At 41.7% G+C, this 121,896-nt stretch overlaps 1 protein-coding gene, 1 long non-coding RNA gene and 1 pseudogene across 5 annotated transcripts; 1 reads left to right on the top strand and 2 right to left on the bottom strand.

Moving 5' to 3' along the window:
- Positions 1–1,653: 1,653 nt before the first annotated feature.
- Positions 1,654–91,902, top strand: LOC309626209. Of its 3 annotated transcripts, none has more exons than XR_014243025.1 (4): positions 1,654–2,422; positions 21,157–21,312; positions 91,247–91,356; positions 91,747–91,902. It is a non-coding gene; the product is annotated as an uncharacterized lncRNA (long non-coding RNA). The 3 variants fall into 3 exon arrangements; XR_014243026.1 differs by having other exon boundaries at positions 91,220–91,356; XR_014243027.1 differs by lacking the exon at positions 1,654–2,422 and adding an exon at positions 7,151–12,772 and having other exon boundaries at positions 12,805–21,312; positions 91,220–91,356.
- LOC309626124 (putative E3 ubiquitin-protein ligase TRIML2 pseudogene) lies at positions 56,879–66,712 on the bottom strand (annotated as a pseudogene). The gene has a single exon. The product of its transcript is annotated as a putative E3 ubiquitin-protein ligase TRIML2 pseudogene (transcript).
- On the bottom strand, positions 87,663–91,185 carry TMEM30B (transmembrane protein 30B). Its single transcript, XM_082386672.1, has one exon. The coding sequence runs from the start codon at positions 90,827–90,829 to the stop codon at positions 89,768–89,770; it is 1,062 nt and encodes a 353-aa protein (XP_082242798.1). The 5' UTR covers positions 90,830–91,185; the 3' UTR covers positions 87,663–89,767.
- Positions 91,903–121,896: the final 29,994 nt, after the last annotated feature.

Here is a 121,896-nt window from a genome sequence, read left to right as displayed (position 1 = left end):
CTTTGGCTTAAAGCAGTTTGAGATGGGTTTTTCGAGTAATGCAGGGTCTTGGCTAATGCAAGGTAGCCTGGATAATGTTCAAATTCTCTCCCAGCTCTAGGAAACTTTCTGCCACATTTTGACTTATAAATTAAGACTTATAAGGCACCTTAAATTTTAAGGTTTGCTCTTGAAATTGGAGGTTCTGCCGGTAGTGATCAGTGATGCAGACGCAGGATAAAGGAGAGAGCTCCTTCGACCCATGAGTGCTAGCCAAGAAAGTCCCCAGGCAGAACAAAGACCCCTTTGGGATCTTTGGAGGGGTTCTGACTCGGTCTGCACCCATTTAGACATTGCCCTTTCTGAAGACAGTGACCCTTTGCTGTCCCTGTCAGTACCACTGTGACGTGGCTGTCACCAGCCTTGCTCACCGGGGGAAGAGATGCTCTGGGCGCAGCTGAGCCTCCTCTTGCTCCTGCCCTCTGGTGTCCCGACTGCTCTCGGTTAAACCCCAGCTCAGTGACAGAAAGGGATCCCCATGGTTTTCAACAGTGAGCTCAGGGGAGGTCACTGCTGCTGCCGCTGCCGCCTCTGCTGCTATTACGTGAGCACCTCCCTGTGCCCCAGGCGCCTGAGGAGTATTCACCTGTTCATTCATTCATTCCATCAGTTACTTGTGGAAGGCCTATTGATGTGGCAGGATCATTCTTTTCACATGGTTTCTTTCATTTGCTTCTTACAATTTGAACCCAGGAACTTCCTGGCTCCCAGCCTGTGCACTTCACCCCGTGCTGTCCTGCTTCTCCTGTTCAAGGGTGTCCACACAATATTAGTCAAGCCTCAATCATTTTTCTACTTACTGGAGACCAGGAAACTTGTCAGTGACCTTCCCATGACCTGGAAAACAATTTCTCAACTTGTCACTGCCTTTCACGTGTGAGTGCAGTCTTAGTTCCTTTCCATTTAGATAGCATATGCCTGGATGTCACCTTCCTGTGTGTTTTGATGCCCTTTATATTTCCTTCCTTCCTTCCTTCCTCCCTCCCTCCCCCTTCCCTTCCTTCCTCCCTTCTTCCTTCCCTCCCTCCCTCCCATCCCTTCCTTCCTCCCTCCCTCCTCCCTCCCTCCCCCTTGCTCCCCCTTCCCTTCCTTCCTCCCTCCCTCCCCCCTTCCTCACTCTCTCCCCTTCCTCTCCCTTCCCTTCCTTCCTTCCTTCCTCCCTCCCTCCCTCCCTCTCTCCTTCCCTCCCTCTCTTCCCCTTCCCTTCCTCCCTCCCTCCCTTCCTTCCTCCTTTCCATCCTTCCTCCCTCCCTCCCTCCCTTCCCTTCCTTCCTCCCTCCCTTCCTCCCTCCCCCTTCCTCCTTCCCTCCCCCCTTCCTCCCCTTTCCCTTCCTTCCTTCCTTCCTCCCTCACTGTCTCCCTCCCCCCTTCCTCCCTCCCTCCCTCCCCCTTCCTCCCCCTTCCCTCCCTCCCTTCCTCCCTCCCTCCCTTCCTTCCTTCCTTCCTTCCTACCTCCTTCCCTTCCTCCCTCCCTCCCCCTTCCTCCCTCCCTCCCCCTTCCTCCCTCCCCCCTTCCTCCCCCTTCCCTTCCTTCCTTCCTCCCTCCCTCCCTCTCTCCTTCCCTTCCTCCCTTCCCCTTCCCTTCCTCCCTCCCTCCCTTCCTTCCTTCCTTCCTTCCTTCCTTCCTTCCTTCCTTCCTTCTTTTCCTTCTTGTCTCAGATTCACGTGTTGGGACCTATTCTACAAATTTGAGAGAAAAAGAAAAAGAATAAAGAAAGCAGAGCAATCTAAATGCTGGAAAATTTTTTTTTTTTTTAACTTTATGAACGCAGCCTTTGAATTCTGTGGCCACGGCTCCTTCCCAACCTGTGTCTTTCATGTCCTGTTTCCAGCTGGAGTGGGAATCTGAGGTGCCCTGGCCCTGAGCCTGCACTGGGTTATGCCTCCCTGTCCTCTGTGGGCAGTGGCAACCGCAGCTGCTGGAGAGGAGGAGCAGCTGGCCTTCCTGCCGGGAAGCCACGAACGCTGGCTGGGAAAGGAAGGGAGCCTGAGGCTTCACCTGATGTGGCCAAGGGCAGCAATGGGAGTGACAAGGAGAGATTCCTGCAGCCAATGGGCATGGGGCTGAGGAGGAAGGGGGTGTCTCTGGGGCTTGGTTTTCAAACTTTCTGCCTTGACTAAAACCCAGGTTCTCAGCAGAAGGGTTGTGACTCATGGCTGAGAAATTCCCCATGGCCTTGCATGACATTTATGTTGATTATCTCTGAGTCACATTTCTGGGAGGAAATTTTTTTTTCACCAGATACAAACTGAAGGGAAAATGGCATGGATGGTAGTTTGGAAACATCAGAGGAAACAGGGTCACTTGTGTTACTAGCGGGAGAGCTGGGGACATGCAAGAATGGAAAGAAAAGCAAGCCAGGAAAGGAAAGACGTTGAGGAGGTAGGAATCATCTCCCAGTGGAATGGGTAGAATTGGGGGTCTCTCTCTGGTGATGAAAGGATGGGGGCAGCACAGATGGACTCTGGCCTTTGTCTCTTATTGTGATTACAGAAATTCAGAATGTAAGAGATGGAGCCATCATTCGTTCCTTTATTTCACAAATACTTGCTGAGTGCCTTCGATGTTCCAGATTCTGTTCTAGGCACTGAGACAACACAAAGTCTGCCTGGTGGTGTTGACCTCAGTGGAAGAGAAAGACAACAAAGCGAATAAAACAGCATCTTTCAATCCTGCCCTTTTGACTAATTAACAGAAATGCATTCAGAATGTCCCTCCAGGATGCTGCAAGCGTGTGCACTTTGCGTGAGGGGAGGGGGTATGAAAGGCCCTGTCAAGGGCGCTGTGCTTCAGCTGTTCAAAGGTTTGTCTGGAGTCTGGGCTCTTGTAGATGCCCAGCCCCATACCTGGGATCCCATCCCTGCAAGAACCAGCAGGGGTTTGGAGCTGACTGGGATTTCAAAGGGGCCCCTTGAAATCTTCAGTCCTCCTTATTATGTGTGTTTGAAGCCTCATCTGAGGTTACGAGCTTTCTTAATGTAAATCTCAGTTAAATCATTGTATATCTGGAGACAGGAAAAGCAATGTCCGAAGTCCAGTAGGATTCCAAACCACCAGCAGAAAAACCAAACCAAACCAAACCAAACAAACAGAAGACACTTTGCAGTAAAGTAGCTTCACTTCTGCTTGACTTAGATGAATGGTTCTGAGGCTATTTCCTACAAAATGACCATTCGTAGCCACCAAGCAGCAGTTTGGGCGGTAAAGGGAGGTGAAACTAAGAAGTGGAGAGAGCAAAAACCAGGATCCAGAGAGCCGGTGTCCCACCCAGACTTGCCACTAACTGGAGAGGCAGGCAGTCCCGCTGGCTGGGTGGACGGAGAATGGAACATCGGGAGACCCAGGGAAGGGTTCTCCGTCGTGGATGGAACAGGCAGGCTTAGGCAGAGGGTGGGTACCAGAGAAGACTGGGAAGAAACCAAAGGCAGGGGCTGCAGTGAGCGGCCAGGAGCCCAGCAACTCACAGAACCTTGAAGAAGCCAGACAGCGAACGATTAAGATACTTCCTGCAACCTGAGTGCCCCCGGCTGAGGGAGGCTGGGAGGATCTGAAGGAAGGACTGGACCGCTGTCTGGCTGCCAGTTTTGCCTCACTGGTGCCTTGCATTCGCTAAACCCAGGTCAGAGCTCACTGATGCCCCCCACCCCCTCCCCACACCCCTGGCCGTCTGGCTGCTTCCTGGACCCTACCTTCTGACCCACCCTTCTGCACCTGTCCTCCCAGCTGACCTCCAGGGACCGCTGCACACCCCTCCATCCCGGACACGCAGCTTGCAGCAAAGTCTTTATGAAAGACAGAGAGCAGAATATGACAACAAGGAGAGAGCGAAGGGGGCACGGAGGGGAGAGTAAAAGAAAGATGGAAGGAGAGAGACAGCAGCATGAAGGCTTCAGCTAAAGGCTGACTGAGGCTTAAGCAGGAGGAGACAGTGGGAGAGTGAGTAATACTAAGAAAAAGAGAGCTGGAACCCGCTCCAGCGCTGGCTCTTAGTGTCCAGAGGCAATGAAGGTGCAGCCCCACCTAGCTCTCCCCAGCAACTCTCTTCTTCATCTCTGTCCTCCAGGTGGCTCGCTCCTCAAAGTTCTGCCCTCACTCCCCACCCCCCCCCCCCCCCAGTAGACAAGAGAGCGCTGGCTCGGTTCTCCCTCCTGCTCCTGTACGTTCCCAAGAAGCTTCATCCTGTTGGCGTGGTCTCAGCTCCTCTTTCTGTTCATCTGGCCCTATCCACCCTTAGTGTCCCCAGGCCAGCCATCAAGGTCAGTCAAGGGAGTGGCCAGATCAGAACTCTGATGGCTGCCGTGGGTTTGGTTTTGACCTAGAACTCTGCATGGGTGGATGTGTGTGCACACACATGTGTGCATGATGTGCGCATGTGTACTCAGGGGGAGTGGAGATGTACTTACAGCTTTGGCCAAAAGGATTTGGGTTTCATAGATCAGGGACTAAGTAGGATCTCTTAGCTGGGGGGCAGTCCAAAGGTATGAATTAAGCTACACCCAGCAGAATCTGTGATTGACTAAATTCCTGTAGTTTACTCCTGTATATGTTGTGTGACCTACGATTTCTTACCTGGAAATGAAATAAATTCTTATTGTTGCTGTTACTATTACTATGGCTTGAAACAGAAGACGGAGCGTTTGATGTGCTAATGGCCCAGGTCAGTGAACAGAGTTACAAGAGACATTCGTGATGAGCCTCCAGAGTTCATCATGTCTCTGGTTAAAGAGGAGAGAATCCCCATCCCGGCTGGCGGCCAGGTGGTTGATGAGGGGCAGAGAAGGATGCTTGGGATGGAGATGTCCTGGTAGCTGGCATGTTGCCTTACCAGGGTCCAGCTGAAGCCCATTATTAACATGAATTCTCTTCCTTCATCATTTTAAAGAGAATTACTTTATTACAGACATGCTATTAAAATAACAGAAAGCCAAAACAAAAATTGCTCCCAATCCCATCCTGAAATCAAATCAATGAAAAATATGCATGATATCCAACAAATATAAAATTCTATCCATGATGTTACAAGAACACAGAGAATGCACATGGATGTGGCCTGGCAGATGATGCTGAGTAATCAACAAAGGTTTTCTCAGGCTTAGGCCCAACCATGCTACGCTCGACCAAGGTTTCAGTGACTTTTCAGATGATCTGGCTTAGAAATCATGGAGGAAGGAGATCCAGGCTTAGCCAAACCCCACCTATTCTCATTCTCCTCCCTCATGGCGGTCTATCCCTTTGAAACATTTCCATGTCTCTGTGGGAGGCAGATCTTCTGCTACATTGTGACATGGCCCCTTGATGTTGATGGCAGGGAATGAATGGAGTCTATGCATTTGCCATGGAACAAATGGTGCTTCATCTGTGCTTGTTTGAACATGTGTATGCTTCTGCATTTCAATGATTTCTTCCTTCCTAACCAATCTGCTAAATGCAACATTTACAACCAGTCTCGCATGCATTATTGCGAGGCTGGGGCCTGATCATGTCAAATGAAGGCTGCCAGTTTCCCCTGCCAGAAGCAAGAGGCACTGGGAAAAATGGAAATTGGACAATAGTCTTGTATACTCCCTGCTCTGTCATGGATGGCCTTCAGCAGGAAACCAATCAACGGAATCAAAAGAACACGGTTTCCTGTTAACATAGAGCGATGCCAAATCCACCAGACATTATTATTTCATGCCCTGTGCCAGGCATTGTTAACCATAGCATAAGTAATAACATATGACTGGGGTTGTGGTTTTAGTGAAATATTCTTTTGCTTTTGGCATGGTACCACACACCTTCATATGCTTTATTGCCCTTTCCCAAACCTAGGGAGGTTTTTTTTTTTTTTTAAATCTTTGCTTTTCTTTTAAGATTTCTTTTCCCCCAAAGAACTGTATCTGGCTGTTTTGCTGCATACCAGCTCTTAAACCCAAGCCAACCGACTCCCAATTCTCAGGCTTTTCTTAAGCAACACTTTTAAAAAAATACATTATTATTATTATTATTATGATTGCATCACATAGGGCTAAAATGAACCCACTGTGTATTGGCCTTCAACAATCTTACTTTTTCTTTGAAAATGGCTGGTTCCCTAAGACTGGCTTTAAGAGAGAAAAACCTCTCACATAATATTTTTCTTGCTTTCCAGGCTGATCTTGAAGGTGATGATAGGTCATAAGCCGCAGCCTCTGCAAGGATGTTACAACCCCTGCAGCAGGCGGGAAGTACATGTGTGTTTGGAATGCAACAAAAGGGAAAAATTACTAGTGTGTTTTGGACAGGATCCTGCATTTTTAACCCTTTCTCCAAACCTAGAGAAAACCCAATTCCATTAGCTACTCAGAAGTTTTCTCCTAAAATGCCACGGTTAAGGGGAAATGTGAGGAGTCACCTGGATCATCCTTTTTTTTTTCAGACAGTTTTGCCTGGTGGTAAAGAGCTCTGGTAGCAGATGGAGCTGGCTCAGACCCTAACCCACTCTCTTACTAGATGTGTGGCTCTGGGAAAGTTGATAAACTTTCTGATTCTCACATTCCTTCTCTAGAAAATGGAGAAAACTCTCACTTTCCAGGGTTGGGGCCCTTTGCTCCCTGCTCTGTCATGGAAGCCTTTAGCAGAAAGTGTACCCCGTAAGTGCTCAATAAACAGCATGACTATTATTAAGAAAGCACTTTGGAAAATACTGGGTCCCTGCTCCCAATGGTTTTGGGGAGTGACAGGAAGAGACTGTGGGGTTCAGGGGTGTGGAGCGTGTAGGGCCAGAGGCAGAGGAACTACTCCATGAGGGCTGGGTGCATTATCTCACTTAACTGTCATGAGAATTCTGGCAGAGAGAAATTGGGCAGTCATTATTGTTCCCATTTCACAGGTAGAGAAATGGAGGTCCTTGCACACTGCTAGAATTGGCAGAGTCACTACTGGACCCCAGGGCTCCAGAATCCTTGCTAATGTTCCATCTGTACATCACATTTCCTCTCAGAACTGAGTTAGTTTGTTCTTGGCCTGTCCTCAGTTCCCCGAGGCCCTCTCCCTCCCTGTCCTTGCCAGGAAACGACAAGCTCCCTGCCTTTACCCGCCCGCCCCCCCCCCCCCCTCAACTACAAGCACACACTCTCACTCACTCACTCACTCACTCTTGGGCCTGTGCTGCCTCCTGTGGTCTCCTAGGAGAGGGGCTGCTCACACATGGATAGGACCTAAACCTTGAGGTGATTTGACTGCCTTGTATCAACTTTTCTTCCCAGCAAGTCCATCCCTGCAATCTCTCTGTCTCTCCAGAACGCTTTTCTGAACTGCAAATTTATTACCTGTAGGTTCCTAGATTAACCCATCATCTTTGTGGCTACACTAGTTTATTACCTGAAAACAGGAACAGGTAACTATTGATAAGAGGAAGGTGAGCGGCATTTTGGAGGATGGGGTACTTGGGTTGGAGTGGGTTCTAGTTCAGGGTCCCAGGGAAACAGACTCTGAGGTGGAAATTGCTTGGAGGAAGTTTATTGCAGAGGGCCCTCAGGATCAACGCGTGTGGGTGGAGTGGAGGGCGGGTGAAGAAGCAGGACTGAACACATGGAGGATTAAACTGTAATGATGGATGTAGTTATCACTGAGTCTCAGCTAATCCCACAGACAGCTCTGGAGCTAGGACAGCCCTTCAGAGTTGCCCTGTTTATACCTTGTATTGACCTGGCAATGGGTGCAGGCTGCTGCCAGAGGATGTGACCTTAGTTAAGGTATAATCTAAGGGTAGTTCTTGGAAAGGGACCCAGCTGAGAGCCTTCTCCCAATGCACCTCAGCATCTGGGCCGGGGGAAGGGGAATGAGACTTCAGCCTTGAAGGAAAACTGGATAGAATGCCATCCTATCCACTCTCAGGAGGAAGGCAAGGGGCAATTGGTTAGCTGGGAGCTAGATGCTTGGGGTTTTGAGGCTGATGAAAAGACTTTAGAATTAAAGTATTGGGAAAGAGAATGTAGTTTTTTCAACCTGCAACTGAAACAGCAGAAAAAGACTCAGATAGCTGGTAAAGGACGGAACTTTCCTGCTGTGCCTACTCTCACTCTCCTTAGAACCTGGCCATGCATCTCATCTTGGGTTTTGGTGTCAAATAAGATTCTGGACCAGTGTTTCTCAAAGTATGCTCTGTGAACCTGGTATGTCCAAATTACCCTGGGGAAGGGGCTTTAAAAATATAAATTCCTGGGCACCAAATATAACAGAATCTCTGGGGATGGGACCAGGAATCTGTATTATAAACATCTTCCTTCCCCCACAATTTGATTCTTTTGTACTTTTATAGTAGAGCTTATCAACATCTCTGCCACAACTGTCTCTGGAATTGGCAAGGTCTTCAGGGCCCAAAATAAGTATTTTTCATAATAATAATATTTGCACAGCTGAGTTATATCACTCTATGGATTTTTCAGATCACTTCCATAGTAGGCTCCAACTGAAGTGGCTGTGTAACTCATACATGATTGCCCTAGTAACTACAGCTATTCTACTTATTCTTCTTTGGGGGAACCAAACTATCCTCCCCTCCACCTCCTCCTGACACAGCCATGGGGCTCAAATTTGAGCAGCTTTGTGCTTATAGGACTTCACCTCTCTGGCCACAATCACGGGTTGAGGGATGGGCATCTGCCATGAGCTGGGCCAAGCATTGTGGCCCACCTCTGCCCCGAGGGATTGATGCAGAAATATGCCCATGATTCAAGCTAAGGCAGTTCGAGTCCTTCCCCTAGGATTTTTTTTTTTCCCAAACTAAAGCTGGTATGGGGAGAAAGGAAGAGCCTTTCCCCCCTGCTCCTGAGGCCATGAGTGTGATTCTAATGCTTTCAGTACTCACAGCCAGTGGCGTGGGGAAAGTGGGTTTGGAAGAGCAAAACAGACACCAGCTAAGAGAAGCAGAGGTGAGAGACAGGGTGCATTCTGATGGTGGTTAAGACCTCTGTTCCAGTCACTTCTGGTTTTGTATGGTTTGGTAATGTGAACCAATTACCAGTGTGTTAGTAATGGATTTCCTGGTATTAAGCATGTGAGGGTAGTACATTAGGATGTGATCACACATAAATGTGGAATTATCAGACACATGGGCTGTCTGGGAGGGGGTGGGGGGAGGGATGGAGATGGTAAATAAGTAGTAGAAAGGTCTCCGTTTTCCTCTCACTCCCCCATGGGCATGCAGTAACAACTAAGTACTACATGTATGCGATGTGTTTGTATTCCTTTCTCTTGTTGAGCCTAAAAAAACAAAAACAAAAACAAAACAACCTTTCAATCCAGTGTCTCAGGGAGCCAGTTGGTGGGAATCAGCCTTTGATATGAAAGCTTCATTGGATCCTTGGATCCATTGCCTTTGTATCTCTTTCAAAAGAGGTCTTTGCATGTTGATTTCTATGTGAGGCTAAAAGTTTTAAGTGTTTTGTCTCTGCATGCAGGTATGTTAGTAGAAAATCTTGTATGACTTTCCCCAAGTCCATCTGTGAGAGAAGGTCCTTGTTGGCCTTGTTATCTTGGCTTCTTCCAACTATCAATCCCAGTGCCAGGGCATAATTCACAGAAGAAGCTCTCTTTTTCATTTTCCCTTTGGTATGTCAGGGCTTTAGTTTGAGGATAAGAAAGAATTCTTGCAAAACAGAAAAGTTGAAGTCTATAGTTTAATTGGTTTGGATTGAGAGGAAGAGAGCAAGTAACTCTTTTTGGGTATACAAGTTTACCCCAAAGAAATTATGCTTCCTTACTGGGGGGGGGGGGTGGTGTTGGTGGAAGTGGTGGTGGTGATGATGGAGATAGTGGTGATGGTGCCGGTAGTGATGGTGACAGTAGTGATGGTGGTAGAAGTGGTGATGGTGGTGGTGAGGTGGATGGTGGTCTTTCTCACCAGTTTCTTCCATACCCCAGGCATTATCACTGATGCTTTCTATTGTTTCTCAGTGTAATGCTCTTCTGCAAAATAAACATTGAGAACATAAGGGACATTAGGTAAAAGCCCACATACAGAGATTCACTCAGTTTTCTCCTGCCCCTTGAGCTAAGTAAAAAGCACCTACCACGTGGCCCATCCCTCTTCCTTGCTTTTAGGGAGAGCGTTTAAGAGCTCTTCTCCTCCTCCTCCCCCGCCACTTCCTCCTCCTTCTCCTTCCCCCTCTTCTTCCCTGTCTCCAAATTAATCTTAGCAGGGAGTCCTAAAGCAAATGATCATGTTACAAGTCTAAATGCGATAGCCTGTCATCTTTCATTATTTTTGACATAAACAAAACTGTCAGAATTCTCTGAAACCTGCCTTTGGTTCAGGTTATTCTCTCTGAGGCTGAGAGCGCCATAAGGATTAGAAAAAGGAGGGTTGCTCCAAGGTAATAAAAAGAATGTAATGGAAGATTGGAAAAGATCTCCATTTCCAAACTTGTGTGCGTTTTTAGACCATTGCCTTTAAGGGGGATATTGATTAAGGCTGTAAAATGTTTACATAATTGTGGCATATTTTATAAAATAGAGGTCTGGGGGCATTTCATTAACCAGATTTATTTCTTTGACTATTCCCCTGCAATTTCCTTGAATATTTCGATTTGATATGCAGTTAAAGAATAAATTGCCTGGCTTGTTTCCTGGAGATTGGTGCCTTCTGTGGACTGAGCTGCTGAAGACAGGCAGAGTATGTTTTTATATGGAAGAATAATACCCAACTATTGGAGTTGCCTATTAGGGCTCTGAGCTAGTGGGCCAGCATTTCAGGCACACACACACAAATGTTTTGGAAAAGTTTCTTATTCTTCGCATACTTTGAACATGGATCTCCCTGCCAGTGATCCTGGGATGAACTGAGTGTAAATGAATGCAAGTATCTATTCATCAGAGGCTGTTTATCTTTTTCTGGCCCCTCATTCAAAGCAGCCACAGTTTTCTGAAAGAGCCACGCAGACCACACTCCAAAGTAGAGAATTATTTGGTTCAGAGTGGGGAACGCTGAGGCCATGGTCTCGGTTTGGGGGCATTTCAGAACTTTAATATTTTGGTAACCCATGCTCTATAAATCATTGAATTACATCAAGTCTATTTAAAACCCCTCTGGGCAGCTGTTTAAAATGCTGTCACTGCAGTAAGCAATGTCCTCAGAGTCACATGGCAGGTTGGGGCTGAAAAGGGGATGGGTTTTGTTTGTGTTTCTTTAACTCCAGTTAGGTTTACCCTCTGACTCTCCACTTCTGTGAATAGTCCCTCCATTTCCAGTTATTTCAAAGTCAGGATACGAAGGCCACTGAGTCCATCAGGGTTAAGCCTTCCCATCAGAACAAATTCTTTTTTCTTACATTCTTCAAGCCATTTAGTGAAACTACCACAAATTGTTAACTCCAGATTAATATGTTTAATAAGTGAAATCTGGACTATTTCAAGAAGGCAGGCAGTTTGGAGGATTGGTTGCAGCTGAGCGATCCCGTGGCTTTTCCTAGGTCATAGCTGGGGGTTGAGACCACCTGTATAGCACCTGTGGGCAACTCGGGCCTAATGACCCCAGGGAGCCTAATGACCTGGAGAGCCTTGCTCTGCCAGCCCTGCCCTCTGGCCTCCCCATTTTTTCTGGGGTCTGACAATGCAGGGGGTATCAGGAGGCCAGATCTGGGGGCAGGGTGTTGGGCAGACAGTCCGGAGTGAGGCCTCCGGCTTCCCTGTCCGGATGCTGCATGTGATATGTGGACTGCCTGCCTCTGCTCGGGTTCCAAGCCCCTGGAAGAGAAGGCTGCTGCGGCTCTCTTGTTCACAGTCACACCCGGGCCCGGCTTACCCAAGCATGTGCCTGAATGCGTGCACACACAAGAGAGGGAAGTTTAGCTTCAGTGAACTTATTCAGAACGTTTTAATCAGAAAAATTGAAATTAAAAATCAAATACGCCATCAATTTCAGCAGACTTATAAAAATGTTGAAATCTAAAAAAAAAAAAAAAAAATCAAATTACACATGGGGTGTGTGTGTGCTGGGGGGACATTACCTTTTCAGAGTCTGGGCCCTCCCATGGTCTTAGTCCTTCCCTGGCACACGGTAGGTGCTTAATAAAGTTGTTGAATCAGTGCGTGAATCCAGATTAAGAGCAGGGCTTTGGAGTCAAGATCTGAGTCTGAATCTCAACACCCCACTTACTAGCAGTGTGAGCCTGAGCAGGTTACTTAACCCTTTTGAGCTTCAGTTTAAGTTGTTGGGAGGTTTAAGTGAGATAAAGCATGCGATATATTATACAGTTGATCCTTGAACAGCCAGGGTTAGGGGCCCCGACCATCTCTGTGCAGTGGAAAATAGGCCTATAACTTTACCCTCCGTATCCACGGTTCCGAATCCACGGTTCCGCATCCACGGTTCCCCATCCACCGGTTCAACCCACCATGGATCCCGTAGTACCGCAGTAGGTATTACCTGAAAAAAAGTCCACAAAGAGGCAGACCTGCACCCACTCAGTTCAAACCCGTGTTTCCAAGGGTCAGCTGTATATGCGATCTATATTAAAATGAATGGCATCTATCATATATATTCTACTGCCCATTGCATTTGTCCCAAGGGCACCCAGAGAGGACCTGTCCGAGGAACAAGAGCCTCTGCCTTTGCCAGCTGAGGAGAGGAGTACAGGGCTCAGCTTTCTCTGCAGGTCCAGGGCGGGGAGGGGAAGAAGGCAGGGCCGCCGGCCTTGGCTTTGGCGGGGAAGCCCTGGCCTGCTCGCCACCCTCGGTGCAGGGGCGTCCAAGTCCCGGTCTCCGCTGAGCGTCTGGAATCCTCTGGGGCCACGGGGCTACAGGGACACCTCCACTCCCAGGCATTAGTGCATTTTGAACAGAAAAAGCTCAGCAGTACACAAAACAAAACCAGCAGCAGCCGAGGGGAATGTGATTCAAAGACGATCTGCTTATTCTGAGCCAAACCAAATGAGGGGCGGCGACTCCCAGTCTTCCCCGCACCCCTGCAAGGCCCAAGAAATACCCGAGGGCCCTTCGGAAGGGGAGGCCGCGTGCCTGTGTTTGGGAAGCCCAGCAGGTGTCCCCAACTAGCCTGTCTCTGGCCCTGACCTTGCAGAGATTTCTCACTAGGTCAATGTTTCTTTAAAAAACAGTAACAGTAAAGCCCTTAATTCGTTTTTGTTCTTTTGTTTGTTTTTGGGTTTTTTGTTGTTGTTGTTTGTGGTTTTTTTTTTTTGCAAAATTCCTTCAGTTTATGGAAAAGGCAGTCAAAGCGGGGAATGTGCTCTGGTCCCCTAAAAGATATTCTGGTTCCCTGAGAGGAACCCCGAGAGGGGAGAGGCCTTTCCCCTCTGGCTCAGCCTGCCCCCAGGTGCTTCCTTCATAGAGGAGGTTCTGCACTGGAAATGTTGCCTCTCTGGAAAGAGGGTTTTATTTCCTACTGCGGGGGCCGCATTTTCCTCCCTCCCTCCCTTCTCTCCTTCTCTCCTTGCTTCTTCCCTCCTCCCTTCCTCCTTCCTCCTTTCCTTCCTTCCTTTTTGGTTGAGAGTTTGTTATTCATTTTCTCTCTCTGTCTCTCTCTGTCTGTGACTTTGTCTTTCTTTCCATGGAGAGAGCAGGGATTTGTTCAAATCTCATCTTCATCGGTTACCAGCTTTGTGGCCTTGGATACCATTTAGCCTTTCTAAGCCTCCACTTCTTTACGAGAAAAATGGAGTTAATAGTGTCCAAGATATGAGATTGCTGGACTGATAAAATATATTAACTGTAATCATGTGCTCACCACAGAGAATACACTCAGTAGGGACAGGTTTAGTAATAAGTGCTGCTCTCCTGAAAAAATCTACTTTGATAATCCCCCCACCCCAACTCTCTATCCTTTAAGAAAACTTTAGTTAACAGGTTCCAGCCTCTGGGATCTTAGATCAAGCAGATCTTCAAGGTCAACTTAAATACTCATATCATTTCCCAAAAAGGGAGACCAGTGGTTTCTCTCCCACCTGAACATCTGCTTCAACTTCTACATAATCTGTCTACCTGCACTCTTGCCCCACTTCAGTCCATTCTCCAGCAGCCGAAGTGGCCTTTCAAAAACAGAAATTCAAAACAATACAAAACAAACAAACATCTCTGAAATCCCAGATCATATCACTCCCTTTCTGGAAATGCTTCAGTGGTTACCCGTTATACTTAAAATAAAATCTAAACTGCATTCTCTAGACAAAGAGCTGTGCTGGCCCTCCGCAGACTGTCCCCCACCACTCTCCCTCTCTCTGTATTTCAGCTATGTGACCACCTTTCTGACCTTTGCGTTCTCTGATGGTTTTAAACTCTCTGCTGCCTTAAGGCTCTGCACTCACTGTTCCCTGGGCCCGGAGCTCTGTTTTCCTGGACGATTGACTCTTTCAGCTCAAATGTCACCTCCTCAGAGATGCCATACCACTACCTGATCTAAAGTAGCACTCGTACCCCACCCTCAGTTATCCTCTACTTACATCACCTTGTTTATTTCCATAGCACTGTTATTAATTATTTATTCGTCCATTGATTGAATAAATGACCCTGTAATTTAGGGGGAGAAAACAACTTATAAACAATCAGCTCAAGCCAAAGGACCACAGAAACAAATGCAATAGCTTTCAAAGCAAGGAGAGAGAGTCACCGATTAACCAATCTCTAAAATCAAAACAACAGAAAAGATCATTCTTAATAGGAAGCCTGAGTCTGTGCCCTGTGGTCAGAGCTTGGGTGGATATAATTCTGCCCCAGAAAAACTACCGAAGGACTCACAAAAGAGTGAGAAAATCTGACTTCCCTTCAGTATGAAAAAATGTCCCCGAGCAGCTTTGATGAAAGTAGGCAGAGAGAATGGGTTAATTATTGTAATTATGATAATTTCTTCTGTATTCAATACTTACTTGACTAGGTCTGTTAAGAGAACTAGCTTTTGCTGGCTTACTCATTTTTTTCCTCAGGCCTTACCAATGGGCATTATTTCTTAACTTAAAAGAACTCTTTGGTTTCCATAGAGAAAATTCTGGAAACAAAATATACTAAGCAATTGAGTCTGAATTTTTTCAAGCCCTATCTCTTTCTGATGTGCCTGGCCTGGGTTGTTTAGAGGCTATTGGTTTTGATGGCTTTGGGAGTTTATTGAACTACTGCAGATTATATAAATTATATTTTTCCTGAGTAATTTTGATCAAATAAACTTTTTCCCTAGTTCTTTCCCCCTTAGTTTACATGCTCATATGTATTCCAGAAAAATTTAATCCACATGGTTAGATTTATTTATGCTCAGCTCATCCCAAGATCACTGGCAGGGGGATCCATGTTCAGAGTATGTGGAGAATAAGAAACTTTTCCTAAAACATTTTATGTGTGTGTGCCTGAAATGATAGCACATTAGCTCAGAGTCCTAAATAGGCAAATCCAATAGTTAGATATTATTCTGATGTGTGAAATAGGAAGATTTTAAGCAGTGGATGATACAATTCCATATTATTTTAATTTATTCTAAAAGAAGTGATTTCTATTTACCTATTGGCATTTCAGGATTTTCCCTTCTCTATTCAAATCCCAAGTGAATATTTCCAGACCAAATTAATTTCCCTATGTGAAAAGCCATGTCAGTAAGAGAAAATAGCTAGCCATGTGGTTTGAGGCAAGTTAACCTAACTGTGCTGAGCCTAGGTTTCCTCATCTGTTAAACAGGGTTAGAGATGTCAATCTGCAGAGTTGTTGTGAGGATTAGACGTAATGTCGGTAAAGCTCCTAGAATAATGTATGACTTGTAGTAGAGTTTTAACAAGGGGCAAATGGTCCTATCTATCTAGCCTTTAGTAACATTTCTGATGAAGTTCTATATGACACTATCATCACTAAGATGGTTATAGGGTGTGTGTGGACCAGAGTGGGCAGAAAGGAATGTCCAGAGTGACCAGATGGCCAAGGCAAGCGGCTTTCAGAAGGGCTTCTTCAAGAGAAGCTGGCCCAGATAGTTAGACAACCAGACACCACTAAGCTCAGCATCCTTCCTAAACCACATCTACAGCAGATGGTCAGTTGGTCATTTGTCCAAAGCCAACCAAATGTTGATGAGAGTCATGATGGCTTTGGGGCCACACATTGGAGGGTATTATCATAAGTAATGCCTGTGTGGACCTCATGACTTTTGTGTACATGACCTTTGGAACTTTACCTTCCCTCCTCCTTAGGATGTTAGCTTTTTGCAATATAGCTCAGTGAGGAGGACAACTGCTTCTAAAATGGGATCTAACAGACTCTCTTTGCCCCAGCACAGATCTAAAAGGGCAGTTCACACATGAAGCCACCCATGAGCATGTGGTGTCTCCAGGTCTTATGATCTGCAGACCACAGTTATGTTCTTCACCAAGAATGGGAGTATTTACAGGAAACAGTGAAAGGCAAGGGAAGCCACACTCAGCAATCATGGGAAAGATGGTGTCAGATGGCAGGGCAAACCACTGTAGTAACCTCCAGAAGTAATTATGGACATCTGGATTGATGAAAAGAACTGAAGGATGGTAGGCATTCTGCATTTGGGACTGGGTTTTCCCAAAGGAAGATAAATGGAAAAAACATGTTTTCTTTAACTGCTGACTCATGGTACAAAGTTTTAATTCAGAGACTTTAATTGAAAATGCAGCAAGAATGTAAAAGATTTACATGCAAAATATTTTAGTACATTGGCAAGACATTAATTATAAAACCAGATGGTCATGGTAGAAAAATCAACCAAGAGGCCTTTATTTCTCTTTTGTTTTCTTAGCATGAAACATTTTTACTTTACAAATTTCAGAATTCGATTATATATAAGCAAGACCGCCTTTCTATTAAGATTAATATAAAGAGTGATTGTCTGGTGTTCCAAAATATTAGAAAAAGAAAAACAAGAATCATCATTATAGAAACCTGGAATATGAAAGCATTCTTGTGATAGAAGCTTCACGACCAAGACACTGGTTCTCTCTCCCCAGAGGCCAGTCTAATGAGACCATATTTCTCGGCTCCTATTAACCGTGACTGCTGTCTCAGTCAGGGGTCATTTGTTTGCAACAGAAGGTTGGAACAGAACTGCCTGAAATTAGCTCAGAAAGGAGAGTTTATTGTGAGGATATAAGAGACTTTCACACTCAGAAAAACTCATGTTCAGGAGATATAATCGGTTAAGAAAGTTCATCTGATAATCTATCTCTCCATCTTTATCTTAAGGCACAAGGCATCTTCTCGTTGTTTCCCTCTGCACACCTGCTCCAAGATAACCACATTTGTTCCCCAGGCTGGATTTTCCTGCTTGGTGAATAACAGGTCCACCATGGCTGCCTATTTGAGTTTAAATCTACCATCTTTTTCTTTGTTTACTATTTGTCCCATCTGTTTTTTTTTCCCTCTTTTTCTTCATTCTTATCTGCTGCCCTCTCTTACGTTAATTTAGTATTTTAAAAATTATTCCATTTCTGCTATTAGCTTCTTGATTATACATTTTTAAATTATTCTTTTTGTGGTTACCACAGAGATGACAAACATGCATCCCTGACTTATTAGACTGTACTATAAATTAATACTGTTAATAATACCATTAATACTTCTTGGACAATGAAACAACCTTACAACATTTAAGCCAATTTTCCTGTTTGGGCTATTGTTATTGTTGTCATGTATTTTAATTCTACATACTTTTAATCCCACAAAGCATTATTCTTGTTGTTTTAAACAGTCAATATTCATTATGTTTCACCCACATGTTTACCTTTTCCATTTCTCTACATTCCTTCCTGTATTACTATGTTTCCATCTGCGATTATATTCCTTCTGCCTAAATAACTTCCTTTAGTATTTCTTCTAAGTAAATATCTGCTGCCAACACATTCTCTTGGTTTTTGTTTGAGAGTTTTTATTTCAAACCTTGTTCTGTGATCTGCCTGTGAGTTTTTCTTCTACTTTTGGCACTTTTTTCTGCCCAAATTTACACAAAAAAATTGGGTTTCCCAACTTCAAAGATACACTACAATAGTTATGAGACGTCTTTATAGTTTATGATTTGAAGCTATGTCTTTATTTCAAAAGGGAGGATTCAAAGTGCATTTTATAACTCAAAACCTATGATGTGTCAGGTCTTAAAGGCCTACCACGTGTCAGGTGATGTGCTAGTCACTGGGAATATAAGATCAAATAAGATGTGAACTTGTTTTCTAACCACTCAGTCTTGTAGGAAAGACAGGCAAACGAATGTTACATCATGCGTGATAAATCCTGTGATAGAATTATGCATAGGTTATTTTAGGAGCCAAAGGACGAACACCCCAATCAGAATCAGGGAATATTCCCCAGGACAGACACCTGACCTTGGATTGAATTTTAAAAGAGTAGAAGTTTTTAGACCCATGTATCAGCTAAGAGTTATTTGGCAGCAAGTAACAGAATATCTGACTAACAGTGGCTTAGATGAGAAGTCTAGAGGCCTTTGACATTGACTTCAGCTGTGCATTTGTGCTCTTTATTCTTTTGCTCTGCCATCCTTGGTGTGATGGCTTTTCGCCCTCATGTTTTATGGTCTTGTGATTTCAACATGGCTGCCACAGGTCCAAAAATAGCATCCCTGTTGAAGATGGGAAAAAGAAGGAAGGACAGCACCAGCCATATCTGTCACTTTCCTAGAAGTTCCATGGCAGACATACATTTGCATCTCATTGGCCAGAAGTGGGTCATGTGGCCACTTAGAAGTGCAAGGAAGCTGGCAAAGGAGGATCTGGCTTTCAAGCCTCTGGGGAGGGAGGTAACCTGGAGAAGAGTGCTGGGAAGGGCTGTTGGATTAGTCAACTGCAGTGTCTGCCGCAAATCTAAGGTGGGGAACAAATGTATAAAAGTTTGGAGTTGTAAAAATTTATGCACATTTGAAGAACAGCAAATAGCTCTGGAACAAATGGGGAGGCTAGAAGGAGAGACAGTGGCCACAACACAAGGTGTCTTGTGGGCTAAAGAGTCAGGCCATGAAAAGCAACAGAGGGTATCAAGTAGAGAAGGGAAATGATCAGAGTTTTTTTTAAAGATTGCTCTGGTGGCATGTTGAAGTTGGCCTGGGATTGGTCCAGAGTGGAGTCAAGGGGGATAATTAGGAAGCTATTGCAGTAATCTAGGTAAGAAGGGGGACAAGAAGTAACCGTGGAGATAAAGATTTGACAGTGAATAATAGCTATATTTGAAACAATAGTTATTACAAGGTAGTATGTATAGTTAAGAGTTTGGGTTTTGGAGTAAGATACAACTGGGTTCAAATCTGCTCTGCCATTTCCTAGATGTTCAACTCTGGACTTATTACTGAACCTCTAGAAATCTCTTTCCTCAATTGTAAAATAGGGGCACAAGGAGGACAGTATCCACTTTATAGGGTTAAATGATATAATATAGTGGCTTGTTAATTCAGGCTAACATTCAGTTATTTCTCTATACTTATATGTGAATATACTCACACATTCATATAGATGCAAATATTGGATGAAAAGAATAGATCTAGGATGACCCCAGGTTTCAGGCTCCAGTGACTAGGAGGATGATGGTCACTGAGATGAGGAATATTAGAGGAGGAATGTGTTTGAAGGAAAGAAGTGTGAGTTCAGTATTGGAAACATTTGAGTTTAAGGTAATTTAGGAACATTCAAATGGCCTAGGCCATTGTGCACGTGGCGCTTTAGCAGAGAGAATTTGACCATGAGTAGACATTTGCGTGTCATCACATTGTAGGTTCTAGTTGGAGTTGGATTGAGGTCACTCAAGTATCAGAATATAGAAGAAGAAAAGCAGAGGTCATCAGTGAAGAATGTAAGGCAGGGAGAGTAGCTGGGAAGACGACTGAGAGGTGTGGCTGGAAAGTGGAAGATAGACCAGGAGCATCACAGTGGACAAGGAAAGGAACAACCAAATGCACTGAATGGTGCAGAAATTCCTGATCCTAGCTTTCGTCATCACAGGTCCTAGGAAGCCTCTGTGAGAGCCTACTTAGCAGAGCAGTAGAGACTGAAGCCACACGACATGGGTTGGAGAGTGAACGGGAAGTGAGAAAGTAGAAACAGGGAAACTAGGGAGCTATTTCCAGAAACTTGTCTCTGACCAAAATGGAGCAGTTGGACAATAGCTGGAGTGAGGGAAAGTCAAGGAACGGCATTTCAGGCTGCTCGGGCTGCTATAACAGACTACAGCCGACTGGGTGGCTAAAACCACAAGAAAATCTATTTTCTCTGGAGGCTAGAAGTCTGTGATCAAGTTGCCAACACGGTCTGTTTCTGGTGAGAGCTCTCTTCCTGGCTTGTGGTTGGCTGCCTTCTTGCTGTCCTCACATGGCCTTTGCTCAGTGTGTCCTATGGAGAGAGGGAGATTAGGATCAGGGCCTTACCCTTAGGACCTCATTTAACCTTAGTGACTTCCTTCGAGGCCCCATCTCTAAATACAGCCATGCTAGGGGTTAGGACTTCAACATATGAATTTTGAGGGGACACACATATTCAGTCCTTAACAGATGGGTTTTACGAAAAAGATAGAAAGGATATTTTTTTGTGCTGAGGTTGAAGAACCAGTCAGGGGGGCATTATTAAAGATACGGAAGAGGGGACATGGGCTATTGGAACAATGACCATAAAAAGCCAAAGTAGAGCCTTGGCTCAGAGAAGGAAGGGAAAAGTGTTGGTGCCATGGAGATGAAAACCTGCAGGGGTCCTGGGAGGAAATTCCAGCCTGATGTAGGAGGCAGAGTCATCTGAGAACAAGGGAGAGTCAGGAGTAAGGACCTGGAGGAGGAAGGTGATTGCTGAAGGTCCAGCTGTGTTTGGAGACCATGGGTTGATAAAGGCCGAGTCTTCCCAGTTGGGTGATGATGTCTAGTTTGGGTAACCATCTGACCCACACTTGAGGTTGCTAATCTGCTCAACTATTACTGCCATTTTGTATCAGCTGTCATCTACAGACAGCAAATTGAAGCTTGAGTTGAAATTCCTGCTTTTGAGTCCAGAAGTACAGGATGGAAAAATACAGTAGCAGATCACTGTCAACTAAAAGGGAACGTTAGTTGACAAGGCTATGAGAGTTAATGGCGCTAGTGGCATTTTTGGCTGCATTGGTACAAATACAATATCTACACCAAAGAAGGTGAAAGTCTATCTCCAATCTGTGCCTGTCAGGTCATTCTGGAGAATTTTGAGCACCACATGTGAGAAGAACATAAATTGCGCTGTAGTCGCACAGAACATCGGACAGGACTCATGCCTTGCGACGTGACACATGGGTACAGCTACTAGGGGACACTTAGCCTGAAGAGAAGATTCAGCAGTAATAAGGTAATTGTTGATTTAATCAGTCTATTTATCTTGTCTTTTATGTGCTCTCACTTCAAGAGGTTTCTCACCTGCTGGTTCATTGCTTCCCTCTGACTTCCCTGGTGAATAGGGACATTATTAGCCAGATTTCACAGATGGGGAGATTGAGGCACCTGGAGGAGAAAGACAGGAGACAGCCTAGGTGCCCAGCATCCACCAACTTGCTCCTTAACCATCTCATTCTTGACTTTCATAACAAATGTTTTTCTCTGTCTCCTCCCATAAAAATCCTCCCGTCCTTCAGAACCCAGCTGAAGTTTCCCTCCAAAGAAGCTTCCTTGGCATCATTGAGCCTTCACTGATAACTGCCTCCTTTGAAATTTGACAGTATTCAAAACATCTTACTAAGCATCTAAACAATATAAATCGACACCTGTTGCTAGAGTCTATAGTACTTGATTATATATTATTTCATGTTATTCACTCTGGTTTCATACATGTTGGTCACCTCTCCCGGGATTATGTTTTATTCTTTGTTCTTATCTCTCATAGAGCCCAGCCCAGCGCTGAGCTCTGAACAGGCACTCAGTATATGCCTTCGCTCCATAGGGGATAGTACTGCCATCTTCTGAGGCTGTCCACTCTACACACATCCTTGGAAAGGTAGTCTGAAACAAAGAACAGTCATTGTCTCTGCTTGCGAGGTTGCAGAAATGTGAGGCACCAGTGTAGAACTGTCTCCCAGTGATAGGTCATTCTCAACTCTTCCCAAGTATTGACATTTTAGCAGCTAGTAAGAGTTGCCAGTTATCTCCTTGACCTTCTTCTGATCAATAAAGTACATCATCAAAACTGGGATCCCCGGACATTTAAAGTGATTGTTTTGTTTTTAAAATATGGTCTGCAGATATTTTTAGTTTTCCTGAATCAATCCTTGAAAAACGAAGTTATTCATGACTGATTTGAATCATCTATTTTTCCATTTTAAGTTTTACTTTTGTGCAGTTTCTGTTTCTGAGATCTCATGTATTTGATGGCAGTGCTTTTGATTTTCTTTGCATCAGCCACTCCACTGGCTGTTTATTCAACAATCCTATTGCACTGAGCACACGATCCTTCATAATGTAGCCTCAACCTCATCCAAACTCATTCACTCATGTAGCTTCTGCCCCAGCCTAATTCCAGAATCATCTCAAAGATGACTTGTTCCTCCATACCTCTATGCCTTTGTGCATGCCATTCCCTCTGCTGGAAAGCTTGCCCTATCTTTTTTGCGAAGGTAAACTCCTACTTGCCCTTCAAAGCCAGACTCAAGCTTTGCCTCCACTGTAGAGCATTCGCTGTGTTCCCTGAGCAGAATTACTGGCGTCTTCCTTTGTGATCTTTGTTTATCTCTATGATGGCACTTCCTATATTGTACTGTAATTATCTATTTACACAACAATCTCAATCAGTCCAAGGGCATGAACCATGTCTCTGTATTCCTAGTGCCAAACATAACAGATGTTCAAGAAATTTTGTCTTTGAATGAATGAATACATTAGCCTTCTTGGTCACAAGCAACTGAAATAGCCTCTGATGATCTCAAGAAAAAAAATAAAGAATTTTTTGGATGGCTACTGGGGACAGATCAATGAAGGGCTGGAAGACTGGGTTTAGAAAATGGGCAGGACACAAGGGGAACACAAGAGGGCAGATCAGCAGGGACAAATAATTCTAATTGCTACTAATATCATTGTATCCCTCCCGTTGGATTCTCAGGCTGGGGAGAGTATTCCACTGACTATGTGCCACATCACACTTTGTCTGCTCACTCCGTGGACAGACTGGGATGTGGTCACCTATCGATGTCAGCTTGCAAGGCTGGGGGTTGGGTAGGCACTATTCCCACCAAGATTACACATGTTGGGGAAAAACAACTTTGAAAGGAAACTTGGATGTTATCAGAAGGGGAATGAAGTATGTCTAACCAAAAAAAAAAAAAAAGAGTGACAAGTGTCTATTACTGTAATGAGACTTTGTGGAAAAGGAGACTATGTGATTTAAAAATCAATTTAATATTGGATGGTTTGCTTACCAGCAAAATCACTCATGACATTTAGCACCTTTCTTTATTTTCCTTGATGAACTCAGAGTTCTTGCATAAATTTAATAATGTGTTATGTATCCCCTGGATATCTGATTTACTGACTTGAGCTTAATGATTGGACTCAATACAAAAAAAGAGCTTGCATACTTTGCCTGTGGCTGTCCAGCCGTCAAGGAACTAAGCTCTTTTGCTCCCTGGAGAAGCTAAAAATTCTAAAATGAAGTGCCCTCTGCTCTGGTTTCTGCTTTTCAGCATTTCTCTTCTGCTTTCACATACTTTTGCTGTTTTAAAATTAAATCTAAGAAACTCATTCCATATTTTTCATCATCTGCTTTTGAAAGTGAATGTTATGGATTTATGGTTTTGTGTTCTTTGATGTTAGAGTAGCAAACTATGCTTGCTTCACTTGTTTTCATTTCATTTTTTTTTTAACATCTATGAAGCTTTGATAATTTGATTTATTAAAACACCACAGTCAGTGTAGGGGAACTGACACCGTTTGCATTGTTGGAAAACGTCGTGAAACATCAGGCGCTAGTTCCCTACAGAGAGCTTACGTCTGTCATGATGTACCCCTCCTCTTTGGTCTTCAGGGAAGTCTGGCATTAAGCAAAATTTCAAGCTACACCCCAAGGATATTCATTCCTAGGACATTTCAAGATTTTTGGATTGGCTCCCAACCTCCTAATTTATTTTAAATACGTTTATTTATTAAAAAAATTTTTTTTGGCTGCGTTGCGCCTTCGTTGCTGTTCATGGGCTTCTCTAGTTGTGGCGAGTGGAGGCTACTCTTCGTTGTGGTGCGCGAGCTTCTCATTGCGGTGGCTTCTCTTGTGGAGCGTGGGCTCTAGGCGTGCAGGCTTCAGTAGTTGTGGCACGTGGGCTCAGTCGTTGTGTCTCGTGGGCTCTAGAGCACAGGCTCAGTAGTTGTGACACACAGGTTTAGTTGCTCCGCGGCACGTGGGATTTTCCCGGACCAGGGCTTGAACCCATGTCCCCTGCATTGGCAGGCAGATTCTTAACCACTGCGCCACCAGGGAAGTCCCCACCCTCCTAATTCTGATGTTATACTTGCTAAGATATTCAGAATAATCAGTTAGTTTTTCTTATTAAGAAACAAAAATGCTCCTTCCTGTTTCCTGTATTGTGGATCTGATGTATTAAAATTTGCATTTTATATAGTATCCCTTTAAATGTATTAAGGGGGAAAGGGGATGCAGAGGGGAGAGAGAGAGAGAGAATACAGGATAACTTTGCCCTGAGTGGAAAGCCTGGATAAGCAGACTACCAGAAGAGCTTAAAACCATATAAAAAAAGTCAGGGTTGGAAGAGCGCCTAGATGTATTCATTGCAGTTCCCTCCACAGTGGGAGGGGTTTCAAGGAAAGGAACCATCACGTGCTACTATTTAATGAATGTGTGTGCGTGTGTGTGTGTGTGTGTGTGTGTGTGTGTGTGTGTGTGTGTGTGTAGGGGGGCTATTATTAGGCTAGGACAGGGACTCTTTTAGGTATCTGAGGAATGGAAAAAAGCCAGGTCACATGGGGACCAGAACTGCAAAGCCAGAAACCAGGGGCTCTCTCTCTGCATCTGTAGGGAATTGTACCATCTCCTCTTCTCAAAATTGGTCATTCAACACACAGTATGATATAGGCTATTATAAGTTTCTTTCCTTAACAAGAAAATAGGCACTTAGACATGTCAGGAGATTTAAAAAAAAGTCATGGTCTAAAAATGAAGCAAATTAAACTCTGGCATGATTTTGAACTGATGGAGTATCAAGAGAGAGAGAATCCATTCAACCTTGGTATTAGGAATAGTCTCCTTAGCATGACACAGGTTTAATAACATAAGAGCTACACACCTTTCTAATGGGTCCATTCACACTACCAAAATAATAATAATAATTAATTTTTATTTAAATTCTTACTAGGTGACAGGCACTGTGCTAAGTGCTTTTGATAATTCCATTTAATTTTCAAACAACCCTATGGGGTGGGTATTATTATTCCAAGTTTTTCAGATGAATAATTGAGGCACAGAGGAGTTTAGTAACTATACTAAGTCACACAGCTCTTAAGTGGCAGAGCTATTCTAAGCCACATGCTTTACCTCTATGACATATATTTTTCTGGCTAGGCTATGTTATCCCAATCAGGAATAAATGATATTTACACAATCATTATAAATGCTCTTTTGATTTTTAAAAGAATTATTCTATAGATAAAGCATGTAAGACTTGATTATGATTATAAAAGAGAATGCAAACATTATTGACCTTGGAACATAATAGTACAGAAGGAAGTTAGGGGAAAGAGGGAGAAAGAGAAGGGAAAAGAGCATGTATTTCCTCGCATCAAAAGAGCAGTATTTTTAAAGATATAAAAAATAGCTAATAGGACTAAAAATAAAAATAAGTTAAATGTTGGAAGCAGGTTGAATATAACTGAGCCAAATTTTTTATTTTTAAAAGTGGTACTCAATAGATTCTTCTTGAAGTCGATAAATCAGGAAACAGCATAAACATGTTATTCCAGTTATGTGGATGACTACAGAAAACAAAAAACTATAAACAGATGAAAAACTGTTACCTGTGAAAAGTGGGGATCTTGGAGTGAGATTTTGTACTTTTTATTTTATACCTTTCCACTTAAATGATTATTTCCATATGCACATATTATGTTTTATAATAAGAACCATGCCCATACAATTCACTTCAGTAAGTCAACATCTAGGATTCCATCCCAGGAAAATGCTCGTCGTGTAGATACATAAGTGGCTCTCAGTGAAATTCCAAAGGCAGGAAATACAGTCCCTGTAGGGCGCGCTGAGCACTGTTGCCCCAGTGGTCTGGGGTTCCTTTATATAGATCTGACTGCCTTTAAATGCCCTCACCTATCCCAACATACAGCCCAGAGATGGGAGAAAACAAGAACCCTCCTGCCTGAATTTCTTACCCTCTTTTTTCTTTTACATTTACTTCCAGGTGAGAAGGCATAGTAGGTTCCACTTCCTCTTCTGATCTGAATATGTGTCTTATCCTGATTCTGGGAGACAATAAGCCACATGGCTTGGCCTTAATAGTACATGGGGTGCAGGAAGGGAAAGCAACCTACCGAAAAGAATGCACAATATTGGGAGGTATTTCAAAAGTATTATCTCCCTTACCTATGTATAAAAATGCATATGAAAAGGTCTTCAAGGATACAGACCACTGCAATGGCAGTGGGCACCTCTGGGGAGAGGAGTGGGGGAGGGGAGAATGTATTCATGTATGTCATGGCTTGTTGACTGTTTTGGTGTTTTTGGTACTGTGGATATTTCAGTGCTCTCATATGTTTTTTTTTCCATTTTAATCATCACAATAGCGAGTTTAGTTTTAATCTCTACTTACTTTTTAAAAAATTAATAGACTTTATATTTTAGAGCGGTTTTAGGTTTACAGAAAAACTGAGTGGAAAGTACAGGGAGTTCCCATATACCTACCCTCACCTCCCTCCCCAATTTCTCCTATTACTAACATCTTGCATTAGTGTGGTACTTTTGTTACAATTGATGAGCCACTATTAATACATTATTATTAACTAACGTGCATAGTTTACATTAGGGTTCACTCTTATGTTGCACATTCTGTGGGTTTTGACAAATGTATCACAACATATACCCACCATTAGGACATCATACAGAATAGTTTCACTTTCTTAAAAATCCCTTATGCTCCACCTATTCATCCCTCCCTGTGATTGATTTTTTAAAATCTGTGATAGTCCTGCTTCCCATGCTTGCCCTGCTGGCTGTTCCCGCCTGCCCAAGAAGTGAAACCCAGTCCACTGCACCTGTTCTGTTCGTTACTGCCTCTGCTCGCTGTGATAATAGCATCATGAGTGGTCTTCAAGCACCTCTCATCCTGCCACTACCGCCACTTGTCAGGGGGAAAACCCAGACAGGATGAGATCCACATTCCCAGCTGTCCCTGTCTTCCAAGGAAGAGAAACCCTAAACCAGTAGCTAAAGAATGAAACCAGATATCCCAGGGAAGGACTGGGAGATGTCAGGTCTCTGGTGGTCTGAAAGAGGCGCCAAGCCAGAAGCCCAAAAGTGCTGGGCAAACCAGCAGGGAGATGTAGATTATGCCAGGTAACATCTCAAGCACTGTGGGGAAGGGGCCTCGAATAACAGGACTTTGAATCTGAGACCAGCTCTTATTGCTGAGTGATTAGGAGAAGTATGGAGCCCTTCTGCTTCCTAAATAAAATCAAACCCTGACGACGAACATTGGCACTGGGGGGAGAGTATATTGTGGAGACAGCTGAAAGTGAGGCTGAAAGATATTTCTCTAGGCAATGTTTTTCAAATATTTTTACTGTGACCTAGAGTAAAAATATATTTCATATTGATATCTAGTGCACACATAAATACATACACACTGCAAAGTCTCAGCATCACTTGGGAGCTTGTTGGAAATGCAGGATATGGAGCTCACTTTTGACCTACTAAATCAGAATCTGCATTTTAATAAGGTTCCCAGGTAATTATGATGCACATTAAAATTTAAGAAGCACTCCTCCGGGGACCCCAAGCTAAAGATGAATAAACCATACCTATGAACCTCAGGGGGTCTCATTCCATGGGTTTTCTCCATTTCAGACCAGAGTCCTTAGTAAGTTGTCTAAACACTTCAGCCAACAGTAATCTTGGGATCCTATCTCCCACCTCTCTCAAGACCCCACCAAATAATAATAATAATGGTAATAATAATAATAATTGACTTGTGTTACAGAGCTAAGCATGTGCTGAATGCTCTCCTAGTACCTTAGATGTATTAACTCTTTTAATCCTCATAACAAACTTAGTAAGATAGGTTCCACTTTTTCGCATTTTATGTATGAGAAAACTGAGATACAGAAAACTTAAATAACTTCTCAAGTCACATGCTAATAAATGGGGAAGCAAAAGTATAAAACCAAAAAAAAGGAAAAAAACAGGAAGCACACCAGTGATAGAAAACAGTCAACAGATTTCCACAAGATGGAAAGTGGATGGAAGAAGACTATTGAATGACACAGGTGGAGAAAGTTGAGACCTCCCTGGAGGGTTACAAAGGTGACTGGGGCCAGTCTTCCTGACAAAATCACTGAGAGGCTCTGTGCTTAGAACCAGCAAGTATGGCTAAGGGTCAAGGTGATCACCAGGAGCGGAAAACTAGACACCTGCCCTGTTGGTGCATCCCCGTATTCCCCCCTGCCCCCCACCTTAGTGCATGAAGCACAGGGAGCTGAGACTCATCCAGGGCAGAAAGTCTGTCAACTCTGCTTCAAAAATTTTGAATTGGCAATCTGTGGGAAAGCTAAGACCTCCAATATAGATAATGTATATCAGCTGGACACGAGGGGGTTCCCACAGCTGGACACGAGGGGGTTCCCACAGCTTAACAGTTGGTCAGAATTTTATATTGAGCCCAGCTATTAAGTGTGAGGGTAAAAACATTTCAGAACCGTGAGGACTTAGAAAGTCTATCTTTCAGGCCCTCTTCTGTGGGAAGTTACTTAAGGATGTACTCCAGCAAAATAAGGAAGTAAACTAAGAAGGAAGAAAATATGCCATCCATAGATTAACCACTCTGACCCAGGAGAACAGGGACAGACATGAGTTTCCAGGATGAGAGCAGTATAGCAGGCCCAGACTCAGGCAAGTCCAGATTGTTACAGGAGGACAGAAGACTTCAAAATGGAGGGACTTAGGAGGGGAAAGCCAACTCACTCAGTAGAAAAGATGTTATGATAGAGAGTTTGGGACATTTTTGAGAATATGATAATGGAAAACCATATGAAAAGAAAAAAAAGATAGTAAGAAACCTCAAGGGCCAGAGGAAGCTATATAAGAACCTCAGTCAACTAAACATGACATGATTTAAAGCAAATGCTAAATGTAGGAAAAGAGACTCCATTAGTCCTTAATGCTCTGAACATTCTACTTTATGTGGTCCTTGGTTAAATAGGACCAACACGGAAGGAACTGCAGTTCCAGCACACTGCTTGCCCAGGCATGGAGCAATACTTAAATGGTTATAAACATGTAAATACTTTTCACTGGTGTCTAACTTTTAGAGTCAACCTTTTGACAAAGCAGAGAAAAGTTAACAGATGTTATACAGAATATAAATGCCAACAACATCAGCCATATAAAAGGTAAACTGCAACCAACAGAGGGTAGAATGTAGGAGAAAAGAAAAAAGGAAGACATAACAACATGATCATTGGCAATATAGCTAGGCAAACTGAAGATGCCCCTACTCTATACCCCAATAATTCTAGAGAATCACTCACACTTTGAGTACCAAGAAGCTCACAGCAGCATAGTGTGGAATGGTTCAAAGGAATCAACATAGATGGAGAAGCAGTACTACATAGTGGTTAAGAGTGAGGACTCTGGATAGTCACTTATTAGCTGGTGAAATTTTAGGCACATGACTTCTCTGTGCCTCAGTTTTCTCATAGATGAATGAGGATTGCTACAGGATCACATTAGTCGAACAATGGAAAGTACTTAGAACAATGTGGCAGATAGTAGGCACTCAGTGTTGTTGTTGCTATTACTATTATTATAATTTCCCATCAACAAAGCCTGAATACTGTGGCACATTCATAGAAGGAATATGAGGCAGCCCCTGAAATGAAAGGACTAGAACTTATATGTATTAACATGGATACATTTTGAAAACATCAAGTTGAGTGGAAAAAGCAAATTATAAATAAGATGTTCAGAGTAATAATACCATGTGTGTACATTTTTAAACATAGGAGGCAATGCTATGTATTGTTTATGGATATATACAGATGTTTATATAAAAGATATTTAAGAAGTAACATAGGTGTTATGTTATTCTGTATACTCATATTTCATAATAAATGTTTAAGATACAAAACTAAGTTGCTGAAATAAGAAATGGTGATGTAGCACTTTATATAAAGTTTAAAATTTCAAAGGTAACAAATAAAAGAATAAGAGTATAAATATTAAATATTGAGAGGACGAGGAGGTGGGAAAGGGAGGGATGAGATCATTCTTCATCTTTTACATTGGAGAGTGAATAGGTATTGTTTAAAACTGATAAATTAAGAAATAGGAGTATAAGCATATTATCTAGAATTATGGAGTTTACCACCAAAAGAACTAAAAACAGAAGTTAAAATAAATTTTCTCTAGAGAGTGAAACTCTCTAGTACAGAAGACAGTATGGTCTTCTGTACTATTTTATTTGTTACTATGTGCTTGGTATTATTTTGATGAAATTTTAATTCAGGTTTAAGCTTAATATAGGTATAAAAAAGAGTCCTGAGTTCTCCTTGAGACCAGAATTTTCTGAGATAAGCAGCACTCCCAATGCCAACATCACCAACATTGGGGCAACAGTGAGATTTAAGCAAGTGATCCTCAGAAAGAAAGTGAATTGTAGGCAATAGGCACTGAGGTCCTACTGCACTTGGAGAAACTATTTCCATGGCCAACAGTGACAGATGGGCTTGATTATGTTAAGGGGGCCTCTGGGTTTCCTTATAGGGAGACAAAGGCCTTCTGAGAGACCCCTGGCTCTGCCCCATTATGGTCAGTCAGGGTTCTGGCAGGAAACGGAAGCAGTTGCAGTTTTGAAGACACTTGAATGAAGAGATGTACAGAGTTGTGGGCAGGGTAAAGACAACCAATGAGGAGTGCTGAGCAACCGTCGGAAGCCCCATCACCCCTTCTGGGTGTCCAGGGGCGAGGGAAGGAAGAAGCCCTGTGCGAGCTGGAGCCATTGCCATGGTCACTATTGTTGCTTTGCCCTGAACTCCCTCAGCCCACTTCTGAGTTCACCTCTGTGAGATGAACTGTTCCCTTGATGCTGGTAGCTAACCCCAGTGCCATGTCTCCTGCTTCCCTGCATGAGGGCTTTCCCTACTTCCAGGGCTCCAGCTCAGCCTCGCACAGGACAGAGCTAAAATGCCAAGGATGGGACAGGCCCCTCATTTTACAGGTGAGATCAAGGGGGAATAAAGTGACTTTCCAAGTCCCTTAACACCTGAGTCAGTCAGCATCATTGGAATAAATGGATAGGAGTCCCAAGTGATTGCATTAAACAGACCAAGAGTCTTTCATAGGTCTGTGTTCCGTATCAGTCAGGGGCGGATGAGAGGAGCAGGACTCTGGGAGTGATATGGAGTGGGGCGTTTAGTAAAGGGGTTAGACCAGGTGCTGCTGGGGGAGCCACAGGAGGAAGGAGTGCCAGGCCGCTGTCTCTGCATCTTGTGTTGAGCCTGAAGTCGATCTATGTCAGCGGGCAACAATAGCTGGGAAGGAAAGATGAACATGGTCAAGGGCAAGGGTGAACTGAACCCATCTGGACTACTGGACTTCACAAGGACAACCTGCTTTTGCCCTCAACAATTCCAGTCTGGATACCGGCTTGCCCTGCCAGAGAAGTCGGTGCCCTTTGTCATGGAGTGACACTGGCACATGGCCCAGGACTTGGGGCAGCTGAAGGAGGAACTAGGAGGAGCTGTGGGTCCGGGTGGTGCCCCTCACTGAGCCCGGCGAGCCAGCAGATCAGCGGCAGTGTGCGCAGTGCCACGGTGCCGAACGCGCACATTAACCTTCAGGGCATAAACACGGAGGCACGTTTACATCCATGAATTTCTCATGTGGCCATCCGTATCCCAGAACCAAACAGGGAAGGAAATTCTGAGACAGGTAATTTCAGCTTGACTGAGTGGACACAGCACAAAACCACCACATTTTTGCATAGATTTTACACGATTGAAAGTGCCTTGGTGGCAAGAAAGCTCTATTAAGTGTTACAATTCGACACAACATCTAGAAGGATGCTTCACACATCGTAGGTACTCTATAACTATGTTCCATTTTGATGAAATAATCTAAATATTAGTCTTGTTAGTTTGCAGGCTCGCACAAGTCAGCCAAAAACAGCTGTGCAGCCTTTAGAGCCTTGACGTGATCCCCAGATGACGGCAGCCCACTCTCTCCTCCTTAATTGCTTCTCCATTGTAGCTCCTAAGTTGCCAAGTGTACCATTCATTTAATATCCCTCTGTACTTATGATTGCTCATGATCTGAAACCTTGTCAAAAAGATTTGAAGAAAAGTGGAAAAATATTAAGATCCACGGAAAAAGCCCTTGAAACTTGGAGTGGAAAAAATGACAAAAAATAACCTGCCACAGTGCTAGCCAAGAGGCCAGTTATTGTAACACAGCCTCTGTAACCGGAGGGGCAAGAGCGAGGCATTTCTTCCCAGGTGAAGAGACAGCCAGCAGCCCCCAGTATTCACAGCACCAGAGATGTTTCCAAATCCCACTCCAAATCTCGTAATCCCTTCAGTCCTTAACCGCTGGGAATGACATCATCCTTCCCCCCAACCCCGTTTCAGACAGAGGCTCACCGCTTCTACTCTAGAGCACTATTGTGGTCTAGCAGGCATGTGGCTTTCAGGCTGACTTAGAAAATCCAATCGCACGTGGAAAAACACAATTTAAAAAATTATGATCTCTTTTTCCCCTTTATAAACAGATGTCATTAACTTTGGATCTAAGCAGGGGCATAACTGTCCTGGCTCACTGAAGGATTTGTGGAGTGTTTTTCAATATTGTTGAAGGCATGGGTTTTCCTGTTGCAGAAAAGCTGTAAATATAGCATCACTGGAAGGCTGAGAAATGTCCGTTTTCAGGGATTTGCCTCCCCAAATGCCTATAAAAATGGAAACAAAAAAGTAAAATGAAAGAGTAATGTACAGGCATGCTCAAAGCTATATCTTGCTGCTACTTGCCTGAGTTATTTAAAGTTCTCTCATTCTTTTCACAGGATTTTCAGGAAATAAGGGATTTTCTTTTCTTCTCCATATTCCCTCTTCATTCTTTATGTCTATCTCCTTCTATCTATCAAAGTATGTCTCTGTAACTATGTAGTGGCACAATAATCTGAAAGCTCTGGTTAATGTAGACATACACATTCATTCATTCATTCATCAGACATTTCATGAGCAACTGCTATGTGCCAGACACTGTCTAAGTTCTGAGTATAAAAGAATAAACAACTCCTGCCTTGGACCTTACCAGTCTATTGGCGGTAATAGCCTTTTAAATGGATAAATTACAACATGTTAAGAACAAAGACAGACGTGCTCTGTGAGCAGAGATGGGAGCAACATACTGTGAGATAACCTTTCCCAGTTGTTTCAGAGAACCACCCTGGTATGAACATTTTCTGAGCCATATAATATGCGTACAGATCACTTGGAGTTAGTTTTGCAGTGTTGAGTTAATACAATGGAATGAAGAATCATCTTTCTGTGCCAAAGTTTATACCCTTATGTCAGGCGGAGAGGGGTGGATGGAGAAAAGCACAGGGAGGGGGCCTTGGCTCTTGGCCTGCCAAGGGACTAGCACATTTCAATTCCCTGGTGCTGTTAATGAGTCATTAGGCTGTTAAGAATGTTGTGTATGCTCATGTGTGTGTTGAATTGTCTACTCTTCTAAAATTCCTTCCTTCCCCTCTCTTGTTTCTCCCACTTCTTTTTAAAATGGTCAGAAGAAATCACAAAGACAAGGAGAAATCTTGTTTTATTGTCCTTTCAGTGGATTAAACCATCACATTGTGACATTCATCTAAATCATTAGGAAATCTACATTCCAAAGTCTGTAAAATCCCATCCATGCCTCAGCAGGGAGGGGAGAACGTACAGTTGCCAAACTTCACACTCCCCCGATCCTTGCTAAATTTGGAGCCAAGTGCAAAGAATTGGGGTCCTGCACTCACTTATAGCTGGCAAAAGGCAACTGCCTCGTTTGTGAAAAAGGACTTCATGGCCATCAAAATCTGTTACAGTGTCATGTGGTGATGAGTTTAATGTAAATGAACCTAAAACATCTGGATCAAATTTCCTCTCAAACAAACAGTGTTATGAAAATTGGTGGGTGAAAAATATCTTCTGGCCAAAGGCATTTTGGGTTATTCCTGAACCCAAACTGTCTGCAGTGACGGTTTAAGAAGGGGGCCCAGGTGAGGCTGCTCTGTTACTTCTCCTGGCACCCGAGTCTACGGCAAATAGGGCTGGAGCAAAAAGGACTGACCATGTGAGCCATCATCTTCATAATGCAAAAATGGGAGTAATTAATTCATTTCTCAGTTATTTACTGATCACCTACTGAAAGCCAGCTATGATGCTATGCTCAGGGGAAACTGCAGGAAACAAGACAGACCCTGCTCTCCGAGAGTTTGCAGTTTAGAGACAACTTAGAGGCACACACATTAGACAGACAGTTAACATAGAACATGGTGGTTGTTTCAGGTGCTATGAGCGCTCAGAGCAGCCCAGTGAGTCACCAACTAAGAGTGGGTGGACTGAGAGTGTGTCTGTGGGAAAGCGGCCTCTGTGCTGAGAGCTTCAGAGTGTCTGGTTGACTGCTGCACTCCTCAGGGCCAATCTCCAGGCCTGGTACCTGGCAGGGCCTCAAGAAATATCCATTACATGAGTGGTTCTGCAAACAGATGCTGTGAGGAGAGCTGGGTGAGGAGGAGAGGAGGTGTGTTTGGAAGCAGTGAACAGCGCATGCCCAACGCTGGGGATAGAAAGAGGTTTATTAGGCTGGAGAGAGAGGAGCCAGGTGGGGATGGCGAGGAAGAAAAGAGGCTAGAGGAAAGAGGGGTCCTGATACTGCAGCGTCTTATAAGCCCAGTTAAAGATTTAGACTCTCTTAAGGGCAGTGGGACATCCTTGAAGAGTTGTAAGCAGAGAAATGACATGATCAGAGTTTTATTTTGAGAAGATCTCTCTTGGCTACCATGTGGAGGATGGATTTGTACATAATATGGCTGGAATCCAGGAAGCTTTTGTAGTACTCCAACGGAAATGAGATGGTCAGGCCTAGGCTGGGGAAGGTGGAGATGGAAAGAACTAGACAGGTTCCAAAGACATTTAGCAGGCAGACTCAGTGGGACTCAGTGATCATTTGAAGGTAAAGGGTGAGGGAGATTCCATGAGGGGGGCTCATCCTGAGACAAAGATGTACCAGCCAGTGACTCCTTAGGGAAGTGCTCCTGAGTGGGAACAGCAGAACAGGAAGGGAAGGAAGCTAAGCAAGGCTGTGACTTTCAGGCAAAATTCCACAGATGGCGCATTGCCTTCACCCTTTGGGGGATTTCTAACATATCTCAAACCATTTTAGTTCATTTACTTATTTATACCAAACTTGTTCCACATAGGCTATAAGGCAAGCTCTAAGGATATATAAAATACAACAAGATTGCATAAAGATCTAAGAAAAGAAGAAAGAAAATGGGGGAGGAGCCTAAGAAAGAAGCCAGGATTGAGGATAAAATGTGTACTTTAATCAACATATTCCTCCTATGTGGGCCACGTGGTTGGCTATAATGTAAAAGGGAAACTTGGTCAGTTATGCTATTTGGTGTTCAGAAAATAAATACCAATTTCAGAAGTGCAACTATTTTGACACTAGAATGGGATGGGAATTTCTTCAAGAATTTTGATATGGGGCCACTGTGGGGTTTTATAAGTAACCTCCTTACACATCCCAGAAAAAAAAAAAACAACAATGAATCTCATGACAGTTTTTAAAATAATGATCCTCAATAGAGGCTGATGGCAGCTCATCAGAAGCAGAATTCAGCAAAATCCCCCGTGGGAGATGGATGTGTGTGGGCCAGGTTACCAGTTCTCAGCTGCCCCTGCTTGACCAGGGGTAGATTTTAGAATATCTCATAGAATATTGCTTGGGAAATAATAGATGTCCTCCTTCAAGCAACCGTCCTTGTTTCTTGCAACCGAATGCTTGCTAAATATTAACTCACAATGCACTTGAATTTTTTTTCCTCTATTCTCTATCTCAATTGCAGATCTACAATCAACTCTCTATTTCCATTTGACTATAGACCTACATGACTTAGTAGACATTCGTTCTGAGATTAGATTTAATGTCATTCTGTAAAAACTGAAAAGTCAAGAAAAAGATGCAGGTGTGAATCAGCAGCCATACTACCTGTGCTTAAAGGTGAGCTCAGGGAGCACCTGTGGGCAGGGCACTGTCTCCTCAGAAACCGTTCTGAATCTATGCTAATGCATAAGCTCATAAGCTATCAAGGCCAACTGTTGTACTCCCTATACCACGGTTCTAATAGTTTCAGCCTGGAAAAAACATTTCAAGGAGGTATATGCAGAAATCTATCTCATAAGCAATCTGCAGTTCTGGATCTGGCTTGATTATGCCTTACCTGCATGTGATTAAAGGTGAATACATTTAGAATGGTCTTTAAACAGTTCTAAAGCCACAAAGTCTTCCCATGGTGCTTCATTCAATCAATGTTTTAAAACCATCTATACAGGGACCAGGTAGAGAGTGACATTGACCCACAAAAATTGGGGTCATTGGCTTTACTTTCTGAGGCTGACAGAGATGAGTCTTCCGGGAATCAGCTAGGATCCTGGTTTCTTTTCATGTGGTTGTCTTTGGGGAACATATTTCTGTCAGTCACTTTCTAAGACAAATAACCCACCAAACGCCACAGTGCCAACATTTCCTGTTGATTTTGTCTATGAAATATCTCTTGGATTTTCCCTCCTTTCCATCCTTTGTTCCCCCAAATACAGGATATTGTGACCCCTCTCTTTGCTTACACTCTGGTGTAGACCTATCTAGTTCATCTTGAACACAATAGCCAGATTTGCTGTTTTCCTTCCTCAGAAACCATTTCCATCATGCCACTTTCCTGCTTAAGAATATGATTGGTTACCAACTTCCTATCATGCTGGGTCCAGATTTCTTTGACTTTCAGCACCCTCCATAATCTGGTTCTACCATAAATTCCCAACTTTATTAACCATTAGCCCTTTCTTCCTCTGAATTAACATAGTATCTTGCTCATTCTTCTTCTATAACACTTGTCACTTAAAAACTTATATACTATACTCTTCTACACTTATGTCTTCTCAATATATTTGTTTTATATATTAAATGTATATCAGTTTAGAATTACAATATATTTTTAATGTATCAAATCTTTTATCATTTTGCAATTACCCTATTTACCACTAGCATAGCAGTTCTTCTTCTGCTTCTTCTTTTTTTTTTCTTAAAAATCCATTTGGTGTGATAGTAAAACAGACATACCAACTTTTTTGGTTTATATGCCTGAAAGATGGTTATCTATCCAAGTACTCTAAACATTTTTGTGTCCTTATGAATGTCTGTAACAGCATATATTTAGATTTTCTCCTTACATTTATTTTGGTTGCCAGTGTATTTACATTTATTTCTATCATCTTATTTTGTATCTTCTATTTGCCCTGCATCCTCTGTTAACTTTATTTTTCCTCTTGGCTTATTTCTGGAGTGAATTTATATCCTTTAGATTTCTCTCTGAATGAGAATTCTTTTGTATTAAACTTTCCTTTTTGTCTGAAAGTGTCTTTTTTTATACTTGTTTTTGATAGTTTTTCTGGGTATAAAAATTTTATTTGACTTATTTTTTCTGCACATTGTAACTATTACTCCACTATCTTTTGCCTTTTGTTTTACTACCGAGCACTATTTGCTCCTTTATATTTGTTCTGTCTTTTCTCTCCAGATGTTTTTACAACTTTCTTTATGTCTTTGCTGTTCCTTGTTTCATTATGATGTGTCTAGATATATTTTTGTAGTTATTTATCTTACTTGAGATTCACTGGCTTCCTGAATATCAGGTTTGAGGTTTTTCAGTAATTCTGGAAAAAATTGGAACACCTACTAGACTTATGGTAGACTTTCTCAATTTATCCATGAGTCTTAGCCACTTTTTCATATTTTCTATCTTTTTGTGTCCTTGAACTAACTTCCAGATAGTTACTTTAAATCTCTTTTCCACTTTACAAGTTCTCTTTTTAGCTGTTTAATCTGCTAGTTTACGTATCCACTGAATTTTTAACTTCTAGAAACTCTATTTTTATAATTACCTGTTCCTTGCTTATATTTTTTGGTCTTTTTATTATTTCTTAAAACATATAAACCTATACTTATATTCTGTATTTGATAATTTCAGTACCTAAAGTCTTTGTAGCTCTAATTTTGCTGACTGTCATTTATAGTACCTAGTTTGTTTATGTTTTGTGATATGTGGCTATGAGTTCATGTTCTTGGTACTTTATCTGTGGGAATTCTTAGAAACCTGAGTTGCAGCTGACAACTCCAGAAAAGATTTGTGCTTCCTGACATACAGATGGCCAATAGGCACATGAAAAGATGTTCATCATCGCTAATTATTAGAGAAATGCAAATCAAAACTATGATGAGGTACCACATCACACTGGCCAGAATGGCCATTGTAAAAAAAAGTCTACAAATAATAAATGTTGGAGAGGGTGTGGAGAAAAGGCAACCCTCTTACACTGTTGGTGGGAATGTAAATTAGTGCAGCCACTATGGAAAACAGTATGGAGGTTCCTCAAAAAACTAAAAATAGAGTTGCCATATGATCCAGCAATCCCACTCCTGGACAAAACTATAATTCGAAAAGATACATGCACCCCCATGTTCATAGCAGCACTATTTACAATAGCCAAGATATGGAAACAACCTAAATGTCCATCAACAGATGAATGGATAAAGAAGGTGTGGCATATACATATATATGTATACACACACACAATGGAATATTACTCATCCATAAAAAGAATGAAATAATGCCATTTGCAGCAACATGGATGGACCTAGAGATTATCATACTAAGTGAAGTAAGTCAGAAAGAGAAAGACAAATACCATATGATATCACTTATATGTGGAATCTAAAATATGACACAAATGAACATATCTATCCTGAGGTTTGCCTCCCTCTTAGGACTTGCCATTTTTTAATAAAACAGTATGTACCATTCTGCCTCAGTTATGTTCTACTTTCCATTTAGCAATAAAGCTTTGGGAGAGATTTCTAAATTCGTATCCTGTATCCTGTTCCTCAACCTGTGTTCAATTTTGTGTGATATAGGAGACCTTTGTGCCAGTCTCAGAGTCAAGACTGCTGTTCAGAATTGGTACACATTTTAAGGACATCAAGGAGAACCACTGGGCCTCTGGGACTACATACTCTCCCTCTTACAAGGTCGTGGTGCAAAGTTCTTGGCAGATTTCACATACTCTTCTGGCCAATAACGCATTTCTGGGCTATTTCTTTCCACATTTATTTTGTGATCCAGATCGTAGGCACCTTTTGTTGTCAGGTTGGCAAAAAACCTGGGCATAAAAAAAGAAAATCAGAAAAGTCAAGGGTTGCCAAAGAAATAAGAAGCAGTGATAAACAGTTAGAGGGAGACATTTACAGACCTTCTGAAGGATGGAGAGCCTAGCAAATTCCACTTCTTAACTTCTCCAAGCTCATAATTCATGCTTGTATCCTTACATGGAAAACCCTTCACTGCTTTCTAGGCTTAAAAGAAGTTGGGGTGCTGAAGAGCTTGTTCTTGTGTTGCTGTCACATGGATGGTTTTGACTAGGCTCAATGGCAAAAGTGAAAGCTTTCAATTGTTTTGTGTAGCTTTGTGTTACAAAATTTAAGGTAATTTTAAAAAATCATAATTGATTTAATATGGTTGTTTCTCCATGGGGAAAAATTGGTGCCAGGGCAGGAAACGTTATTCTGGAATTAAGTAGGAAACTTGCACACAAAATGTTGTGGTTAAAGCTGCTTCTTTCCGGAACCCCAGACCCTTAATCTGGGAGTGGCTAGATGGGAACACACATTTGTAAAAATCATCAAGCTGTAAGGTGTATGCTCTTCCCTGAGAGTGAGCTGTACCACTGTATCTCAGTTTAAAGGAGATAAAGAGGACCTCACAGTGCAGAGGGTAGATTGGTGTTGAGTTCACCTTTTGAATTCCCATTAGCACTTAAGAGACACAGACTAGTGTCTACTTAGTCCAGCCTTCTCCACTGTTCCCACACGTCTTCCTGACCTCTCCACGATATCACCTCGACCACAAAGGAACATCATCACCTTTTCCCTCCCCACCAGCTAATGGGAATTCCACTAGAATCTTCTTGATAAGTATGGGGAAGTCACATCAAGACCTGGGAAGAAGGTTATTCTGACATATAAAAGAAAGAAAGCATTGCTCTGGTCCTGTGATACACAGCTGTGAACTCTGGATTCACAGAGCTGACTCAGATCTTGGCAAGGATCTTTGACAAGCAACCTCTGCTCTTTGAAAATCCCTCTTCTTCTTTTTAAAAGAACCCCCATTTTATAAGTTTCCAAACTTCTCTCAGGCTAGAATAGATATTGTAAACCTCATGCTAAGGCAAATATAGGGCCTCCCTTGGAGGCATACAAAGTTTTGATTTTATCTTCTGTTTATTTCTCTGGCATAGCTGGTGTTATGTTGATGGCCAATAGACATGAATGCGGAACTACCCTGAGGTGGGATGTTTCAGTCCATAGTATGCTTACCTTGATTCTCTTTCATTTCTCTTCTCTGGCTCAGTCAAGTTCATAGAAGCATTATCTACTGGAAAAGGAAGTTAAAACAAGCTAGATTCTCTCCAAAAAAAAGCAAAACTTAAAATATTTGTTAAAGGGTGGATGGAGGGGAGTAAGTACATCTACCTCACTCATCACAATCATCTTCCCATCCTCCTGGCCTCTTCCTCCCTCTCTCCTCATCCGCCAACCCCATACTCTCTTCTTGAGCTACATGCACACCCATTGCCAGCCCTCCATCACCTTGCAGATTTAGGTAAAACATCCTCCCTCAGCGCTTGAATGATAAGCTTTGGTAAGTAAATGAACACATTCATCAGATTTATGGGTACCAAATGAATATTTTTGTACATTCCAACATGGCCAAATGCACCTAACTGGTTGTTAATCAATATAGCCTCAAAATAACATGTTCTCCTGCCTGCCTCCCCAAATTTCAAGAGGAAGAAAAAAGCGAGAGTGGAAGCAAAACATACACAGCCATAGTTTGGCGGCTTAAAAAAGGGCTTAAAAAGTTTTAGGTGAACGTTGGCTTTTGTCTCTCAGCCCTCAGGGGAAAATGTGAGCTTGTTCCCTCATTGAAAAAATATCATAGCCCTTGACAGGCTGGATTCTTTGATCCTCCAATGTTATAGTGATTTCTCCAGTGCCCTCCTACACCCCATCCCTCCTCACCCCCCACCTTACTGGGGCTTTGTAACCTGATGCTCCATAAAGAGCATTTCCACAAGAGCATTAAGACATGTCCCCACATAATATTAAACCTGTCCCCCGAATGCCCTCCTCCTCCTCCTCCCAAGCACAGTCCCCCCCCACCCCACCCGAGGCTTCCGCCATGAGGCTGGGCTGGCAGGAGAAGCTGGCTCAGCTGTTTCAAATTAGGGGCAATGGGAGGCTTCCTTGTAATATATGACTTAATCAGGGGTCCCTGAAGTAAACAGTCCAAAATGAGTCTGGAAATGACCCGAAATTGGACTTCATAAACCTCCTTTGGCTTTGGAGCTGGGAAGGAATTGGAGTCTCTCATAGGTGTGTTATACGTTATCATTAGTAGATGGATAGCTGTCCTTGGACACCCATAGGAATGAAGTATGCTGTGTGGTGGTTGTATATTATAAGATAAAATACAGGATGCCTAGTTAAGTTTGATTCAGATAAATAATATTTTTTTAGTATCAATGTCCCAAATATTGCATGGCAACCATAGTGTTATTGATGTTATTGTGCTATAGTCTTATAGTGTTATTGCAATAATTTCCAGCAGTGAAGGAGCCATGGTATTCTTGATATTACCTCCTTCCTCCTAAGGTGAGGCTCAAACTTCTGTAAGGCTCCATCTGAAAACGTTAGGTCATTTTTTTTTCTATTGGTCCATGGTTTCTCCTTAAGACTAGTTTCCCGTCACTCTTACGCAGGTGAGGAGCTAAAGTTAGCCTCATGAGTAAGAAGGAAATTGCTGCCTATAGGCACCCCCCCCCATAAACCAGAAGCTGAATGCTTAAAATGTTGTCATTATATGTGTAGAGATGGCCAAGAGGCACATGAAAAGATGCTCAACATCGTTAATTATTAGAAAAATGCAAACCAAAACTACAATAAGGTACCACCTCACACCAGTCAGAATGGCCATCATTAAAAAGTCTACAAATGACAAATTCTGGAGAGGGTGTGGAGCAAAGGGAACCCTCTTATACTGTTGGTGGGAATGTAAATTGATGCAGCCATTATGGAAAATAGTATGGAGGTTCCACAAAAAACTGAAAATAGAGTTGCCATATGATCCAGCAATCCCACTCCTGGGCATATACCCAGACAAAACTATAATTCGAAAAGATACATGCACCCCAATGTTCATAGCAGCACTATTTACAATAGGCAAGACATGGAAACAACCTAAATGTCCATCGACAGACGAATAGATAAAGAAGATGTGGTATATATATATATAACAGAATATTACTCAGCCATAAAAAAGAATGAAATAATGCCATTTGCAACAACATGGATGGACCTAGTGATTATCATACTAAGTGAAGTAAGTCAGAAAGAGAAAGACAAATACCATATAATATCACTTATATGTGGAATTTAAAATACGACACAAATGAACATATCTCCGAAACAGAAACAGATTCACAGACATAGAGAACAGACTTGTGGTTGCCAAGGGGAAGGGGGGGTGAGGGAGGGATGGACTGGAAGTTTGGGATTAGCAATGCAAACTATTATATGTAGGATGGATAAACAACAAGGTCCTACTCTATAGCACAAAGAAGTATATTCAATATCCTGTGATAAACCATAATGGTAAAGAATATGAAAAAGAATGTATATATACGTATAACTGAATCACTTTGCTATACAGCAGAAATTAACACAACACTGTAAGTCAACTATACTTCAGTAAAATAAATTTTTAACAATGTTGTCATTATATGCATCAGTTCTATGTCTTACAGCTTTATTACCCTACTAGTTGTATTACTTGATGTTACTCAGATGAGTCATTACCATTACCCATCATCAAATAAAAAATAGAAACATAGGAAAGGAACATTTGAGTTGCTATCATTTCCTCTAATGGTAATAATTTAGAAATTTTTGTCATATTTTTCAACTTTGTAGCAAAGCAGCATTATAAATTACATTTGTCATTGTAGTTTGAAGCTCACAGAAAAATGCCTTATGAGAGATGAGGTAGGGATGTCAGAGCTGCTTTATCATAATATTGAGAAAGAACTCAGAAGGCTCAGGGAGGAGACAATGTTAGAATAGATTTATTATAAGACTCGAGAATCTGCCACTCGACTATGTTCCCTGGGAGGACTCGGAGTATACTCTTCTCACTAAGGGTAGAAGGATCGCATTGTGGGGTGGGCATCCGTGTTTTTGAGCTTGTAGTAAATGGTGGTACATGCTCCCATGGTCCTAGAGAACCCTTGGAAAGGCATAGTCCTGGGACCCCAGCATCCCCCTTTCTCCCAAACCAAATCACTCCAACAGCAAACCCCAACTTCCCCTTGCATGTATGCCACCCCAAAATGGTTATGGCAGTGGCAGGGCTCCTGATTATCCTGCCTAAGGATACCTCCTCTGTCAGGTGGCAGAGTCCTGCTAGGAGGTGCACACCCAAAAGGGAAACTTTTGATCACCCCAGACAGAGATATAGCTAGTGGACAAAACAGGAGGAAAAAAACACAGTATTCAAAGTTTATTAGATTGGGTAAAGGAATAGGAAGCCCCAAAGCATCCCTCCTGCCAGTTAGGAAGAACAGGGCATCTGAGGATTAAAGAGATTTCTCAAGAAATACAATAGGAAATGAGGGTGGGGTTACAAACAGTAAACAGAAGGAAACACTGTGACAGTGAAAAATTAGGTAAGATTTGCAAGAGCCAACACTGAGGAAACCAAGAGATAGAATCATGGCACAGAACAAAAAAGGCAAAGAAGAGCTTGGTTAGAAGGACCAACTCCACACAGAAGATACAATAAGAAAAGACACGAGAGGAAATTATTCCAATGGTGCAGGCAACACGCTTGCCTGGAAAATTCGTAAGGAAAGGGTAGATATATTAACATCATCAACACAGGAGGCAAAAACAAAGTTAGGTAGCAATAAGGAATGTGATGGCATGAGTCAGAGGGAAAGAAAGGGATTATAATTAAAAAGGAAAATTAAGCAGGCAAAGATACAGAATTTAAATTCTTATTTTTATTTATTCCTGTTCCCACATTTTATTGTATTTCCCTGGCAGACATCCCACACTCTGGTAAGTCTGGGGGAAGGGGAGGGGTTGGCAGAAAAATGTTGCTTTGGGGATTTGAATCTTATTACTTGGTGCTGTTAGTGTTTGGCAGACATTTATAAAAATTACATGCTGTAGTGGCAGGTCATTTTTTTAAAAAAATGAATCTTGAGCTTCAAATTTAGGACAAAGGTGAGGGTTTAAAAGAAATAAAGGGAAATAAGACGAAGGCAAAGGGAAGGTGGGATGCCGGGGGCAGGGGGTGGGGGCGGCAGTTGGCTTGAAGGGAGCTGGAAAACCTGCCAGTGACCAGGAAGAGAGGAACCCAGCTGCCAGATCCCTGATGGACGAGAGACATTTACTTCCTGGAACTTGTCTTTTTGGCTGCTTACTTCCGTAGGGATTTTCCCTTGAATTAACACTAGTAGCCACAAGCTTAGACAAAATCATTGGAATTGGGTTTGGAGGTTAGATACCGTCATGATTAGCTCTGCTTTTCACATTTTTATGACTATTTTTCATCTCTCTCTTTGTTTGCTCTCATCTTCTGCTCAGGAAAATTTTAGCACATCTCACTTCCCTCATGTGGGTCCCCTCCCCACCCCCCATCCTCTTCTGTCCTTTGCTCCTCACCTTCTTTGTGAGAGGACCAGAGGCATATTAGGGCGACACCTGTCTGAGGTCTGGGATCTGACCTCCGGCATTGCTCCTACATTGATTCTGTCTCCTGGGATGGGATCTGACGTCCCACTGAGAACCTCACGGCCGGGACCACAGCTGCCTTTGCAGCAGCTTCTCAGCTTCTTGCTTCTCAGGAGGGCGGCATCCTTCCTCCGAGCCAGGCACTCCAGACTTGCCTTCCTTTTCCTTCTTGCTGCAGCTTTGTAGGGCCATTTTCTAAAAAAACGTTCACCAAAGGGGAGAAGGAATGTTTGCTTACAGGTGCCTGTTTCCCCAAGTGACTTTTGCTAAAAGGCCGCCTGGGAGAATATTTACAATCTAAACGGTCCACAGGGATTGCCTCACCGTGTGGTATCCTCTTTAGCTAAGAGCTCTCTGGGGGCCGGGTCGGGGAGGTGGAGGCAGCCCACATAGGGCTCCCTCCCCAGCACTGCCTAGCCTGGCCCCTGTCTCCACAGACTGCCTTGCCGCCTCTGAACAGCAGATTCTGTAAAGTGATATTTTCCCCTCTTCTAATCTCAGAAAAGTTGTCAGACTGGTTCTGAGCCTCGCCATAGGCACTGTTCTTTGCTACAAAATTTGCTGCGTGGTGCTGGGTTTAATCACGAAACTAGTGTGTTTAGGACCACTGAAAAAGATTTTCACAGGGAAATGTCTTTGAAAGGTGTCTCGGTTGCTCAGCGTCTTGCTTCAGTTCTGTTCTCCTTATTAGCTTGTGTGCATTTTTGGATATTTCTTCAGCGTGGTACAGACCAGAGAAGCATTTTCCTCGGTATCATCCTTGTGTATATCTCTTTTAACTATGTTTTTGGGACTCAGGCAGCATTTTACTTCAAAATTCCCTCATACACATGGACTTGGAGAGATACAGACTAGACTCATATTTCCTGTATTAAAATCCTTGCACAAAAACACTGTTCTTTCTGGTTTATCAAACAAGCTAATGTGTCTCCCGAGAATTTTGAGTTCAGACATGAAAAACTCTGTGAACCTTTTTGTGTGTGAATCATTTGAGCTTTGGACGGGTTTCCTCATGGGGAGATATGATTGCATAAAATATTCTTCTTCTACCTAAAATGTTTCAGGAGATGATCTTTCAGCAAAGACTGTTAGTTTTACAATGGATAAGCAGCGTTTGAGAAAATAAACTCTGCATGAACAAAAAGCTTTCAGCTTCTTGCATACATTCTGTCTTCTCACAAGACCAAAGAGCTCTCATGAGTTCATGAAATTTGAACCTCAAAGATTCAACTAATTGATCTATTCCTGTTTCTACATTTTATTCCCAGTGGCCATTTTCACACCCATCCCATTTAGGAGACCTGGAAAACTCGGGAGATATTTTCGGCCTGTCAGGACACACTTTTTTTTTTCTTTAACTTTTAAAAAAGAGCCATTGACTCTCTTTTTTTTTTTTTTTTTTATAAACTTTGCACCAACCAGTCCAACTCTTCATCTTGTTGAATCACCCCAGGGGACTTAAGCTCTGAAACCCAATTCCCCTTAAGCAAAGATATTTCATAGGCTTTTAGAAGTAGAAAGGATCCGAGAATCGTTAGTCTCACCCATTTCAAGTTTCAACACAGGAGAGGATCCAGGGAGAGGGAGAAGGAATCCCACAATATCGGGGAAACTTTACACAGAAAGAAAAGATTGTTGTAACCTTCGGATTCCGTATACCTTCCACCGTGGAGCTCCATAAAATGGCCTACATCACAGGGACAAGAAAGAGTGGGGTGGTGAGGGTTAAAGATTTCATTTTCAGTTTGGGTTGAAAATGAAGCAACAGTGTTTCCCTACAACCCATTTCTTTAGCTTTCAGACAGTCTAGAGTGTCTTGCCTCTGAGGCCACATCTGAGATGAGCTGAACATGATTTCCACTGCCTGCGGCCTACAACTTCATCTCTGGCTCCTACCATTTGGCCCGATTTCAGCTTCTCTCCAATTCCTGCCCTCCTCCCCCGCCTCCTGGGAAGACTCTGTTGCCTGATCTTTATCGCTCTTTTCCCACACTCCATTATACGGAGTGGCATCAGCCTCTGAATTTATTTATTAGGACTCAGGTCTACAATACACAACCCCACGCTTCCTGTCTGACACGGCACCTTCGCAGCAGAGCGCATAAGAGACCATGCTTGTCATAAACAGTCGTAGAAAGTCAGCACCCAAGAGGAAGGGCCAGAGGCTTGCAAAAGAGCCAACCCTCTGGAGGCCCCTCGGAGCCAAACTGGTTTTTCAAAACTTCACACTCACAATCCCACAGTCCAGACGGGCAGCCACAAACCTTGTGGGGGAGTGCATTTGCAAGAGACAACCTTATACCCACATGTCTGGCCTTCACCTGGGACACTAGCTCAATTTTTTAAAAATTAGCATTTTGCCTAATAAGCTTAACCTTTGTCATTGATGTTCCCATTCAATACGTTTAAGCGTGCTACAGACTTAGATTGTGTATTTAAAAAAAAACAAAACAGGTAATACATTTACATTGTGCATAACTCAAAATGATATTAAAAATATATGCATTGAGAAGTCTCACTCCTACCTCTGACCCTGTGTACCCATCCCCACCCCGTGTGTAACCACTTGTATTAGTCTTTTACATGTCCTTTATTTTCACTTTTCCACCTGTTTTTTAAATAAGACTTTTATTTCAGAATAGCTTTAGATTTATAGAAACATTGCAAAGATAATACAAAAAGTTTTTGTATCCTCCTCACCCAATTTCCTCTATTGGTATTATCTTACAGTACCATGGTATATTTGTCACAGCTAAGAAATGAGCATTGTATGTAACTATGAACTAAATTCCACACTATTCACCTTTCACTAGTTTTTTCACTAATGTCCTTTTTCTGGTCCAGGATCCCATCCAGGATGCTGCATTAGTCATCATGTCTTTTTTGGCTCCTTTTGGCTATGACACGTTCACAAATTTTACTTATTTATTTTTAATTAAATATTTTTTATTGGGTAAAGTTGACATGTAACATTGTGTAAGCTTAGGGTGTAGAGCATGGTGTTGCTTTGATATATTTATATATTGTAATATGGTTGCCATTGTAATGATATTTATCACATTACATACTTGTAGTACAGTATTATTATCTATATTCCATATACCACATGTTAAATCTCTGTGGCTTATTTAGTACTTGTTATGAGTTTGTACCATTAAACACCATCAATCTTATCCCTGTGCCCCACCACCCCTGGTAACCACCATTTTACACTGTTTGTTTGTTTACAGGTTTGACATTTTTAGGCTCCACATACAAGTGACATCATACAGTACTTGTGTTTCTGTCTGACTTATCTTGCTTAGCATAATGTGCTCAAGGTTCATCCATTTTGTTACAAATGATAAGATTTCCCTCTTTCTCATGGCTGAATAATATTCCATTGTGTGTATATACTACATCTTTCTTATCCATTCATCCATTGATGAGCATTTGAGTTGGTTCCATATCTTGGCTATTGTGAATAATGCTGCCATAAACATGGGAGTGTATGTATCTCCTGTTTTCATTTCCTTTGGGTATATACCCAGAAGTGGAATTGCTGGATCATATGGTAGCTCTATTTTTAATTTTTTGAGGAACCTCCCTATTGTTTTCCACAGTGGTTGGACTAATTTATATTCCCACCAACAGTGTGTAAGTCCCCTTTCACTATAGCCTCGCCAGCCCCTGTTGTGTCTTGTTTTCTTGATGATAGCCATTCTAACAGTGGTGAGGCAACATCTCATTGTGGTTTTTAGTTGCATTTCCCTAGATTTTGCTTGTATTTGATGACTTTGACAGTTTTGAGGAGTGTGCTGGGTTGTGTATTTTGTAGAATATCCCTCAGTTGGAGTTTGTCTGATTTTATTCTCATGATTAGGCTGAGAGGAAGACCACAGAGCTGTACTGCTATTCTCATCACATCATATCAGCAGGTACATGCTGTCAACATGACATTACTGTTGAGGTTGACCTTGATCACCTGGCTGGGGTGATGTTTGCCAGGTTTCTCCACTGGGAATTTACTTTCCACCTCCTCCCTCCTTTTCGTACTCAGCTCTTTGGAAGCAAGTCCCTAAGTGCAGCCTGCAATGTGGGGTGGGTAGTACAGTGTTGCTTAGTCTGTGTTTGGTGTAAATTGGCAGGGCCCTTGGGAGCGCCAAACCTCGTGCTAAGGCTGTTCCTCCAGTGGGGGCTCCAAAGTCAGATTTTCGCAGCAGAATCTCACCTCCTGACAGGCTCACGCATTCTCAGAGGCAGCTCATACACTTACCAGATTGCCAGGCTTTCACTCTATCATTTTAATCATGCTTTTATAGCGACCCCTCTGCCTCAAAATCCGCTTTTACGAGGGTGAATCCCACAGCACTCTGGCGCTAGGGGAATGCTCTCTGCATTAAATTTCAGTGGATTTGCACTGGATTTTGGTTTGATCTGAGTCCTGAAAAAGAATGTGTGGCTCACAGGACAGTCAGTGTTTGGGCGGGTTGATGCACACGGGCTTGTAATGGCATGTGTGTTTTGTAGTCCTAGCTCTGGAACTTCCTGTTGGGAAATAAAACTCTTTGAACTTATTTCTGTTTTTACCACTGCCTCCCACACTGTGGACTTGGGAAGTTCATTCTCCCGGGACCTCAGAATTGCCACCTGCCAAGTGGAGAGGGCAACATGAGGCCCCAGCAGAGCATCTTGCTAAACACTTCGTAACCGGGATTGCACGGACCAAAGATGGGCAGCTCTTGGTGTCAGAGGTGATGGGCTACGAAGACATTGGAGCACAGAAGTCCTCCTCTGTCCCCTGGGAAGGGTTCACAGGGCAAGGTGCCTGGGGTTGTGATAGCGCTTATGAGCTCTCCGAGGTTCTGGGGGAGACAGTGCTGCTTGCGCATGAGCAAGTATTGTCTGCCCTGTTACTGCAGCAGTAACATGGAAACTCCTCTTTTTTCAGCGAGTTTATAAAAATGAACAAGGCAAAAGCAAAACAACATACTCCGGTGGAAATGTGTATTCTAGAAAAATATAAATATAATCACAGGAATGGGAGTGTTTTTATTGTTTATACTTATTGTTTTTTGGTTGTGCTGCAGGGCTTGAGGGATGTTACTTCCCCAACCAGGGACTGAACCCGGGGCCATGGCAGTGAAAGCGCTGAGTCCTAACCACCAGACTGCTAGGGAACTCCCAGGAGTGGGAATGTTTTTAATGAGAAGCAAATTGCCTACATCAACCGATGTGGCTTATAGAACTGACTGACAAAACGAAAATCATCTACCAAATCCTGGAAGGCCCTTTAAGACCCTGCTAAAGACTCACCCCTGTTCCAGCACAGTCTTAACTGTAGGTGAATTACACCGTGTCAGATTCTCAGTACTCACTAGCTCTTTCAACCAACAAGCATTTATTGGCCTCCACTCTAAGCCAGGCACTGTATTAGTTATTCATCCTAAAAAGAATGAAAAATATTGTTCTAAGTGTCAGCACTGCCTTCGTGACTCATTAAAATCTTTTAAATACATTTGTCCAGGACCAAAATATACATCGTCAAGCCAAAGATTATATTATTTCTTGGCCACACCCTTCATCAAGTCATCTTTTCTCTTCCACAATCTGCCCTGGCCCCAAAGAGAGTTAGGAGAGGAAGGTATCTGCAGGATGTTGTGGGTCAATTAAATAGAAAGGATGTGACAACTCGATGTGGGGTTGTGATGTTTCAATTGGTTTATGCCCGGCTGGGGTGACAGATTTGTATGGGGCAATCGTGTCATACTCCTCTTGCTTTCCTTAATCACAAAAATGTGCCAGAAAACTGGATGTTGTGGATAGACTGTGGAATTACGTGGTTCCCACAAAGCATGGTGTTTGGCAGTGATTGGCAGACGATGGTTGTCGCTGATGCTTCTGAGTTCTCTGAAGTTCTCTCTTGTGAGGCAAACAGCTGAGCTTTTGGTCATTCCTGATAAAGGCCTAAATAATATACCCAGGGCTTGTCTTGTCCTGTGTGCGGAGTGAGCCGTTGACTGATAAGGAGAGAAGTCCCCTACCCAAGAATATTCTATCAGCCTCCACCCCAGCACTTCCTACTACCATCATCCCCTCCCACCAACAAACCTTTCTCACATACCCTTGGCTGCCACCACTAGTCTTTTAACAGTGAACTATACATTCACTGAGATGGGTAATGCTTTGGTCCATCATTAGCCATTAGCAGACTAAATGTGTTTATTGGATTAATTTAGCCCCCTCTGCAAGGCCCAGATAGATTAAGGGGACAAATGATTTTTTTTTTGATGACAGAGAAGAAAAATCTAGAACAACAACAACAGAAATCTAGATTGATTGGCAGCATGGAACAGTGGCTAATTATGTGGCTCTAAGAGTCTGACTTCTGCCCTTGTGTTATGATCTTCCAGTTTCATAGCTTCTTACTGCTTCAGTTTCTCCATTTGTACAAGAGGAACGATAATAATAAGAGATTCTTATTCAGACGTGATGGGGCACAGAAGTCCTCCTCTGTCCCCTGGGAAGGGTTCACAGGGCGAGATGCCTGGGGGTGTGATCGCATTCATGAGCTCTCCGAGGTTCTGGGGGAGACAGCTCTGCCTGCGCATGAGCAGGTATCGTCTGCCTTGTAAGACTGCAGTTGTGAGGACTAAATGAGAACAGTTTTAGAGGAGTGAATGGGAATGCCTGGCAAACAGCAAGTGCTTAATAAATATTACATCTTGGAGAGGGACTGGAGCAACCAGCTGTTAGCATGAGGGCCCTGGGAACCCTGGGAATGTGCAGGGGAAGAAGAAACATCCCAGAGTAAAACATATTCCAAAAATAAGACTCACATTCATTTTGCTAGGAACTGGTTTCTATCCCCAAGTGCGGATCTCATAAACTCTTCTTCTCAACCCTCCCTCCAATACCTTCCAAGATTCCATCCACAATCAACAAAGGGATTATCAGCTCCAATTTCTGGGGAGAGTATCGTTTTACCCTTAAACCAGAAGAAGGGGGACTCCCTGCATTTTCTGCCTCAGGGGTCAAGTGTCGTCAAGTTTTCCATTCATTTGATAGGGATCATGCCCGCACCCGGTTGCTGCAGTAGCTTAGGTGACAAGTACAATAATTCGGTAATTTGACTGTTGAACCTTCAGGAGACAAGAATTGCTTGAGTCCAGCACAGACACAAGGACAGAAACAAGGTCAAAAGTTGAAGCTTAGAAGACAGAGAGAAAAGCAATCTTTTCAAGTCTAGACAGCATATTAACAGAAGGGCTTAATATGTTGCTCTGTTTATGGGAGCTTTTTGCTGACAGCAGTGAACCTGAGCCCTTTTTTCTCCCCATTCTGCAAGTTCCCTTCTGCTGTGTCGTTATAGCCACCTCTTCCCGTGAGCCCATGGAGGACTGGCAATCAGAAGCTATGGCTGGGGTCTGCAGGGCAGGGGGAAACAGGAAGGGGAAAAACAACTGGAGGGTTGATATTTTGGGGGCTGAAGGTGAATTCATCACATCAGTCTACTAGCAGCTCACAGCTATATTTTAGTCCTCCCATGATTTTTTTCTAGAAATGTTATAATAGTAAATGAGAGCATAGGCAGGTCATCAAACATTTTCTATATGCATTTTTATTTTCCTAAGGAAGGCAATTTGGGAAAGATACGTTCTTTCATTTTTAATCATTTTTTTAAATTATAAAATGACTTTGGTTAGAGTATTGGGCAGTAGCTGATGGGAATATAAATTCATTTCAACTTTCTGGAAAGCATTTTGGCAGTATATAATAAAAAGTCATCAAAAAGGGCATATCCTTGACACAGAAATTCCATTGCTAGGATTTTATACTATGGGAATAGTAGTATAAATATTTATATGAGAGAATGTTCCTCACAGAATTATTTAGAATAGCCCCCCAAATGGAAATTATCTAAACACTCTGAAATAGGGGATGGGTTAAATAGAATATAATGTGAATGCCAAACAGCCACTCAAAACCTTCCTTAGAGAAGTATTTAATAGCAGTGAGACATAAGGCAGTGCTTCACATCACAGGCTTCAGAGGCCTTGAATTTGAGCTGCTATATGAGGGTAGTGATATCAACCTCACAGGGGTATTGGAAGGACAACCGAGATAAAGAAGATAAAAATGAGATCAATGTATGATGACAATGTCATTGTTGGGTAAAAGAGCAGATTTCAAAACAGAATGGCCAGTAAAGTCACAATGTATCATTCATTTAAATATTTTATATATATATATATATATATATATATGCACGGCTTTAATAGGTTCATGTCTTGAATATGTATATATATATATATAGTACATTATATGTGCATATATGTATGTATGTATATGATATGCCTAGAAAAAAGACTGGAAGGATATACACAAAATGTTAAAAGTAACTAGCTCTGGGTAGTGGAATTACAGGTGGATTTAACTTTTTTATTTTTCTGTATTCTTCGAAGTTTTAAATCCTGAATTTATATGGCTTTTGTCATCAGGAAATTTCATACCACCAGGAGTAAAATCCACCATTTAACTCTGATATTAAAAATGTTAAATCCCTTCTCTATGAAGAACAAGAATCTGCAAGGGGCAGGTTGTGGGGAGTAAAGTGCACCGTACAACGAAGCTCTATAACCTGGAGAGAGACCGCAGGAAAGACTTGACCTCTCAGGAGGCGTCCAGTTATTGGAACAAAGTTCCGCTGTAGTCAGAGACCAGAGCTGTGGAATCTGCCTGCCATTGTTCACCTGAGGCACCTGAATGGGTGAGCAGGTTTCTCATAATTTGTGTATTGGGCTCTGGTTACATAAGCCACTAGCTGTTTGTGTAAATGGCTCTTTTACCCTGGTCTGAATTGGACAGAGTCTGTTTGATAGAGCAGCTTATATAACCGAAATCTGAGACTGAAGGAAGGATTTGGCCCGGACTGTTGATTGCATGGGAGGGTGGGTTGGAGAGGAAGCTTCCAGAGCAAGAGGCCCTTATTTTGAGGCAGTGAATTAGAGCAAATTGTTCCCCGCACTTCACCTAACCACATTAACACAGTGGGATCTAGCCCATCGATAGAAATGAGTTCTATTCCTTCTTCCGGGGAGGGAACAGGGCTATTTCTCTCCAAGGATCAAACAAGGTTAAGACATGCATGCATGGACGCCAGTGGGAATGCCACGTTTAATAGTCGTTCCACGGCCTGTGTCCCATTGACATTCCAACCCCCTTCTGTTTTTTAAAGCTCAAAAACATTTTCTTAACGGTTTTTTTGGGGTGGGATTTTATTTTTGCAAGAGTGGGTGTGTTTGTTGCCTTTTTTTCTTCTTTGAAAACTAGTTCAATTTTTTTCTTTTTCCCTTCCTGAATTTTAATGGGCCTGAAAGTTGGAGTCTGCCAGAATTTGAACATTCGGAAAAGAAAGGTACAAGATCTTCCTCTCTCGAAAGCCAGCCTAGCGTGCATTTTTCAGGCCTTTCTCCCACACCCACTCAGCTTAAACCACGGAGGCTGCGTGGTGCTGGCCAAGGACTCCACTGCAAGCGCATATGCTTCCTGTTTTGTCTTTCACCTCATCTGGACCCTGGGGTAGACTCAATTCTCATCTTTGAGGCTCTGTTATTTCAGTCTTTGGTCTCAATGTCACTCAATCAGGAAAATGCTAATTCCTCAGCAGGGAGAGGAAAGTCATAACTCTCTTCTTAGCTTTATATTAAATCCCCCAGAATCCCCCAAACAAGTAGCCCGACCCTCTTACCTCTATTTTTCCATCTGTAAAGGGAAGAACTGTGAAGTGTGTTTAAGTCCTCATACCAGCAATCCCTGAAAGCCATTTGGGCGCAATTTAGGTTGTGCCTCATTATCTCAAAAGGTGTAGAGAAAGTATCAGATCATCTAAACGGCATTCATCTTAATCAATACATGTAAGTCAAATGTGTATCGATCCATATTTAGAACAGAAGTGTATACTCACAGGCGCAGAGTAGATGTATGTAAACTCTGACCACCCCCGTACACTCAGTGATTGCCAGTGGGATCCCCTCTTACCTCCTAGTTACGTCTCTGTCCCTGCTTCCACCAAAAGGACTCCCTTTTTATTCAGAACCCCACCTCCATGAAGAACTTGTCCAAATTTCATACCAGAGGGACGACAGTCTTTTAGGATAGTTCTTACAGCAGTATAATCACTAACATGATTAATCCTGCCGAGGAGAGTTGCTAATTTTTATTCTAGGATGTCCTCTATTGTAAGATCCACCACCAATTTATTAATAGCTTTAAGGGGAAGAAGGAAAAAACTACTACATGAATTGTATACAGTAACAGGGAGATACATCTCAAGTTCAGGGGAGGAAAATGCACAAGACATTGAGAGATCTGCAAAGAGGGCATTTGTTTACTGTGGTTAAATAGGAGTGTAGACTCGAGGGAATTGCCTGGATAAGATCCCTGCGCCACAGTTGGCTGTGTGACCTTGGGCAAGTGACAACCTCTCTGTGTCTCAGTTTCTTTGATCATAAAATGGGGATAGTAGTGCCAGTCACACAGAGTTATTGCAAGGATTGAAGGATTTAATGCATGTAAAGTGCTTAGAACAGTACTTGGTAACCAATCAACAAATATTAGGGTAATTGTTAATCCAGATGAATCTTTATTTTTCTTGTTCCAAACAAATCTGATGAAATATAGAGAACTTCTGCCCAGAAAAAAATACAAAACCTGTGCAGACACACAAAATTTATATACAAGCTCGGGGGTTTTCAAGGCTCTGTGAGGTCCACTCATATTCCTCATCCACTTGGTGGAATCTAGAGGGATCCACCTGGGGCAGCACGAGCCTGGGCTTTGGAGTCAGGCCGACTTGGGTTTTAAGCCTGACCCAGCCGCTGACTAGCTGTGTGGCCATGGGCAAGTTCTGTGACCTCTTTACATCATATCTCCTCACTTATAAAATGGACGTAACAACAGTACCTGCTCTGCGGACTTAGCCCATGGATAGAAACGGATTCTACACGATAAACTGTGGTGACGCTGGCGGGGGCAGGAGGCGGGGAACAAAGAAATCATGCCGTTTTCTGGGAATGGGGATTGTCCCTTCGCTCCCAGTCTATTTCCAGACACTTCCCCTTTTACAGAAGAGCTGGGAATGGGCAATCTGGTACCACAATTCTGGAAAATGTTCCCTATAATATGAATTATGGGAAGAGTAACAACAACAGCAACAAAAATTAAATAGTGAGGTGACATGTTTCCAAATATTTAAGAAATTGTTACTTTGCTAAAAGAGCCTAAATAAATATTCCTAAAGTGATAGTGAAATCTGGTAGGAAGATCCCAGAACTTGCTCCCAGGAGCTGCTTTTTAATCCCTCCCCAGCCTTAGAGACCATGAATGGTGATATCCCTGCTCAAACTCTCCCCTCGCCCCTGACATCAGTTTTGAACACCAGGAGCCTGGTGCATTTTAAGACTTTTCTAAATGTCCATAGGATCCAGCTTTCAGCTGGTAATGTTTATCCACATACCACATATGTTTGTTTTTTTAAAAAAAGGACATAAGGAAATACACTGAAATGTTAATAGTAGACATATAGATTATTTTAATTTTCTTCTCTACATTTTCTTCACTTTCGATAATTTGTTTTGTAATAAGTATGCATCATTTAAATAATTAATTCAACAATTAGACATTTGTCTATATGAAAGGTACTCCGCTAGGTGTTGAGAATACAGCATCCATTATCTCCTGGTGTCTACAGTCTAGAAGGGAATAAGACATTAAATAAGTAATTACACTAATAATTCATTGCTTCCAATGGCAATAGGCCCAGTAATGAAGTCTAGGGGACTATGAAATCAAGAGGGACTTGACCTAAGCTAGGGTCTGGGAAGGCTTCCCTGAATAAATAATATTAAAACTGAAATCTGAAGGGGGGAGGGGAGTAGGAAAGAAAGAGGAGAATATTCCAGGTGTAGAGATTAGCATGTGCCAAGACCCTGAGGCTTGGTGAGTTCAAGAAGCTAAAAGGAGGCCAGAGTGGTTACAGTTTTGGGGAAGGAAGAAATTCAGCTAAGGCAAGGGCAGCAATAAGCATGGCCTCAGAGATCATGTGAATGGTCTTTGCATTTGATTTTAAGAGGAAATAGAAAGCCAGGGTTTTAAGCAGAATAGTAACAAATAGCTATTTCCATTTTGGAAATTTTCTTTTAGAAAGAAAAATAACAACAAAAGTATTTCAAATCAATTGTTATCTATAGTTTAGGAGTTCTTGGATGTAGATTTTTTAAGGCCAATTCAATAGACTCACCCTATATATGAAAATATTGGATAAAAGTGTTTTTACCCAATATTGAAACATTAGCTTCCTTTTTACAGGGAGCCTGGGACAGTGACAGGAGCTCAACACTGCAGCCCGGGTCCCCTGTCAGTCCAAGGCCATGGGGCATGCCTGGCGCAATAGCAGCAGATGGTGGAAGCTGGGCAGCAAAGGACCCTTCTTCCCACCACCCTGGGGAGTTGAGGCAGGAGGCAGCCCATGAGCATTCCGTCAAGAAACCTCCATGTGCCATGGAAATGCAAAATGATGCAATTCCCAGACCGGCTGCGGTCAAAACACAGCTGGATAAATGACAGCATCTAGAACCTGACAAATTGTGAGAGTGTTTTTCTGCTCAGGAGTGCAGGGCTGGGTCACTGCCGTGCCAATTAACTGCAGTTGGAGTTCAGGGGATGATCGCAGGGACCTCCAAACATGTACATCCAGAAACGCTGTCTTAGTGATGTGAACACACCAACTTGGGGTCACCATTTGTTGCGATGCTTTTGAGTTTATTTAAAATAATTTTTTAAATCACAGTGCTCTATCATCTCAGGAAATCACGGTATTGGAAGTAATTTACCACTTGGCCGCTGAATAACAGATGAGATGCTTCCAGCCAATCCTCCTCTCCAGGGTTCCTAAATCAGATGGGCATGTCCTGACCTCCAGGTTATTTGAAGGGCAGGGGAAGCTGCCAAAACCCACCCTCGTTTCTGGAGGAACTCAAAGCTTTAGTGGGCTCTGGAGCCGCGGTAACCGGCATCTGGTAGTCAACCTTTTCCTGTAATGAGGAGGTATAAATATTCACATCAGGAACTGGGACTTTTGTAGGCCCTGAACTGGTCTTCCAACCTGTTACCTATTATGCTGCACACTTTATATACCCCCGAATACAACAAGAAGAGACTTGTGAGTGTTCTATAAAGCCTGCCACTGACATCAGGGTGGGTCTTCGAGGCTTATGGTTATCCTAATAAAAGCAAGGAATGTGTAACAGGCTGTAGCCAGCAGACCACCAACCACTTTATTGTTGAAGCACAAAAGAAAACCTCTGGTAAACCTACTGTACCTGCCTCGCAGCGTGTGGCTGTTTCTTAACCCTTGAAGACTCTGTTATACGCCCAACTTCAGACGACATCTGTATGTTTCTGGTTTCCCTCCCTATGACGAGTCTGCTAAGTTACACGCTTAGACAAGACATACCTATTGATGGAGCGGTTATGAATTACAGATTGGAGGTTACAAATCAATTCAGGATTTTTAAAATATAAATTCAAACCAGATCTCTGAAGCCAGCTTTTCCTCAGACAGCATAAGCAGATGGGCAGCCAGGCGGCCCTATGATAGGTGTGAAGGAGGTCTTCTATGACCCCAGACTCCTTTCTTGATCTCTTCCTTTTTCCATGGCTACCCTCATGCTCAGGAACTCAGTGTCCTATCCCTACCAAAGTGCAAACACAGGAAAGGAACTGTATCAGCAGGGGAATAGCAGGAAACTCTCAAAAGAGTTATTAACGGAGGAGAATGAAATGAAGTTGCTATTTAGCCAAGCAGAGGCTGGTAAAGGGCCTCGGTGAGAGGCTGGGGGAGCACTCAGGGACTCTTACCGACAGGGAGCTACTCCCACCCCAAAACCAAGGGGCCAGGGGTGGTGGAGCCCTTATGAGAATCTGGCAGGAGCTTCAGCAAGAGAATCTGCCTACAGCAGCCAGCCTCCTGGGGGCACAGAATAGGCCATGGAAGGGCAGAGAATCCATCTGGAGGTGCAAAAGAAATCCAGATCCAGCACAGGATCTGACATCAGATTATGTAGTCTATTACCTTGCTCAGATTCTTTAGCACCCCAAACCTAACAAGTATGAAAGAAAAGTTAGCGGTCGTGTGGGTACCTTATTTTTAATCCTTGTCCTAAAGGGTTTTCCAGCATCAGTGAGCAGATATGGAAGGGGGGAAAGAAGGAGCTGCCTCTGTTTCCAAAATCACACCCAGTAGTGGCCTCTGATCTTGAGGATGCTCAGGGATGAGGGGGGGCTTCCAGAGGAGACCGGATACGCCTGGTGCACTAGGTCTTCCGCCCTCCCAAAGCGCTGTCATCCACTGGACAAGTATGGGATGCACTACAACATATCTGCCTTGAAAAGAATTCTCCCATTAAGCTTATGTAGGAGTCATGAAGCCAAGCCCCTCATCTCCATCCTGCACTTTTTACCAAGTCTACTCAATAACTTTCCTGCTTCTATCTTGCTCCCTCCAAGCCACAGTCCTCCACGTAATCATCAAAATATCCTATCTTAAAAAAAAAATCCCCTGGACTTCCCTGGTGGTCCCGTGGTGAAGACTCTACGCTTCCAGTGCTTCCACTGCAGGGGCCGCGTGTTCGATCCCTGATTGGGGTACTAAGATCCCGCGTGCTGCATGGTGTGGCCAAAAAAAAAAAGAAAAAAAAGCCTGCTTGAAATCCTGCCATGACTCCGCATTACCTACAGTGTAGACTGCAAACCCCATGGTGGACTCCCAGGTACTTCCGTAGCCTCATCTCTTTTCAAGTCTCCTCCTTGCCCTTCAGGTACCAGCCACGTCAGTACTTTTGCTCATGTCATCCAAGATGCGTGAGCTCCTTTTCTGGGTCTTCTGCCCCTATCGACTACCTGCCTGACTCCTACTGGTTGTTTTGAGAAGCGTCTCAGGAGTAAGACCTCTAGGCTGAGATGCAAAGACGCTATCACCCTGACCACCCTCCAACACAGCACTCCCACATCACACTGAAATGTCCCAGCTCGCCACTGGCCCTGGGAGCACCATAAGGGCAGAGACTGTGTGCTATTCACGAATTCATCCTCCTAATGCAGCATCCAGCAAGAGCTGCCATTAGAAACTATTTGATGAACTAAACTAAATGATGACTTGCCAGAAAGAAAGTGCTCCTCCAAAGCAAAGTTCCCTGGGCGTTAGATTTTTTTTTAAGCACTATAGGAGTACAACCTGTATAGGTATTTAATTACTGTTGTTAGATCTCTCTCTATATTCCACGTATACCTCAGACCCTTAAGAATTGATTTAAATGAAAAATCAAACAATTTTGAAAGCCGATTGATTAAAGAACGTTTTGGTGGAATAATTGGAAAGAATGGAAAAATAAACCATAGAACATCTGACTTAGGGAGGCTTTAAAATACCCTCTAGTAGAAGAAGTAAAGTGACACAGTTACCTGAAGACGATAGTAGAGATCATTTGGAAGCGCCAGCCTTGATAGGCTGACCTCCATGTTCCCATGGGTCTTATTCTTTCTATAATTCTAAAGTGGCTTTAAAATACAGGTAATCAACTGCTCAGGGGAGACATAGTCACTTAGTGTCTATCGCTTCACAATTGTGTAGCTACAGGATTACCTCGTGTAGATTGGGATCTGTTTCTAAGAAATGGGAACGCCTAATGAAGTGGGTCAAACATGTCTCACTTCTCACAAGCTATAGCCTCTGGCAACATTATTTATCCTCTGAAATCAATATACTGTAGATACCTTTATCTTCCTGGTGTTCTCTAGGGCTCCTGGAATGGTGGGTTGGACCATATCTAGACTGCAGCTTCATGCATTCAACTGGAGATCACCCACTGGAGTTACTGGAAAATGTCCATTTTTACATTCAGCATGTTATCTCAACCATCAAAATAATCTGGAGTTGGTTTATTTTTTGGAAAACTCTTTGCTGCAAACCAAAAAACTGTCAGTCATGAAAAGGATGGTCATGATAGAGAGACCTCAGCAGTGCAAACAAAGCAAAGATATTGGCTGGCATCATACAACCTGTAGAAGGCGCAATGGAGGGCCGGAGTTTGTTGGCAAATGGCTCTCAATCTACAGAACAGCTCACCAACACCGAAACCATTGGCACCGTCTGGGGGTCTAAACAAGGAAAGTCCATGGGGTCAAAAAGAGCAAGGACGTACCTCAGAAATTCCAGCTCCTTTTGACAAGTATCCAGTGCTGGGACTGAAAATTGACACCAAATTATTCATTAAAGGCCCCCTACACACACCACCACCACCACCCTTGCAACACAATACTTTCTTCCCTGCCCCCTTGAATGTGAAGTTGAAACTAATTGAATTCAGCGGGAATGGGAAGCCCCAGCATTACAAAGCAGTGTATTTCATCGTACACGGTTTAGTCTAATTCTGGATAAACCGCTCATAAACCACCTCTCCCCACTTTTGTCTCCGGCTGAAGAGGCGTCAGTGGTGCCCGCAGCCTCCTCTGCACAGCTGCTTCTCCTCTGACACTTGCTGCTCAGACACAGGGCCCTTCTCCAGAAGTTGATGGTAGAATCAGGGAGCAGAGACGACAGTCATCCACCCAAACGCAAACTCCAAATATGAGAAAGCATCTGTTGTGCAATTTTTTTTTTCAAGTGCTAAAAATCTTTTATTGGATTACTTTGTAAAATAATTTATATAAAGTCATGCTTGTAACATTCTTGCCTCTTGTGGTCTTAGATTTCACACCAAAGAAGATTGAGGGCTAAGAGTACCATTACAAGAAGAAGCATGAGGGAGGCAGATGCTCAGAGAGTCTGAATTCATGCCTCCATTTGAGACACAAAGAGAAAATATAGGCCTGAGAGCTCCTTGGAAGGCGAGATAAGAGAAATTATAGATGAGGGATCTCTCTGTCACATCATAGAAGGATATCTGCCCATACTCATAGTCCGGGAAAACTCCAACTTTGTGCATTTGCTCTCTCAAGGAAACCCTTTTTAAAGGGGGAAAGGCCCAGAAAGTATAATCAGTTCCCATCATGGATTCTGTGAATAAGACCTTATCTCCGGAAGCACTTCTGCTGGCAGAGCTTCTGTGTACGCCCAGCTGCCACTGTGCTGCCTTTTCCACATCCACCTCCCAGTTCTGCCACCCTGAGGTGAAGAAGCTCTCCACGCCCAACATGGTGGCACTGAAGTCAAATCTCTCTGGGTGACCGGGTACATCCTGCTGCACATTTCTGAGTCTCACACTTCTCAGATCCTCAGATAAGACCAGACAAGGATAAGCTGTTTTAGGGTCCAAAGTTATAGGTCTTTGCAGCACTTTTAGCACTTTGCTCATTCCTGTTATTTGGCATAAACTCAGATCTGTGATTCAGGGGGGCTCTAGACACTGAAGCAGTAGTGACTCACTCCTTTCCAAAGAATTTCTTGCATTCTGGAGCAATGCTGAGGCAGATTGCCCACATTTCTTCTCTAGCTCTGCAGTGATTTTTGGAGGCTGCAGATCTGTTCAGAGAGCCTGACTTCACTCTCCCTCAGTTTATTCATGTTCTCTCTCCACAAACAGTTCAGTCTCTGTAGTATTTCCTGGAACTTCTCCTTTAGCTTTGTGGCAAACTCCATCAGTTGGTTCTGACTGGCTTCTCTCAAGTTCAGGTTGAATCCGCAACCTTGCAGGCTCTGGAAGTTCACTTTGTTTTCTTCAATCATCAACCGGAACCTTATCCTATATTCAGACTCAATCATCACTTTAAAATTCTGCTCTTCTTCCTGCATCATCACCATTCTTTCTTGCTCATCAGCCAATATGCTTTTAGCTACTTCAAGTTTCTCCTTCGGTGTGTTCAATATCTCCTGGAATAACTTCCTATAATTCTCAGCAGCCTCTTGTACTCCATACACCACCTGATTCTTGTACTCCTGGGACTTGAAGTACTTGTCACAAAGCGTGATTTGGTCATCATGGCAGAACAGCTGTGGTGGCTCCAGATGTATCTCACAGCAGGCATCTTCTGGGATTTCTTGCTCTAACTGGGAGCGGAGTCTTTTGGACATGCTGGCAGGCGGCCCTAGTTGAAGATTGGGCTGTTTCTGTTGTGGAATACACCTCCCCGTACTCTGAAAAGGAAAAGAGTGGCGGTGTTCTGGGGCAGACACACTTGTTAACCTTTGTCCGCAGTAAAGCATCAGCAGGTCAGCGCATCCTGGACTCCTCAAATGCAGCAAATCTTCAGCAGCCATGTGCTGAGCTCTCAGCAGTCAACATAGTTGGCCAGGACCCTCCTCTTGGAATGGTTTCTTCTCTTTGCAATCAAGATCATGTAAATGACATCCCTCCTACGTTACTCGTCTGTTTCCCAGCATTCTTTTTTGACTGGGAATCCTCTCGAACCTCTAAGTTTTGGGGTGCTTCCAGGATCAGTTCTGGTCCCTTACCTTATGCTAGTTCCAATGTCTCCCTAGGTAATCACATTGACTTCCCTGTTGTGTAATTTTGAAGGTAGGATGTTGACACAACAATTGTGAAGACCATGAGGAAAAGGTATTGAGGTTATCATTTCATCCAGTAATTGCTATACTTGGTATTTACCCAAATGAGTTGAAAACTTATGTCCACACAAAACCCTGTACATAGATGTTTATAGCAGGTTTATTCATAATTGCCAGAACTTGGAAGCAATCAAGATGCCCTTCAGTAAGTGAACGGTTAAGTAAACTGTAGCACATCCGGACAATGGAATATTATTGAGTGCTAAAAGGAAATGAGCTCTCAAGCCATAAAAAGACATGGAGGAAACTTAAATGCATATTTCTAAGTGAAAGAAGCCAGCCTGAAAAGATTATATACTATAGGATTCCAACTATATGACATTCTGGAAAAGGCAAAACTATGGAGACAGTAAATAGATCAGTGATTGTCAGGGGATACTGAGGCAGGAGGGATGAATAAGTGGAGCACAGAAGATTTTTAGGACAGTGAAACTATTTTGTAAGATACTACAATGTTGGATATATGACATTATACATTTGTCAAAACCCGTAGAATGTACAACACAAAGAGTGAGCCCTAATGCAAACTACGGACTCTGGGTGATAATGACATATCAGTGTAGGCTCATCAGCTGTAATAAACGTACCCTCTTCTGTGGGATGTTGATAGTGGGGAAAGGCATGCAAGTGTGGACAGGGGGTATCTGGAAACTCTCCATACTTTCCACTCAATTTTGCTATGATCCTAATACTGCTCTAAAAATTAAGGTGTATTTCTTTTAAGTCTAGCACACTAAAAAGAAAAAGATACAGAGGAAGCAGAGTAAAAGTGAGTCTTTTAAACATTTGATTTAAATATCAGTGTTTGGTTACTGAGAGGTGTAATCACAAGGGATGCTTTATTTTCGACATGTCCTTATTGATGCAGCCCCATCCTCAACAGACCACTTTCCTCAGTATTAGAACCCCACTCGTGCCTTCCCCAGTATCAGAACCTAGCCATGTCAAGCTGTTTCCTGCTTGGTCTGCCCATGTGGCCTCAGGAGAAGGCCCTGAAGTGGGGAGGTAGGAAGACCATGGCTTCCCCAGCGCCCGTTTCACAAGCACCCACAGACTCAGGATCTGATCTGAATGGCCTGTGTGAACTTGCCCTGAATTCCTGCAGGAGGAAGCTGCTGCAGCTAAAGACTAACTTCCACCCGAGACTGGATAATCACTACGGATTAGACAGTCATTGCTCTATTAGGTGTGAGTGATCACTGAGGCCAGTCTAAACCCCGAGGAAGTATCTGGCTGAGAATGGCCTGGAAGAATGGAAGTACACGCAGCTCCACTCCCCTTTCCCTACTTACCAGCCTGATAATGACACACAGAAAAGAGACACAGCATATACTCAGGTTTAACAGCAAGAGTGAGCTAAGGCTAATCGTTTTGTGATAAGAGCTGACTAATTTATTTCTTTGAGAAGTTCGAAGTACAGACTTGAAACCTACTGTTCATACACAGAGTCATTATTAAAGCATCCATTTCCCCAACATTGCAATCCCACCTCCAAAACCACAGATTCTTTTCTCCTCAATCTCTCAGGCCTGGTGTCTTTGATATTTCTTCATTCTGCTGCCTGGAATAAAGGTCCTGGTAACAAACAGTGCAGACAAGCAAGGATGCCTTTTAAGAGTACGGTGGACAAGAGTGACCCCTGCTGGACGAATGAGGACAAACTAGCACAGCACAGGACTAACACAGGAAAACAGAAGAAAAATATTTTAAAGTGGTGCTTTTGGAGGAGGAGAAGAAAATGTTTTGCTTAATAATCTTTTTAAACTTTATTGGATTGAAAAACAAACCTGAAAGACTTCTTCTTTTTTAGGTTTCTAGAAACGAACTTGGTTGAGTGTTTGCCACTTCTACAGCACGTTGATACTTACGTTAAGTGATTTTTTAAGAGCTCCGACTCTTCGGCACGGGTTCTAAAAGCAGCTTAATAGCGGAACTGTTTCTTTTCTGTCTAATTCCCTGCCAGGACTCCAGGTTGTTTGTGCACAGGCAGGAGTGGATCTACTTCGTGATCAGGAGTAATTCTGATAAACCTGAAAGCATACGGTGGACTTCAAGACTGAGCTTTCAGAACCGCCTGGGGAAAGGGATGTTTGAGATAGGTCAGCAGGGTCAGAAACATTCAAATAAAACTTGACATGTTTTGCCAAACTTTTTCCTTTGGCCACAATGTAATTTGGATATTTTCAGAATCCTTAGATCCTTAATTTGGAGGGTGAGTGCTTTTTTAAAAAGAGAGTAGGTTTCCTTATATATAACATATATCCTGATGTACTAAAGTATGCTCTTCTTTGCAATATCCTCTGTACACACTCTGTTTTAGGGGCATGGAGAAGACAGAGCTTGGTGTTTCCGTTCACTGCCTCTCATGTCAAAATGCCTAATCATGGGAATTCCCTGGTGGTCCAGTGGTTAGGACTCTGTGCTTTCACTGCTGAGGGTGCGAGTTCAGTCCCTGGTGGGGGAACTAAGATCCCTCAAGCTGCATGACTCGGCCAAAAAGAAAAAAATGCCTAAGCACATCGGCATTATGTGACTCTGCCACTTTTTTGACTCTGCCACTCCTCAGTTAGGCAACTTAGGGCAAGTTTTCTAAACTTCCTAAGCCTCAGTTTCTTACTCTGTAAAATGGGGTTGTTTATAGTGCCCACTTCAAGAGGTTATTGGGAGGATTCAGTGAGTCATGCTAAAAACTGTCTGCTAACACCCCAGGATAATCCCAGTTAGCTTTAGATGAAAATGTTTAATCTTAGAGATGAAGATACAGAAAAATCATGATTTAAAAAAAAAAAACACAACACACTGAAAGACTGGCAATTGTATATGTCAGTTTTTGAGAGGGAAGTCATTGATGGTAGGTAAGCCTTTAATTTGGGGCAAGAATAAAAATGAGTTGATTTTAGTTTCTCTGGCTCTGTGAACATCTCCACCAAAGGACAGGGTTAGAAGCCTTCAGGGAATTTTAAACCACTTTTCAGGATGGACTCTGGTCTTCTTGGTGTAGACAGGCTCCCCCGACCCATCATCCATGCAACATCTGTTCCTCCTTCACTAGTTCTGTACCTGCCAGGTGTTGGAAGAGATGCTGATAACAAAGGTCCATCGTCTGCCTGTGAGAAGGGCGAGATCTGTAGGGGGAAGGGGAGAAAGTTTCTGAGTTCTTCAGGATCCTGAGATTTGTACCGTTCCTTCCTCACTACAGTCCAACACACTCTCAAAAGGGCTTGTCGAGATCTTTGGCAACCATTCTCCCGCACTGACCAGGATTAGAGTTAGAGTTGAAGACACAGAACAGAGTAAAATCAATTCCTTTCAAGCCAGTTTAGCCAACTGGTTTAACCAAACCAATTTTTCAGCATTGTCCTTCAACCTCTTGGTAGGATTAAGGGAGCATCTTTCCCTTCAGTAATTGGATTGTGGACCTCACAAACACCCAGCAGGAAAGAGGTTAATTGAAAGGGTTTGGGTTGTTATTTATATGCCACGTAAATACCCAACTGGTCCTGGCCTTTGCAGTTGGCCATATCTCAGCAGGGATGACAGGATGAACTTGACACTTGCTGGATTGCCGGGAGAGGTCTTGGGATTTGGGAATATAGACTTTTGAAGTTTGCCATCCACGTCAATCTATTCCGTAGGCCAAATCTTCATAATCACACCTGTCCTCCTTATGAGGGTTTGATTGTGAATCAGGCAATTTTTGCCTTTTCTCCCCAAAGGAGAGATCATTATCTTAAAAAAAAAAAAAAAAGATTGTCTTATAAGAGGCAAGTTCAAATACAGATGAAAATAATACTACTTCTTAGCATTTCCACCCCATCTTTCATCTACAGAGCTCAAAGTACTTGGTAAACATTAATTAATTCTCAAAACACCCTTGTGAGGTAAGTAAGGGTATTATCTTTATAATAATATATAAATACTGGCTGGTTCATGAAAGCAGCCACTTTAAAGGGACAATTCTGCAGGATCAATTTCAAAAACAACCTTCTTACCTGGTGTAGACTTAATACTTTTGGGTAACACATTTGGGAGTGCCAAATTTACTAATGATACGATATCCTAGAGGGTGCATATCCACCCTTTCAAAGTGATTTCTTTAGTGGATTTCGACAGTCTTATCTATTTTGAGGAGTTTTTTCATGTTAAAAAAATACTAATTGTGGCTAATTCAGTCTAAATTATGTCAGTCTCTACATATGAAAGAATCCCAAACTGTTCTAGTACATAAAGTTTAATGGTGAGATATTGAGATCCTATTTCAAATGCATGTGGCTTTAAAGGGGGTGTGATAATTTCTGGGTTTTGTAATGTTTTCTGTCATCATCTTAAATTTTGAACACATCGCAAACCATAGTTCCAAGACTCATCAAAATGGATAGCAGCCAGGTTTTCTAGATGAGAGACACTGACAGCTGGTGAAAGCTGACCAAGAATGAATTAAATGAATGAAATGGGCTCCTCGCCTCCAATTTCCTCTCTTCAGGTGGGTCACACTGAATGCTTCACACCAAAAGGTGGTCCATTTTTCTCCTGTATCCCTTCTGTCTTCTGTCTCCCTCAGCAACAGCTACAGCATAGCATCCTTTCCCGTTTGCTAACCTGGGTCTGACCGGCTGTTCATCAGAGTTGATTTCAGGGCGCAACACCCTCAATGAAGCTCACCCTACGTCACCACGTTCCATCGTGAGCGTCATCTCCATTTACGCTCAGTCTTCCTGATGACAACCGTCATCTCTGTGAAGTCTGACTGGCGTTTTGATCCTGGAAAGTCAATTCTTTAGTCTACTAGAAATTCTACTTTTTCTGTGTCTTTAAACTCACTCTCCATCAGGAAGTACGTTGCGTCCAGGAAGCACTCGGTAAACGTTGTCAGGATCTACTTTGTTCCGTTGAAATGGAAAAACATCCCCGGACTCTTGACTGAAACCTTTGTTTATAGTCTTGGTTAGGTAAATCCTCTACATGAAAATTTTACATATGTTGCTCCGAATTTTCTGCTTATTGATCCTAATTAGTGAATTGTTCTGCTCAACCTTGTAAGAAACTGTAGGTACCACTTAACTGTGCAATATTGATCCACGAAGTCTATCTGCTTGCCTCTGTCAATGGCTTTACTTAGCAGCCTCAAGAGAGAAAACCTGGTTTTGGTCTCATAACTTTGTTTGAGCTGACGGTCTCCAATCTCCAAAGTGGGATAAACCAGATTCCTTTACTGTGTTTATTTTGGCCCACCATGTCTCTTTATGGAGAAAATGGTCCAAATAAAGTGCTTCCTCTGTGTATTTTGACAGGAAACACTACTAATATGCTTTCCTTTTGTTGTGTGCCTTGCTCTTTTCTCCCAGTGTTGTTTAAATATTTTCAGTACAATGACATATTTATTAATCCACTCCTCTCTGCATGGGGCATGAAACGATTGGTTCCTCTGTAAAGCCCTCTTAGAAAAGGTGGTTTCTCCAGTGAGAGTTAATAATATTACCACTATTCATGTAAAAAACACTGAGACAATCTCTTAAAAATGGAACACATTTATCTAAAACAGCTGGTAAAGAAAGCACACAGGCCCAGCCAGAGGCAGTGAGGCCAGAGGTCAGGGTTAACACCGATCTCGGTGGAACTTTGAAGCTGACATTTTACAGATTATATGTGTCTCAGTGCACAGTGGGCATGGCATATAAATTGGACTTAGAGGCCCCTATTTGTTCTCTGCATTTTTATGAGCCCACAGAGCTCTTCTTTGAAGCAGAATACATCGAAAATAAAAACTCATTTTAATGTTGTGGAACTATTTACAATAAATCACATTTACATCCTGGCTTTTCTTAAGTATAAGATCTCTCTCTTTCACACACACACACACACACACACACACACACACACACACACACACACACACACACACACACTCACGGGGTCTCTTTTCCAACCTGGGTAGCATATTTTTTATCTTTACAGTATTGTAAGCCCAGCTTCCCTCTTTCTCCTTGCTTTGACTGAGGAGTCAGATCAGAGATGCAGCTATATTTGGTACCACAAGGATTACTATTGTTAAGTCATATGAGGTGATTCAGCTCCAGTGAGCTACTTTTTACCCCCAGGAAAATCCCCTGATACCATAAAATGCTGGCTATAGCATGGCCCTTCAGCACTAGAAGAAAGCATCTGATTTCAAAGAGATTGAGTTCCACTCTGGAACTAATTATATCATTCGTTTTATGGATTTTTTAAGTTGCTAGGTGTTTTGACTGGAGAAGGCTGGCGACCCAGAGAGAAACATGCACTGGCAGAGTCTGCCATGGGCACTTTAGCCACCTAATTAATTTTCAATAAAAGCTCACAATAGTTAATTTGCTCTAGACCCAATGTAAATCAAACGGAGACAAATAGGTTAAAATTAGAAATGCGTGATGGGAACCATGTTTATGGTCAAAATTACCTTTCACCCTGGAAATAACACAGATTGACAGGGAAAGAAAATGAGACCACACAGACTTTTGTTCAGATTGATTCTTAAGTGAATTAAAGATTTTATTAAGAGAAAACCAGAATCCCCCCCTCAGCACCCCCCCAAAAAAAAGATCTGAGATCTACAGAAAAAACGTTGCTTTAAGAAAAAGCATAGTTTAGAAAAATGTTACCCTAAAAAAAAAAATCACAGAATGAAGACACTGTTTCCATTATACCAAGTTGCCTGGTGCCCTCTCACTTTCTCCCAGGCTTAACATAGTGTGGGTATAATAGTAAAAATACTATAAAGTTATTAAGTTCCCAGGTCTAAATTGCCAGACTTGCCTACCCAGTGCTATTCCTTTAGCTCCTACTTTTCAAAACACTGCTTTCTAACATCAAACAACCATTTTTACTTTTATGAGAACATAGACATAGATTTCTTATGATTTTATAATGATACTTCAGGCCTCCAATTAAAATACCTAGACAATATAGATATCTTTGGCTCAGTCCATTGGACAAATATTATTATTAAGCTTCTCTCCAGGATTTTATATTTGCAAAATATTCTGTGGGCTTTAATCATTTTAAATTGCCTTAACTTTGCCCATTTTCTCCATGCCTCTCTGTTATTCCTTAGGCAACCATTTCATCTTAACCCACACACTGCTCATGTGATGCAAGGTGAACTAAGCTAATTTTTCTTTAACATATTGGAATGTTAGTTTCAGAGATGGTTAGCTTTTCCCTTGTCCTTTGCTGAACATGGCAATTTAAACCACCTCGGATTCTATTTTTATTCCACGTTTGCCAAGTTCATGAAGTAAATTCCCTCCTTTCCACTCAATCTGGTTTTTCTTCCTGCCCCAAAGGAATGATGTTGTCACTGTAATGTCTTCTAATGCACTATAAATGCCGTGATGAATTGGAGGCAGGCTGGTTTCTTCTGAGCAGGAGTCCATTATCCTGTCACAGTGTTCCTTCCCTGTAACTTAATTTTTATTGTAACAAATGACTAAGTACCAAAAAATGAAACAATGTGATGGGCCAATCTAAAGTGGCCTGACTCTGATGGTAAGTGCAGCAGAGTGACAATTGTTTGCAGCTGCCTTCCAAGGGCTCTCTCCCGGATGACATCCACTATCCAAATTGGAGTTATCAAAAGCGTTTTCTGGATGTTTATGTAAGATCTGCATCCACATTGACTGCCTAACAATACTAATATAAAGTGCTTTGCGAAAGACATAAGATAAGCATTAAGAACAAGCATGTAAGAGACAATCTTAACTGTGTATTAGAATCACCTGGAATTTTGTTCAGCTGTGATGTAGGGCGCCCCCTCCCATCACAGGAGATGCCAATTTAGTTGGCCAAATATGGGGCCGAGGATTATGCATTTTAAACAAGCACCTTTCCTAATTTTGTTGGAGTCATATAGATTGTATTGTGAGAAGCCTTTGCCCAGAACTTCTGGTCAATCAATCTTTTCAATAAATATCCACTGTACACTTGACCCTTATTTTATAATAAGGTGCCATTTTTTTTTCTGATTGGATTTCTAACTAAGGTCGTTCTCTCAGATCAGATTTCCAACTTGAATATGATCTGTTCACACATGGTCCATTTTCCCTTCATTTGTTTTATAGATTGTCACCAACATGTCTAGAATATTAAAATCACCCCTATGTTACTGATGATAAGAGAATATTAATCTGGAATCCATAAATCCCAGGAAATTCAATCAACTTGTTGCGTAAGTGAATAGAGGCTTTTTACGAATTGGAGGTTTCATAGATTTCACCATATTCCCAAATGGGTCTGTGACCCCAAAAGAGGGTAAGGACCACTGTCCTGAAAGTGGACGAACTTAGTAGTATTGGCCTCATTAATATGAAAATTCCACATCAAATAAATGGTTGTAATGTCTAAACAGTACAACTTATTACATGTCTAAATAGTACAACTGATATTAAGATTATAGCTTTATAGGTGATTAACATTTTATAACCAAATAAAGTTTATTTCAAATCTTCTTACATATTCAAATGTTGTGTGACATTTGCAGTTTAATATGTAGTATAATCAGATTGTCCCAGAAGCACTGAAACTTCTTTCCTAAGAAATATTTAGTAACAAATGATAGAACCACTAGGTTTTGCTTCTAGTGGTTTAAATGGTGTCTATTTTAGAGGCAGCAGGAAACTGAACAAGTTTTTGGAAGATGGTGGAATCTCAGCATCAATCCATCTATTAAATATTTATTGAAGACCCATCAAGAAAAATGAAAACTGTCGTATGTTTATTGGAGTCTGAGGCTAGCAGATTTGTGAAATATCCCAGGTTCGTCTAAACACACCCGCACCTGTGATTCTCATGGTGGAATTCTCCAGCCATTAAACTACCAGTTGAAGTGATTTCAGTAAAAATCACAGTTGACTTTATCAATCCATGTAATTTATAAGAACAAAGGGGCTGACTTAAAAAAGAAAGTTTGACCATCACTTAGTTTAAAAGGCTGGATGATAATGGGAGAGTGTTGGGGAAAGAAGCAAAAGAACAGGTTTCTGAATAAAAGCATAAATCCTTAATCCATTGATGGCCACAGAATAATGATAACCATATTGGATAATCATTGTTGGTGGTTACAAAAGAATGGAAGCCATATCAAAGAAATATCAAATATTCTAGCTCTACCTAAACAACTGCTGGTAGTGAGACAAGATGTCCTTAAAAGGATCTCCGAATATTTCATTTTAATCATAAACCATGAGGTGTTAAAGGGGTTAATGAGGTCTCAAGTCATTGTCAACTAATTATCTTTAAGTTGTTGTCATCACATTCTAATTGTTATGCTTCTGCCAGCTCCACCACTGGGGGTACCCAATCTTAGAGTAATTGGTTAAACACACACACACTTACACATACACACACCACACACACACACATACCTGATGGTTAACCTAGCTGCTGCTTAGTTTGTTAACTTAAACCATTGCTGTCACTAACACACACGTGCATGCATACGTACACACATACTTGCATACAAAAAGCTTTTAGGAACTTTCATCTTTTTAAAAGGGCAGGGGGAAAAATCAATAAAGTGGTAGCCTGGCCAGCAGTAGGGGATGGTTGAAGCAGCATGGGTGGCTGAACTGTATGAGAAACAGATGTAAGCTCTTTGGGGCTAGGGCAGGCCTTTCTCTTTACAACCAACTCAACCAGCCAATGGAAAGCAATTAATGTCCCTACCATCAGTCACCCAGCCCTCCCCCCCAAAGATTATTCAGTCTGTCTGTTGAAGCGAAGAGCAGAAAGGGGCATCCACCCAGCTGGGGAAACTATGATTTTGGCTCACACTTCACTCAAGTACCACGTAGTCTTAAAAATGATTCGTTTCATGGTCTGAATCAGCAGGGAAAAGCTTTCTTGCTGTTCCGTTTTGTACATTCTACCATCAGACAAATCTAAATTCACCTATTGCTCTTTACATTCATCTCTCTCTTTTTAAAATTTGTTTTCCTAGCCTGGGAATCCTTGTGGAGTTGATAAAAGACAGGGACCTGACACAAATGGGTCATTGCCGGTATGGTCACTTAATCGCCTTTCAATGAAGTTAGATGTTACAAACTTAAGGATTTGGAATGATTCAACCACTTTGGAAAAAAATGGCAGTTTCTCAAAAGGGTAAGCAGGTATCTACCCTACAACTCAGCAATTCCACTCCTAAGGATTACCCAAGAGAAATCAAAATAAATGTCTACAAATATAATCATATGGCAATGTTCATAGCAGCACTGCTCATAATACTTCCAAATTGGACACAATCCAGATGCCCATTATCCAGAAAGGATAATCAAATTGTAGCATATTCATACAACAAAATACTACTCAGCAATACAAAGGAATACACGACAATACGGGGAATTTCAAAACGTTAGGTTAATCAAAAGAAGGGGGCTATGAAAGAGTACATACTGTATAAATTCATTTATATGAAGTCCATGAGTAGGCAAAATTAATCTACAATGATAGAAGTCAGAAATCAAAAAGAGGTTGCCGCTGGCAGGCAGGTAATTGATTGGAAAGGGTCACATGGGAACTTTTTTGAGGTGATAGAAATACTCTATATCTTGTTTTAAATGATGGTTATGGTTGTGAATACAATTGACACAATACATTGAACTGAACACCTAAGACCTATACCTGGTATTGTGTGTAAATTATACCTCAAGTTTTTTAAAATTAAAAAGTTAAGGATTTTGGAAATACAGATGCTATAACAGGAAAAAAAGAAATGAATGTGGAAATCAGAAAATAGAGGAAATGGGGGGAAATTGATGATGCTGGGGGAAGTGAAACTCATTAAGGATGAGAATGTATGTGGATACATGTAGAAATACCTAGCCAGCTACCTGAAAGTTTCTTGAGTACTTACTATGTACCAAGCACTGTGCTAATCACTTTCTTGTATATTATCTATTTATCCTTCCCTTTTTCTTTGACCCTCCAGGGCACAGAATTGGATTAGTCCTATTCCTTGGTTCATTACACATTCTCATCATTAGTCCATGCATGGCTAGTTTCATTTAGTTATCTGGTTAATCTTATTCATAATATGTACTTGTAAGCCCTCCACCCAAGAACTAACTAGAACCTTGACTGTAACCTATTATCTAGCTATATAATCCTATCTCCCATTCTCCCACTTTCCCCCCACTCAAGGTAATCATCATTCTGAACCCTGTGTTTACCATTCTCTTTCTTTCCTTTTTGCATACAATTTTATTAATGCTTGTGAATTCTTACACATCTAGATTTAAATGTTACTTAGCTTTAATTTTATGAAAAAATATGTTCTACATAATCTTTTGGCATTTACTTTTTCACTTGATATTATATTGCTAAGATTCATGTAAATTATGTGTCTCTGTGTCATTTAATCTTTAGTATAGCCCTATGAAATAGGTGTGATAAAGTTGGGGCTCAGAGAAGTAAATTAACATGCCCAAGGGCACACAGCCAGGAAGTGGAAGAAGCAGGATTCAAAGCTGAGGCTCTTAACAAATATGTTACACTGCCTTCTCCATTCTATATTGTCAGCTATTTATAACCATATCTCTATCTCTACCTATACCTTACCCATACCCCCGTCTATACATACATATATAGAGAGAGACATAAATGTCAGCAAGGAGCCCAGGTTATGGAGCATGAAAGAATCAGTCAAGTCTATCTAATAATTTATGGGTCCTTATACTCTGGTAGAGAACATAAAATATAAAAGTTATATATACATATCATCTCAAGAATTTTAGTCCTTTAAAATTCAGAATATACAAGCAGGTAATGCTTTAGGAGAAGTGTCTGAAGCTGTAGTAGCATGTACGCGTGCAGACATGTGCACATGCACTTTCTGGGGTGTGTCTTAGAGCAGCATCCTTATTTTATTTCATTTCATATTCTAAAGGGGCAAATGCACAGACCTTGTTTAAGCAAGTCCTGCTCTGCACCTTATAACTGTATACCAGAGGCCATGGAAACTGGATCACTCTCTCAGGATGTCATTACAGCCAAGCAGAATCTCATTAAAAATCAATTCCTCAGGTCCATAAAGCTAGTTTATTTTATCTTCCTGGAGTGCCTGCTGCTAGCAGTTACACAGTTCCATTGTATGGCAGTCTTGTCTGCGAAGAACACTGCACAAAACGGCCATTTAAAGATTTTCCAATTTTATGTTAAACTTTATAATTTTGCAGTAGTTTAAGTTTACAGGGTTTGCTTCTCAAGTGTAGGGTATCTTGTTACATGTGCTGGAAGTCCATTGCCAGTCCTAGGTCCCACTAATTAAATATTTGCCTTTATAAACTAGGTGCTGTCCGATGTCAATGTGCACACTTAATTGGGTAGCAGGGTTTCCAGAGCTAAGAATGCCTGATTTGGTCAATTTCTGCGACTTCTCACCCATTGCTACTTTCTGACTGTTGAGTTGTACCCATGGCCTCTATGGGTAATTACACAAAAATCAGGTAGGGAATTTGTTCTTTGTCGTGACTTTAATTCAATATCTCTAAACATGCTAGAAATCGATATGTATCGGCCAACTTTTATAAATGGGGAGTTGAAAGCACATAGAGATTTAGTGACCTGTACAGGTCACACCCTGAATGAGCAACAGAGGCGGAAGGAATCAGAGAGGCTGCTCTGGCCCCATCTGGAATCTTTTAACTCTTTTGACCCCCTTCAGCGATTTAGGGGCTGGCGGATTTCAAAGATCAGTGAACTTTTTGGAACAGTGCTTGGCAGTGAAACATAGAGGCTTGGATTCCTTAGATTTTAGCTCTTCCAGGATGCAGGCTTAGTTTGCATTTTATTTTATTATTTTTTTATTTTATAAATTTATTTATTTATTTTTGACTGCGTTGGGTCTTTGTTGCTGCATGTGGACTTTCTCTAGTTGTGGTGAGCGGGGGCTACTCTTTGTTGCGGTACGCAGGCTTCTCATTGTGGTGGCTTCTCGTTGTGGAGCACGGGCTCTAGGCATGTGGGCTTCAGTATTTGTGGCACGCGGGCTCAATAGTTGTGGTGCACGGGCTTAGTTGCTCCGCAGCATGTGGGATCTTCCCAGACCAGGGCTCAAACCCGTGTCCCCTGCATTAGCAGGCGGCTTCTTAACCACTTCACCACCAGGGAAGTCCCTCAGTTTGCATGTTGTGAGGAGAATAAGGAGGGATGGACAAGTGTGAGTTGGGCTGGGATTAGAGTACAAAGAGGGTTAAGATCACTACAGACACCAAGTGCTCCTTCTCCCTCCACATGTTGGGGACTAAATAAGCATATCATTTAAAAAATGTTAGCAGTTGATATTGGAAGGAAACAAGTCCGAAATAAACCTCAATATAATCTGTTAAAAAATATTCAGTGGAAAGCGACAGGATTCTCCTCTGTTATGAACGCCTGCAATTTTGACAGTTGCATTTCTCTTCATGAAACCATCCCTGGGCACCATTCTCCAAGATGCCTTTTGTGGAGCCCTACGTCTATAAGATGATAATTGGTGTTTGAACAAAAAAGAGGTACTTGTTCAAATATATTTGCATATTTTGGCAAATTTGATCTCATTCCTGGAGATTCATAAGCATATGAGCATGTTAAAGGCTCTGAAAAGTCCTTCAGGGAAGAAAGCTTATTTGAACTTGTCTGACCATGGACTTTCCCCACATCGCAGCAAAACAACTACAAATAGCATCTCATGAAAATAGAAATAAGCTACAGAAGACATTTCAAGGGAATGATTAATCCTTCAACATTAAAACAAAAAATTAGTCCTATGCTCCGTCCACTGTAAAAAATTCCATCTAAATCCCAAGTCACAGAATTCTATCACTGGAAAGGAATCCAGTGGTTTAGTCTAACAGCCTCATTTCACAGAAGAGGAAGCACAAAACATTAAATAACTTATCCAGGTATCATGACAGAAGGTCAACTATACCCAGGATCTTTGCTTCCCAAGCCAGTGGTCGTCTGTGTCACCACCCTGTCACTCAAAGCACTTTAATATTGCCCCCACCTAAAATTATCTGTGAAGAATAATTTTTGTCTGAGCTTGAAAACACAAAACTGAAATGTTGCTACATCAGTGTTCTGTGCTAATGTTTGCCTAGGATGAGAGTAGGTTAGGAGAAGAATATTGAGAACTTGAAAGAAGTGTGCTCCAGGATGGGGGGAGAATTTTAGAGACCACTAATGCTTTTAGAAACATCGCAGATCCAGAAAGCATGCAGTGCCCAATAGACACTGAAGCTGCATAAAGCCGGCAGGTGGGAAAGTTGTCAAACTCGAGGAATTCTGGGAAGCGCAGAAAAGGTGGAGTTCATTGCAAGGAAATGCTAATCACTATTGGGAGAATTACTCACCAGCCTTTGAACCAGTGGCTTGACTCAGCACTGGAACAGAGATGGAGAGCGAAGGCAGATGGAAACGTAACTTCTGAAGGGCCAGAAGAGGAATTGTCTCATAAGAACGTGTAACTAGAAACAGCTTTATACACCTGAGTCATCTATACACCTGCTATTCCTCATATTTGTGTACATTTTATACTATCGAAAATTGGCATAAGAATCTGCATCTGTGTACACTTAAAAAAATCTGATTCTATGAGCTTTGCTAGGGAGGGAGGTAAGGAGGTGGGGATGGATGGTGGGGAACAAGAAACATTTTTGAAGGAAAAACAAAAACCTGATTCCTTGGTCTGGGTGGTAGAGGGTGGGGTTGAAGTGAGTCTTCAACAAAGCTCAGTCTAAATTGACTGGGAGGCTTTTATTTGGAGCTCTCCCTTGGCAATATTTTATCACAGTATGGTTTCCATTCTTGGCCGAGAAAAAGAACGGAGGTGGAATGGAATTGGCTCCGTCTTAGCTCTGATAAGACAGTCATAATAATGGAAGACATCTTTTCCCCATAACTTTGAAAAACATGAAAGCAGATATTGGCTCTGAGTATGTCTGATGGTCTAACTTTATTTCCTGTCAACAGAAATATCTCTGATTTATGTTTGGTCATCAAGTTCACACACTCACATACAACTTGTATTGGGAGAGCACAGAGAGATGTAATATACAGAGCCGTGATGTATGCCTGTCCAGCAAAGCTTCCTGGTCCAAAGGAGACCTCAGGGACTGAGAAAGACACTTCAGTATTCTCACTCTTCTGACACTATATCCCCCTGTGCATCCTTCCAGTGAGTTATATTACATGGGCTTCAGATGAGCTACATGTTGGCTTTGATCTCTGAGCCCCTCACCTACACTCTTTGTGATCCAGAAGGTTGGTTGGCCTGTATCCAATAATTGCGGTGGGATGCTGAAGGCTGAGGGGAGGATCCATGCTGGTATCTGGCACATTGTTTTATTCTTCTAATATCTGGATGCATCAGAGGAGTGAGAGGATTTTTTAAAAATTCCATTTCCTTTTCAAAACTGATCGATGGTCCAGGCAGTGGAAATTGAGTGACTATGCCTTTTCAGTTAATGCCTTCTTATGTCATCTGGTTTTGAATTCAGAAGTATTCTTTCCACTGCCCTGTTATTATGCCATATAATTCATTGAATTTAAGATGCCATCAATCATAACATGTCCCATTATTTTATGTACCACTACAAAAAAAAAATACTGCCAATTAAAGGAGGACCTAATAGTTCCTTATGTTTAAATTTTGTATTTTATCCTTTTTCAACGGGGTTCTTTTATACTTATTTGGATAGTTTTATTATGTGTCCCACTTGTGCAGACATAAAAAGGAAAATATATGTTAAATAAATTGGCTAAAAGTTTCTCCTAAAATTTCTTCATATCCAGAGTCCAACTCTTCTAAATCCCTCTAGAGACAGATTCTTCAATGTCTATACACAATGCAGTGTTTTGCCCCAAAATATGATGACAGTGCAACACAATAACTACATCATGACTGTGGCCTGGCTGACAGTGAATCTAAGTGACAGCAACTGTTAGAAGCCATGGATAGTGAGAAGCCAGGAAATTGAGACACATCCTGATTTTAGAGATGTTAAAACATGGGGGGTGGGGGGGGGGAGGTATATCTTAGAATGGAAGAAATATGGTACATCTCAGTCTCAAAGCGTGGTACAAGATTCATGTATACAAAATTTAGAAATATTTTACAAAAATTTCTCCTTTTATTTCTGAGGTTCAACATCAACCTCAGAAAGGAATGCAAAGTTTAAAATTATCCACCGTCTCAGTGTAAGCAGTTCACGGGATCCTAAGTAAGCATACTTATTTTACTTCTAGAGATACTCTATAGGCTTTCTTTTTTAAAAAAAGTGGCCATGGAGACGGTTTACCTGTCAGTCTATGAAGACTGTGAGGCAACTTCGTATAGTTCCTGGGAAAGGTTCTTGCCAATATTTATTAGCCTCTCATTGTAAAAAACCTAATTTGTAATTTCAAATAAATAACAATAAAAATTTCAAATGAAAACCGATATTTTCATGCCTATTTGGCAAAGTTATTTGGTGAAAAGAAGAATAGTAGCGGTCTTTTTCATTTTGGTGCCTAAGTTACAACAAAGTAGATTACATATACTTTTCCAACAATAGCGTGAAGAAACTTTTACATAGCTCTAAAATAAACACAATATTTTTAGCAGGAAAAAAAACTTAAATTGGTAGTAACCACTAGAATTATATTGGAAGGAAATATTCTGTTATTTGAATACAAATTAAAAATAAACACTCCAGTTTCTTTTTTGATAGATTAATTGGAACGTATTAAAACTCACAGAATTATTAGGCAACTTATAAGCATCATATTTTATTTACTCTCAGGAACCTTAATTTTGGAAACTAGTATTCCACGTGAGCATTACACAATCACATAAAAGATTTTTTTCCTTCCCACCTGCGTTAGGCCCAGAGGTAGTTAAATGCTGGTGATTCTGTCTCCGTCCAGCGGAGGGCAGTAGCGCACATCTTTAGAAGAGGGATTCCCGTTTCAGGTTGGACGAGCCTCACTCAGCCTGAGAAACCGTACACCGCGTTCCGTGTCTCTTGAGCCAGCCGCTGGTGACAGTCCTTGGCAAGGTCAGCAAGGCCACGGCGAGTTGTCTTCAGGGGGCCAGGTGGCAGCCTTGAAGGCTCCTCTTCCCAGTTCTGTGGGATGTACTCCCTCAGCCCAGGGGTGTGTGATGCAGGAAAAATGCAAGGCCCCGTGACATGCAAAGGATCTGGGACCGAGCCTCACCGCTTGGCTGCTTGAGTTCACCTTTGGCAACAAATTGGAGGGAATGTGGTTAAAATGCGACTCCTTCCCTTCCCAAGATATCGGCACTTAGATTGCATTTCTTCCTGTTTTCTGCTCTGATGCAGGACAATGAGGAGGAAACGTGGAGGCTTTGGTCCTGTAGGACCATCTTCCAATCTAAAAATTGCCTCCCTGTACCATCCCCGCTTAGAGCTTTGCTTCCTTCATGCTGTATTTGGACAAACTGGGATTGTCCAAGCCACCAGAATTCCCAGGGGACTGACTAGGGGGCATGCTCTGTGCCTTTGAATTCAATTAGAATGGAGTGCTTTGGGCAGTAGTCAATCTAATGACATTTTTATCATTCAACTTAAAGAAAATGTTAAATTAAAAGAATTTCCAAGTTCCTTACCAAGGTAACGAATGCTTTAGAATGACTTCTAATCGTTTGCATTGCGTGAGTCTGTAGACACACCGGAAACAGCACAGAAAGGAGTGGACTCTAAGGGCCTCATGGAGGTGTAGCATGAGAACCCTCCTTAGCCTTTCGCGAGGACAGGGTGCATTCCCTGGGCTATTACTCTTTCTAATACTATACTATATGCCCAGTTTAAGGGATGAGAGCAAAATGGACACCTGTGTATCCACCTCCCAGTTTAAGAAATAGAATGTTACCAGTACCTTTGGCGCCCCTGTTTGCCCGTCCCTGCTTCTTTCCATCTGCCGTCCCTGCTTCTTTCCATCCGCCGTCCCTGCTTCTTTCCATCCGCCTCCTCTTTTCTCAGAAGCAACCACTCTCCTAAATTGTAATCACTTCTGGGCTTTTCTTCATGCTATGATTCCCTCTCTATTCTGTGCCATTTGTCCAGTTGTCTTCCCTGGACCAAAATCACCCTGTTGTCTAAATTACTGAAGCTTTGGAGTAAGACTTCATTTCTGGTAGGTCAAGCGAGATTCCCCTTCCACCTCCTCACTCCCACAACCCCTGTTCCTTTTCTTCAGGGGTGTCTTGTCTATGTTTGTTCCTTCATGAGATTACTCTTAATATTCATAGAGGATGAGAAGCTGAGTGCCTTAGTGTGGATCCACAGTCTGACAAGCTGGTTTGAATCCTGGCTCTTTATTACTATCTGTGCTGCCTTAGGCTAGTTACTTTACCTCTCTCAGCTTCAGCTTCCTCATCTGTGACATGCACATCATAGTAGCACCAATTTCACAGGATTGTTGTGAGGATTACAATGGGGTAACATAGATAAGGCGCTGAGAACATTGCCTGGAAGGCGACACTATTGGCTTTGAATAGCTGAGAGCTTCTGCAGTCACATTTGACCTCCTGGCTGTCTCTTGCCAACCATGTCACCTTGGACCAGTTTCTTTATTTTTCCAAACCTCTGTTTCTGCATATGCACATGGGGATAATATTAGGGTTGTTATAAAAGTTAAAGGAGAAAACCAAGGAAATTACATAGCATGTTGTCTGGTAAATGCTTAACAATTTCATTTCAGCATTTTAACTAGATTTAATTTTAAAAGTGAATTGGGCCTTAGTGCTAAAAACTGTCTCTACACTCACTTCTGGGTATCTACAAAAACACTTGCTTGGGAATCCAAAACATTTGCCTGGGCGAAGGATAATGATAGTAAAGAGAAGTTTGCAAAACCACCTCTTGCTTTCTTGCAACTTTTCCTTGTTTTCATCTTTCTGAGGTGCAGCATTCTCAGAAGGAAAAACTGTTCCTGATTCAAAGCCAAACTCTCCTTCCTAGGCCTTCTCTGTTTCCACAGCCTGCTTTGCCGGCTTAGGGCTGACCAGGCAAAGCTGTTTCTTAACTTGTTTTCCAGAATCAGAGGAAAGTTTAACATAACAAAACTTTATAGCTCCTGCTTGGTAACATATATTACTTTAGAAAAATAAAAATACCTTTCCCTTATCATGCATTATTCTTTTACATGTACAATTTTCCTGACGTATTGAAGTAATATTCCACAGTTTGCTGTGACTTGGAGGTTTATGGCCCTTCTGTGGCAGATCAGACTAAACATAATTCATTCATAGCTACTTAGTGCTCTGGGAAATAAACCCCTGAACTTAAATAACTATGGTGTGACCTCTGTAAAATATTATTTATGGTTTTAAAACTACTATTATGTAGATATCAAGATATGCCAAATGTTATAAACCAAACACCAGCTGGCAAATGGGACAACTAGTATTCCATTTATTTTTGCTTTTCTTTCTGGATATTTCTCTGGAAAATGCTATTTTCACTTAAATGGATTCTGGGGTGATTATCTGGCAGAGGAAAGCAATGCTCATTTACATTTTATTATAGAATACTACAGTAAGTAAAAAAATTCCCTATAAAAAGCACCACAAAAATATAAACATTCCATTAACTTACTGCAGTTTAATAGGAAAGACACTGATTACCTTTGAGTATAAAGTAACTGTCCCCACTATCAGTGAACTAGTGTAACCCATCTGTTATTCATTTCTGCAAATTAGTTTATGGAGGAAAACCCCACTGCACATTGAAGTTACCCAAATGGGAACCCTAAGTTTAGTCTTTTCATGCTGTTAAAAATATGTGTGCATTCACAACACTCCTTATTGTAAGATTTTCAAAAGAGTAGGGTGTCATCTCCACACCTCCTTGGTTTCCTCAATGATTTCCTGTGCATTCGACTATATTGTAAGAAATAAGCCGTTCAGTGGTAGTAAAGTCATGGAATCGTCGGTTTCCTAATAATCATTCAACAAATGTTTGAGGACCCACCACATGCTGGTCACTCAGCTTGGCACTGGCAATAATAAAGATAAATGAGAAAAAAGAAATCCTCAGTGCTCAAAGAACTAACAGTTTGAATATGGAGGTAGATAACCAAATAAGAAATTTCCAGGCAGCGCATCAAGTGCTGTGAGAGAGGAATAAGCACAAAGGGAAGACGAGGCTGAGGACAGAGTGGAGGAGGCAAGGAGGGCTTGTGGAAGACTTCACAGAGGACGGAGACTCAAACACTGAGCATGGTCTTGAGGATGACTGGGGACATTCCGGTGGTCAGGTGGACGTGCAAGACCAGCACGGGCAAAGACACAAAGGGATGCTGGGTTCAGGCCTCTTCAAATCATTCAATACAGCTGAAATTTGGTGGAGCCTTGGAGAAAGAAAGGATGAAGATTCAGTGCGAGGCCAACCATGAAGGTCTTGAAGGCCCTGCTGAGGAATTTAGACTTCCTCCTGTAGGCTGTGTGTAGATATGAGAGAGTCGAAGTTGAGGGTCACGTGATGAGGTTGGGTTTTGGCTGGCTCCTCGTGGCTGGGATGTGGAAAATAAACTGGAGACCAATTAGCTGGCTCCTCCGACTTCCAGACGGAAAATAACAAAGTCCTGGGCCAGGGCAGTGACAAAGAGAGACCTGATTGAAAGTGCATTTGGGATCTGGAAGCAACAAGATCTGATAACCAGTTGGATGTGGGAAGAAACAGAGGGAGGAGTCAAGGAGGTAGTTCGGGTTTGGGGCTTGGATGCTTGAGTGGGACAGATGAGTCATTTTCAGCACCTGGGACTATTCTTGGAAGAATGGGTTTGGAGGAAAGGTCAATGGGTTTCATGCTGACCACGTGGAGCTTATGTTATTTGTAGGACATTTAAGTGTGTCCCAGAGGCAACTGGATGTGTGAGTTTGGAGAGAAGTTAGGGTTGGAGATAGAGATTATGCCAGTTATATATATGATGGTCAATGTTTTTAAAGATTCACGAAAGTGAATAAATGAGCTAATTTGCCTCCTAATGGTATGAAAGATACCATCATTCAGTTATTTGCAAATTATCTTGATGTAACAAGGTAAGTCTTCACCCCTAAAGCCCTGTAGGTAAAAACAAAAAGGGAAGGGTAAAAAGTGTTTTCCATTCTGTCATTTGCTATGAATAGGAAGTGATGCAGCTCTCATTTTGGATTCTTTAACAAAAATGGGATATGTCTTTTACTTATTAAAATCATAAAAAGACTTAATCAAGTCTTCCTTTGAGAATACTCAATTGATTGAAATCATTGAAATGATATCACTGCCTCATCCAGAGGTTGTGCTTTTGTTGTAGAAGACTGCCTACTTTTGTAGAGTTCCAAACAAAACTGAGCAAAATAGAAGGGAGTCTATTTCTCCCTTGTTAGTCTTGATGACTTTCTAAAAGCTCATGCATTTTGATGGCTAAGATTAATGAGACCACATAGTGTTAAGCACCTTGGACTTTCAGAACAAAGGCCTTTTAGAAGAACAAAGTATCATTATTAATGACACATCACTTACAGTTTTCATCAGTAATGTAAGGTTTCAGCCACTTTAATGGGAATTTAGTTAAGAGCTCCAATGTGGAGAGCAAGGCTATTAGAGGAGGTTCTTGACAGTAATACCTTTTGCTTCTAAGGAAAAAGACAAATCATACTGAAATTGATCAAAATGACAAGCTGAGAGGTTCAGAAGGAGGTGAGCTACCATCTGCTTACTAAATTTCTCAAAGGCTTTATCATCAATGAGTCCGCTGGTGAGCTCTGCCCGCTGCAGTGGGCTCCCTTTGTGGCCAAGTCTCCCCCTTCTGGACAACTTGCTGGCCCAGAAAAATGCCTCACGCTCCAAACATCACCTTTCTTTTTTATTTCCCCTCTCCTCTCCCTCCACACTCCCAGTCTGTGTTGGGTTTCACTGCCTCAGGATCTTCCTTTGTCCTATGGTGAGCTGCTCAGTCAAGTGCATGAATAAAGGAATGCCACCTTGCTGTGGTGAACTAATTTACACCATTACCACTAAAGGTGAGAATCATAATGCCAGGTGGCAAACCAGTGGGGAAGTATTTTTCCCTGAATACATGTTGTTAGTCTTATCAGAGAAATCATGGGGGATGGTGGTATACATAGAGTCAACAGTGTTTGCAATTTTTGCAAATTCTTTACACAAGATACTACTCTCATATAAGATCTCTCCCAGACCTTAATGTGTTTCAGTCAGATTCACTAAGACTCTCTTAATGACACTTTATAAATGACTCTGCTTTTGTTGGAGGGAAATTAGGAGAAATTCTCCTGGGGGAAAAAAACTGAAGTTAAAAGAACTGTAATTTTGTCGTCGAAATCAGTCAGCTATGTTTTATCTGTAGGAAAAAAAAAAAAAAAACCAACTAGAATGCAAAGAAATGCCCGATAAAAATAAAGGAAGAGGGAATTTACTATTATTACGAAACTGATGACTTATACCCAGGGGCATATAAGAAATTGATTACACTGCAGCTCTACCAATAACTCTTTGAGATCTTAGTCAAGATTGTTGAGATCCCCAGTGACAGGAAGAGAGCCACAGACACCGTAAGGCAGAAGGGGTTGTGGTTATATAGTGTGAAGTGATATTTGTTATTAAAGAAAATCTCAGACTATTATTCTGTCTCTGATTTGTAACAACTCTAACTCTGTGAATTGTTTAGTTGATTTGATTCTGGAGATTCTTGGAAAGACCTTCTTGTTATATCATTCTGTTTTGGGAGTTCCTGCCAACCACATTAATTAGTTTCTCTTTTGTTTGTGGTTTACAAAGTAGATCAAAGCACATTTCCAGTCCAATTGTTGAGGTTCACTCTTTTTTGTCTCATTCCAGATGACACAGCTCTAGCTAGGAAGCATTTACTGGACAACATGAGAATTCAAGTCCAGCTAGAATGCTGAGATACCAAACAAAATGCTACAGCGCAGGAGAATGTTTTGTTTTTAAAGTTTCTGAGGCATTGTAGTCCAAGATACCCAACAAATAATTGCAATTTAGAATTTGAGTAAAATGCAGAAATGGAGAAGTAAGATTACTGCAATCACATTCTTTAGTAACTTTTAGTACTAAATATTATTAAAAATTGACCACAGGACTTCCCTGGTGGCGCAGTGGTTAAGAATCCGCCTGCCAATGCAGGGGACACGGGTTCGACCCCTGGTCCGGGAAGATCCCACATGCCACGGAGCAACTAAGCCTGTGCACCACAACTACTGAGCCTGAGCTCTAGAGCCCGCGAGCCACAACTACTGAAGCCTGTGCTCCTAGAGCCTGTGCTCCACAAGAGAAGCCGCCGCAATTAGAAGCCTGCGCATCCCAACAAAGAGTAGCCTCCGCTCACTGCAACTAGAGAGAGCCCACGCACGGCAACAAAGACCCAACGTGGGCAAAAATAAATAAATAAAATAAAATAAATTTTTTTAAAAATTGACCAAATTTTACCAAATTCAAACAATAGTTGAAGATCATCTGATTTGTACTACACGTTGATGTTGATATAAGCTCAAATTCTGCATTGGGAAGTTAACACTGAAAGATTGAGTTCACTGTGAGCTTTATTATGAAAGATGATTTTCTTTCTGCATTATAAATCTGCTAATAACAAATGAGCAAAGTGGTTGCTAGTTGGTACCTTTTTTTAACGTTTGTGCCTTTAAGATCATAGTTCAAAAGAATTAAGCAAATGCGATAACAAAGGCAACACAAACATAACCTTTATTCTCTTTCAGAAACCCAGAGAATCAATAGGGCTTGGAACCATATTCATTGATTTAATCAGAATACCTTAAATTTTGTAGTCTCATTTAAAATGTTATAGCAATACAATGATTATTGTAAGAGTGATGGCAATATACATGGTTGTTCTCAACTAAGTAGTAAAAAAATGTAGTAAATTCTCTTATCCATCATAAAGAAGGGCTAGGCTAGTGAGCTGCTCGATCAAACATTCATAATAAATAAAAATTACTCTCTATCTATCTGATCATATATTCATAGCCTAAAATCACAATACACAAACTGACGGTAAAATTGTGTTACATTCAGGAGTTGGGAAGCCAGCACACTGGGATTATAAAACATTTTTTGGTTTATGTAAATACTGAGACAGAATCTCTAAAATCACAACTGTTCCAGAAGATCTGAGACACATGCCAATGAACATGCACGCTGTCTATCGGCTATTAGTTTTCAAAGGACTAGAAGAGTAAAATAAAATTAATGTAAATTATTCAATACAATTCAATATTGCTTTGACTACTTAAAAAAATACCTCAAGGTATTGCACTGCCTTATACGCATGAGCAAAAATGGTAGTAACTGGAAAGTAGCCGTAATTGAGAACAGGCACTGAGAATTCTGACAGAACACCAAATAACTGCTTTTGGCAAATAAACTGGTTAAGATGATCTCACTTTTTTAAAGTTCTTTTGCCATAAAAGGGGTTTTTAAAATTCTATTTTCTTAGAATAATTTTATATATATTAGAATGATTTTAGAGTAGTCAGAGTTTAACATTATCTCAAAGGTTCAAATAATTCTTAAGATTCTAGTTGACATAAGACTATATTCCTTAGCATTCATTTAAACATATTACTAAAAACAAACATGGTTCATCTGAGAACATAGATTAAAAATTTTTTTTTTCTTAAACCCAAGGGAAAAGGTATGAACATAGCCCTTTCTCTCTAAGCATAAAAAGTCATTTAGATGACAAAGAGGACTGAGTCCAGAGTCAGGAGACACAGATATGACTTTAGGGAAATCACTTTCCCTCTAAGATCCCCTCCGGCTATCTGATTCTAAGGTTAAAACATTCCCTCTGAACTATACAAACTGACCTGGCATTTTCAAGTTTCTACACGGTTCCTGGCCGCCCCCCCCACCAAAAAAACCTTTTAATTTCTTACACTCAAATATCAAATGAATTGATACAAACCCTGCTCTGCAAATCTGTATGCCAGCTTGTTGTTTTCACTTATTCTGTACATTGTAGAGAGCTTCCTATGTTCAAGAAGGAGTGCTAGACCAAACTTGCAACATTATGCTTGTCACTGCCCCTGGGAACAAAGGACCCCCTGGAAAACTGGATGCAGTGATTGCGTCAGGCCCAGCTTCAGACACCTGAGGAAATAGGGAAACAGGCAGTTATCCTACTTGCTCCCTGGTTCAGGGCACTGATTCCCAAACTTGAGGGAATACAGGAGGAATCTCCAGATGGGTTTGTTAAAACCGCAGCTTCCAGGGTCTCACCGCAGCCTTATTGTGTCAGAATTTCTGGGGATGGGGCCTCCTAATCTACCTACATTTTTAATCAATATGTTCTCCCCCACCCCTCCATGCCTCTGCTGGTTATTTGTGGGCTTCCCTCTCTACACTCCCACCCCCCAAAAAAGAAAAAAGAAAACCACTGTACTGTAGCGGTTAAAGCTTTAGAGTCAGCGTCAGGAGGCAATGAGCAGCTGCTAGATCTGGAATGAGTTATTTAACATCTCTTCACCAGATGGGGGTTGAATGAGAGGAGTCTAGCCGTCCCTTCCTCTCTCAAAGAACCTCACATGTCAACTGGTCAAGGAGATGGGGAAAATGTGCAGGGATGTCTCACTCTAGCAGTTCAAACACCCCAGAAGAGTCTGGAAGCCCCCGATCGGGTGTAATTCCTCTCTCTCTCTGGTCCCCTCATCCACAACTGGAGGCAAAGTGAGGCGAAGTTGGAACTGGGTGACAGTCGGGAGGGAGGAACCAAAAGAAGCTTGCAAGAGCGTTCTGGCAAGAAGCAGAAAGGGTACTCTGAAAGCAGGAATTACTCGTCGTCCTCGTCTTCGTCGTTCTGGTCCTGGTAGCGAATGTAGACGACCAGCATGACAAAGCCCATGAGGATGCAGAGGGAGCCGACCACCAAGTAGGCGATGCCCAGGAACGGATTCTTGCCGCCCATCCACGAGATGCTGCTGAAGGTGATGAGCTTGTGGCCGCCGAAGGCGCGCACCGGGTAGTTGTAGGTGATGTTGACGCGGTAGGTGCCCCGCGGCAGCCCGGCCGAGTAGTTGCCCTGGCGGATGCGCGCGTACAGCTTGCGGAACGTGGGCAGCGCCGCCGTGCGCATCCACACCACGAAGTCCTGGTTGATGAAGCCGGTGTTGTTCGGGTCTGGGCTGAGCTCGTAGACCGGCCGGTGCCAGCTGGGCGGGGGCGCGGTGCCCTGGAAGGCCAACGCCAGGCTGCCGTTCACCAGCGGCGGGTTGCGGAACTTGACGTGGTAGTCGGTCCACCAGGCGATGCCGGTGCGGTCGAGCGGCACCTCGACGTAGGGCCCGCCGGGCAGGCGCTGGTGCCACAGCGAGAAGGAGTCGTTGAAGAGGCTGTTGGCGATGGCGCCGCAGGGCGCGATGGGCAGGCCGGCCGCGCTGTACTGGTAGGGGTAGCACTCGTTGACCGGGTGGCGCAGCGCGCTCTGAAGCCCGCTCAGCTGCGCGTCGTCGCGGGACACGCCGTAGCGCCGGTTGTTCTGGTAGAAGTTGGTCAGCTCGTAGTAGAGGAACACGGGGCCCTGGAAGAACTCGGGCAGCGAGAAGTACCAGGCGCACGAGCAGCGGGGCGGCGGCGCGCGGCCCTGGCCGATGGCGGCGCACACCGAGCAGTTGCCGGTGCCCAGGTCGCCGGTGTAGTCGTACTCGAGCTCCTTGATGCCGTTGGAGGAGTAGTAGAGGCCCAGGCCCAGGCCGATGAAGGCCAGGCCGGCGCAGAAGAAGAGCGGCAGCGCGATGCTGGCTGACAGCAGCGGCTGCCAGGCGGGGAGGCGCTGCTGAGTGAACGCGGTGTTGTCGGGCTGGTGGGCGCCCCGGGCGGTGGCGCTCCAGGTCATGGCGGCCGCGCGGACCCACGGAGGGGCGCTCGGATGGGGCCGGCCGGGGGCGCCTCCCCCTCTTCGCTGGGCGAACCCGCGGCGGGTTTCCACCGGCTCAGGTGAGTTCTGGCCCCGGTCCCGCCTCCGGCCCCCGCACAGGTGAGTCTTAGTTACAGGTTCTCCGGGCAGTGACCGGACCCTTCAGTTCCGCCTCGGCCCAGGTGATCGGCCAGCACCGCCCCTGCGGGTAATCGAGAGCCGCGCCCCGCCTCTTCGGAGGTGAGCGGGCGGGCGTTCCTCCCCTCACCTGGCGGGCCCAGAGCTCGCTTTTCCTCTCTATCCGGGTGGGTCCGGACTCCAGCTCCTCCTCCTCGCAGGCTGCCTCTGAGTGGCTCATACCTTGCTCAGGTACTTCCTTCCCTTCCGCCTTCCAAGTGACTAGAGTGCCTGGGCCAGTCTTGCCCGAAATCGTAGGAGCTGCAGCCTCCAGCACAAAGTTCCACTGAGGGATTGCACCGTGCGTCCTGGAGCCTTGAAGATTTCAGGTAATTAATCCTCTTTTATCTGAAAGTGGGAAAAAAAGTGTCTCTGGACCCTGTTGTCTTTGTAGGTTAACTTAGGGGCCCCCTTTCAGTCAAGTTGCAGCCACAAATTGTAATGCCCAAAAGACTGCACTATGGTAAATCGGTTTGGAATGCCGTGCCTGCATTCAAATTCTAGAATTTTTTTTTTTTAAGGGAAAATGATTTTCCGGCCAGGTTCCCCAACCTGGCTGTATAACTAAGAAAAGTGGAAAGTTCTCTAAAAATGACACTTGAAAAAGAGAATTAAAGATGGCAAGAGGTTCAGAGCCTTTAAATATCTCTCTAGCTGGGGGAGAAACCACACAAGGAGAAAAATGCACTGGACTACATGTGATTTCTTTTTCTTTTCAGATTATTTGCCTGACTGGAAGAAAGTCCGACCCAAGGTCCCAAAAGACCTAGCTGCTATCCTCAATCAAGGATGTTGGGACTTTGGGCCTAAGGAGGTGAACTACAAGGTTTTATAGGACTTACTGCAAAGAAAACCCAAAATAGCTCTGAACATTGCTTGCGATTCTGTCTTTTATATCTAGGTTGGTACAATATACACAAGGGGGTGTCGGGCCATTTCAACTTTGTGCTAAATCCCCCTTAGGTATTGAGGTGTTTCTGCCTCTCTTCCCACTCCTAAAATGCAAATAACTTAAATATTTGCTATATTACACTTCTGTACCTAGAATAATATATTGCATTCAGGAGTTATTCAAAACCCATTGAAATCTGGAAAGTTAAAATACTTGCTAAATTAAACAACAGGAATTTTTTTTTTTTTAAGCATCTTTCAAGTGTTAGCCCTAAGCTAAGCAAGGTACAAGACAGAAGACAATTAGACTAAAAAGGACCCTTGACCTCAAGGCATTTGCAGTCTGATAGGGGACATATTGCTTAGGAATAAGATGAATCAAAATAGACAATAGACAGCATATACTCAAGTACCGAATTATACTTTACAAGAATGATACTAAAATTAAAAAGTAATATTGTTTTAATAACAGAAAATTCATTCTATCTTGTTGAATGGAATGAATGCAGATTGGAAGCTTTAGCTATTAGAGAATACTGAGGGAGACCCAACTGACTCGAATTCCACTTCCCTCACTTTTAATCATACCCCGAGAGAGGAAATCCCAACATTGTCCACAACTTCCTATGGTGTGATCCAGTCTCCACTACACCTTTCTTTCAAGAAGATAAAAGAATAAACAGCTCTCTGTATCATTTTGGTGGGTTCCATCCACTCCTATATCATTGAGTCATCCGTTGACTTGACATAGAGTCCACAAAACTAGTCCCTAGGAAGGAATTTGGTTCCCCAAACTTAACCTAGTGGATTTTAAGTCTAACAATTGCCCTGCCACCACTCCCCGGAAGTGTGAGCCCTCCTGTTGAGCTGAGAGACTTGCCAGCTCTCCCCTCCCTGGATGACATTCGTTTATTCATTCTGATAACTAGGGTCACACCAGAGTGTCCCAAAAGCCAAAAGAAGAGACTATTTCAAGACAAGGAATGGTCTACAGGGTGAAACACAGCTGAGGGTTCTAGTGAGACAAGAAATGAAAAGGTGCCATTGGATTTAACTTCTGTGGGAACAATTTGGGTGGTGGGGTGGGAGGAGTCAGGCTGTCTCAGGGGAGGGAAAGAGGATGTGGAAGCAGCCCAGGCAGGACAACACCTTTTAGAAGTATGGGGGAGGGGCAGGAGAAAGGCAAGTGGCAATCATTTAGAAGAGTATGTATCCCAAGGGAAAGGCTTCTTTATAGATGGCAGCAAGGGTTTATTCCGAGGGGAAAAGATAACAGTTCAGGCAAGGTTGAAGAGAGGGGCGACAAGCTCATGGATGGTCCAAAGGCAGGAGCAGGCAGGAGGTGCCGGGTCCAGAGAGCAGGTGCAGGGTCAGCTCACCTCTGAAACAGGGAGTAAGGATGGATGCAGAATGCAACTGGGCTTTGGTCTTGGCTCAAGGGGAGAAAGTTCCCACATAAGAATTTCTTTCTGTGCAGTAAAAGGCATTGTGGGGCGGGGAAGGGAAAGCATGAGCCTAAGGAAGTCTGTGAGGAGGGGAAGAGGGAACTGGCCTGGGATATGTGAAGTGATGCTGAGTGGCTTCGTCTAGAGGAGTCATGCAACCCAGGCTGGGAGAAGGCAAATGAACACGTCCAGCACATGGGGGCTTTCAGTGCAGGTGAATTGGAAATAAAGGCTTAAGATATTGCAGTTATTGTGGAGCGAGTGGCTTAAGTGATAGGCCTTAGTATTTAAGAGAATAGCAAAGAAAAATGAAACAAAGCTGGGGGACCAAAAGAGAGCATAGGGACCAGCAGACTGGCCATCCTAATGATGTTAATTAACGAGCAGGTGGCATGAAAGCTGGGAGGGGAAAAGCCCTGGTATGAGATGGGATGTTAAAGATTTTGGAGGTGGAGCAGTGCCGGGATACATGTATTCGTCATGTCTTCTCTACCAGCTTGCAAGTTCTGAGAGGCCAGGGACTGGTAGGTATTGCTGTGTCCCCCAGAGTTCAGTGTAAAACGAGGGCCCTGACCTCGTGTCTTTCATTTGGTTATGTGTTATCATGATGCATTAAAGGACACGTGGATCCTGTAAACTCTTCCCAGTCCCAAAAAAGAAGTTAGTTCATTCTAAACAATTCTTTTTTGTGTCTCTTTATTATAAAGAGAACTCAAAGTGAAAGAAAAAGTCATTCCCAATCCCAGTACTCCTAAAATCGTTTTATTTTTCCATTTTATATTGTGGGTTTTATCCATATAATTATTTAATTTTTAATAGATTTTAATTATAAAAAATACATTATCATTCTGTGTGTTAAATTACTTCCTTATGGAATGAGATGAAGAACAAAGTAAATATTTTCTCTGTTTCTTTGTGGTCTTCATAATTTTTAAATGGTTCTAAAATTCATGGGTTTGCCATATTTAACCACTCTCCTATTGTTGGGCATGTGGATTATTTCCAGTTTTTCAGTATTCCAAAGAATATAGTAGTAGACATCTTTTCGCCTATAACTTTTCATTTTATATTATTTCCTTAGGATAAATTTCTAAAAGCAGGAAAGGGGCTTAAAAGTCAAACCTGTTAAAGATACATATCTCTAGAGTCTTTGACACTGCCACAACATTGTTTACTTAGTTACATTCACCAAAACGTTGCCAACAAAACCAGTTGTTAACCACAGAATATATTTAGTCTGCACTAATAAACTATCAGATACTAGGAGAAGCAATATAAGATAGGGGAAAGAAAGTTGCTTGACGTTAAGGAAGTCCAAGTTCTACTCTAAAGTTCATCAAGAAATAGCTGGGTGATCTTTGTCAAATTGTTTAACTTCTCTGGTTTCCTGATTGCTTATCTGTATGAGTGTGTTTGCCAAAATGATAGTAAATATCTCTTTCAATGCAAAGATATCTGTTTCTAGTCAGTCCAAGAGGGCTTCCTTGCACTGACTCATTGAATAAATAGTCAGCATTTACTGAGTACCTACTGTGGGCCAGTCACTCTGTAGGCACTTTATGTGCAGTATCTCATCTGATTCACACCGCAAACCTAGGTGGTAGGTACTATTATTATAACCATCAAACTGATGCAGAACTAAGATTTAGGCTAAGGAAATGGAGGCTAGCCAAGTTCTTATAGAGGTAACTGGGAGCTGAGAGTCTAGTGCTAAATTCCAGTATCCTTCATTTTCAGTCACCACAGTGTAATGTCTAGACATACTTCTTCTTAAAAGAACCCAAAAGACTTGAACCGATTTTTAGTGTTGCAGGTCTTTTATACCCCAAAGATAAGAGAATTCTGTTCCATTTATGCAAAGTCCCAGAACATCTGAGTTGCCTTATTTTTGTTTAACCAAAGCTTTCGTTTTGAAGCCAACTTTTGTTCAGCATGTCTATTTCTCTTGCTAAAGTAAAAATAACTTCATTTGTCTGGCTGTACTCAGTTTTTGCATTTATTTCATTTAGTTCATGACTATTTATCTTACCGTAATAGAGCCAAGGGTTTTTAATTGGTGTTCCCTTATATAAATTTATACTGCTCAGAATTGTTGCCTATTACTCTGCCCATGGGGCAGCTTTTATTTAAAAGGAATCAAATTAAATTGCTTCATAAAATTACAGCATGTGTTCAGAAAAGTTTGAAAAATATCCACTGTGCCTGGACTTCATTTTTTATTAAGAACTGTGTTCAGCAGACTTCCTGTTTCAAAAACTATGGGGTGGTACCCCCTAGTGGAAGATGCAGAGTAACTTCGGTGAACGAGTACTGTAAGCACCGGGGGCAGAAAAGACAGACAGGAGCTCTTTCCACTCCTTGCTGCAGTGTGTTGGGGTTTTGGGTCATTAACTTACTGAAAAACAGTGGAGGCCACTTGTGAGCAGAATTGCGTGAGTTGAGAGCTGCAGGGGGCAGTATAAAATGAACAATGCGACTGAGATAGGTGACAATAGGTCTTAGGTGGCACAGGCATTGGCTATGGGATGCCCAGGTTAAAAGACTGGAAAAATCAGCAGGGATCGGATTGGACTTGAACTATGTGCATAGAGTTTGGATGTAGGAGTTGTGCTTGGTGAGTTGGTACTGGAGAGACCCAAAATATCAGGAGGACAAGTTGGGTGACAGAATTGAGATAGAGGGGAAGGAAAAGCTTTGTCACTGGAAATAAGAAAGAGTTAAATCAAAACTGAATTGGGTTAATGCAGTGTGAAAGGTGAGAGGGGCATATACCAGGGTGAGGATGGGAAGAGGGAGGGGACACCTACAGAGCAGTGTCTATGGAACCAGCTTGTCTGTTGAGACTAAAGGCCACCCTCCCCTGCCCATTCCCTGTCCCTGTGGGAGTGAAACTCACTGGTTTGGGGATGACCCCACTGAGGAATGTGATATACACACTGGCTTTCCCTTTCCCACAATGACAATATCTATTTGAAATGTAGGAATTCTTCACTCTGTATCAGGAGTGAATGGTAAAACATTTAAAATTTTTCAAAAAGTTATCAGCTTGTCTTTTGACAAGATTCAACACCCATTTATGATAAAAACTCTCTGGAAAGTGGGCATAGAGAGAACCTACCTCAACATAATAAAGGCCATATATGACAAACCCACAGCAAACATCATTCTCAATGGTGAAAAACTGAAAGCATTTCCTCTAAGATCAGGAACAAGACAAGGATGTCCACTCTCACCACTATTATTCAACACAGTTTTGGAAGTCCTGGCCACGGCAATCAGAGAAGAAAAAGAAATAAAAGGAATCCAAACTGGAAAAGAAGTAAAACTGTCACTGTTTGCAGATGACATGATACTATACATAGAGAATCCTAAAGATGTCACCAGAAAACTACTAGAGCTAATCAATGAATTTGGTAAAGTTGCAGGATACAAAATTAATGCACAGAAATCTCTTGCATTCCTATACACTAACAATGAAAGATCAGAAAGAGAAATTGAGGACACAATCCCATTCACCATTGCAACAAAAAGAATACAATACCTAGGAATAAACCTACCGAAGGAGGTAAAAGACCTGTATGCAGAAAACTATAAGACACTGATGAAAGAAATCAAAGATGACACAAACAGATGGCGAGACATACCATGTTCTTGGATTGGAAGAATCAATATTGTGAAAATGACTATACTATCCAAAGCAATCTACAGATTCAACACAATCCCTATCAAATTACCGATGGCAGTTTTTACAGAACTAGAACAAAAAATCTTAAAATGTATATGGAGACACAAAAGACCCCGAATAGCCAAAGCAATCTTGAGGGGAAAAAATGGAGCTGGAGGAATCAGACTCCCTGACTTCAGACTATACTACAAAGCTACAGTCATCAAGACAATATGGTACTGGCACAAAAACAGAAATATAGATCAATGCAACAGGATAGAAAGCCCAGAGATAAACCCACACACCTATGGTCAACTGATCTATGACAAAGGAGGCAAGGATATACAAAGGAGAAAAGACAGTCTCTTCAATAAGTGGTGCTGGGAAAACTGTACAGCTACATGTAAAAGAATGAAATTAGGACACTCCCTAACACCATACACAAAAATAAACTCAAAATGGATTAAAGACCTAAATGTAAGACCAGACACTATAAAACTCTTAGAGGAAACCATAGGAAGAACACTCTTTGACATAAATCACAGCAAGATCTTTTATGACCCACCTCCTAGAGTAATGGAAATAAAAACAAAAATAAACAAATGGGACCCAATGAAACCAAAACTTTTGCACAGCAAAGGAAACTATAAACAAGATGAAAAGATAACCCTCAAAATGGGAGAAAATATTTGCAAATGAATCAACGGACGAAGGATTAATTTCTAAAATATACGAACAGCTCATGCAGGTCAATATTAAAAAAAGAAACAACCCAATCAAAAAATAGGCAGAAGACCTAAACAGACATTTCTCCAAAGAAGACACACAGATGGCCAAGAGGCACATGAAAACTGCTCAACATCACTAATTATTAGAGAAATGCAAATCAAAACTACGGTGAGGTATCACCTCACACCAGTTAGAATGGGCATCATCATAAAATCTACAAACAACAAATGCTGGAGAGGGTGTGGAGAAAAGGGAACCCTCTTGCACTGTTGGTGGGAAGGTAAATTGATACAGCCACTGTAAAGAACAGTATGGAGGTTCCTTAAAAAATGAAAAATAGAATTACCATACGACCCAGCAATCCCACTACTGGGCATATACCCAGAGAAAACCATAATTCAAAAAGACACATGCACCCTAATGTTCATTGCAGCACTACTTACAATGGCCAGGTCATGGAAGCAACCTAAATGCCCATCGACAGACGAATGGATAAAGAAGATGTGGTGCATATATACAATGGAATATTACTCAGCCATAAAAAGGAATGAAATTGGGTCATTTGTAGAGACGTGGATGGACCTAGAGACTGTCATACAGAGTGAAGTAAGTCAGAAAGAGAAAAACAAATATCGTATATTAATGCATATATGCGGAATCTAGAAAAATGGTACAGATGAACCAGTTTGCAAGGCAGAAATAGAGACACAGATGTAGAGAACAAACATATGGACACCAAGGGGGGAAAGCTGGGGGCGGGGCAGTGGTGGTGGGATGAATTGGCAGATTGGGATTGACATATATATGCTAATATGTATAAAATATAAAATAAAATAAGAACCTGCTGTATAAAAAATGAAATAAAATTCAAATCAAGAAAAAAAAAGAAAAAAAAGTTATCAGCCCTATGTTCTAACAGCCATAATGTGAAGAGGGAGGGCTCATCTTAGGAAAACTGAAGTGCCCAAGAAAGATGTGCTTAATGCTCTTTCCTGTTTGATAGCATCAATAAACTGAATAAACATACTTTTAATTCCACTATCTAGGTCACTGATACAAATGTTTAAATACCTTGGCCGAGAACCTGGGAACCTGTACTTGCTGTGTGTGCTGATCAATATGCCTTGTTAATATTCAATCTGGAGATTGTATTACCCTTGGAGGACTGCAGGGGCCCCTGACCTTTCTCTCTGAAATGTGAATTTGAAGTGGTTGTGTTTAAAATTTTAGTTCTTTTTCTGTAGGAAGGATACTGTGAGGATAGCTGCATTGTGTCAACTTCTAAACCAAAGTCTGAGAATCTTAAAGGGACCAAGACCCTGAATGATACCTGATCCAGTGGTTCCCCATCTGGCCAAGTAGCAAAATCATTGGGAGTGGGGATGGTGTTTAAAAATACACATTTCTCAGAGTCTGATTCTTGCCACTAAATCACAATCTCCAGGGGCTGGCACCCAGGAAGCTTACTCAGAGCAATGTGATGATCACCCAGCTTTGGGGGCCACTGATCTACTCCAGCCCCATAATCCATCTGGGGATTTGCTTTGATTGTAGTCAGGGATTTCTGCAATGCAAGGAACAGCTTCAGCAACAGGTAGCTATTTTTCAGATATGAGGACTGTCACAGAAGCAAGGAACTGAGGGAAGTATATCTGGCTCTCATAGGAGGAGAAAGTCATCAGGCTTCTCTCCTCTCTCTGCAACTGTTTCTTGCCGCTGCTTCTCCCTGTATTTCTGTAGGCCATCTTCTCGAGCAAGTTTGCTTCTCCAAATCTTGGACTTTGCATGCTTCAGGTTGCCACAGCTCTGATGTGGACACCAGTGCTGGGTCACCTTTCAGCTCCTCCCGACTCTGGCAGTTATATTCTTCAGTTCAAGGGAGGCTCCAGCTTGGGTCACGGGTCCAGCCCTGGTCCAATCTGTTGTGGCAGGAGTGGGGAAAGGTCCCAAGACAGACACATGGCTGCCCACATCCACCTCTTCAGTAAAAGTTGAAGGGACTCTTCCAAAGGAGGGGGTGTGGTCTGGCTGAGAACTAAAAGGGTGTCCACCACACCTTTGTAACCTCCCAACGAGGGGGTCATTTGAGCTCCACTTGAACACTTCTTGTGACAAAGAACTCACCAATTTGTGAGGTCCTTTCCTTGTCCAGTTCTAAGATTTGACAGCTTTTTGGGTAATGACCATAATGTATTCTATGTTCCTTCTCTAGAGGAATACAGAATAAACTTACTCCTTGCCCTTTAAGAACTCTGAAGATGGCTATCATGTTTGCGTCAAGATTTTTATTTCCAGAACATACTTGCTTCGTTTCCTGATTTGGTCCTCTTTGGGTTTAGACTCTCATCATCCTGGTCTCCTTCCTTTTCTTGAGTTGGTTTCTTAATAAGAATTTTCTTACTTACATAGAGTAATTTTTTTTGGTTTTTGTTTTTGTTTTTCGGGGGCGGGGTGCGGAGCGGGCCTGCCAGCTCCCTGGGGCGGGCGGGAAGGGCGGAGCGTGGGGCCAGAGTAATGTTTTTAAAAGGATTGAGGCGGCTTTAAAATATGCAGTAAAGCAACATACAAAAAAATACTTCAAAGCAAAAGAATGAAGGCAAAGGGAATACATTTTGTAAAACAAGGTGGAGCTGAGTGAGAAGTTGGTTCATGAAGCACCTGCCATGAGATTGTGTGGCTTGCTAAGGGTGGTCTACAGGCTTGCTTCTTAAGCTTTCCAGTGGCCAGCCCCAAGAGGGAAGGATCAATCACTGCATCCATGGGAGGAAACAAAGCATCAGCTCAGAAGAATATTAAGTGATTTCTAGTGTAAAGACTAGGAAACATTTTCTCCTTGGGGTTCTCCCAGAGAAGGTGTTGTGAAACCAGGTAAACAAAATCTTTAACAAAAAACTTGCAGTAAATATTGCATTCATTTCCTAGCACTGTTCCTTACAACATCTGCCAGAGTGAGATATAATGGTGCTTGGTCGAAGCACAATTCAGTGAAGCCATTCTAGGGAGGCCCCCCATCCAGTCTGTGTGTGCTTCTCTGCCCCGCTGTCTTTGGACGGGTATTAGAGGATCTATCAATGGTTCTCAAGCCACGTTCTGGGGGGACCATCAGTGGTGGGATTAAGATCCCCATCCCTTCCTCGCATCCCATTCTCTGACCCTGGGCTTCTAAGAAGGACATGGTTTGAACAAGAATTCTATTGTTAAAAAAGAAGTTTGAAAACGACTGATCTAAAAGAATGGGTGCACTGCTATCCTTCAGGTAATCTTCCATAAATATTGTTCATTTCCCAAAGTTTTCCATAGTTAAGGAGCAGCTGTGAGTTCCAAGATTAAACATCGCAGTAAGTTCCTAGATCACAGAGCTTCTATGTTGCCAGTTAAACTCAGAGCCATATGTTTTAATAATCAAGCAAGCTAGGGAGGGATTGACAACTTCTTATTAAATTTGAGGTACCTAACAAGGACATATGGTGGACAGAAGGCCACTGCACCTCCACTTGGAGGTGAACTAAGAAAGGACCATCTGTTGGTGCCCAGATTCTCCTGAAGAAATAATTTAGCATTTGCTCTAACACGTTGATACACAAAGTACAGCCTCAATGATTTTAGCTTGAAAAATTTATCTCATAACCAAACACCCATTTTATCCACAAGCAAATCTCAGTAAGTCACTCATAGAACATCTAGCTTTTATATTGAGAAGGGTCTACATATGTTTAAAAATATATATGTAAAACTAGGAAGTTGATGGTTTTAGATTTAGAACAACTGGCTTTTCATTGTGATAATAAAAGATGGGGTCAGCTGGCTATTAATGCCTTTCTGGTCCTTGATACTAAGACCATGGCATTGGTGTACCAGAGAAAGCCCATCTTTGTCTTTCTTGTAATTGGAGGAGTAAACACTGTGTCTGATCTATTGATGGACTGTTATTCCTGACCTTGAAACACAATGGTATTAAGTGCAGGTTCCTTATAAGCCTTTCAGGTGAGGGTGGGAATGGACCTGGGGACTCATTATTGAGCTTGTATATCTCAGCCGACAACTGATTTCAGTCTTCAGAGTCAAAGGTTATGGAAAAATAGATACAAACAGCAAACACTCAGGTTTTTCTTGTTAGATTGCTCCACGAGATTGACAAAGAGTTTAATAATGATCAATGGTGGAATAGCTATGCCTATAGCTCCCTTTCTGTAGAACATTGACCCAAGAGTCCTAGAACTTACAATTTATCAAACAGGGAAGTGATGTTCATTTTAGGTAGACCACCTAGTAAATTAGGAGAAGAGTAAATGACTGCCTTTAGGGAAAATGTGGTAGACTTAACTGTGGTCCAATCAATAAGGAGAAATTTCTCATTAAAATACCACTAACAAAGGGTCTTCCCTATCTATTCACAAAACCATGTGATAACGCAACCTTTTTAAAAAGAGATCTGTGGGAATAGTGTATATGTGTGAGGATCCCTGTGTACTTTGTCGCAGATGATTGAACAGTGAAAGTGGGAAGTTGCAGAATTAATCAAATGTAAGCTCATCTTGATTAACCTCCCAAATTGGCAAAAGGAATCTGTTAGGGCAAAGCCCTGAAATGCCTGATTGACCACAGCACTGTGGACTGATAGGCCTCCCACCTTCTTACAGGGCCTGCCAGCTAGGGCTCAAAGCAGAAGCATCTGGCTACCCGTAGGCCCTTTTTACCTCGTCTCAAATGACGATAGCAGGGACAGGACACCAGAGTCCAAAAGCCTTGCAGGCTGGGAAGGGAGGATGACAGCAACAAAGAACAGGCTTGTGTAGCACTGGTCCCAGGTCTTCCTTCCAGAAGCAGGGGGAACACCCCCATGGGGCCCTTCCCTGTAGGTTCACACAGCCTACCTCTGGCCGTCCTTACATCCAACTGGGATGACATCTCATCCCCACGTTGAAATGGCAGAGTTCCCCTTGCCCAGCTTGTACAAACACTCATCTTGGAGACCAAATCACTTTGTTCCCCAAACATCTGAAGTTAAAACCTTTTTTTGGCAAGTAAGTTCGCTAAGATCAGAGCTCTCTATTAGAAGTGATCTGTGGGCGATCAGTCTCCTCCAAGAGTTTTATTTAGCTCAATTTTTAAAATGTGCTAAGTGATAAGAAAGAGTCTTGCTAGGTCCTAGTCTCTGTCTGCAGACTTAGAGCACTCAGCCTTCTCCTTGCAAGCTCTGAAAATTTAGCCTCTCGGGCAGCACCCACGATCGGAACATCGGGATTTCTCCCAAGACAATCTAACGTGGGAAACTACCGCAGAACCTGCCTATCCAAAGAGTGGGTGACCGAGCCCTTCTGAGGCAATAATATGTTTGTATTGAGATTTACTTTTTACCTGCTCCTGGGTAGCCATTTATTGAATATAATTCGCATCTCTCGTGTTGCACCACTAATCTTGGTACACTTTGTTTGTTGATACCTGACTGAGGTGAATGATCGATTTGCCTGCCCTATCTTCACCCCTTCTTAGAGTCGGTGTTCTCCCCACTCCCCCAAATATGGGGTTTGGTCAGACAGATACTAAACAGACTTGAAGTTTTACATTTGTTATTAAGTTTTATATCAATTTAGAGCCAGAATTCCCATTAATTAAGATGATTTACATTCTGATTCTGTAAATCTAGTGCATTAGCCATCCCTGCCAGCTTTGTGTCATCCAAATATTTGATCAACATACCCCTTCAACCAAGTCACTAATAAAAATGCGAACTGGATTTGACTCAATGTTGACTTGTTGACTAGGTGGTAGATTTATTTGATGGGCTGTAACATGAGCTTCAATGTGTTATTGCAGATCTGTTTATTGTCATGAAACAGTGTCCACAGTATACTGAAAACTGAAAAAAATCATTGAATATTACCATTTTTATGCTATTGCTGTTAAAATATGTGTGGGTATATATATACATGGAAAAGGGCCTGGAAAGAGATGCACCCAGAAAAGTCACTGTTTATCTCTGGGTGGTCAGGCTACTAGTAATTTTTCCTTTTCTTTTTAATTCTTGTATGTATCTTCTGGAAAGTTATTTAATGAGCATGGCTTGCTTTTATAAATAGAGGAAACAACAAAGAATTTTATAGTTTAAAAAACTCAAAAGAGGACTTCCCTGGTGGCGCAGTGGTTAAGAATCTGCCTGCCAATGCAGGGGACATAGGTTCGAGCCCTGGTCTGGGAAGATCCCACATGCCACAGAGCAACTAAGCCTGTGTGCCACAACTACTGAGCCTGCGCTCTAGAGCCCGCAAGCCACAACTACTGAGCCCGTGAGCCACAACTACTGAGCCGGTGTGCCACAACTACTGAGCCCACGTGCTACAACTACTGAAGCCCGTGCACCTAGAGCCTGTGCTCCACAGCAAGAGAAGCCACTGCAATAAGAAGCCTGCGCACCGCAATGAAGAGTAGCCCCCACTCGCCATAACTAGAGAAAGCCCACGTGCAGCAGCAAAGATCCAACACAGCCAAAAATTAATTAATTAATTAAAAATTTAAAAGAAATAAGGAGAAAGATCAAAGAGATCCCTACTGCATATCTGTAAAGACCTTTCTCCAGGTCTGAGAAAGTGGTTCTCAGACCATTGTGCTAAACAGAATTATTGGAAGAGATTTTTAAAAACATCTCCCCTGGGAGAAGCACAAGATGAAAATGCTGTTGCCATTCCCTGGACCAGCCAGTGGACAGAGCCACTTAGCTATGAATACACCTAACTTCTCTGCCTTTTACCAGCTGTGGGACCCCAGGTAACTAACCTAAGCTTCAAAAAACTTTTTTTTTTCCTGCTCTTCAAAATGGGATATTAACATCTATCTTCAAGGATGGTGGTGAGGCTTATACGGAGTAATGCACACAAGATGCCTAATCCAGTGCCCGGCGCATGGTAAAGCCTGGTAAGTGATATGCTGGTCTCCATGGCATCCGGCCCCCAGTTCTAAAATTTATCCTCAGGTCATTCCTTATCACATCTCTTCCCTCTTCTCCCTTTCCAACACATTTTAGGATCTTATCTGAGTCCAAGAAGAAAGCAAAGAAACTGATTGCTTAGTATTGATGCCAATTTGTGAAAATCATCATTTCTAATGATCTCCATATAAAGTAACAAACCTTCCACATATAACTTATGTTTTAACTTTTTTCTTTAGATCCTTTGCTTCTTTTTTGTGGCTTTTGCATTACGAAATCCCCCTTGCATTCTGGTAAGCCTGGAAGTTAATTCAAGAAACATTTGCGATTGTATGTAAAGCAATGTGTGATCTTCATTCCCCAAAGAACTTAAAGGCAGGTGGGAAAGACTACACAGTAAAATATCAGTTTTCCACATCATAACATTTTAGTGGAATTTTTGTCATTTTGAACATTCTTTGTGATGAGGGAAGAGTGAAACAGCATACTTTATTTTTGAAATCCCTCCTCAATTAGAGCAGGATATTTTAAAACAAATCTTATGGGAAATTATCAATTTCTATAGCATATGGTTCAAACCACCTCAGAAAGGCTGAGACCAAAGAGATGTAGCCTTGAAGAGACCAGTAAGCTGGAAGGGAAGGTGACTCATTTGACTCGGGAACCCCACACCCAAGTCTTAGTCTGGGAGGCATTGTTCTTGGAGCAGCAAGCCTGACTAAGATGGTGCACCGCCGTGCTCCTCCCATCCCTTCTCCTGCTTGTGCCCCCAGAGCTGGATGGCATGTTTGAGCAATGGAAAATTCCTTTGACTCCAGAGCTGGGCTGGAGAAGGGTCGTGCCACATGCTACAGCTTCCCAAGACAGAACCAATAGATGCCAGCTTTACTTTCTTTCTCTGGAGTCCAAGATTCATTCAGTAGTCCCATTATGTCCCCAGTCTTGAGGGGCTGCAAGGAGAGTGCTTAGAATAATTAGTTTCCGTGCAGAAGACTGGTCCCACATTAGCCTTGTAGAAATCAAGATAAAGTCCTTCTACTGATATCCCTAATTTACCTCTAAAAAAAAAAAATCATCATAGTTGAACATATTATTTCATCCAAGATGTTTCTAATGATTTTGTGATTTTTTAAAAAGTTGTGGGCTTCCCTGGTGGCGCAGTGGTTGAGAATCTGCCTGCCAATGCAGGGGACACGGGTTCGGGCCCTGGTCTGGGAAGATCCCACATGCCGCGGAGCAGCTGGGCCCGTGAGCCACAATTACTGAGCCTGCGCGTCTGGAGCCTGTGCTCCGCAACAAGAGAGGCCGCGATAGTGAAAGGCCCGCGCACCGCGATGAAGAGTGGCCCCCGCTCGCCGCAACTAGAGAAAGCCCTCGCACAGAAACGAGGACCCAAAACAGCCATTAATTAATTAATTAATTAATTAATTTTTAAAAAATGTGTATAATTTATGGTTTCAGGTTTGTTGTGAATTATTTAAATTTAAACTGTGATCTGTAGTTATCTCTGCAATATGATCATGTGTAACTCACATGACAGTGATTAGGGAAAAGATAAAATTGTTGTTTGCAATGCCAGCTGACTAAACAACTTTGAAACTTGAAATTTATTTGAGTTTACTTTTATCATTATTATTTTAGTTCTTTTTTTCTTCCTCTCTTTCAGATATGGTTTGTGGCCATTAGGTGGCGCTGTGCATTTCAAATATGAAAAGCACGTGAAATTCCAATGCTAGGCTGTGCGGAAGAAAGTGATATGCATTAGTTAAAATTGTCACATTCTTGTTTCAATGAGGGCAGAAACATTTTACTTTTCACATAAAAATTTCCAATATTATAATTTATTAAACAACCCAGAACATAATCCCACAGTTCCATCTGAAACTTTCCTTGCAGAAAGAAAATGTTCCTTACTGTGTGACATAAAAGCAATGCCTCTTAGACTTAGAGATTTGGGTGTGGGACTCCTGAGTCAAATGAGATAATTTAACTCTTTCTCCTGCCCTTTGGAGCACTGTGATCCTGATTTCCTAACAGTGTTGATGAATTTGCATTAGTGTAGCCATATTCTCTCATTTGGAGGACCTTATTACTGGAAGCATTTACTTACAGATAGGATGCAAATTCATTTACATTTTATCTGAAATGCTAGCTTTAACTCTAGAAAATAGTAAAAATGGCTTTCTTAGGGATCAATCCCAGGAGCTAGCTTCATGACTCTCATTGTTAACCAACTAATGGAAGATGTTACTCAAGTTTAATCCCCAGACAGAATATCCCGTAGCTCCTGCTACACCAATAGTCTCCTGTTCCCCTCTTTCCAGCCTTCCGTCCCACTGTACACCCACCCAGTCACTCTAGAGCTCTGCCAGGGGCCCCTTGTCCTCTCCTCCCACAGCTCCCCCTGAGCAGTCTCTCCTGCACCCAGGACTCTGGTTACCTTTTGGTGGTTGTTTCCTAGTCTGTGTCTTCAGCCCATGTATCCACTTCTTCCACTTAGATGTCTTCAGGCACTGTTATACTTAACTCATCTGAAATGGAACTCACCCTGCCCAACTCCAAACCAGCATTCCCTCTGTGGGGCAATGCCACCTTCATCTGTGCAGTTGCCCATGCAGAGATCTGAGAGTCAGGCTCCACCCTCCCTTGCTTTTATCCACCCATCCTTAACGTTCACTCTGCCACTACTATGGACATGGGTTGGATCATCTCTCATTTAGATGATGATTGTATGTATGTATGTATGTATTTATTTATGGCTGTGTTGGGTCTTCGTTGCTGCCTGCGGGCTTTCTCTAGTTGCGGTGAGCGGGGGCTACTCTTCGTTGCAGTGCCCGGGCTTCTCATTGTCGTGGCTTCTCTTGTTGTGGAGCATGGGCTCTAGGCGTGCAGGCTTCAGTAGTTGTGGCACGTGGGCTCAGTAGTTGTGGCTTGCGGGCTCTAGAGCTCAGGCTTAGTAGTTGTGGCACACGGGCTTAGTTGCTCCGTGTCATGTGGGATCTTCCTGGGCCAGGGCTCGAACCCGTGTCCCTTGTATTGGCAGGCAGATTCTTAACCACTGCACCACCAGGGAAGCCCTAGATGATGATTGTTAACCGTCTCCTAGTCTTGGTCCCTCTGAACCCTTTTTTTTTTTTTTTCACATTATAGCCACTGATCCTTGTATAATGCAGTTACCACCATGTTTGGATCCTGCTGGAAACCCTCGATAGCCTCTCATCTCTCTCAAGACAGATCCAAACTCCTTAACGTGAACATAAGGCCCTGGGCCCTTCCTACCTCTCTGGCCCTGTCTCCTCTGTCTCAAACTCTGTACTCTGTCCTTAGACACATCTGTCAGCATATCAGATCTGCTGGACTTTCTCCAGCCTCCCACCTCTGCACACACTGTCCCCTCTGCAATTCTTTTCTCTCCACCCCTGTCTGTCTCCTGCATAATTCTTAGCTTAGATGTCACCGCCTCGCCTCTGGGAAGGGAACCTTCCCCACTGCTTCTCCCAATAGGATGAGCGCCCCTGCTTACCACAGCCCTTATCACACTATATGGTAATTGTCTGTTAGTCTACCCTGCAGACTGTAATAAACACATCTCTTACTCTCCGTCCTATCTCCACCATCCAACACAGTTCTTAACACGTAGTAGGTCCTCAGTAAATAGGTTTTGAACGAATGAATGAAGACCTGGTCTATGTAGCTCACTTTCGCTTACTGTCTGTAACCCAGGTCAGTTGTCTTCCCAGCTCACCCCAGCGGGAGTGAGTCCCTTCCATTGACCACCACGGCACTGGGCACAAACCTCAGTCAGAGCACATATGTTGTGTGCAAATTGTGTGAACCATCTCCACTAGACTCTGCACTCAGAGCAGGACAAGGTCCTCATCAGGTATTCCGTGAGAGTGGAGAAGGAACAGATTTTTCCTGCTTCCAAAGATCATGCAGCAAAAGGTGGTGAAGAGAGAATAAGTTTTCATCTGATTTGGGGGTTTAGGCCTGGTTTTGTTTATATGGCTATTACCTTCAATTTTAGGTTTTTTAAAATTTATTTTACTTAGAACTCTGTCTGAGGTTTAAAGCTACGAACCTTTGCTTGTGGAAACTACTCATTCAATCATTTAAGGGTGTTAGGTCCCATAACGTTTGAGTGAGGCTGTTAGAGTTTCCGGTGTGTGTGAGGAATGTGTGTGTGCTCCGACTTCTGTTTCCCTCTGCTAGCCACTCTGTGTACTCACTTCCTTCAGAGGAAGGGAGTTGATTATCTGTTCCGTAGTAATAAAATATAGTAATATTTCTTGAGCACATACTATGTGTCAGACGCTGTTGTAAGCATTTTACATGCATTAACTCACTTAATCCTTGAAAGACCCTTTGAGACAGGTGCCATCAAGTGTTAGCATTCCCATTTTAGAGATGAGAAGACTAAGGCACTGAGAGGTTTAGTAACTCCACCCAGGATGAGAAGAGGAGCCAGGAAGTTTGCCTTTAGCTCATGACCTTTTATATACTATATTATACAAAAAGCTTGACAGGAAATACATTTTTGATTATTTTAATTGAGGATACTAACAGCTGTAAAACATTGTCACGTGGACCTGTTTCACTATGTAAATATCTCTGAGTAAAAGGGCAGTTTGTTACCAAAACCTCCCATCTCCTCTGCCTCAGACCAGAGCATTCCCAGCCCCAAACTTTGCAGAAAGCCTGTAACCCTTTGCCTTTCAGGTATAATCCTAATTGCTCATCTCCCATGACACCTTTTCTTGAGACAAGCAAAGCCTTGCTCAGTTCTCCATAAATGGAGAGCCTTCTTTCTTTTGATCACAGATCTCTAACTGCTAAGTTACTTTCCTTCCATCTTCCTGATCCTAATTTAGAGACTTCTTAAGTTTTACAGGATCTCTTGCTAAACATCATTCACTGTGTATAATAGTACACCACACATCTTATCCCTAAGAGTTCATGTATATTTGAGCACGCCCCACTTAACCTGAAATCAAACTAGAGCACTGCAGCCCACAATACGGCTACAGAAGTTAACAAACTATATTGTGATTTGGTATAACACAATGTAGGCATATGTATTATCCATTATGAGAAAGGTTATTTTAAAATAAGTATTTCAAAGGATAAATAACATTTTTTTCACACAGTTCGAATACTATCTGACCTTTTAGAAAGTGATTTAGAAAGATCTCCTTCCCATATGTAAGTTTTTCTTCCTTTTATAATCTAAAGACTGTGTACTATAGGTCCCTGGCCTCATTTCCCCATTTCATTTTACCTCATAGTTTATCTTTTCTATTTTTCATTTAATCTTGAACTGGAGCATTTTTGAGCATTTCATTCAATATCTCCTATCTAATATTTTTGTTTCGTTGGATGTTTTATTTTTCCTCAGGGGTACTGGAATACTCTTATGGAATGTGTTTCCTTAGATAACGTGTAACAGGAAGGGAATCCTATTTAAAGGGAAAATGTTTAAATACTTTTTTCAAGACCAATAGTGTATTCTGGCTCAAAGAACCTCCATATGAATATCATGCAACTATTTGCTCAATCAGTATTTATTGAGTACCTACTAAGCCTGAAATCATGCCAGGCATTGGGGAAATGAGATAAAAGCACAATCTTATCTTCAAAGAATTCATAGTATAGGGTAGGAGAGAATAACTATTTTTAGACAGTCAGAATACAGTATACAGGTGCTGTAAAGCAGGTATACACTGGAGGGCAAAGGAGCAGAACTAGAGCTGATATCCTCTTTGTGGTTCCAGAAAGATTACCCTGAAAAAGGGTCACAAACTGACTCTGAAAGTCAGGATTAGCCCAGTTATTTTCATTGCAGAAAGAAATACGGTTGGTTTTGAGCTCTACAACTTTAATTCAGAAGGAAAAGAAAGAAACATTTTTCAGATAAGGCTGTAGGATCATTTTGGCATTATACTATCTAACATATCTCATGGAACTTTCAATTTCAATTATTTAAAAAATTTTATATTTAAAATTTCAGAATGTTTCAAGTTTTGTATGTTTATGTTGTAGTCTGGGGGATGCAATCTATTTATTTTTGATTGAGGTGAAATGTACATACAGTGAAATGTACTCAAGAATACAATTTTATGAGTGTGCCAATGATTCTTGTAATGAGCACAAAATTTGCCGTATAGAACTTTTCCATCATTCCAGAAAGTTCTCTCAAGACCTCTAACAGGCACCATCCTCCATAGGCAACCACTGATCTGGTTTCTATTACCAGAGTTTTGCCTGTTTTATTTCTTTAACAGACATAGGGCTATTCTGATTTTCTCTTGTGTCAGTTTCTTCTTGTGTCAGTTTTTATGTGGTGTGTTGTTTCAAGAAATTTTTCCAATTCATTTACGTTGTTGAATTTATTGGCACAATGTTAAGTATAATATTCCCTATTATTCTATTAATATCTATATGTTCTGTGGTGAGGTCCCCTTTTCATTCCTAATATTGGTAATTTGTGTGGGTTTTTTTTTTCCTTGATAAGTATTGCTAGGGGATTAAAAATGTTATTAATCTTTCAAAGAACCAATTTTTGTCTTTGTTCATTTTCTCTGTTTGTTTTCTATTTTATTGGTTTCTGCTCTCAAGTATTTCCTTTCTGCTACTCATTTTGGGTTTAATTGGCTCTTCCCCCCCGCCCCCTCCCCCCAGCTTTCAAAACCTTATTTTCTCTTATGAAAATATAAATGTTTAAATTTCCCTCTAAGCACTGCTTTAGCTGTATCCCACAAGTTTTGACATTTTTTGTTTTTATTATAAGTCAGGTGAAAGTATTTTCTAAATTCCCTGTGATTTCTTTTTTGACTTATAAGTTCTCTCGAATTATGTTGTGTGGGTGTGTCTGTGAGGGTGTTTCTGGAATAGGTTAGCATTTGCATCGGTGAACTGAATAAAGCAGATGTCCCTCCCCAATGTGGGTGGACCTCAGCCAGTCCGTTGAGGGCCTGAATAGAACAAAAAGGAAAGTTGAATTCCCTGTCTGCCTGACCACTTGAGCTGGGATATTGATCTTCTCCTGCCCTTGGTGCTCCTGGTTCTCAGGCATTCAGACTTGGACTGGATCCTATACCACTGGTCTCTGGCTCTCAGGGCATTGAAGGACATCACTGGTTTTCCTGGGTCACCAGCTCACAGCAGATCATAGAACTTCTCAGCCTCCATAATCACATGAACCAATACCTTATACTAAATTCCTATCTATCGTCTATCTATCTATCTATCTATCTATCTATCTATCTATCTATCTATCTACCTGTATCTATCATCTATCTATCTATCTATCTATCTATCTATCTATCTATCTATCTATCTATCTATCTATCTATCATCTATCTATCTACCTATCTATCTATCATCTATCTATCATTTATCTACCTACCTGTCTATCCTATTGGTCTGTTTCTCTGAAGAACTTTGACTAATAAAGTGACTATTCCATATGCATTTGAAAATAATGTGTATTCTGCAGATACTAAGTAAGATATCCTATAAATGTCAGTTAAATCAAGTTGGCTGATAATATTGCTCAAATCATTTAATCCTTATTCTTTTTTTTTTTTTGTCTAGTTCTTGTATCAGTTACAGAGAAGGGTGTTAAAATCTTCAACTATGATTATGGATTTGTATATTTGTCCTTTAAATTCTCATTTTTGCTTCTTGTACTTAAACCTTTTTTTTAGTCCCATAGCTATTTAGAATTTTTACATCTTCATGATGAAATGATCAGTTATCATTAAGAAATATTACTTCAACTCTGATCATTTTCCTTGACTTGAAGTTTATCTTGTATGATGATATCAACACCAGCTTTCTTAGATTTGTTTGGCCTGTCTTTTCACCTCTTTTTACTTTCAACTTTGCTGGGTCTTTAAAATGCATCCTGTGCAAACTGCATGTAGTTGAATCTTGCTCTTTATTCATCCTTGTAATCTCTTTCTTTTCATTGGATTGTTCAGTTCATTTACACTTAATGTAATTATTGATATGGTTGGATTTAAGTCTTTTATCTTGCTAGTTGTTTTCTATAGTCCCATTTTCTTCCCCCTCATTTTCTCCTTTTATGTCTTTGTTTTGGTTAATAAAACATTTTTAGTACTCTATTTTATTTAATTTTTAAGAGTTGGAAGACCTTATTAATTTAACAAATAATTGTAAAACTTCTTCTGTATGCCTGGTGCTGAGCCTGGTGTTGCATACAATAGTGAAGAAAATGAACATTTCTGCATCCACTGAGTTCGCATGATAGCAGATCTAAGATGATTAGTACTCTATTTTAATTCAATTTCTCTATTGGTTTTAAGTTATACATCTGTATTATTTTTTCCCAGTGGTTTCTCACATTCTCCAACTAAACTTGCTTCAGTGATACAAATATTCCATGTGCTTTTCCAATATAAGAGCTTAATATGTGGCTATTAAGACCTTGAAATGTGGCTAATAGAACTGAGAAACTGAATTTTAAATTATATTTCATTTTAATTAATTAAAGTTTAAATTTAGTCACTTGTGGTTAGTGATTACTCTGTTGGATAACACATCTTCATCATTCTACTTGGAGTTAATATTGTACCACCTCACGTAAAATGTAAACTTCACAATAATATAACATCAACTCTATCCTTTTTGTTATTGTTGTCATATATATTTACTACTACATGAGTTAAAACCCCTACAATATATTTGCCTTTTAACAGTCTTTTGTCATTTAAATAAATTATGAGAAGGAGAAAAAAAGACAGTCCTTCATATTTACATGCCTGTTTGCCATTTCCGCTGCTCTTCTTCCTGCAGAGTTCCTGTATTCTGGTGCTTCCTTCCTCTACTGCAGGTTTCCCCCTTGCTATCATTTCCCGTCATCCTCAAAAACTCTTCTATGACTATTTCTTATAGTTCACAATGAATTCTCCCAGCATGCATTTATCTGAAAATGTTTTTTCTGTTTTCATTTTTCAAAGATATTATTACTGCACATATATAATTCTGGGTTGGTCACTTCTTTTAGCGTTTTAATGATGACATTCCGCTTCTTCTGGCCTCCATTGTTTCTAGTGAGGAGTCAACTCTCACTCACAGCATTGTTTCCCTGTATGTAACTGACTTTTCTCTACTCTATCTTTGGTTTTCAGCATTTTGACTATGACATACCTAGGTGTGGTTTTTTGGATTTATTCTGGTTGGATTTTGTTGATTACACAATTTGTAGGCTGATGTTTTCCACCCAATTAGAAGAGTTCTCAACCACTGTTTCTTCAAATTTTGTTCTACTCCGTTCTCTTTCTTCTCTTCTACTAGGACTCAAATTACATATATATATATATGTAATTTCAGATATGTTCTTTTTATTTCTAATATATCCATTTGTTTTATTTCTTTGCTGATACTCCCCATCTGTTTACTCAATATATTCATCTTTTCCTGTGCACCCTTAAATATATTTATAGCTGTTTTAAAGAACTCAGCTGCTAATTCCAATATTTGTGTTCTCTTGGATTCTGCTTCTATTGACTGTTCCTTTTCTTGATTATGGGTCACATTTTCCTGCTTCTTCACATGTCTAGTATTTTAAATATTATTCTTGAATACTGTTATAAGGGAGTTATAGAGAGTCTGGGTTATTTTACCTTCCTTTGAAGGGTGTTGACGTTTCTTCTATCAGGCTGTTAAATTACTGGCAAATCTTTTTGATCTTGTTAGGCTTTGTTTTATTATTTGTTAGGACAGTTCTATTTCAGATTAATCCTTAGTCCTGGGGCATGGTCCTTTCTCTGGGTCATGGTACTTACTCCTAAGGTAGGGCCTCTTTGGGGTTTCAGTTGAATGCATTAGGTGCTTAATAAGGCCTCTCCACTGTGTCTGGGCCAAAATTCTCATGTTTCCAGCACTGCACAGCCTGTGATATCTTGGCCCAGCTCTCTTACTTGCAGAACCATTCTGTCTTAGGCCTCATGAAATCTCATCCTGCACACAGGCTGTTAGGGAACACTCATGAAGTCTTCTTTGTCACCCTCCTCTGCACAGCTTCTTCCTTTATGATATCCTGCCTTACAAATTCCAGAGACCACAGATATCCTAAACTCTATCTGCACCTCTTCAGCTCAGCAGGACATCCATATCCCCTTGGATTCCACTTCCTTATGGTCCAGTTGGTGACCCCAGGCACACAGCTGAAGAAGATGTGGAGCTCTCTGTGTGTTTCCCTTCTCCCGAGTATCACAGTCCTACAGTGTTTATTGCCAAGTGCCGGAAATCAGTTACCTCAGATATTTATAATTGGTTTCAGTGGAGGGCCAGTCCAGTACCAGTCACTCTGTACAGCCAGAAGTGGATGTCCTCTTCTGTATGATTTGGTATGATATGTATTGGGTTGGTCAAAAGGTTCGTTCAGTTTTTTCCATAAGATGTCTCTAGTAGCACTTAGTTGTCTTTAACTTCATTCAAAACAATTTTGTTAGATTGTATGTGACAGCTGTCATACCAGCGTGCATTTTAAAAAAGGCTTATCAAAATTGGTGAATTTTTGTGTAGCCATTTTAATATTGAAGATGGAAGAAAAAAAGCAACATTTTCAGCATATTATGCTTTATTATTTCAAGAAAGGTGAAAACACAACTGAAATGCAAAAAAAAGATTTGTACAGTGTATGGAGAAGGTGCTGTGACTGATCAAATGTGTCAAAAGTTTGCAAAATTTCATGCTGGAGATTTCTTGCTGGATGATGCTCCACGGTCGGGTAGACCAGTTGAAGTTGATCGCGATCAAATTGAGACATTAACTGATTGAGAACAATCAACATTATACTACGCAGGAGATAGCCAACATACTCAAAATACCCAAATCAAGCACTGAAAATCATTTGCGCCACCTTGGTTATGTCAATTGCTTTGATGTTTGGGTTCCACGTAAGTTAAGTGAAAAAAATTTTCTTGACCATATTTCCACATGCAATTCTCTACTTAAAGGTAATGAAAGTGTTCTGTTTTTAAAACAAATTGTGACGGGCAATGAAAAGTGGATACTGTATAATAATGTGGAACAGAAGAGATCGTGGGGCAAGTGAAATGAACCACCACCAACCACACCAAAGGCCGGTCTTCATCCAAAGAAGTGATGTTGTGTATTATGGTGGGATTGGGAGTCCTCTATTATGAGCTCCTTCCAGAAAACCAAATGATTAATTACAACAAGTACTGCTCCCAATTAGACCAACTGAAAGCAGCCCTTGATGAAAAGTGTCCAGAATTAGTCAACAGAAAACACATAATCTTCCATCAGGATAACGCAAGACCACATGTTTCTTTGATGACCAGGCAAAAGCTGTTACAGCTTGGCTGGGAAGTTCTGATTCATCCGCCATATTCACCAGACATTGCACCTTTGGATTTCCATTTATTTAGGTCTTTACAAAATTCTCTTAATGGAAAAAATTTCAGTTCCCTGGAAGACTGTAAAGGGCACCTGGAACAGTCTTTTGCTCAAAAAAATAAAAAGTTTTGGGAAGATGGAAATATGAAGTTGCCTGGAAAATGGTAAAAGGTAGTGGAACAAAAGGGTGAATATGTTGTTCAATAAAGTTCTTGGTGAAAACGAAAAATGTGTCTTTTATTTTTACTTAAAAACCGAAGGCCCTTTTTGACCAACCCGATACACCTTAATAAAGTACTAAAACAAAACATCACTTTTCTTTTTTTCACTTAAAGATCTTTGTTTCATTTCTGTGTCAGGGCACTGTTCCTGATGATTATTATGTATTCTTAATCTAACCTCAATAATTGTTAGTTTGTTGAAGTTCATTTAAATTATTATAATTAATATTTCTAAATGACAATGATCAATAATTAACATTAATATCTGTGAGACTCATTACAGTGTTTATCAAACATTGAAAAGACATTTTTCAAGACTTTAAAACAAAATGTGGGTAGAACTAAGTGTATTCTAATATCCTTCTATTTTAAAAAGTGTGATAAAATTATGAGATAATAAAATGATCTACGCAAACCTTGTTCACTGGCACAAAATTCTATTTGTAGTTTTCTTAAAAACAACAAAAGTAACATTTCTCACTGGTTATAATTTAACTGGCATGTCAAAGGAAAATGCTAGAAACAAATTTTCCTGACACTGAATTTCTAAGAAACTGAAATAAATCCTCGACTGTACCATAATTTATGTTTTACTTTATTGTTTAACAAAACATATCCAAGCAATATAAATGATACTGCTGTTTGTATAAATCGATTAGAGATAAGGCATATTGAGTCAGTAGTTTACTTGAGACTAGAACCGGCTCTGGGGAGCTCTGGCCTCACATTCTGAAGACCCGGGGAATGTGTAATAAACAACATGAAAAATGGCCAACTTCTGGTTCTGGCTCCTCATCTGTAAAATAGTTTTGGTCTAGAGTTCTCAGTCATGCCTTCCAGATCAAAGGACCCAAGCTTTTTGCGTTTGTATCTTTATTTTCCAACCCATCTTCTTATTACAATGCTATATTTTTGTCTTTCATCTTAAAACGTTCATTCCATACGTTTATTTTCATCTCAAAGTAATGACAGCTGTATTTCTGGGTGGTTATCATATTCGTCGAATACTTATAAATGGGAACAAAGGAAACGAACATGTGGCAAAGTGCCAGGTAATTTTAAAACAAGAAAAGAAAACAATTACCCCATAAATGTAATGCATTGAGTCTTCGATTGCTATTACAAAAATGGACCCAAACTAACAGAAGTAGCTTGTGCATTTACATGGAAATATAGACTCTGGAATGATATCACTGCCTGCCATCAGTTATCTCAAGCTGAGTCCAAGTTTTTTAAAGTCATTTCCTAACTAATGTTAACAAGCACAGGTGTTTCCTGATTTCAGTTGTTCAAACTCTCAAAAAAATGAGTAAGTCAGGGAAATGTGTAAAATTCCTTTGTTGGTTTCCTTTCTCCTGTATTGAGCCCAAGTTTCATCTTAGTACTATAAGTGGTTTTTGTGTTTCCATGCCCATTTAGCCCATGAGCTTATTTTCTCCGTATTTGTTTGTCTCGTTACTGGTGTTATTTTTTTCAAGTTTTCCTCCGTATTTAGAATCTCAATGTGAGTGATTATATTTGAACTAAGACAATGTGTCAAAAATTCTCCCTCTGATTTGAAGAGTCTCTGAGGGTGGTGGAGTTGAGCCCCTGGTCTTGAGCACAAATTCCTCAGCCCAGAGGGGGGACACATGGCGTAGTGTGAAGCAGCAAGAATGAGGTGGGGGAAGGGAAAGTGAACAGCAGGGTGAGGGAGAACTGATAACATTTATATAATACTATGGGACTTTGCCACGTGTTTTAAAGTTGGTTTTTCATTTAATTCTCTGCAATCACGTGACTTCTTTAAGGTCATCTAGTGATTTTAGAGGATGCAAACCTAAATCTTTGAATGCTATTGTCTCTCATGACTGGGCTTCTTGAAATTAAGTATAAAAGAATCGGCTAAGCTTGCCAAACTTTGTCAAAAATGCCAATTCCTGGGCCATCCAAGTCCCTACTTCATCCCCAAAATCATGGCCAGAAAGTCTGAATTGCCCTTCTCTCACTTGTTGGCTTCTAGAGCTAAAATTATGTTGCCTGTATTGTGGGACTTCATTAAATTATTAGAAAACAAACAGTACATTGCTTTACTACAAAGTATTTACCTACTTTGCTCTTCTAGTATCTACAATAAACTTTGCTAACTTTCTGTGTTCTAAACAAATGCCTCGAGTCAGAGTTCTAAAAAGGGAAGAGGGGAAGGGATTTGGGGGATTTTAATATGTAAATATGTATTGGTTTTGTAGAAAGTTAAATTTTTCTCCTTGCCTGAGAAAGATGATTGGGGTTGATGTGAAAATTTTACACTTCATTACCAAGATTTCAAGGACGGAGAAGCTTTTTTTATACCTTCTTATTATGAACTAACTACAAGCTCTTGGGAAGAGGGGACAAACTGCTTTTTCATTTCAAAGAACCAGAAGACGTTCAAGTTTCACCAGAAAGATGACAGGAAATGATTACAATTTGAAAGGGTTAAAGTCCACCTATCTGTGATTTGGTGTGCAGTTTTTTAATATTAGCTAAATAAACTTAAATTGCTGAAATTTTCATTACAGAAAAAAATAGAAAAATCACAAAATACAGACAAATGAAAAGAAGAAAAAGCCACCCACAATAATAAACATTTATAAAGTTGCTTACTATGTGCCTGGCACTGTTTCAAGGCCTTTACAAACAACTCTATAGAACACACATTAACCCACTTTATAGATGAAAAACTAAGGCATAGTAAGGAGAGGTAGAGCCTAAAGTCACACAGCTATAGGGGATAGGATTTGGGTGGAGGCAATCTGGCTCCAGAGTCCCTGTTCTCAGCCTCTACACTAGCCAGACTCTGCTCTGTAATCTATGACCTGTGATAACCATTGTTCACACTTAGGGGTCTACCCTTCCAAATTTACACATACACACACACACAACATACACATGCACACTTTACACCAAATAGGATCCTGCTGAATTACAGTTTGATAGCCTGCTTTTTTCACTAACAGTATATTGTGAACATCTGTAATGGCTACTATAGTAAATAGTAACTGCTACATTCTGGCAAAATATTCTATTTAAAGTGAAGCTCCTCCCCTCTCCCTTTGTACAACTATGCAAAAGCATAGCCAAGAAGGCCCAAGTGATCTTTCTATTAAGATTACTTGAATTGACAAAAGCCATTTTATGTACTAAATTTATCACTATCTACTATTCAATTCCAAGGCTGAAAGAACATGTAGAGGGTGTTACAAATGACCTAAAGGCAATTCCAGAGGACTTTGAAAAGTCTGAGTATGATGTCCAATGACCAGAATGGAATTACAGATTAGATGGCCACTGAATATACCCAAGAATGCCATCAATGAGACACAGAGAAAATCCAGCAAAGGGCGAAAGAAAGATGCCATTAGAGCAAAATAATCATTTTCCTCTCACAGGTTTCTTACACAAGCCATAAAATCTAATAACTTGGTTGCTACTTAATAACCACTCAGCTTGTTAATGGACTAAGACCAAATGATAAAAGTTAACGGAACAACTGGACCATTAACTACACTAATAATAGGTTTAGAGAAAATTATTACTATTTTAAACCATATTTGCTTGCTTCTATCACTAGTGTTTTTTAGAAATATTAAGATATTATGAAACATACTAAAATGAAGAGTTACAGTAAGTTCTGCATTCAGAATTAAGGAATTTTGAATTATTTTAGTTTCAAAAGATATTTTTGCCTCATTTGGTGACATGCTTCTGTAAATTGTGATTATAGAAGTGGAGATGAAGAAATGTTGGAGGTCCCTAAATGCAAATTAGTCTTGGCTCCCCTAAACTATTTATCTCTTATGGTATATGAGGTATGTCTTTTTAAAAAAATCTACCAAACTGTAATTCAGACCGAGGACTTTTATGAAACTGTTTCTTAACAGAATGTCTGTACGGTTTTCCAGGATTCCATAGTACTAATAAGAAAGGCACTTAGGTGATGTAAGGGATTTAAAATGAAAATATTCTAACATGGGTAGATTCAAGTAGGTGAGTTATGTAAAAAAGTAAATCAGCCATGGGAGAGATTTGTGTTTGTTCTGTTCACACTCAGAAAATATTTAACTTCACTGGAGTTTCCTGTTAGAAAACAATGGCAGAAATGTCTTATGGAGTCATTGCTCCTGATCACCAGGCTATGTCTAGACAACTTGACTGCTTTTTATGGGGGTATTACTTTTATGTTTGCTCCTCTGTTCTGACCTCAGTCCCTGGAAGGCCCTTCTTTTGAGGAAGGGTGAGAAGCTCAGCCGGTCTACCCCATCTGCTCTTTAGGACTTTGCCCCTCAGCCTTCTTTTCCCTCGTTCCCTCTCTCATTGTGAGCTGTTCATCCACTGACTCACAGACAGTTGTGTCAGGACCCTTTGGCTCTCTGAAGACCTCATTACTCTGATCTCATCCCAGACTCCTCCCACCCCACCCTACCTCCCAACTTTGTCTCTGTTTCTTCCTCCAAGTCATTGAAGATTCTCCTTTTATCCTGGTTTCAGAAGCCTCACAGGGATGTGTGTAGGTTTGGGTCTTCTTTCATTCATTCTGCCTAATACAACATGTCCTTTTCCATGTGACACTTGTGTCTTCCTTGCATTCTGAGAAATGGTACAACATCTGTGAAACAGCTTACCTTTTTCTGTTCTTTTTGGAACATGTATAAGGACATTGTGGCCCACCTTTGCCACTTTATATGTACCTTTATACATATACCATTATACATACGTACCTTTGCATATTTAGAAGTGGATAAAGAACAGCACTGCTATAACCCCTGTTCTGTGTAGCACTCTCTCCTGACTGCTGAGAATCTCCATCTTCTTCCTCTTTGTACTCAGTGTGTATAATAGTTTTCATTCCTACTATGCATTAAAACCACCTGGGATGGGGGTTAGGTGTGCATATTTTGATAAATGGACCAAATCTTAGCTCTTTCATGTATTAACTATGTGACCCAATTCACTTAACCATTCTGGCCCTCACTTTTCCTATGTGTAAAATAGAGATAATAACACTTACTCCTACGGCTGTTATGAGACTCAAATGAAATGTTTGTCAAGTGCCTTGTTACAATGCTGGTGGATACTTAATAAATGGTAATATGGCAGCTGAGGTAACAGCTGAAATGTACCTTGTGCTTGGCCATGTATCACATATTTTATATTGAATTATGTAATCTTCAGAGCCGTTGTAGATAAGTACATTTATTATTCGTTTGTAAGTCCAACATTCTAAGAACTGTGTTCGTTTATCTGTGTTAAACTCTAATCTTAATCCTTTGGTATGCATATTTTATGTACTTCATAGTATATTTATATTTCTTACTTTAGATTTTTAAAATGCTATTGACTATCTTTTTTCTATGTTATCATATGTCATTCTAATAACTATGTGATATTCCATTGAGTTGTTATTCTATAATTTACTCAGCCATTTCACTATTACTGGACATCTTCAGGCAAAGAAGTGATTTCTTACTTTGAAGATTTTGATGTACGGTATCAAACTGCCCTCCAAAGGCTGTGTCATATTATAGTAACATGGGGTAGTTTTTGACCTGGCTGCATTATTCTCTAAATTCTCTAATTCTATTTTA

Source organism: Balaenoptera borealis, assembly GCF_965194805.1.
Source record: "Balaenoptera borealis genome assembly, chromosome: 3".
Lineage (NCBI taxonomy): Eukaryota > Metazoa > Chordata > Mammalia > Artiodactyla > Balaenopteridae > Balaenoptera > Balaenoptera borealis.
This window is presented reverse-complemented; position numbering and strand designations above follow the sequence as displayed.

What these genes read in the sequence shown, in the direction of transcription:
- TMEM30B (XM_082386672.1), bottom strand. Translation starts at nt 90,829, where the DNA reads ATGACCTGGAGCGCCACCGCCCGGGGCGCCCACCAGCCCGACAACACC.